Raw genomic sequence first — 136,110 nt, forward strand, 5'->3', positions numbered from 1 at the left:
TACGCCGCCAGGGACTCAAATCCTGCAGTGCCAGACGTGTCCCCCTGCTTAAGCCAGTACATGTCCAGGCCCGTCTGAAGTTTGCTAGAGTGCATTTGGATGATCCAGAAGAGGATTGGGAGAATGTCATATGGTCAGATGAAACCAAAATATAACTTTTTGGTGAAAACTCAACTCGTTGTGTTTGGAGGACAAAGAATGCTGAGTTGCATCCAAAGAACACCATACCTACTGTGAAGCATGGGGGTGGAAACATCATGCTTTGGGGCTGTTTTTCTGCAAAGGGACCAGGACGACTGATTCGTCTAAAGGAAAGAATGAATGGGGCCATGTATCGTGAGATTTTGAGTGAAAACCTCCTTCCATCAGCAAGGGCATTGAAGATGAAACGTGGCTGGACCTTTCAGCATGACAATGATCCCAAACACACCGCCCGGGCAACGAAGGAGTGGCTTCGTAAGAAGCATTTCAAGGTCCTGGAGTGGCCTAGCCAGTCTCCAGATCTCAACCCCATAGAAAATCTTTGGAGGGAGTTGAAAGTCTGTGTTGCCCAGCGACAGCCCCAAAACATCACTGCTCTACAGGAGATCTGCATGGAGGAATGGGCCAAAATACCAGCAACAGTGTGTGAAAACCTTGTGAAGACTTACAGAAAACGTTTGACCTGTGTCATTGCCAACAAAGGGTATATAACAAAGTATTGTTATTGACCAAATACTTATTTTCCACCACAATTTGCAAATAAATTCATAAAAAATCCTACAATGTGATTTTCTGGATTTCTTTTTCTGATTTTGTCTGTCATAGTTGACGTGTACCTATGATGAAAATTACAGGCCTCTCTCATCTTTTTAAGTGGGAAAACTTGCACAATTGGTGGCTGACTAAATACTTTTTTTCCCCACTGTAAAGCTGTTTTTGACGGAAATTAGAACATGTCCGTTTGTCACTTTCACAAGGTTGTTTTAATGACATGTTGAGCTAGATGACATTGGCTTGAATCTAGGTTGTGCCTTCAGAGAAAAGTAACAACTAAGGAAGACAATTTAATTTCTCCCATTGACTCCCCAAACCCCTGTCTGGTCTGTTGAGTCTGCTTCTTGATGTGTTCCCACGTTGGCCACTTGGAACTCTGGGTTTGAAAACTCTGTGGTATTGCCCATAATGACACTGCATTTGAAGTAGTCAAAAAAATGTCCATGATTGTAACAATACCATAGAATCTCAGAATCTTCAAGCGTGACACGTGTTACTACCAACGCCTTCTTGAAGTCAATTAAGTAAAAAGTTAAAGTGGGGGGACCATACATCCATCCTTGTCATGTGCAGAATCCTGCTTGCTCCTGCCTTAGCTTGGTGTCAATGGCTGACTACATGCATACATTTTCAGTAAAGCAGAATAAAAAATTATTGATTCCACATTACCCCTAAACTGGACTTCAAGTCGCACTCCAGTCTCCTTTTCATTGCAGTTATCAACTGATTTACTTAACAAAAGGCACATCTCAAGGTGGTCCAGGTATCCTCATGACATGGCACAACTGGGGGGTGGGCCTTTCCACTTTTGTTCTCTATTGCTCCTCTATTGTTTCTGCAAGCAAGGGGGAGGCCGATGACATTAGAGGGCACCATCAGACCAACTCCTTGAATGGCCTACTCCTTGAAGTATGCAGTTGTGTCAGAAAAGCAAAATTTTACTCCAAACATATTTGTTAAATAAAAATAAGTGTGTATACATTACTGTATTTATACGTGGGATATTGTTTTTCAACAGGACATTTTAAAAAAATAGCTGGAGTACGTCTTTCAAGTATGATGTTCCTAAAAAAAAAGTGTCATATATTTTTCAAATCAACAACATAAATAATATTATATGGTGTACGTAGTCAGAAACTGTGATTTCATTGTATTTGTTCCCATTGCTTACCATGGAAGTCCACAATTATATAATAAACGTAATTATTTTTGATGTTGTGCATGGCATGATTGTAATCCTTGATTATCAAAACACAGGGGTAGATATAATCTTTTTTGTGTTATCAGGTTTGGTTCAGGAGCTATGACACAAAATACGGAGGAATGGAAAATGGCCATCACGGCCCACCAGGAGGTGTTTTTGCGATGCCTCCATATCTGAAAATGATCAGGGCACCAAACTCTACAAGTGTACTTAGTTTCATGCTTTTATGAAAAAGTGAACACATCACCTAAAACGTGGCACATACACTATGGTTCAAAAGTTTGGGGTCACTTAGAAATGTCCTTATTTTCCATGAAAACATACATGAAATGAGTTTGAATAGGAAATATAGCAAAATGAATAGGAAATGTAGTCATAGAAATTATGATTTTTAATAGAAATAATAATTGTGTCCTTCAAACTTTGCTTTTGTCAAAGAATCCTACATTTGCAGCAATTACAGCCTTGCAGACCTTTGGCATTCTAGTTGTCAATTTGTTGAGGTAATCTGAAGAGTTTTCACCCCATGCTTCCTGAAGCACCTTCCACAAGTTGGATTGGCTTGATGGGCACTTCTTACGTACCATATGGTCAAGCTGCTCCCATAGGGTTGAGATCCGGTGACTGTGCTGGCCACTCCATTATAGACAGAATACCAGCTGACTGTTTCTTCACTAAATAGTTATTGCATAGTTTGGAGCTGTGCTTTTGGTCATTGTCCTGTTGTAGGAGGAAATTGGCTCCAATCAAGCGCCGTCCACAGGGTATGGCATGGTGTGGCAAAATGGAGTGATAGCTTTCCTCCTTCAAGATCCCTTTTACTCTGTACAAATCTCCCACTTTACCACCACCAAAGCACCCCCAGACCATCACATTGCCGCCACCATGCTTGACAGATGGCATCAAGCACTCCTCCAGCATCTTTTCATTTGATCTGCATCTCACAAATGTTTGTCTTAGTGATCCGAACACCTCAAACTTCGATTTGTCTGTCCATAACACTTTTTTCCAATCTTCCTCTGTCCAGTGTCTGTGTTCTTTTGGCCATCTTAATCTTTTATTTTTATTGGCTTTTTCTTTGTAGCTCTGCCTAGAAGGTCAGCATCCCGGAATCGCCTCTTCACTGTTGACGTTGAGACTGGTGTTTTGCGGGTACTATTTAATGAAGCTGCTAGTTGAGGACCTGTGAGGCGTCTGTTTCTCAAACTAGACACTCTAATGTATTTGTCCTCTTGCTCAGTTGTGCAGCGGGGCCTCCCACTCCTCTTTCTATTCTGGTTAGATCCAGTTTGTGCTGTTCTGTGAAGGGAGTAGTACACAGCGTTGTACGAGATCTTCAGTTTCTTGGCAATTTCTCGCATGGAATTGCCTTCATTTCTCAGAACAAGAATACACTGATGAGTTTCAGAAGAAAGTTATTTGTTTCTGGCCATTTTGAGCCTGTAATCGAACCCACAATTGCTGATGCTCTAGATACTCAACTAGTCTCAAGAAGGCCAGTTTTATTGCTTCTTTAATCAGCACAACAGTTTTCAGCTGTGCTATCATAATTGTAAAAGGGTTTCCTAATGATCACTTGGATTAGCAAACACAACGTGCCATTGGAACACAGGACTGATGGTTGCTGATAATGGGCCTCTGTACGCCTATGTAGATATTCCATAAAAAATCAGCAGTTTCCAGCTACAATAGCCATTTACAACATTAACAATGTCTACACTGTATTTCTGATCAATTTGATGTTCTTTTAATGGACAAAAAAAGTGCTTCTTTTTCGAAAACAAGGACATTTCTAAGTGACCCAAAACTTTTGAACGGTAGTGTATTTCCTGGACTACAGTACATAACTTATTTACTTAAACTTCAAAAGGAATTCATGGTTCCAAAAGGATGGTGCCTTTTCAACTGTTCCATACAGTGCATTCGGAAAGTATTCAGACCCCATCCCTTTTTCCACATTTTGTTACGTTACAGCCTTATTCAAAAATTGATTAAGTTGTTTTTTTCCACTCATCAATCTACACATAATACCCCATAATGACAAAGCAAAAACAGGTTTTTAGAGTTTTTGAAAATGTATAATAAAAAATTAAATACCTTATTTACATACCTATTCAGACCTTTTGCTATGAGACTCGAAATTGAGCTCAGGTGCATCATGTTTCCATCGATCATCCTTGAGATGTTTCTACAACTTGATTGGAGTCCACCTGTGGTAAATTCAATTGATTGGACATGATTTGGAAAGGCACACACCTGTCTATATAAGGTGCCACAGTTGACAGTGCATGTCAGCACAAAATCCAACCAAAAGGTAGGGAAGGGTACCAAAAAATGTCTGCAGCATTGAAGGTCCCCAAGAACACAGTGGCCTCTATCATTCTTAAATGGAAGAAGTTTGGAACCACCAAGACTCTTCCTAGAGCTGGCCACCCGTCCAAACTGAGCAATCGGTGGAGAAGGGCCTTGGTCAGAGAGGTGACCAAGAACCTGATGGTCACTCTGACAGAGCTCCAGAGTTCCTCTGTGGAGATGGGAGAACCTCCCAGAAGGACATCTCTGCAGCACTCCACCAATCAGGCCTTTATGGTAGAGTGGCCAGACGGAGCCACTCCTCAGTGAAAGGCACATGACAGCCCGCTTGGAGTTTGCGAAAAGGCACCTAAAGGACTCTCAGACCATGAGAAACAAGATTCTCTGATCTGATGAAACCAAGATTGAACTCTTTGGCCTGAATGCCAAGTGTCACGTGTGGAGGAAACCTGGCACAATCCCTACGGTGAAGCATGTTGGTGGCAGCATCATGCTGTGGGGATGTTTTTCACCGGCAGCGACTGGGAGACTAGTCAGGATCGAGGGAAAGATGAACAGAGCAAAGTACAGAGAGATCCTTGATGAAAACCTACTCCAGAGCGCTCAGGACTGGGGCGAAGGTTCACCTTCCAACAGGACAACAACCCTATGCACACAGCCAAGACAATGCAGGAGAGGCTTCACGACAAGTCTCTGAATGTCCTTGAGTTGTCCAGCCAGAGCCCGGACTTGAACCAGATCGAACATCTCTGGAGAGACCTGAAAATAGCTGTGCAGCGACGCTCCCCATCCATCCTGACCGAGCTTGAGAGGATCTGCAAGGAAGAATGGGAGAAACACTCAAATACAGGTGTGCCAAGCATGTAGCTTCATTCCCAAGAAGACATTGCTGTAATCGCTGCCAAAGGTGCTTCAACAAAGTACTGAGTAAACAGTCAGATTTTTTAAATTTGCAAAATAATATGAAAACCTGTTTTTGCTTTGTCATTATGGGGTATTGTGTGAAGATTGATGAGGGGAAAAAACGATTTAATCCATTTTAGAATAAGGCTGTAACATAACAAAATGTGGAAAAAGTCAAGGGGTCTGAATACTTTCCGAATGCACTGTATCCTGGAGACAGGCCAGATCTGGAATAAGTCAATGTCACAATGACCCATTCACTCTACGGGGCATGTTAGCAGCACAGCCATTCAGAGAGGGTTATGAGAGGACAGTATGTTGACTAGAGAGTCTCTATGGTGCCTGGGTGAGCCGTGCTTCCAGGAAGCCGGCCCTCTTTAGAGTGTTACCCTCACCACTGGGCCCCGCGGTCCACTGGGCTCTGACAGGCAGTCATGTTTTCCGGCTCCTACAGCACCCTGTATGGAGCACCACTATAATTGACCAATAGGCATACAGTACACAGAGCCAGGTCCTCTCACCCACTGGGTAGGTATTCATACTGTCTGGAACCCATTGAAAGTCAGTAAATGACTGTGTGATATGAATGCATTATGAATGGGTGTTGGGATGAGTGTTCTCATTATTTGTGTTTTGATGTTGTAGCTATACAGTGAGGGAAAAAAGTATTTGATCCCCTGCTGATTTTGTATGTTTGCCCACTGACAAAGACATGATCAGTCTATCATTTTAATGGTAGGTTTATTTGAACAGTGAGAGACAGAATAACAACAAAAAAATCCAGAAAAACGCATGTCAAAAATGTTATAAATTGATTTGCATTTTAATGAGGGAAATAAGTATTTGACCCCTCTGCAAAACATGACTTAGTACTTGGTGGCAAAACCCTTGTTGGCAATCACAGAGGTCAGACGTTTCTTGTAGTTGGCCACCAGGTTTGCACACATCTCAGGAGGGATTTTGTCCCACTCCTCTTTGCAGATCTTCTCCAAGTCATTAAGGTTTCGAGGCTGACGTTTGGCAACTCCGAACCTTCAGCTCCCTCCACAGATTTTCTATGGGATTAAGGTCTGGAGACTGGCTAGGCCACTCCAGGACCTTAATGTGCTTCTTCTTGAGCCACTCCTTTGTTGCCTTGGCCGTGTGTTTTGGGTCATTGTCATGCTGGAATACCCATCCATGACCCATTTTCAATGCCCTGGCTGAGGGAAGGAGGTTCTCACCCAAGATTTGACGGTACATGGCCCCGTCCATCGTCCCTTTGATGCGGTGAAGTTGTCCTGTCCCCTTAGCAGAAAAACACCCCCAAAGCATAATGTTTCCATCTCTATGTTTGACGGTGGGGATGGTGTTCTTGGGGTCATAGGCAGCATTCCTCCTCCTCCAAACACGACGAGTTGAGTTGATGCCAAAGAGCTCGATTTTGGTCTCATCTGACCACAACACTTTCACCCAGTTCTCCTCTGAATCATTCAGATGTTCATTGGCAAACTTCAGATGGGCCTGTATATGTGCTTTCTTGAGCAGGGGGACCTTGCGGGCGCTGCAGGATTTCAGTCCTTCACGGCGTAGTGTGATACCAATTGTTTTCTTGGTGACTATGGTCCCAGCTGCCTTGAGATCATTGACAAGATCCTCCCGTGTAGTTCTGGGCTGATTCCTCACCGTTCTCATGATCATTGCAACTCAACGAGGTGAGATCTTGCATGGAGCCCCAGGCCGAGGAAGATTGACAGTTATTTGATGTTTCTTCCATTTGCGAATAATCGCACCAACTGTTGTCACCTTCTCACCAAGCTGCTTGGCGATGGTCTTGTAGCCCATTCCAGCCTTGTGTAGGTCTACAATCTTGTCCCTGACATCCTTGGAGAGCTCTTTGGTCTTGGCCATGGTGGAGAGTTTGGAATCTGATTGATTGATGGCTTCTGTGGACAGGTGTCTCCCTTTAAGAGTGTGCTCCTAATCTCAGCTCGTTACCTGTATAAAAGACACCTGGGAACCAGACATCTTTCTGATTGAGAGGGGGTCAAATACTTATTTCCCTCATTAAAATGCAAATCAATTTATAACATTTTTGACATGCGTTTTTCTGGATTTTTTTGTTGTTATTCTGTCTCTCACTGTTCAAATAAACCTACCATTAAAATGATAGACTGGTCATTTCTTTGTCAGTGGGCAAATGTACAAAATCAGCAGGGGATCAAATACTTTTTTCCTTCACTGTATGATTGAAATGTGCTATTCTCCCTTTTTAAATCCTCAATGCTTTTTATGCCATGAGTCCACAGGCAACTTCTGATTAGTATTCATGGTTGTTTTCTTTGAGACCATGTTGTATTTTTCCTGCATCCACCCAAACTTAGTGTTGACTGTGAAAGTTGCTATGGTGATATTCATTATGAGAATAAAATAAATTCACAGCCGCCCATGAGTGGGGAAATAACACATCATGTCCATCCAACACCATATAACTGAAGCCCTGTCTAGTGAACGTGAAGAACTCACCGGTTTCATGACACAAACCGGTGCGGCTGGTACCTACTACCATACCTTGTTCAAAGGCACTTACATCTTTTGTCTTGCCCGTTCACCCTCTGAATGGCACACATACACAATCCATGTCTCAATTGTCTTAAGGCTTAAACATCCTTCTTTAACCTGTCTACTCTCCTTCATCTACACTGATTGAAGTGGATTTAACAAGTGACATCAATAAGGGATCATAGCTTTCACCTGGATTCACCTGGTCAGTCTATGTCAGAAAGAGCAGGTGTTTATAATGTTTTGTACACTCAGTGTATAATTTAGTGTGGAAATAGTTTGTTTTTGTCAACGGGATCTCTGTGTGTATGCCTGTACATCTGTACTGAGATCAGTTACACAACGCATAAAGAAATAAGCCCACTGTGAAGAAGCCCACTCAATTTTTCCCCTAACCCATCTGTCTATCTCCTCATTTGAATTCCATGCTGTCACAGTCACTAGCCCATTTAAGCTTAATATCCTTGTCATCTATCGCCCTCCAGGTTCCCTTGGAGAGTTCATCAATGAGCTTGACGCCTTGATAAGCTCCTTTTCTGAGGATGGCTCACCCCTCACAGTTTTGGGGGATTTCAACCTCCCTACGTCTACATTTGACTCATTTCTCTCTGCCTCCTTCTTTCCACTCCTCTCCTCTTTTGACCTCACCCTCTCACCGTCCCCCCCTACTCACAAGGCAGGCAATACGCTTGACCTCATCTTTACTAGATGCTGCTCTTCTACTAATCTCACAGCAACTCCCCTCCATGTCTCCGACCACTACTTTGTATCCTTTTCTCTCTCGCTCTCCTCCAACACTACTCACTCTGCCCCTACACAGATGGTAATGCGCCGCCGCAACCTTCGCTCTCTCTCTCCCACTACTCTCTCCTCTTCCATCCTATCATCTCTTCCATCTGCTCAATCCTTCTCCCTCCAATCTCCTGATTCTGCCTCCTCAACCCTCCTCTCCTCCCTTTCTGCATCCTTTGACTCTCTGTGTCCCCTATCCTCCCGGCCGGCTCGGTCCTCCCCTCCAGCTCCGTGGCTTGATGACTCATTGCGAGCTCACAGAACAGAGCTCCGGGCAGCTGAGCGGAAATGGAAGAAAACTAGACTCCCTGCCGACCTGGCATCTTTTCACTCCCTCCCTCTCTACATTTTCTTCATCTGTTTCTGCTGCTAAGGCCACTTTCTACCACTCTAAATTCCAAGCATCTGCCTCTAACCCTAGGAAGCTCTTTGCCACATTCTCCTCCCTGCTGAATCCCCCCTCCTCCCTCTCTGTGGATGACTTCGTCAACCACTTTGAAAAGAAGGTTGACGACATCCGATCCTCGTTTGTTAAGTCTAATGACACTGCTGGTCCTGCTCACACTGCCCTACCCTATGCTTTGACTTCTTTCTCCCCGCTCTCTCCAGATAAAATCTCGCGACTTGTGACTGCAGGCCGCCCAACAACCTGCCCGCTTGACCCCATCCCCTCCTCTCTTCTCCAGACCATCTCCGGTGACCTTCTCCCCTACCTCACCTCGCTGATCAACTCATCCTTGACCGCTGGCTATGTCCCTTCCGTCTTCAAGAGAGCGAGAGTTGCACCCCTTCTCAAAAAACCAACACTCGATCCCTCTGATGTCAACAACTACAGACCAGTATCCCTTCTTTCTTTTCTTTCCAAAACTATTGAGCGTGCCGTCTTTAGCCAACTCTCTTGCTATCTCTCTCAGAATGACCTTCTTGATCCAAACCAGTCAGGTTTCAGGACTGGTCATTCAACTGAGACTGCTCTTCTCTGTGTCACGGAGGCTCTTCGCACTGCTAAAGCTAACTCTCTCTCCTCTGCTCTTGTCCTTCTAGACCTGTCTGCTGCCTTTGATACTGTGAACCATCAGATCCTCCTCTCCACCCTCTCCGAGCTGGGCATCTCCGGCGCGGCTCACTCTTGGATTGCGTCCTACCTGACCGGTGGCTCCTACCAAGTGGCGTGGCGAGAAGCTGTCTCCGCACCACGTGCTCTCACCACTGGTGTCCCCCAGGGCTCAGTTCTAGGCCCTCTCCTATTCTCGCTATACACCAAGTCACTTGGCTCTGTCATATCCTCACATGGCCTCTCCTATCATTGCTACGCTGATGATACACAACTAATCTTCTCCTTTCCCCCTTCTGATAACCAGGTGGCGAATCGCATCTCTGCATGTCTGGCAGACATATCAGTATGGATGACGGATCACCACCTCAAGCTGAACCTTGGCAAGATGGAGCTGCTCTTCCTCCCGGGGAAGGACTGCCCGTTCCATGATCTCGCCATCACGGTTGACAACTCCGTTGTGTCCTCCTCCCAGAGTGCGAAGAGCCTTGGCGTGACCCTGGACAACACCCTGTCGTTCTCCGCTAACATCAAGGCGGTGACCCGATCCTGCAGGTTCATGCCCTACAACATTCGGAGAGTACGACCCTGCCTTACACAGGAAGCGGCACAGGTCCTAATCCAGGCACTTGTCATCTCCCATCTGGATTACTGCAACTCGCTGTTGGCTGGGCTCCCTGCCTGTGCCATTAAACCCCTACAACTCATCCAGAATGCCGCAGCCCGTCTGGTGTTCAACCTTCCCAAGTTCTCTCACGTCACCCCGCTCCTCCGCACACTCCACTGGCTTCCAGTTGAAGCTCGCATCTGTTACAAGACCATGGTGCTTGCCTATGGAGCTGTGAGGGGAACGGCACCTCCGTACCTTCAGGCTCTGATCAGTCCCTACACCCAAACGAGGGCACTGCGTTCATCCACCTCTGGCCTGCTGGCTCCCTTCCTTTGGGGAAGCATAGTTCCCGCTCAGCCCAGTCAAAACTGTTCGCTGCTCTGGCACCCCAATGGTGGAATAAGCTCCCTCACGACGCCAGGACAGCGGAGTCACTCACCACCTTCCGGAGACATTTGAAACCCCACCTCTTTAAGGAATACCTGGGATAGGATAAAGTAATCTTTCTACCCCCCCCCCCCTAAAAAAAAAATAGTTTTTTAAAATAAATTGTAAAGTGGTTATCCCACTGGCTATAGGGTGAATGCACCTATTTGTAAGTCGCTCTGGAAAAGAGCGTCTGCTAAATGACCTAAATGTAAATGTAAATGTAAGAAGAGCTTCCTGTTTTGGTGTCAAGGCCAAAATGAGCTGCATCAGTCTGCCTGCCTCAGATACACGCAGTGAATGGCCATGTAGAGCAGTTAGTATGGTAGTTACATGAGCAGTTCCGTTCCATCCACCAGATGGCCATATCTAAACACAGAGTGGCTCTGTACACTGTCAGATAGCTCAGCTGTCACAGAGGCACTACACTATCCACCATCAACCGCAATAAGAAGAGGGACACAATAATAAAATACTTAATAAAGTCTTCATTTGGGTCTACTGTTTGTGACTGGCTGGGTTCAAAGTGTTGTTGACGTAGAGTCATAGCACCTGCTTACCTTCCCACTTACTGACATTGAGGACCAACCTCACAGGAAGTGTTCAACTATAAGCGTCATCTAAGCATCATCTGGTGTCCATCCCTCTCTTTCTCTCTGGCCCCCCTTTCTCTCTTCAAAATGAATTCTGCTCTGAGGTTGATTATCTTCCTCTTTTTTGCTTTCTCTCTCTCTGCTCCTCTTCTTTTCTCATCTTGATAACAAAGCTGTGATGAAGAAGCCAGAAGCCTCTCAAGGACATCAAATTGAATTATGAGGAGAATGGGGCACGCTCACAACTCACTTTGCTTTTAATACATAGCAGGGTCGACTGTTACCTGTAAAATATGACGAAGCCATGCTTGGCTGTCCTCATTTGGCCTCTTGAAAAAATATATGTTTATAGCCATTGGTGTTCACCAACAATTATCTTATAATCTACGAGTATCCAATACAAAAACAGTTAGTGACTAAAACGTTTTGTGATTGAGAGCTCTGCATACGATTTTGGGACTAACAAAGCTATTTACGGTGTACCGCCTAGTAAGCTTTCTTATCATCTGTTTTTCCCTTGGAAGCAGGCTTGTAAAAATGGCATCAGTGGTATTTACTGGAGTTCCACATGAATGCCACTCATGCCAGATACCCTCCAGTTGGACCCAGTTAGGCTGTCCTATGCCAAATGTTTTTCAGTGCATTTCTAAACTAGTGAAATATGTTCACTATGCAATGGAAACATTAAACAGATCTGCTGCGAACAGGATGTTCAATGCAAACTCCTTTGAGAGGCATAACTAAGAGGAATGAGGTATATGTCTATAAAGTACACTGCTCAAAAAAATTAAGGGAACACTAAAATAACACATCCTAGATCTGAATGAATTAAATAATCTTATTAAATACTTTTTTCTTTACATAGTTGAATGTGCTGACAACAAAATCACACAAAAATTATCAATGGAAATCAAATGTATCAACCCATGGAGGTCTGGATTTGGAGTCACCCTCAAAATTAAAGTGGAAAACCACACTACAGGCTGATCCAATTTTGATGTAATGTCCTTAAAACAAGTCAAAATGAGGCTCAGTAGTGTGTGGCCTCCACGTGCCTGTATGACCTCCCTACAACGCCTGGGCATGCTCCTGATGAGGTGGCGGATGGTCTCCTGAGGGATCTCCTCCCAGACCTGGACTAAAGCATCCGCCAACTCCTGGACAGTCTGTGGTGCAAAGTGGCGTTGGTGGATGGAGCGAGACATGATGTCCCAGATGTGCTCAATTGGATTCAGGTCTGGGGAACGGACGGGCCAGTCCATAGCATCAATGCCTTCCTCTTGCAGGAACTGCTGACACACTCCAGCCACATGAGGTCTAGCATTGTCTTGCATTAGGAGGATCCCAGGGCCAACCGCACCAGCATATGGTCTCACAAGGGGTCTGAGGATCTCATCTCGGTACCTAATGGCAGTCAGGCTACCTCTGGCGAGCACATGGAGGGCTGTGCGGCCCCCCAAAGAAATGCCACCCCTCACCATGACTGACCCACCGCCAAACCGGTCATGCTGGAGGATGTTGCAGGCAGCAGAACGTTCTCCACAGCATCTCCAGACTCTGTCACGTCTGTCACATGTGCTCAGTGTGAACCTGCTTTCATCTGTGAAGAGCACAGGGCGCCAGTGGCGAATTTGCCAATCTTGGTGTTCTCTGGCAAATGCCAAACGTCCTGCACGGTGTTGGGCTGTAAGCACAACCCCCACCTGTGGACGTCGGGCCCTCATACCATCCTCATGGAGTCTGTTTCTGACCGTTTGAGCAGACACATGCACATTTGTGGCCTGCTGGAGGTCATTTTGCAGGGCTCTGGCAGTGCTCCTCCTGCTCCTTCTTGCACAAAGGCGGAGGTAGCAGTCCTGCTGCTGGGTTGTTGCCCTCCTACGGCCTCCTCCACGTCTCCTGATGTACTGGCCTGTCTCCTGGTAGCGCCTCCATGCTCTGGACACTACGCTGACAGACACAGCAAACCTTCTTGCCACAGCTCGCATTGATGTGCCATCCTGGATGAGCTGCACTACCTGAGCCACTTGTGTGGGTTGTAGACTCCGTCTCATGCTACCACTAGAGTGAAAGCACCGCCAGCATTCAAAAGTGACCAAAACATCAGCCAGGAAGCATAGGAACTGAGAAGTGGTCTGTGGTCACCACCTGCAAAACCAGTCCTTTATTGGGGGGTGTCTTGCTAATTGCCTATAATATCCACCTGTTGTCTATACTATTTGCACAACAGCATGTGCAATTTATTGTCAATCAGTGTTGCTTCCTAAGTGGACAGTTTGATTTCACAGAAGTGTGATTGACTTGGAGTTACATTGTGTTGTTTAAGTGTTCCCTTTATTTTTCGAGCAGTGTATATACTGTATAGTGATGTATGACTATGTCTATGACTATGACCGTATACAAACAATATACTGTATTCTCTGACGGGATGTGTATAGCGCTGTGTTTTCCTCGCTCAGACTAGATAGACTCTACAGATGAGGCTGTTTTCTCAGGCCACTGTCTATGGACTATGTACATAGAGACCTGGGCCTAGTTACTGTACATCTGGAGCCTTTAGAAAATCCCATAGCATCCACACACCTCTCTGGGTTAATAATTAGGTCACGGACCCTAATGCCTGAATGCTTTGAGCAATTCAGGGAGGGTTCAGGGAGAGAGGTGTGAGGGAGGAGGGGAGAGGAGGAGGAGGAGGAGGGGGTAGATGACTGAGGGAACAAGCATGGTCACAAACAAAGCAAGTTTCATGAGGGAGGAGGTCTAGTGATCAGCTACCACGTCTGTTTGAGCACTCTCTCCTCCTCTTATTCTGCCCTCCTCTCTCTCTCGCTCCCTCTGTCCCTGGGTTGGGCTGAACAGCAGGTGGCGCAGGCAGTGAGTGCAGCCTCAGCTGGACATGGGGATTACAAATCGGTGACACTCCACTGACTTCTGCACTGGAGCTTCACACTGGATGGACAACAAGCCCACCACGGAAAAGTAAGTGCTTTTCTCTGCTCTCCATCCCTGTGTGATACTGTAGCTGTTTTATAACTATTACAGAGTTGAAGAAAATAAATGGTCTTAGATATTAGAAGGAGAAGGTGCAAACTTGAATTGGATGGGAGGTTTCAATACATCAGCACCAAAGATGGGATTTTTCCTCTGCTCAATGTCAGATTTAATTTCACTTAATGAGTTCGCAGATTATGGTGTTACAAATTAGACAGTTCAAGTTGCTATTTTCTGATTTAAGATCATGTAAAAAACTGGGACATTATAGAGTCCATTCTACAAAAGAAAAGTGTGTAGCCTGGTGTGGATAAGATGTCTGTTGCTTTTTGGGTTGATGGACCATTTGTACCTTCATGCCCAGTGAACAGAAAGTGATTTGTGATGTATAATTTATTTTATCCACTTTCATCTTGCCCCACTAACCTACATGTCTGGACCGGTAGATTGACATCCTGTTTCCTTAGAGAGACAGGGAGCTGTCAAGTCTCATGTCTCACTAGACTTAGTAAGCACCATGCATCTATTCTTCTGTCCACAACAAAAGAACCACTCCTTAGTTTCTAGAGATAGATGCCCAACTTGATTGCAATAGGGCCATTCCAGGAGCTTTTTGTCTGGTGCTTAACCTTTTTAGCTGGCTTATAAATGGCGTGTTATGACAAAAGCTGTATAATAACACAAAATGGGGTCACCAGCCTTGCTTATAGACAGTGCAGATGGAGGATAACCAAATTACATATCAAGACAATTAATACAGATAGAATTCCTCACATCATTCTGCCTCAGGCTATAAAACTCTTCCTGATAACAGGAGTTTTCCTTTTTGTGACTGTACAAAAGGACATAAAGGGTCAAATAAAATGTACCAGTATGTTTCTCTTTGAATTATACAACTGCCTTTATAAGGGAATTATATTCATCTTAGCTTTCCTAATGTGGGTCCTGTTGATTCCTGATCAGCCATCCATCTTGGTCCATATCAAAATAAAGTCCCCATGTTTAATCTAAGTGGGCTGGCATGTCTTTCTACACTTATCTGCCTCCTAGGACTGCCAGTGTCATTTCATTGGCAATATGTTCCAAAACCGTCACAGCAGTTTGAGGCTGTATTGTGGAAACATTAGATGATGTATTGCTCTAAATGTCAGATCCTTCATTCTGTTTGAAGTCAAAACAGACCGTCAAAGTTTGTTTGCCAAAGGATAATGGTGATACACTATGTGGTTGGGATGGCAAGGCTTCCTGGATGTTTCTCAGACGGCTCAGAGGCTATTCTCCTTGTGAGATGAGATCCCTATGTCTCATTTATCCCCGTTTTGATTTCCTGTGCATACATGCTGCATGGCTGAGATATGGCTGTGAAAGCCAACACTTAGGGGAGAGGAGGCAGCATTAATATAGCAGAGGTTTTCCTCTGGGTGTAAATGAAAAGTCTGAAGGTCTGAGTGTGAATGCCTGCTAAAGGTCAAGGTTTCCTCTGCACTGAGGGAAAACAGGCAGCAGGGGAAGTGTCATGATATTATTTACACTGTAAAGGGGTTGCCGTGAATTGAACAGTAAATTACAGGCAGCAAAGAAGCACGTAAGTTACTGTATTTCATATTGCACATACCACATAACGGTTAAATTGGTACTGCACTCTTACTAACTGGTGGAACAAATATAGCCTCTTACAAGGCATGCCTCAAAATATTTTAATGAGCCAGAAACAACAATACCATGCACCCAGTAGTGGTTAAAAGGTTTTTGGCGCTCCAAAAAATACGGTACAGAGATGGATTACAGTACCATTCGAAATACAGCAATTCTTTCCCCTCCCACATAATTTTCCCACAATGCACGATAATTTACAATATGCTGCAGTAAAACATTTCACAGTATTTTACTGTTGATAATATCCCAAATTACCTTATAAATTACAGTTTTCCTTTACAGTGTAGCTTAGACTATTATTTAGCTAAGACCAACGTGGAGAAATGAAAATTGGGATAATGTGCAAAACAGTCGGGGTTAGATTGATCTAATAGCTTTGCGACTCTAAATAAATGACTGTACATGTTCTATTATCAATAATAAAATTAAGCAGATGTAAAGTAAAGAAAAAACAGTAGTAGAGTGATATCATTCTGAAAACATTGATTGAACATTGATTTATGAAATGTCTTTACTGCGTCACTGTTTAGGAATATAAACATTGTCTACATATCATCTCACGGATTAATGATATTTGCTTAACAAGAATATAACAAGGGCCATCTCTTACGTGTATAGAAAGCATGTGCCCCGCTCTAGCCAAAACAACAGATTTAGAACGGTTTTGTTCAATGTTAATTAGCTCAAAATCTATTTTCCCACCATCTCACCAATTAATAACAATTATGTCTGGAGCAGGCTGATAGACTGAGCTACGATTGGCTGAAGATTTCAAAGCAGCAGGTTTCCAATGAATGTGTTTAAGCCTGAAAGTTTGCATTTTAATGTCCTTGGGTAACCACCAATGAACTTTGTCTCATCTCGGAATTAGTAGAGACAAACTGTTGAGTTCAACCATTAAATATGATTGATTGCTGTGTAAACAGTTCGATACCAGTAAATAATTTTACCTGAGATGAAACCACAGGTCCTTAGGAGTTTGATATGTGCTCAGTCACTAGACACGCAATCAGACATATGTCATTTGGCCAAAGGCTGCTGAGCACCTAATCCTTCCTTCAAGTAATGACTTTTCTCTTCTGTCCTCTCCACAGCTCAGGTGTCACAGCAATAGCGTCACAGGCTGAGGTTGGGTGAATAAACATGCACATGGACTGGATGAGACAAGCCAGCACTGGAATCAGAACTTGTGAAAAACAAACGGCTCAAAAAAAGAGAAAGAAGCAAAGTCCCTAAGTACATGTAGGCCCTTAGGTTGGACCACATGGATCATGTAATCCCTAAAATCCTTTGCAGATAAGAAGGGGGGATATCAAAACATGGAGGTGCTGCTCTGTGTCTGTACCCTCTGTCATCTATTGCTAGGCAAACCTTGATATCAACATGGGGTCAGACAACCCTTAAACTATGTATATATTTATAAGAACTGACTTCTGTCAGCATGCAAATAAGGCATAGATGAGAGACCCTTTTGAGACAGAGAATCGGGCACTGACACGATTTAAGTATGTAGGCTATATCACCTATTATTCAGGACCTTCAAAGCAAAGACACAGGCAGTATGGAAGTGCAGACCACCTCTCTGGTTCAGATATATGTAAACGGTACGGAGCAACTAAACACCTCATTCGACTACAACGCAACGGACGCATCTGAGAACCCAGACACCTATCAGTTCTACACCATCGGCCTCTTCCTCTCCTGCCTCTACACCATCCTCCTCTTTCCCATCGGCTTCATTGGGAATATCCTCATCCTGGTGGTCAACCTCAACCACAGGGAGAAGATGACCATCCCTGACCTCTACTTTGTCAACCTGGCGGTTGCAGACCTCATCCTGGTGGCAGACTCCCTCATCGAGGTCTTCAACCTCAACGAGAAGTACTATGAGTACGCTGTTCTGTGCACCTTCATGTCCTTATTCCTACAGGTCAACATGTATAGCAGCATCTTTTTCCTAACATGGATGAGCTTTGACCGCTACGTGGCTCTGGCTAGCTCCATGAGCAGTAGTCCTCTGAGGACCATGCAGCACGCCAAGCTCAGCTGCAGCCTCATCTGGATGGCCTCCATCCTGGCTACACTGCTCCCCTTCACCATCGTCCAGACCCAGCACCGCGGCGAGGTGCACTTCTGCTTCGCTAATGTCTTTGAGATCCAGTGGTTAGAGGTGACCATCGGCTTCCTGGTGCCCTTCTCCGTCATCGGCTTGTGCTACTCGCTGATTGTGCGTATCTTGATGCGGGCACAGAAGCACCGGGGCCTGTGGCCTCGCAGACAGAAGGCCCTGAGGATGATCGTGGTGGTGGTGCTGGTGTTTTTCATCTGCTGGCTGCCTGAGAGCGTCTTCATCAGCATCCAGCTGCTACATGGCACGGACGACCCGGCCCAGCGCAGCACCTTCAGCGGCCACCTGTGGCACGACTACCCGCTGACGGGCCACATCGTCAACCTGGCCGCCTTCTCCAACAGCTGCCTCAACCCCATCATCTACAGCTTCCTGGGGGAGACCTTCAGGGACAAGCTAAGACTCTTCATCAAGCAGAAGGCCAGCTGGTCCGTGCTCTACCGCTTCTGCCACCACACCCTGGATTTACACATCCCTGTGAGGAGTGAGATGTCGGAGGTATGATGCTGCAGGATCAGCAACATGTTTCTATGAAAGGTTAGGATGTAACAGAAGTCCAGGGGGAGGAAGATCTACAGTATGTGCTGCTGTGTCTACCCAGCAGGATCCTGGGAATTGTCTTTATATTCACACACACAACATTCTCAAGGCATCCAGAATTCAGCTTCTCATAAGTGGTAGAGATACCATGGACAGCCATTTTGGCTCCTGTGGGTGCGGGTGGAGAGCGCACTGTGTATCTACATGTCATTAGATATACATTTGGAAAATGGACAAGGCAAATTGATGAAAATACCAGGCTTGATGTACTTTCAATGTATTCTCTTCGCTCATTAAAGGACAAAGTCATTATTCTAATGTATCAAAGCTACACCTGTCATAAAACCGCAGGACAATATGGTCAGAGAAAAGGCGGTGAGGGAACAAATTAAAACAGACACATCAAACGGACCAGTGACTTGCTGCTCCTTGACCCCGGTGTGGTTATTGGAACACTGTATACTGCTCAGAACTGTTCAGGTAACCCAGAAGACTGCTAGACAAACCTGATGTTGGCTTGTTTTTTGTGTACTGACAATGGCACTGTATTTTAAGTAGATCACATTTTCTTTGTTTGCCTGTGCAAGCAATTGTACACTAACACCACTCTTATTTAAATAAATAAAATAAATATTTTTTTTCTAGGAAGCTGTTGAGAAGCTCTTTGCTGACTTAGTACTGACAACCTCAAGTGTATTACAAAAAGTGGAAGTAAAAGACATGATATGCCTTCCACAAATCGGAACAAATTATTTTTCTACAAATTGTAGGTGGTGGCCTGCTGCACGCGCACAGCCGTCAGAAAAAACACGTAGCAGCTTCTTTCCCTTTAGTTTTCTCCCATGTTTACAGAATTCATGTCAAATGTTTTTAACTAAAATATTCTTCAAATCAAGGTAGATAGCAAAGGAAACATATATGCTCATTTTCCTGGAACAACCAATCGAAGAAAACTCAATCATACACAAACAGTTGTGTGCCAGTGCCCTCAGTATTTGGAGAATGCTAAATATATTTAGTCAAGACCAATACTAATTCTAAAGACGGATGTTATCCACAGTATTATGACCCTAGTTGTCAACTCCTGTTTGCCTGAGGCAGAAACAAGGAGGCAGGTGTTGCTCGGAGCGGAGGAGATGGGAATATATGTAAACACATTACTCAATGAAGACGATGGAGGCGCTGCTCCCATCACTTGTGTTCACTCCCAGTCTCAGTCTCCAACAGTTTCAGTCATTCTAAAACTGCAGTGAACAGGGACAGATTTATTTACCAAATGCTTGTTTATTTACCAAATACTATTTTGTGTAAGGGATGAGGGTAAGGGTAAACATCCTTTTAAACATTATTTTCTGTCTTGCTAATATGTCTGTGAAATAAGGCTGAATATAGACCAGATCTTTTAGTTCAAGTTACAGTTGAGAGTATGTACAGTAAGCTACTGTAAGGAGTCACACCTGCTCCTGATTTGCTAGAAAAATCTCCTCAATTACAGGAAGCCAGCAAAAGGACTGCTCCCCTCAACTATTGTTCTCATTCACTATAAACACAAAAATTCTGTGGAAATACACCAATCTTTGTACTTTTATGCCATGAACTGTTAACCCTTATTGAACCCTAGGACCATTGCCTCAGTCATTACTGTGTATGATATAATTCCTGTGCATTACAGTGTATCCTGAGAAAAGTATCCCTTTCCCATGAATGTAAAAGGAACTGATAGAAAAACAAACGAATACAATGGATTCCAGTAATTGCAGTTCCCAGCAGTTAGGTTTTTTTGCTATTTGTTTGTGTTCGTGAATTGATCCTAGGTTACTCAAACTGTAACAATCCATTCTATCTCTAATTTGAATCTATGGAAATGATGGATTAGTGCAGGTGTCAGATATCATTTGACTAATAGGCCTACTTACTGAAACCACAACAGAATTTTTTTTATTTTTTATAGACATCATAAAATATCTTATAAAATCTGCCAACAAGCCCTTTTATGTGCGCCTGAATTCCCACGGGTGAACCAACCAAAACAAACAAACTAATGTCAATCAAGATATGAATAACAGCACAGTCTGGGTGTTACTTCCAGGGCATTTCCTTTCCACCGACATGTACACATCAATAACCTTGAGATTTGAGATGTCGAGAGTTACAAACAGTTCATCATTGGAATATGTGTTTAGTAGTAGAGTAGTGTGAAGGTTCGTAGAGAAATAATTTTGATTCGTAGTTCAGCAATAACAAAACACATGCACAGTGTGTAACTGCCATTGCTAGAGTCGTAGGCAATTTGAGGCTACGTACTTTGGGATTATGCAACAGGCGGGCCACTCAAACAGGATGGCAGTGGGTCGTTTGGGTGCCACCACTATGTAACAGTTATGACCTAACCCATGTGCTTTATTGAAGAATACAATAGCACGTTGATTTTATTTTAGAGTCCCTAGCTAAAAAAAGCCAGGGCACCAAAAGCGGTATTCCCAGTTGGAAGTAGATAGGCTATCATGATCCACCTGTTTCTTACCTTGTGATAAATACTAAGAATACACACTATCAAAGGAGCAATCAGGAGTAGAAATTAACAAACGATTCCAAGGCAACTAAATATTGGCTACTAAGCAACACAAGAGGAGTAGAACAATCATTGGACAGTGCTATAAGCTTGTTAATTGAGGCTCCAAATCATCTGTCATAAAACAAGTTTACAGCCTCTGTGTATATCATTGTCAGCCAGAGAAAGTGTAATAAATTGTTAATGCATTAGGTTGAAACTAACATGGCTAAAAGTGATCTATTTTTGTATTATTACTGTAAATTGCACCTTCTATTCTAAACAAAATTGTTGGATTAATATTCTCAAAGCTATAAACAAAAAAATACTTCGGTATGATTCCAGGGAGCAAACAGGTTCCCATTGAAGAATGGTTTCAAGGATGATACAGGGCACGCCTGCAGCTAACATGTATTGTTGTGGGATCCTGTGGTTTAATTATTGTTTCTGTGGGTGTTGCTGAGACAACCTCCCTGTGGGTCTGTTACAGTAATGCCAGTGAAAGTTCAGTAAGTTACTATGTGTGTGAATGGGAAAGTGTGCTGCTGGGCTGGATGGTTGTTAGGGCTCCATGGCCATCCTGTGGCTGTGGTAAGGTTGGGCTGTATTTGTGGACGGAGCAGGTGGCTTGGTGCAGTCTGGGAAAAGCATGAGCCCAAACCACAAACTGTTTTTCCAGCTGTGATAATCCAGGCAGCCTGGGAAATCAGCTCAGAGCATTGTTTGAATAATTGTTTGTAGGGGGTCTGTCGTGAAAATGTCAAACTTGTTGCAGTACATGATACAAAGATCTGTCCTTTTCACACAAAACACATAATATCCTTTCAGAATGTACCTCATGTCTTTTGGGTGAAATAGCATGAGAACATACAGGATACACTCTCTGTGTACACTTGTGAACCACATATAGCAGAATGTTCAAAAATACTACAACCGGGCTGGGTATGTCCGCCTATACAACGTATGTATGAGATTTAGAAATAAAGATCCCCATGAGAACGGCCTGAGGATGCGACTATCAAGGAAGGTGACAGAAGGGACCAAGACAGGAAGATGGGCGAGTGATAACGCAATGATGACTGACAAGTTCATTAATATATAGAAGCGGCGGCCAGACGGACGGAACCAAGAGCACCCCAGGTCACCCACCCCCTGGGGAGAGGGAGGGCAGGACCCGTCCGGCACACGTGTGGTGTACACAGACACACACACACACAGGGAAAGAAAGACTGTGAGAAGAGTTTGACAGGGGACTGTGTGCGCAGCTGTCTATTGAGTAGGGATCAGAGTTGGATGTGACTGACGTCATAGAAAGCAGAAATGGTGTGACTTTTTCCTTTGATTTTATCTACAGCATTTTTTCTCTTTGAATGAGGTTTGCTTAGACCCTTGAGCATGCTTGGGCAGAATAACTTGACTTTTTAAAATGACCAGAGTAATGCACCCTGACATTCTATTGCATAGGGGTAAACGCATGCACCACAACTAGTGTTGGGGAAACTACTCTGAAAATATAGGTAACCAAGCTACCAATTAATTCACAGTGTAAGAAGTTAAGCTAAACTTAAGCAACCTTAAGAAAAATATATTTTGCTTAACTAAAGTTACTTTGAAATATATATATATATATTTTTAACTTAAATTACTAATTGAACTACATGGAATTCACTACTCCCCAACACTGACCGCTCCAAGGAGTGAGAGAAGGCTGCTGCCATGTCAAAGTAATTAAGACTGGATAGGGCTCATGCATAATTGTATGGCAACGCACGCTGTGGCGCTAGGTGGCTGAATAATGGATCTGACTCATAATTGCATGCGTAAATTAAAATTATTCGCGGAAAAACCCAGAGGTGAAAAATAAAGATTGCATTCTTGGTAATAGGAGGGGCGAAGGATGATTTTTGCATGCATGCTGAGCTACACAAGCGTGCATTCAAGTAAATGATTGGCTGATTTTGAGAAAAGTTCAATTTAGACAGCAAGCATAAATAAAAAGGAGAGGGCACGTGGTGACAAAGTTGATGTACCCTATCTGAAGCTGAGTGAAAGCTTCACTGATTTTCTTCTCTCCTCCCCCTTGCCTAGCAGCAACCCTGCTCTAGTTATAGATTTGACCTGCTACAACTGCACACACAAAAATACGTAAACACATGCACACATGCACACATACACACACAGGGGATATAGTAAATCTGATTATGGCTATGTCCGAGGTAGATCAGATGAGTATATACTGTATGCAGCCACTGATAAGTGAGAAGTGTTGAGCAGGGTGGATGTGGGCTTCATCTCCAACTTCAGTTCTATTTAACTTTATCATGTAACATGATGAATCCCTGGATAAAGCACAGTCATATAATACTACCCTGCCCTCTAGTGGCATATTAACCAAGCACCATACTCTCTCTCTCTCTATATATATATATATATTTTTTTCTCTCTCTCACTCAAACATGCACACACACACACACACACACACACACACACGCATACACACTATGATCGATAGAACATCCTGTGTCACTTTACTTGGACTAAGAAACTACACTTTATGACACCGTCAAGAAGCATTATGACCATCATAATCATATAAGCCAGCAGTTGCGGAAAAAGTACTCAATTATCATCCTTGTAAAATGTAAGATACCTTAATAAAAAATTACTCAAGTAAAAGTAATCCAATAAAATACTACTTGAGTAAAAGTCAAAAAATAGTACAGTGGTGGAAAAAATACAACATCTTTATACTTGAGTAAAAGGACAACGTAAAAGTAAATGCTATACATCAAATTCCTCATATTAAGCAAACCAGACGGCACGATTTTCTCTTCTTTTGGGTGGGGGGCAGACAGGGGCACATTCCAACACTCAGACATCATTTACAAACGCAGCATTTGTGTTTAGTGAGTCTGCCAGATCAGAGGCAGTAGGTATGACAAAGCGTTATAATGATAGGTGCGTGAATTGGACCATAATTCTGTCCTGTCCTGTCTGTCCATTTTATGAGTACTTTTTGGTGTGAGGGAAAATGTATGGGAGTAAAAAGTACATATGCACTGGGGTAGGTGCATGTCTGACATCAATATGTGCGCAATTACAATAATCATTGAATATGGTCAATTTCAGAAAATGTTGCATAACATAAACTTACTGTTGACAAGTAGGCTATGGTGTAATGGAATGTTTTACCTTGTGTGGTAGGTTTTGTGGGATTTGACACTCTTATGTAGGTGTCATAACCAGCCATAAAGTAACGCATTATATGTTACAACAGGTCTAAATATATGTGTCATGACAGTGTTATGACCATATTATGACATGTCAGTTGTTATGACATATTATGACATGGTTTTGATCGTGTCATAACGTGTTATGACGTTGGGTGTCAAGTAAAGTGTTACCAAGTTTACACATTCTTCTAAGTGCTCTTGTGTGATCCTGTGTAGCTCAGTTGGTAGAGCAAGGCTCTTGCAAAGCCAGGATAGTGGGTTTACATACATAAAACATTTATGCACGCATGACTGTGTAGGTCGCTTTGGATAAAAACGTCTACCACATGGCATATATTGTATTATATTACACTTTCTTTAAATAGAGTGAAAGTGTACTTAGAATGTGTTACAAGTATACCTGGTATACTTTAAAAAATTATCTAAAAAAGATACAGTGGGGAGATCCAGGCTCTGTCGCAGCCGGCCGCGACCGGGAGACTCATGGGCGGCGCACAATTGGCCCAGTGTCGTCCAGGGTAGGGGAGGGAATGGCCGGAAGGGATGTAGCTCAGTTGATAGAGCATGGCGTTTGCAACACCAGGGTTGTGGGTTCGATTCCCACGGGGGGCCAGTATAAAAAAAATATGAATTCACTAACTGTAAGTCGCTCTGGATAAGAGCGTCTGCTAAATGACTAAAATGTAAATGTAAATGTAACAAGTATTTGATACACTGCCGATTTTGCAGGTTTTCCTACTTACAAAGCATGTAGAGGTCTGTAATTTGTATCATAGGTACACTTCAACTGTGAGAGACGGAATCTAAAACAAAAATCCAGAAAATCACATTTTATGATTTTTAAGTAATTAATTTGCATTTTATTGAATGACATAAGTATTTGATCACCTACCAACCAGTAAGAATTCCGGCTCTCACAGACCTGTTAGTTTTTCTTTAAGAAGCCCTCCTGTTCTCCACTCATTACCTGTATTAACTGCACCTGTTTGAACTCGTTACCTGTATAAATGACACCTGTCCACACACTCAATCAAACAGACTCCAACCTCTCCACAATGGCCAAGACCAGAGAGCTGTGTAAGGACATCAGGGATAAAATTGTAGACCTGCACAAGGCTGGGATGGGCTACAGGACAATAGGCAAGCAGCTTGGTGAGAAGGCAACAACTGTTGGCGCAATTATTAGAAAATGGAAGAAGTTCAAGATGACGGTCAATCACCCTCGGTCTGGGGCTCCATGCAAGATCTCACCTCGTGGGGCATCAATGATCATGAGGAAGGTGAGGGATCAGCCCAGAACTACACGGCAGGACCTGGTCAATGACCTGAAGAGAGCTGGGACCACAGTCTCAAAGAAAACCATTAGTAACACACTACGCCGTCATGGATTAAAATCCTGCAGCGCACGCAAGGTCCCCCCTGCTCAAGCCAGCGCATGTCCAGGCCCGTCTGAAGTTTGCCAATGACCATATGGATGATCCAGAGGAGGAATGGGAGAAGGTCATGTGGTCTGATGAGACAAAAATAGAGCTTTTTGGTCTAAACTCCACTCGCGGTGTTTGGAGGAAGAAGGATGAGTACAACCCCAAGAACACCATCCCAACCGTGAAGCATGGAGGTGGAAACATCATTCTTTGGGGATGCTTTTCTGCAAAGGGGACAGGACGACTGCACCGTATTGAGGGGAGGATGGATGGGGCCATGTATCGCGAGATCTTGGCCAACAACCTATTTCCCTCAGTAAGAGCATTGAAGATGGGTCGTGGCTGGGTCTTCCAGCATGACAACGACCCGAAACACACAGCCAGGGCAACTAAGGAGTGGCTCCGTAAGAAGCATCTCAAGGTCCTGGAGTGGCCTAGCCAGTCTCCAGACCTGAACCCAATAGAAAATCTTTGGAGGGAGCTGAAAGTCCGTATTGCCCAGCGACAGCCCTGAAACCTGAAAGATCTGGAGAAGGTCTGTATGGAGGAGTGGGCCAAAATCCCTGCTGCAGTGTGTGCAAACCTGGTCAAGACCTACAGTAAACGTATGATCTATGTAATTGCAAACAAAGGTTTCTGTACCAAATATTAAGTTCTGCTTTTTGATGTATCAAATACTTATGTCATGCAATAAAATGCAAATTAATTACTTAAAAATCATACAATGTGATTGAAGTGTACCTATGATCAAAATTACAGACCTCTACATGCTTTGTAAGTAGGAAAACCTGCAAAATCGGCAGTGTATCAAATACTTGTTCTCCCCACTGTATATTCTCTTTGGCAGTACCCTCTCTAAGTGCTTCCCTGTGCAGTCTGGAGTGAGACATGCCCGGGGTCACTCATCTCTCCTATCCTTTATTTTATAATAAATACTTGTTCTCCCCACCTATCCTTTATTTTATAATAAATACTTCAATCAAAATTATTGGCACCCCTCTTTTCAATACCCCGGCACCTTCCCCTTGCGAGGATAACGGCACTGGGCCTTTTTCGAAAATGTTTTATGAGATTGGAGAACACATTGGGAGGGATCTTAGACGGTCAATCATGAATTACCTTCTTAATTATGTACAATGTTGTTTGGAATTATGTACAGTGAGCTAATCTTAGAGCAGATGGTATTAACAATCTGTAGCATATCCTACCTGTGTTTAGTTTCAATCAAAGCACATAATCCTCTACACATGGTCCTCTGTAGCTCAATTGGTAGAGCATGGCGCTTGTAACGCCAGGGTAGTGGGTTTGATCCCCGGGACCACCCATACGTAAAAATGTATGCGCTCATGACTGTAAGTCGCTTTGGATAAAAGCATCTGCTAAATTGCATATTATTATTATTATAATAATGCCTAGTTGTGCGTGCTGTTAAATTGTGGCCGAATGAGAGAAAAATCCGACCATTCGCGCAATCATCAGTGGCGTAGCTTTCGTTGGGCCCCGTGCAAGGGCAGAGAAACATGTGCAGTTTTATAGGTAATTTCATGCTATTTTACACATTTTGCCATAAGGCTGAGAGAAAATGTTGCTGTTTTTGAGCTAATTTCGCCATGAGGCTGAGGCAATAATTCTAAAATCTCATTAGAAATGAGGTGGTGTTTTTTATCTCACAGTAATGTTTTACTATGCTATTATATTTGGTTCTGTTATGTACAATACTATCATTATGTGATCTTGCAGACACTGATTCAGCTTTTGATCTAACTTTATTTAACGAGCACCATTCCCCAGAGTAGCCTGTTCTCTAGAGTAGAGCAGAGACCGTGCGTAAAGTAGACGCTTCGGAACCTTTAGCTGTCAGGAAGTAGGGTCGAGTAAAAGTCGGATCCACAGTAGGGTGACCATATGTTTCGGATTGTGCAGGACAGTCCTGCATTTTGGCTCTTTGAACCAGGTTCCGCAACCAAACAATCATGTCCCGCATTTTATCAAAAAAATCGCCAAAATATGTCCAAAATAAGCCCAACGCGTTTATTTGGGCTTATTTTGGACCTAAGCTTTTCGCCTGCCTTCCCACCCTCAGGACTACGACTCCCATTGTTAGGGCGGAGACATGGGCATCTCGTCATTATATAATTATCTCTGTTTGCAGTCACGTTGCTCTTTTGACAAGATATACTGTATATCATACGGATGTGGTACCTATGATGTTAAAAACGTCTCCAATCCTTGTTGAGATCTGATATTCTGCGCAGCGCAAGGTGATACGGCCAATTTCATATCGTCAACCAGTCACATTTATAAAATCCTTTCGGTCTAAATTCCAGCTAAACTTGGAGGGGACATTTAAAAAACATGCATCTGACAAAGAGCTACAAAAGTAAATAAATAGCAGTATTAGACCTAAAATATATATAAGGTGATTAAACTGAAAATATAAAATGTGATTTTGTCAAACTTGTGAGGCTCTCCATGCTCATTAGTTGCTCATCTAACATATTTGCTGCTACTTCACTCAATTCGGTTTTCAAAGTCTCCCTTCCTAACTGTTTTACATTCCCTGAGAACAACCAGAAATGTTTCCTTGGCCAAGTATTCCCAGATTTTCACAAAACAGACACATATTTGGTCTCTCATTTCTGCATGACCAAATATTGCGCAAGGCAAAGGAGTAGGCTATAGGCATGCTTCAATTAGCTTGTTTGGTGCAGCAGGAGGGTGTTTTTTGTGTGTGCATGTGTGTGGGGGGTGTGTGTGAAGTGAGATTTCCTATCATGAATGTAATTGGCTCCACCCCTAGCTGGGGGTTCTGGTGGTCCCCCCTATGGAGAAAAACAAATACGTTTTAAAGCTCAGGTCAGGTCACCTGACCTCTGTTTAAATTACAGGTCAGGTGTATTCAGGATTCTCTTAAAGTTGAATACAAACTAAAAACTTGAAGACTTGGTTTGAAGTTACAATGAGATTATTTCGGCATGGAATTTAGAGTATGCTTATGCTACTGGGGGACATTGAATTACATTGGTTTTTGGGTAGGAAATGTTCATATTAATGGTCGGTGGCAGTAGCTAACCATAGGTGTCACGGTTTCGGCCGAGGCTGCTCCTCCACCTTGTTCGGGCAGGTTTCGGCGGTCGTCGTCCCCGGAGTACTAGCTGCCACCGATCTATGTTTCATGTTCGTTTGGTTTTGTCTGGATGTTGTACACCTGTGTCTAGTTAGTCCTCATTAGTGTCCTATTTAGTTCTCGTTGTGTGTGTATGGTGTTGTGTGTGATTGCTCCTCTGTTTGGTGTTCGGAGCTGCGTATTCTTCCCTCCGTGTTTGGAGAGGTTTTCGCACATGTTTGTGCGCCCTTTTGTTTGACGCCTGTGTGCGCCGTTATTTCGCCTCCGGGCTTAGTGTTCTCGTGTACTACGTGAATAACTCACTAAAGTCTTTTGGACTTAGCTTCTGCGTCCTGCGCTTGATTCCTGCACCACACCCACCTTCAGCACCCCATGACAGAATCACACACCAATTGAATGGAATCAGCAGGAGCAACCGTCACGCCTGAGTCGCTGGAGGAGCATGTCCGCGGCCAGGATGACCAGATACGACAACTGGGGACCGCTCTTCAGGACGTCATCAACACCCTGCACCGATGGGAGTCCAGAGGGGTACCCACACCTCCACCTACCCTGCCACCCCCATCGGCCGGTCCATCAGTCCCAGGTCCGGAACCCAGTGGGATTCGGCTCTCGCTCCCGAGGGCGTATGACGGAACAGCTGCCGGGTGTCAGGAGTTCCTCCTGCAGGTGGAGCTCTACCTGGCCACTGTACACCCGGTGCCCTCGGGACACGAGAGCATTTCCGCCCTCATCTCCTGTCTCACGGGCAAGGCGTTGGAATGGGCCAACGCCGAGTGGAGGAGGATGGACGCCACCACCATCTCCTACGCCGAGTTCTCCCGTCGCTTCAAGTCCGTGTTCGACCATCCACCTGAGGGCAAAGCGGCGGGGGAGCGTCTAGTCCACCTGAGACAGGGGAGGAGGAGCGCACAGGAGTTCGCGCTGGAGTTCCGGACTCTAGCGGCAGACGCAGGGTGGAATGAACGGGCCCTCATCGACCATTTTCGATGTAGCCTACGGGAGGACGTTCAACGTGAGTTGGCCTGCAGGGACACCAATTTCACCTTCGACCAGTTGGTCGATATGTCCATCCGTCTGGACACCCTGCTGGCCACCCGTGGACGTCCCGAGTGGGGTCCGTCCATTCCACCCTCCGGCACCTCCGAGCCGAGCCCTATGGAGCTCGGGGGTGCTGGCGCTAGAGGAAGGAGGAGGAGGAGCCCGAGGGGGCCTGTCCCCTGCACCAAGTGCGGTCATGGAGGGCACACTGCGGCCAGGTGCTGGGGAGGGTTCCCCGAGGGAGGAGACAACAGGCCACACACTGGGGAGGCTTCCCAGATGAGTAGACGCCCCACTTACCCAGAGCTCTCTGTTGCGCACTTTTGTATACCTGTTTTTTTTTCCACAGGTTGCACCTCATTCCCAGCATAAGGCGCTAGTAGATTCAGGCGCAGCTGGGAATTTTGTTGATCTGAAGTTTTGTTTAGATTTAGGGATCCCTATCCTACCTGTTGACAAGCCTTTTCCCGTTCATGCTTTAGATAGCCGCCCGTTGGGGTCGGGGTTGATTAGGGAAGTCACAGCGCCACTTAGGATGTGTGCGCAGGGTGGTCATGAGGAGACTATAAAGTTGTATCTGATCGACTCTCCTGCGTACCCGGTGGTGCTGGGAATTCCCTGGTTAAGCACCCATAACCCTGCTATTTCGTGGCAACAGAGGGCTCTCGATGGGTGGTCTGCTCAGTGTGAGGGGCGATGTCTGGGTGTTTCCGTAGGGGCGACTTCAGTGGAAAGTCCAAACCAAGTGCCCGCACTGCACATTCCGCCTGAATATGGGGATTTAGCTCTCGTGTTTAGTAAAGCTAGGGCGACGCAGTTGCCTCCTCATAGACAGGGGGATTGTGCGATTGATCTCCAGGCAGGAGCAGCGCTCCCACGGAGCCACGTGTATCCTTTGTCTCAAGAGGAGAGAAAAGCTATGGAAACTTACATAGACGAATCTTTGAGACAAGGATACATACGGTCCTCCACTTCTCCCGCCTCCTCAAGCTTCTTTTTGTGAAGAAAAAGATGGAGGTTGCGCCCGTGCATCGATTACCGTGGTCTCAATCAGATTACTGTGAAATACAGCTATCCACTCCCTCTGATTGCGACCATGACGGAGTCATTGCATGGAGCGCGGTTTTTCACAAAACTGGATCTCAGGAGCGCGTATAACTTGGTGCGCATTAGGGAGGGCGACGAATGGAAAACAGCGTTTAGTACCACGTCAGGTCATTTCGAGTATCTCGTCATGCCATATGGGTTGATGAATGCTCCATCAGTCTTCCAATCCTTCGTAGATGACATTTTCCGGGATATGCAGGGGCAAGGGGTGGTCGTGTACATTGATGACATTCTAGTGTACTCCGAGCATATAGCCCTGGTGCGTCGTGTATTGAGGAGGCTGTTGGAGCACGACCTATATGTCAAGGCAGAGAAATGTCTGTTTTTCCAGGAGTCGGTCTCCTTTTTGGGTTATCGGTTGTCCGCGTCAGGGGTGAGAATGGAGGTGGATCGGGTGTCAGCTGTGCGTAATTGGCAAACCCCAACCACTGTCAAAGAGGTGCAGCAGTTCTTGGGCTTTGCGAATTACTACCGGAGGTTTATCCGGGGTTTTGGACAGGTGGCAGCTCCCATCACGTCCCTTTTGAAAGGGGGTCCGGTGCGCCTGCAGTGGTCAGCTGATGCGGACAGGGCCTTTAAGAGACTGAAGGACCTGTTTACGTCGGCTCCGGTGCTGGCGCATCCGGACCCCGCATTACCCTTTCAGGTAGAGGTGGACGCGTCTGAAGCCGGTATAGGGGCCGTGCTCTCTCAACGGTCCAGCACGCCACTCCAAACTCCGCCCCTGTGCATTTTACTCAAAAAGCTCAGCCCGGCGGAGCGAAATTATGACGTCGGGGGACAGGGAGCTGTTAGCTGTAGTTCAGGCCCTTAAGGTGTGGAGGCATTGGCTTGAGGGGGCTCAACACCCTTTCCTCATTTTGACTGACCATCGGAACCTGGAGTACATCCGGGCAGCGAGGAGACTGAACCCTCGCCAGGCTCGATGGAGTATGTTTCTCGCCAGGTTCGTATTTAAAATCACGTACATCCCTGGGTCCCAGAATGGTAAGGCAGATGCGCTGTCCCGGCGGTATGACACGGAGGAGAGGTCCGTTGAGCCTACTCCCATACTACTGGAGTCTTGTCTTGTGGCACCGGTGGTGTGGGAGGTCGATGACGAAATCGAGCGAGCGTTGCGTACCGACCCCAGCCCTCCACCGTGTCCTGAGGGTCGGAAGTACGTTCCACTCGAGATTCGGGATCGACTCATTTACTGGGCTCACACGTCACCCTCCTCTGGACATCCGGGTATTGGCCGGACAGTGTATTGTCTTAGCACTAAATACTGGTGGCCCACGTTAGCCAGGGATGTGAGGGTTTATGTCTCCTCCTGCTCGGTGTGCGCCCAGTGTAAGGCGCCCAGACACCTGCCCAGGGGTAAGTTACAACCCCTGCCCGTTCCACAACGACCATGGTCCCACCTCTCGGTGGATTTTGTGACAGACCTTCCCTCTCTCAGGGGAATACCACCATCCTGGTCGTTGTGGACCGGTTCTCTAAGGCCTGTCGTCTTCTCCCTATGTCGGGTCTTCCTACTGCCCTACAAACCGCAGACGCCCTATTTACCCACGTCTTCCGGCATTACGGGGTACCCGAGGATATAGTGTCTGATCGAGGCCCCCAGTTTACCTCCCGAGTATGGAGAGCGTTCATGGAACGTTTGGGGGTCTCGGTGAGCCTTACATCAGGCTACCACCCGGAGAGTAACGGGCAGGTAGAACGAGTCAACCAGGATGTGGGTAGGTTTCTGAGGTCGTATTACCAGGACCGGCCTGAGGAGTGGGCTCGGTACATTCCCTGGGCCGAGATGGCCCAGAACTCTCTCCGCCACTCCTCTACCAACCTAACCCCCTTCCAATGTGTGTTAGGTTACCAGCCGGTTCTGGCACCTTGGCAGCAGAGCCAGATCGAGGCCCCTGCGGTGGATGATTGGATGAGGCGCTCGGAGGAGACGTGGAACACTGCACACGTCCACCTGCAGCGGGCCATCCGTCGTCACAAGGCGAGCGCCGATCTCCACCGCAGTGAGGGGCCGGTGTACGCACCCGGAGATCGAGTCTGGCTCTCTACCAGAAACCTACCCCTCCGCCTGCCCTGCCGGAAGCTGGGTCGGCAGTTTGTGGGGCCTTTTAAAGTCCTGAGAAGATTGAACGAGGTGTGTTATAGGTTACATCTGCCTGTTGAATATAAGAATATTAACCCCTCGTTCCATGTGTCTCTTCTCAGGCCGGTGGTAGCTGGTCCACTCCAGGAAGGTGAGATAGGAGAGACTCCACCGCCCCCACTGGACATCGAGGGGGCTCCGGCGTACACCGTTCGGTCCATCTTGGACTCAAGACGCCGGATGCGGGGTCTCCAGTATCTCGTGGAGTGGGAGGGGTACGGCCCGGAGGAGCGGTGCTGGGTGCCGCGGAGGGACATCCTAGACCCATCTCTCCTGTCGGAGTTCCACCGGGACCATCCCGCGCGCCCTGCTCCGCGCCCTCCTGGTCGTCCCCGAGGCCGGGGTCGGCGCACGGCTGGAGCCGCGCGTCAAGGGGGGGGGTACTGTCACGGTTTCGGCCGAGGCTGCTCCTCCTCCTTGTTCGGGCAGGTTTCGGCGGTCGCCGTCCCCGGAGTACTAGCTGCCACCGATCTATGTTTCATGTTCGTTTGGTTTTGTCTGGATGTTGTACACCTGTGTCTAGTTAGTCCTCATTAGTGTCCTATTTAGTTCTCGTTGTGTGTGTATGGTGTTGTGTGTGATTGCTCCTCTGTTTGGTGTTCGGAGCTACGTATTCTTCCCTCCGTGTTTGGAGAGGTTTTCGCACATGTTTGTGCGCCCTTTTGTTTGACGCCTGTGTGCGCCGTTATTTCGCCTCCGGGCTTAGTGTTCTCGTGTACTACGTGAATAACTCACTAAAGTCTTTTGGACTTAGCTTCTGCGTCCTGCGCTTGATTGCTGCACCACACCCACCTTCAGCACCCCATGACAATAGGATGAATTGCAGTCTCTCCTTATCCATAAGAAACCAACATGTAAATAATAATAGGACTGTAAAAAATCCTGCCTAGAGGTAACTCTCCAAGGTGTTTGGCCACCCCTGATCTATGTTTCCCAATACTGGGGGTTTGAATATGTGAAATGACATTTGATATTCTACAAATTATACCACATTTAAGAAAAACCAAATGTAAATCAATCTTCAGGTGGTTGAGGCTGATTTGCAAAACCTTGCCATCATCTTACTCTACATAGACAAGATCTTTAGCAATTATGCCTACCATTTCTGCCTAGTAGCATTTGCACAATACTAAGGTGACAAAACAGGATATTTGAGGCAAGGGGCATTTCAATATAACCTATTCTCATTTTATGACTTAGACTACAATGAGCTCCAAAAGTATTGGGACTGTGACACATGTTTTTGTTGTTTTGTCTCTGTACTCCAGTACACAATGACTATGAGGTTAAAGTGCAGACTGTCAGCTTTAATTTTAGGGTTTTTTCATCCATATCGGGTGAACCTTTTAGAAATTACAGCACTTTCTGTACATAGTTGTCACGTTCGTTGAATGACGGGTCAGACCAAGGCGCGTGATATGCATACATGTTTATTTTACACTGAATAAACACCACGACAAAACAAGAAAGGAAACGAAACGTGAAGTCCAAGGTAGTACACAAAACAAACCTTACACGGAACAAGATCCCACAACTAGACTGTGCCAATAGGCTGCTTAAGTATGGTCCCCAATCAGAGACAACGAGCGACAGCTGCCTCTGATTGGGAACCACACCGGCCAACATAGAAATACACATACTAGATAATGTGGTGTCTAAGCAATTTATGACTTTGCTAACGTTTGCAAATGGTATCTTAGAGGATGTTGATTCAGCTTAGGGGAGCATCTGGAGAGCAGTTCTATAGGGGCACCCTAAAACAGAGGAAGTCTGTTGTGTGGAGTCATGGGATTGGTCTGTAGGGGAAACCACCCATATCATGTTAAAGATTATAAATACTTGGTTGGGACAAAGGAGGACAGACAACACATTATTTTGGGTCCGTTGTTCTCCAGATGCCTGCAGATGTCTGTAAATTTACGCTGAAATCCTTTGAAATAATAAACCTTTATAATCAAAGTACAGTGTAAGCGGACTCCTTGTTCTCACAGCATAATTAGCAACATATTTTTAGATACCATAGAATGGCGACCAGGTAGTTGGGACGTGCTGCATCTCTCCAGTGTTCCATTCATGAGCTACGAAGTGACTCCCGCTCAAGACGCCGGCTCATAAGGTGAGATTTCTCACAATTTTGTGCGCTGGTCAGTTCGCTTGCTTATGTGGGTGTGTGCGCTTGGGAGATGTACCTTTTGAAAGACTTATGTGTGCATTTTGCTGTTATTTGCTGTGGGATGAGAGTCCGTTCTAAATTTCTAAATTTGTTTGCGTTGAAAGCAACGCAAACAGGGGGGAGTGTCTATAACTATTGAAGAATAGAATGAAGGAATAAGGCCAAGGAAAATGTATACAAATTAGGACATCGCGAATCTATGATAAGCCCTCCAACGAGGCGATCATTAGGATGGGCCGAAAATCCTAAAAGCACATTAGGTGAATTTAGGTCAGTCCCGGGGACTGGAGGTTGTGGTATATACATTCTATTGCAAGTTACCGCTCAACTTATAGTTGACGAAGTATATGTTTGATGTAACCGCTCATTGGATGTCCGCGAACTCGTGGTAGCAGAAATTTAGGAACAATGGAAAAAATACAGCGCGATGGAGGTAGAATACTGCCTTAGAGGTCCGTAGGAACGGAAAAAAAGCCTCTTAAACTGTGTATGTGTGTGTGTGTGTGGGAGAGAGAAAAATTATAAAATAAAGACGTCTCTGTTGTGTTTAAACTGTGTGTCGACTCATGTTAGGATAAGATTTATGTTAGAGATATATACATATATATGTTTTGGTTGAGGAGAGGTGTTTTTGTTTTTATAAGGAAATATGTAAGTTAAGGTTAAAAAATCTTATGAGTCTCCGTTGGTGAGAACGTTGATAATTGTTAACTATATATGAGCCCCCTGGAAGGACGTTAAGGTTAAAAATCTTATGACTCTCTATAAAAAGAGAACGTTTACTAACTATTAGAATATCATGAGCCTACAGGGAGGAGTTTTTAAGAGTGTATAGAGATGTTTTGTAATGGATAAGAAAATAACTATAAATCTGCAGATTAGGATAAGTGAAGTTAAGAAACTTCAAAGTAGGATTTGTGTTCTATGTTTTGTGTTGGTTTGTGAGCTCTGTTAAGTGTTACTGTTTGTCTGTTGGGGGGAAAGAACGGAGGTAAAGTTGGTCTGTCTACTTTCTGTTGTTTAGCTGGGAGAGAGCTGCTTGAGAGCTCCTTCCACTCTGAAATCACACTGGTGAATGAACTACGCATGCGTGGGATTTTATGAGTTTAGAGTTACGTAGAGCAAATATGCCACTCCCCTGCCTGCACTGAGCTGCTGGGAGACGCAGACTGACTCAGAGCAGACAGAGAAGAAGGGGGAGATTTACACACGAATGGAGTAGTCTGTTTGTTAAATCGGCTGTTGTTTAACGATGAAACTATTTGATTGAGACCTATTGAATTGATAAACTAGAGATATGTTGACGGATTAAAAATAAATACAATAAAATGTTATTGAGCTATCTATAAATATTCCTGAGTTAAGTTGTTTGCTTATTTCTTAGCGCGAATGTGAACAGAGGAATATTGAATGGTTGAAATAACTCAGTGAGTGCATAAAATACTAAATTCTTGTCTGTTCTTTGTTCTTCTGTCATATGAGAGATGAGAAGGTGGAGAGAGAGAGAGAGAGGAGGTGCTGACAAGTACATCACGTGACAGGGTGTGCTGCAACGGATCCAGTCAAATTATGGCCAGTACTGTTCTATTTACAAAACTTCAATCAATCAATCAATTTTATTTTATATAGCCCTTCTTACATCAGCTAATATCTCGAAGTGCTGTACAGAAACCCAGCCTAAAACCCCAAACAGCTAGTAATGCAGGTGTAGAAGCACGGTGGCTAGGAAAAACTCCCTAGAAAGGCGAAAACCTAGGAAGAAACCTAGAGAGGAACCAGGCTATGAGGGGTGGCCAGTCCTCTTCTGGCTGTGCCGGGTGAAGATTATAACAGAACCATGCCAAGATGTTCAAAAATGTTCATAAGTGACAAGCATGGTCAAATAATAATCAGGAATAAATCTCAGTTGGCTTTTCATAGCCGATCATTAAGAGTTGAAAACAGCAGGTCTGGGACAGGTAGGGGTTCCATAACCGCAGGCAGAACAGTTGAAACTGGAATAGCAGCAAGGCCAGGCGGACTGGGGACAGCAAGGAGTCACCACGGCCGGTAGTCCCGACGTATGGTCCTAGGGCTCAGGTCTCTCAGTTGGCTTTTCATAGCCGATCATTAAGAGTTGAAAACAGCAGGTCTGGGACAGGTAGGGGTTTCGTAACCGCAGGCAGAACAGTTGAAACTGGAATAGCAGCAAGGCCAGGCGGACTGGGGACAGCAAGGTGTCATCATGCCCGGTAGTCCTGACGTATGGTCCTAGGGCTCAGGTTCTCAGAGAGAAAGAGAGAACGAGAGAATTAGAGAGAGCATACTTAAATTCACACAGGACACTGGATAAGACAGGAGAAGTACTCCAGGTATAACCAACTAACCCCAGCCCCCCGACACATAAACTACTGCAGCATAAATACTGGAGGCTGAGACAGGAGCGGTCCGGGAGACACTGTGGCCCCATCCGAAGAAACCCCCGGACAGGGCCAAACAGGAAGGATATAACCCCACCCACTCTGCCAAAGCACAGCCCCCGCACCACTAGAGGGATATCCTCAACCACCAACTTACAATCCTGAGACAAGGCCGAGTATAGCCCACAGAGGTCTCCACCACAGCACAAACCAAGGGGGGGCGCCAACCCAGACAGGAAGATCACGTCAGTAACTCAACCCACTCAAGTGACGCACCCCTCCCAGGGACGGCATGAAAGAGCACCAGCAAGCCAGTGACTCAGCCCCTGCAACAGGGTTAGAGGCAGAGAACCCCAGTGGAGAGGGGAACCGGCCTGGCAGAGACAGCAAGGGCTGTTCGTTGCTCCAGAGCCTTTCCGTTCACCTTCACACTCCTGGGCCAGACTACACTCAATCATATGACCTACTGAAGAGATAAGTCTTCAGTAAAGACTTAAAGGTTGAGACCGAGTCTGCGTCTCTCACATGGGTAGGCAAACTGTTCCATAAAAATGGAGATCTATAGGAGAAAGCCCTGCCTCCCGCTGTTTGCTTAGAAATTCTAGGGACAATTAGGAGGCCTGCGTCTTGTGACCGTAGCGTACGTATTGGTATGTACGGCAGGACCAACTCGGAAAGATAGGTAGGAGCAAGCCCATGTAACGCTTTATAGGTTAACAGTAAAACCTTGAAATCAGCCCTTGCCTTAACAGTAAGCCAGTGTAGGGAAGCTAGCACTGGAGTAATATGATCAAATTTCTTGGTTCTAGTCAGGATTCTAGCAGCCGTATTTAGCACTAACTGAAGTTTATTTAGTGCTTTATCCGGGTAGCCGGAAAATAGAGCATTGCAGTAGTCTAACCTAGAAGTAACAAATGCATGGATTAATTTTTTCTGCATCATTTTTGGACAGAAAATTTCTGATTTTTGCAATGTTACGTAGATGGAAAAAAGCTGTCCTTGAAACAGTCTTGATATGTTCGTCAAAAGAGAGATCAGGGTCAAGAGTAACGCCGAGGTCCTTCACAGTTTTATTTGAGACGACTTTACAACCATCAAGATGAATTGTCAGATTTAACAGAAGATCTCTTTGTTTCTTGGGACCTAGAACAAGCATCTCTGTTTTGTCCGAGTTTAAAAGTAAAAAGTTTTCAGCCATCCACTTCCTTATGTCTGAAACACAGGCTTCTAGCGAGGGCAATTTTGGGGCTTCACCATGTTTCATTGAAATGTACAGCTGTGTGTCATCCGCATAGCAGTGAAAGTTAACATTATGTTTTCGAATAACATCCCCAAGAGGTAAAATATATAGTGAAAACAATAGTGGTCCTAAAACGGAACCTTGAGGAACACCGAAATGTACAGTTGATTTGTCGGAGGACAGACCATTCACAGAGACAAACTGATATCTTTCCGACAGGTAAGATCTAAACCAGGCCAGAACTTGTCCGTGTAGACCAATTTGGGTTTCCAGTCTCTCCAAAAGAATGTGGTGATCGATGGTGTCAAAGGCAGCACTAAGGTCTAGTAGCACGAGGACAGATGGAGAGCCTCGGTCTGACGCCATTAAAAGGTCATTTACCACCTTCACAAGTGCAGTCTCAGTGCTATGATGGGGTCTAAAACCAGACTGAAGCATTTCGTATACATTGTTTGTCTTCAGAAAGGCAGTGAGTTGCTGCGCAACAGCTTTTTCTAAAATTTTTGAGAGGAATGGAAGATTCGATATAGGCCGATAGTTTTTTATATTTTCCGGGTCAAGGTTTGGCTTTTTCAAGAGAGGCTTTATCACTGCCACTTTTAGTGAGTTTGGTACACATCCGGTGGATAGAGAGCTGTTTATTATGTTCAACATAGGAGGGCCAAGCACAGGAAGCAGCTCCTTCAGCAGTTTAGTAGGAATAGGATCCAGTATGCAGCTTGAAGGTTTAGAGGCCATGATTATTTTCATCATTGTGTCAAGAGATATAGTACTAAAACACTTAAGTGTCTCTCCCGATCCCAGGCCCTCGCAGAGCTGTGCAGATCCAGGACAGCTAAGCCCTGGAGGAATACGCAGATTCAAAGAGGAGTCCGTAATTTGCTTTCTAATGGTCATGATCTTTTCCTCAAAGAAGTTCATGAATTTATTACTGCTGAAGTGAAAGCCATCCTCTCTTGGGGAATGCTGCTTTTTAGTTAGCTTTGCAACAGTATCAAAAAGAAATTTTGGATTATTCTTATTTTCCTCGATTAAGTTGGAAAAGTAGGATGATCGAGCAGCAGTGAGGGCTCTTCGGTACTGCACGGTACTGTCTTTCCAAGCTAGTCGGAAGACTTCCAGTTTGGTGTGGCGCCATTTCCGTTCCAATTTCCTGGAAGCTTGCTTCAAAGCTCGGGTATTTTCTGTATACCAGGGAGCTAGTTTCTTATGACAAATGTTTTTCGTTTTTAGGGGTGCAACTGCATCTAGGGTATTGCGCAAGGTTAAATTGAGTTCCTCAGTTAAGTGGTTAACTGATTTTTGTCCTCTGACGTCCTTGGGTAGGCAGAAGGAGTCTGGAAGGGCATCAAGGAATTTTTGTGTTGTCTGAGAATTTATAGCACGACTTTTGATGCTCCTTGGTTGGGGTCTGAGCAGATTATTTGTTGCGATTGCAAACGTAATAAAATGGTGGTCCGATAGTCCAGGATTTTGTGGAAAAACATTAAGATCTACAACATTTATTCCATGGGACAAAACTAGGTCCAGAGTATGACTGTGGCAGTGAGTAGGTCCAGAGACATGTTGGACAAAACCCACTGAGTCGATGATGGCTCCGAAAGACTTTTGGAGTGGGTCTGTGGACTTCTCCATGTGAATATTAAAATCACCAAAAATTAGAATATGATCTGCTATGACTACAAGGTCTGATAGGAATTCAGGAAACTCAGAGAGGAACGCTGTATATGGCCCAGGAGGCCTGTAAACAGTAGCTATAAAAAGTGATTGAGTAGGCTGCATAGATTTCATGACTAGAAGCTCAAAAGATGAAAACGCCATTTTTTTTTTGTAAATTGAAATTTGCTATCGTAAATGTTAGCAACACCTCCGCCCTTGCGGGATGCACGGGGAATATGGTCACTAGTGTAACCAGGAGGTGAGGCCTCATTTAACACAGCAAATTCATCAGGCTTAAGCCATGTTTCAGTCAGGCCAATCACATCAAGATTATGATCAGTGATTAGTTCATTGACTATGACTGCCTTTGAAGTGAGGGATCTAACATTAAGTAACCCTATTTTGAGATGTGAGGTATCACGATCTCTTTCAATAATGGCAGGAATGGAGGAGGTCTTTATCCTAATAAGATTGCTAGGGTGAACACCGCCATGTTTAGTTTTGCCCAACCTAGGTCGAGGCACAGACACAGTCTCAATGGGTATGGCTGAGCTGACTACACTGACTATGCTATTGGCAGACTCCACTAAGCTGGCAGGTTGGCTAACAGCCTGCTGCCTGGCCTGCACCCTATTTCACTGTGGGGCTAGAGGAGTTAGAGCCCTATCTATGTTGGTAGATAAGAGGAGAGCACCCCTCCAGCTAGGATGGAGTCCGTCACTCCTCAGCAGGTCAGGCTTGGTCCTGTTTGTGGGTGAGTCCCAGAAAGAGGGCCAATTATCCACAAATGTTATCTTTTGGGAGGGGCAGAAAACAGTTTTCAACCAGCGATTGAGTGCTGAGACTCTGCTGTAGAGCTCGTCACTTCCCCTAACTGGGAGGGGGGCCAGAGACAATTACTCGATGCCGACACATCTTTCTAGCTAATTTACACACTGAAGCTATGTTGCACTTGGTGACCTCTGACTGTTTCATCCTAACATCGTTGGTGCCGACGTGGATAACAATATCTCTATACTCTCTACACTCGCCAGTTTTAGCTTTAGCCAGCACCATCTTTAGATTAGCCTTAACGTCGGTAGCCCTGCCCCCTGGTAAACAGTGTATGATCGCTGGGTGATTCGTTTTAAGTCTAATACTGCGGGTAATGGAGACGCCAATGACTAGGGTTTTCAATTTGTCAGAGCTAATGGTGGGAGCCTTCGGCGTCTCAGACCCCGTAACGGGAGGAGTAGAGACAAGAGAAGACTCAGACTCAGACTCCGACTCGCTACATAATGGGGAAAACCGGTTGAAGGTTTCTGTCGGCTGAATGAGCGACACCGGTTGAGCATTCCAACAGTATTTCCCTCCAGAAGCCATGAGAAAGTTGTCCGGCTGCGGGGACTGTGCGGGGGGATTTATACTAACGTTACTGTCTGTACTTACTGGTGGCACAGACGCTGTTTCTTCCTTCCCATACAGGATATTTTGTGTGCCTAGCATATTTCATGTTGTGACAATTTGGCAGGGACTTGGCAACAGACTGATCAATTGATGTAATTGCATATTGGAGTTTTTGTGCATAAGTTGGTTTGATTAGAGTTGTGTTGGAAATCGAGTACTGGCATTATTCTGTAAAATTAAGGTCATTGGGTGCTTATTAAGCAATTGGTTTGTGAGTGCTGTAGTGTTGCTGGATTACAGGTCTTTTTTTGGATTGCTCTGAAGTTGACTACTTTCCTTTACTTTTCCTGATCGGATGTGGTAAGATTGCCACTAAATTAATAAATTGGTAAAATAAATAGATTAAAAAAAGTATACATATATTTATTGATTAATTAATTAATTAATTGTTTAATTAAAGATAATAAATAATAAATCATTTTTAAAAAGGGAGGGAACCATAAGCTATATAGTCTAAAATAATAAAATAATTCACAATAAAGGAATATAAAAGAGTTGTTACAATGGGGAAAAAGGACATCAAAACTATGAAAGTAATTACTCCTGTTGATGTAGTACAAAATAGTAATCCTCTAGTTAATGGTATTGCAAGGTTATCTGGAAAATGGAATAAACGTTGGCCTGACATTGAACAACCATGGCCAGTCGTCAACATAATGAAAGTGCTTCTGTCAATTTATATGGCAGTACAAAGAAGGAAAAAAAAAAGTGAACAACGTAAAGAAAAGAGACAAAGAGAGCTGGGTGTTCTTAAGCTGTTTGAAAATGAAGGACAAAAACTGATGAAAGATACAAACGATAAAAGAAACAAAGATATAGAGAAAATGGTAAAAGAAGTGAAGGTGACAGAAAAACTAATGACAGAAGTCAGTACACCTTTCTCACATACGGATTCAGCAAAAAGACCCCCACCTTATGAGAAAGAAGTAGAGTTTAAGGACGTCTATCCTCAGCTTCCAGTGATCATTCAGGAGGGTGATTATTGCATCAGAGATGAAGATGAACGAATAATAAAGAGAGGACAAGCAGAAACGACCATAAAGATGAATCCAAACTCCAAAAGTAAGAAGAAAACGAGATGTCTGGAAACTAAGGGTGGAGTGAAGTTCAGGAGGATGGAACTTGAAGATGATGATGATGATGATCAGAGTGATTCAGAAGAGATCATGGGTGGATATGATCCTGTGATCAGAAGGAGGTTGGCTAGAGCGGAAAGAAGGGGTGATGGATGTTTGAAGAAGAAGAATACAAGATATTCTAGTTCTGATGAAAGCGAAGATGAAGACAGTGATAAAGATTTGGAGATTAAAGGTGCTTCATATTCAAGAGGATTTTATCCTACAATGACTAGCACAGAAGAAATAGAAAGAGATATAGACCGATGCGTATCATGCCTGGATAAAGCGAATAATTTAGAAGAAGTAAGAGAACTGGAAGAACAACTCAAGAAGCTGAAGATACAGAAGAAAAAACTGCTGAAAAAAGGATCCCAAGAATTGGAGAAGAAGTATACATTGAGGCCAAGGGAAGAGGGCACCAGTAAGAAGATGATGCCAGTGATCATTCGAGGACAAAACCTAGAATATAAGCCTTTGCAAAATACCGATATGTCAGATATACTTGAGAAGCTGCCTACTCTTCAAGATGGAGCATATCCTTGGATTTCAAAATTGGAAGAAATTACGGTGGGAACATAGTCTGCCATAGGAGACATTAAGAGACTTTTGGCTAATCTCCTTGGGATTCCAGGTATGGAAGAAATATTTCAGAGAGCTGGACTCAATAGATATGTGGGGACCGCAGTGAATGACCCTGAATTGTTGGCTGCAAGTAGAAATCGGCTGTGGAGAGCACTGAAATATACGTTTTCAACAAATGTGCATCCTGACAACATTCTGATTGACCCACTAGGACAACAAGAAAATCCGAGAGCCTATGTGTCAAGAGTTCATCAAGTGTGGAGAAATATTACCGGAAATGATCCAGATGTGAGTCAAATTGAGCAGTCAATTTTGAGAGCTAAATTGCAGATGGGACTGCCCTCACCAGTAAGGAGCAAACTGGCAGAGGTGGTTGGACTTGGAAGCATGACAAAAGGCATCTATACAGATCATATAGGCCATCAAGTGGATCTGTACAGGAAAAAGGAACACAACCAGAAAGAACAGGACCAAGAAACTCTCAGAAAACTCAATCAAATACAACTGGGGGAGAATAAGAAGGAGAAGAAACAAGCTTTGGTTATGCAGAATCAGTGTGCACCAAATCAACAATCACTGCCACAGCTTCAACCGGACCAGTTCCAACCGCAATTGTACCAGCCACCAATAGCGGTACAAGTTGTTTCATATCCATAGCCAGTTTCTGGACAGACACAGAATTGGAGAGGAAGAGGACGAGAAGGCTTAGAAAGAGGAAGAGGAGGAAGATTTAAGCCATACTTCCAGCAATCTTCAGAAGTGTGTTATGATTGTGGACAGGTTGGTGACTTTGCTGTGAGTGCAATGGGCCAGGAGTAAACATCAGAGGGAATTTCAGAGGAAGATACAGGGGTCAGTCAAGATCATCTGGGGGACCGGTGAACCCCTATAGGGGCCCGGAGCAAGGATTCTAGGGGTACCCAGAAGATCCGAAAGGGGCTGTCAGCTGGTAGCATCAGGACCGGAAAAAGATCCAACAATTGAGGTGAAAATAAACAACCGCCCCATTGGAAGTGATGGCGGATAGCGGAGCTGCTTTTACCTGCGTTCGGCCTGAAGAGGTTACACATCTCCCTATGTCCAATCAACTAATTAGGACAATCGGATTTGAGGGAGTAAAACAGCTGATTCCTCTTACGGAACCAATTGAGCTCTGCTATAAAAATCTGAAAATTACAATACCCATACTAGTATCAGAACATACACCTATTGCATTGTTGGGAAGAGATGCATTGTGTAAGTTGAACTGTACAATAAGATGTACACCAGACGGCTGTCTGGTAGAAGTGCCAAAGGAAAATGTTTACCAATTGTTGATGATGACAGAGATGGATTTGTCTTTAGTATTCTGGATTGGAAATCTCAGTGAAGATTTTTTGAAGCAGGCTAAGATTAGGATAAAGATCACAAAGGAGTAGGGTTTTTGGGCACCATATTTGCTTGAACAGATTGACTATGTCATAGGCAGGTGGACAATCTGTCTGAAAAATAATGTTTGCAGGGGTGTGACTGTTATTCTTGGTTACATTCCTACACCAAGAGGTGCATAAGATGTCAAACTAAGCTAAAAGATGCTCAATCGTTTGCCAAGTTCTTGTGTAAAGAAGTCACAAGCAGGTGGGGACTTCCCGATCACATATCCTAAAATTAGTGGGAAAGGAATTTGTGGATAAATCAGTGAAATGGTTTTTGAAAAGTTAGAAGAAAAGTCAGTCCAAAAAGTTATGAAAACTAGGGTTGAAGTAACTCTAGGAAAGTCAGCTCAGCTTCAATGTTAGTACGAGAGAGAGAACAGTGGTGAAGGAAATTTAGAGTTAAGTGGAGAGATAATTATGGAGAAGAAGTGTTGTTATCAGGACCAGAAGTAGAAGCTGTTTCACCTAGTCAAAGGAAGTATATTTTGTACAATGATATGAAGTGGAAGAGGGTTATGAGTGATTGCTCACTTATTTTGCGTAATGTTACATGGAAAGATCAGGGAGAATATATGTGTACTTATTTAGTGCAAGCATTAACATTTGTTCCGGTTAAGAATTATTGGTTAAAAGGCTATGTAACTCGTAAGGTGACGCTTATGATGGAAGATTTAAAGTCTGTTGAAGCTTCCACAGTCACCAAAGGAGTTCAGGAGAAGTATATTACAGTAGCCACTCCAACAGTAAATAATACACAGAGGATATCTGTAACTTTCCCACTGGAAATAGTTAAGAGTGTTAATACATCAACTAAAGCCACTATTTTAATAGTAACTTTGAAAGAGATTAATGGTACGACGGCAATAACAAATTTAGGAAATATGACACAGACACCAACAACAACTTTTCTGAAACTAAATGATGTAGTAAGAGTGACTCGGGAGTTTATGATACGGATGGAGAGTGCTGTCAATGGTAGTAAGGATAGTGTTGAAATAGGAGAGCAGATGGTAGTAGAGAATGATGTAGATTCATCTGAAATTGTGCAGAATACTATCATGGAGGTACAGGATGAGTTCTTTGATTTTAATGGAAGACAAGAAGATATATCTGATCAATACCGCTCGTTAGGGAAGAGAGAAACTAAATGGAAGGCATATGGATTTGATTCTTCTGTTTTGCAAATTAAAGATGGATGGGCAGGTAGGAATCTTTGGTTCCAGCAGTTACCTCATTCTGTAAGATCAGTGGGGAATCTTGAGGGTCCATGTCTGTTGAGAATTCCAGCACCAGGCACATGGGGTTCAATCTTAGAGACGGTGGCTCAACCTCTATCAAGTACGTGTCAATCTTATGCTTTATCATGGCTGTTGTATCAGCAACAATCATTAACAGATACAATAATGTCGTTGTCAAAGCATTTGTTTAGGCCTAGGTTTAAGTGTTCTTGGTTAAATGAATTACCCTATGTGAATTTGTTAGATGGGAAGGAAAATCAGTTAACAGCGATTCCTGAAGCATTGGAGGTGAAACCAGTGAGGACTAAAAGCTGTTTTTGTTCAAATAAAACATATGATGGAAAGGGGATGTTTAGGGGAATATCAGATTGTGATGTATATGATGACTTTGGGTAAGCATGAACATAAGGTTAGTAATGAGAAATATAATGTAACTTTTTATGTTCCAGTTAGTAAGAAGAGCAGGACTTTGATGGTGAAAGATCAGCTTTTGCCTGGTAATGTGACTATTGGGAATTTTAGAGATATTTGGTGGGTTTGTGGTGATAAAGCGTATATATTCTTACCCTATGGATGGACAGGATGTTGTTACATGTCGACGTTGAAGCTTCCATATGAGGTTTTTACCATTAAAAGAGGGGAAGCACCGGACACAGATAAATCTGAGTCTAGGTTTGGAAATAGGGTGAAAAGGGACATGGCGAAATTTCATAGTCTGGAAGCATACCATTGGAGGATAAGTCTAGGAGAGAAGTGGGGACTGGGACTTTTTCCATGGTATGGTGTAATATTTTTGGCAGATCACATTGATAATATTACCTATACTTTGCAGGGTTTTGCAAATGAAACGATAAGAGGGTTTAACCTTCTGTCGAATACTCAAAGAAGTCACAGACTGACGCTGTTGAAACATGACATGGCTCTTGACTATATTTTAGCAAAACAAGGTGGCTTATGTTTGGCTATGAATTTGACGGGGGATGATTGTTATACTTTGATCCCAGATAGTTCTGATAATATCACTAGTGTTATAGATGCATTGAAGAATATAAGGGATGTGTTTGGTAGATCTGAAGGAGCTGGATGGTCAGCGAAGGTTTGGTTAAAAGATCAGTTAGGCCCAGTGGGAGCAGTGATAGTTCAGATTTTAGTAGCAGCTCTGATAGCGCTGTGTGTGATGTTTTGCTTTTGTACTTTGTTATTGACTTTTGCGAAGGCTATGATATTGAGATGGGTTGGAGTTGTGATGCCTGGAGAAAACACTCAGATGCCGTTGTTAACTGTTACTAATCTAGATGAAGATGAACAAGTGGGACTGGATGGAGTATTGATGGATAGATATCCATTTTGAATATCCGATCATTTTTCACGTTTTTAAATATTAGTGTGATTTTAGTATTTTGTGATGAATCAAAGGGGGGAAATGGAATGTGATTCATTTTATATATAATTGTATATATAATTTTTAATTGATATTGATGTTTTAATTTGAATGTGTTGTTTTGCAAAAGATACTGTTTGGTCTTTTCTTTTCTTCCAGAAGCATATGGGGGAATGTGTAGAGGGGATTCAAATACTCAAACAGGGACAATATGAATGGACTGGAGGAAGTGGAACAAGGAAGGTGTGGAAATGTTCCGATTCCATCATCGACGTTGCATTGGAAGTTGACACTGCTGAGGAGATTAAGTGTAGTGGACTACATTCCAGTGTCTGCAATGATATATAGACATATTTGCATGTGTAATACATAATTTGTGCCATATTCTTTCTGTATTAATTTTTGAAGAATGATATTTGCTGTTATTGGGTACATGTGGGGATCTCAGATGTTTTTGTTTATTTCGTGGATGCTTAGGGATATTGGGTCTAGGCAGGGATAGAGAGAATCCACAGGAGGGTCCGATGGGTCGACCAGTCTGAATGTGGACATTTTTTATTGTATTTTGTTTGCTGAGGCTTTCATGTGTATTCGCTCTCACACTCCATAAAGATTTGTTCATATTTAATAGAAATGTATTTACACTCCATAGAAAAATGTGTTTTTGGTTTATTGTTAAAGATACTCAATAAGAGAAATTGTTATTTGTCATAATCCTATTCTTTTTGTTTTCGAGACTTAATTAGTCTCGAAGGGGGGAAATATGTGGTGTCTAAGCAATTTATGACTTTGCTAACGTTTGCAAATGGTATCTTAGAGGATGTTGATTCAGCTTAGGGGAGCATCTGGAGAGCAGTTCTATAGGGGCACCCTAAAACAGAGGAAGTCTGTTGTGTGGAGTCATGGGATTGGTCTGTAGGGGAAAAAGATGATAAATACTTGGTTGGGACAAAGGAGGACAGCACAACATATTATTTTGGGTCCGTTGTTCTCCAGATGCCTGCAGATGTCTGTAAATTTACGCTGAAATCCTTTGAAATAATAAACCTTTATAATCAAAGTACAGTGTAAGCGGACTCCTTGTTCTCACAGCATAATGAGCAACATATTTTTAGATACCACAATAATAAACATAGAAAACGTACAACAAAGAATATACACACCCTGACTCAACATTTAAGCGTCCCCTGAGTCAGGGCGTGACAATAGTCCCCACATTGATTACATCAAGCTTGTGACTCTACAAACTTGTTGGATGTATTTGCTGTTTGTTTTGGTTGTTTCAGATTATTTTATGCCCAATAGAAATGAATGGTAAATAATGTATTGTGTCATTTTGGAGTCACTTTTATTGTAAATAAGAATAGAATATGTTTCTAAACACTTCTGCATTCAGGTGGATGCTACCATGGTTACGGATAGTCCTGAATTAATCGTGAATAATGATGGGTTAGAAAGTTACAGACGCACAAATATCACTCATCACTATTTACGATTCATTCAGGACTATCCGTAACCATGGTAGCATCCACCTGAATGCAGAAGTGTTTAGAAACATATTATATTCTTATTTACAATAAAAGTGACTCCAAAATGACACAATACATTATTTACCATTAATTTCTATTCCGACTATCTGTAAAAAAAATGTGTCACTGTCCCAATTCTTTTGGAGCTGTCCATAAATGCTTACAAAAACGCAAAGCCCTCATTTAACATTTTTTTGTTTCGTTTTTTTCAAAGTTGGCATATCAGATTTCAAATAGCCTAATTACACCAGCAAAATTGCTTAGAAGTGAAATAATACAATTATGGGGAATAACAATAGTATTCTTGCTGAGATAAGCACACTAATTAATTATTATATATTGTAGCCCAATGTAGGGGATGGGAATTGTTCTAATGAACAACATCCAATAAAATCTTCTGATAACAAGATGACATCGCCTAAATCTGCCCCTCCACCCAACCCAAATGATCTTTCAATGTATTGTCCCCCCACTAGAATCAGTTGCACAATTGGGATCATAATCAGTTTTGGCAAAACAATGTTCATAATACAGTTAAAGACAAATCAGATCACCCTACCAAAATTCATGCTGAATGCTGTCTTTTTGTTGTTACAACCTAATGAACCTAGTGCTAAATTGTCAATGACCAAACAAGGTGAATATAATGTAGTCTATGGATCTGGGCTAATGCAAGTGGTGGATTAAATCACTAGTTGTACGCTATATTATCACATGCAGTCATAAGGAAGCATTCTGCTACAGGGAAAGGGATAGCAGCAAAAAAATCGTTGACAATTATGTGTACAAAACAGCGCTCCAAGACAATTGAGTTCATAAAATTTGATCAGCGGAAAACGAACGCGCCTGTCGTCTTCCGTGGCTGCACTCCACTCTAATCGTGAGTGGCGTTTCTTTACAAACACGCATCCAATCACCTTGGCCCCAGACCCTTACTAAACCAATCATAAGCTTCAATCTGCCACCGTTCACAGTGCGGTGGCAGGAACATTATGGATCTCCCAGTTGAAGCTGCCGTGGTTACAATGCTCGTGATGTAGAATTGCAGGCGCATATTATATGCTCCGATTTCAAAAACGATTTGGAGGCACAGTTGAAAAGCAAATGTCCAGCAAAATCTTCTCTTTGACCCGCATTTGGGTTATTTAAATGTTGTCACCCTAATCCGCAGCCACTCCTTTATTTAAATATTTTCCTTTGATAATAATAATTGTAAAAACGGTACAATTTTCTAGTACAATGTTGTTACGAATTTCGACCATGTCCTATAATTTTTTACCAGGTTCATCATCGGACTTTAAGGAAAATCGCCGTGGTCACCTTTGGTACCACACTCAGCATTGTTCAACCCCATCACCTCTGAGTGGCGCAGCGGTGTAGGCTACATTTGAACCACGATAGACTGTAAAAAGCTGTTACAGATGCATGTAAATGACAACGTAGGCTATGACGAATTGTAGCCTATTTCAGTAGCCTATAGTCAAACAATATTTTGACAGCGTCAAGTTTGTTCATAACCTCATAACAATATCACAAGTGGTAGATGTAGAAGTCACAAGTAGGATGGCTAGTAACCTAACAGATTCTGACTATAGCCTACTCGACGTGATGGAATACATTTTAACACACATCTATAATATTTTTTCCCCTTCTGACTCATACAGGGGATAGCCAACTAATTCGGGACTTCACTCCTCCTCTCTCCTCTAACTAAGGGAGCGTTTCCTATTTTACAATGTTCGTTGTTGAAGAGGCAGAGGAACATGCTGTGATTCACAAGGGAGTTATAATACGGACTTAAAAACGCTGTAATAATGTTGCGCGTCGTAGTGGAAACTGCCAAAGGCATCCCCAAAAAGAAACTCAGAATCCCAGATCCCATAGCAGCGATAGTGTTCAGAGGTGAGTTATTGTATTGTTGCCTCTTGCTGTAGCATTTAGCCTACATTTTCTCATAGGTTTAAATGTGTTGATTGTTGGCTATTCTTGAGAAGTTCATAACATCTGGATCAAAGACTTTCACCAAATGTAGGCTAATATAAATCAAATATAAAGACATGCAGAGTTGCTTTCAGGTTGTAGCCTACTTTTTAGTTAGGCTACTTTTTAGTTATCTTTATTTTAAAGTCACATTATCCTTTCTGCCCTTTGCTGTCTATGTTGGGTTAGCCGACCCATTTTCTGTCTATGATTTATTATTTGAAACAACAAAAACTGCAATAGTCCACAATAAGATGATATTCTGGTGGGTTTTGTAGTCCCCAAACATGTAACATGTTCAATAAACACAAACATGATGCTCTTTGTATTCAAAAGTGGAGATACTGCATCATTAAGGGCACAATACAACTATGAATTGCCTTGAAGGTACAACAATGGTACTGTGCAATGGTTCTGAGATTCCCGAACCTCAGTTTGCCTGCTTTAAGGCAATGAGTCACATTAAGTAATGTTGCCTCTATTGTGTTACACAGAGGGAAATCACATTCCCTTATAAGGGGTTGGAATCACCCATTCGCCCCCTGTCATCAACAGCTCTGCAGATGGGTCAATGTGCTTCATTTTCGTATGGATATTTTAGGATAAGAGTCAGTCCAAGATACACATTCAACATTTATGGTTCAATATGTTGCCATTGTAAGTTGGCTCACTATGTTACCAGCCCCAGGGATGTTGTGTAAACAGAGCAATTGAGAAATGCTAATTTGTAGAATATTTAATGATGAGTACAGTAGTTAAATTAATTAATTTGTAGTTTAGTTTAATTAATAATAATAATAATAATATGCCATTTAGCAGACACTTTTATCCAAAGCGACTTACAGTCATGCGTGCATACATTTTTGTGTATTGGTGGTCCCGGGGATCGAACCCACTACCTTGGCGTTACAAGCGCCGTGCTCTACCAGCTGAGCTACAGAGGACCAAATGAGTAGTTATTACCCATTTTAAAACTACCTGTATATGTTAATGGCCCAGTGCAGTTAAAAACGTGATTTTTCTGTGTTTTATATATTATGAGGTTGGAATAATACTATGAAATTGTGAAATGATGATAATGCCCTTTTAGTGTAAGAGCTGTTTGAAAATACTGCCTGAAATTTCAGCCTGTTTTGGTGGGATGGAATTTTGGCCTACCTAGTGACATCACCAAAAGCTAGTTTTCCCCTCCCCACTCCAGACCACTTCTAAACAGTCCTAGCAAAATTATTGCTTGAGAACTTTGCATTTTTGCAAAGAAGCTATTTTTGTTTATTTTTGACCATTTAATTAAGAACAATCACAGTAACGTAATTGTTACCCAGAAATGATTTGATATTGAGATAAAAACGTCTGCATTGGACCCAGACAAATAAATTCTACCCATACATATACATGCAGGGTAAATATAAAAACCTATATTCCATGTTGTAATCTTGCCACTTTGTGTAAACCCTACAGGTGAAAAGAAGAAAACTAAAGCAATTGATAGTGAACTCAATCCTGTGTGGAATGAAGTAAGTATAAATATTTACAGAACAATCCATCCTCTCTCCTCGAGAGGAATGTATTATGTGGAGGAGGGTATGAGAAGGAATGAGGGAACGAGGCAAATATTTTGTCCACTGTGCTTACTGTTAGTTGATGACTCAACATGGAATAGTTATTATTAGATAGAGGAATGATAACTGTTAACACTATCCCACTTCCCCTTTGATTTAAAAAATTTGTACCCCACATGTTTCATAGTTTCATAATTTAACTAACATTGGAAAAGTTGCGTTTTTATGAACTAACTCAATCTGTGGTTCCAGGTGCTTGAGTTTGACCTAAAGGGCTCCCCATTGGATGCGTCCTCCTTTATAGACGTGATTGTGAAAGACTATGAGACTATCGGCAAAGATAAGTACGTACCTGGCATGTAGCTGTATATGTCTCAAATGTTTTGTGAGAGAACATCACATGCACAGGCACACACACGCACACACACCTCCTGCTAGTCGGACACTCTGCTAGTGCTGCTAGGGAGGAGCAGGGACATAGTGTTTTACTGTAAAGTCTGCAAGAGCTCAGAACTCAGTTTGACCTCTGTCATTTCTCAGTCAAAGTGCCCCTCCATTAGTATGTGAACCTGGTCATTACAACACAGTGTCTGGTAAGCACAGGTTATACAGGGAATGAAAGTTCAAACCCTGAGGGCAGTGCTGAGTTTAAACTGAGTTGTAAAGAACTTGGGTAAGCACTTCTGCAGAGGGAGATCCATAATGTTCCTTAAGGTCAAATCTTAAGGTTACTTGCGTAACCCCGGTTCTCTGATAATATGAGTGAGCTATCTTACATATGGGGCATGCCCTTTAGGCGACGTCAGAAGGAAGCTCCAATCACACAACATCTGTCTTAGACAGACAGGCGGCGTGGTGAATAGTCCCGCCCTCTAGCTCATTATCAAACATATGTTTTCCTCCTTATGCATATTGAGATACCCCACTCATATTATCAGAGAACCGGGGTTACGCAAGTAACCCTAAGATTTGACCTTAAGGAACATTATGGATCTCCCTCTGCAGAAGTGTTTACCCTAGTTCTCTTTCAAATACTTTTTCCACCCCACTTGAGCCACCACTTCGGGATGGAGTCTCCAGTTCCTGTATAGCGAGTTCCCTCTGGACTACAAGTCCGTTCCGGACATGAGTCATGTGTAAAGAGTGATGTGCGCTGCTCCACATAATACTTTTGTGGGCTGGTCTGCACAAACGCAGAGATCGGGTGCCACCTTGGTGGTTGATGTATGCCACTACGGTCATATTGTCTGTTCTGACCAGGATGTGACAATTCCCAAGAAAAGGCAGAAAATGCTTTAGTGCCAGCAGCACTGTAAGCAACTCAAGGTAATTTATGTGACCATTCAGTGCTCTCCCCTCGCAGACTGCGCCCCACCCTGTGAGAGATGCATCTGTTATCACTACTTTCCTCGCAGACACTACCTCTAGGGGAGTGCCCTTGGCGAAGATCGAGGGGTCCCTTCAGTGGCGGAGAGCCACTATGCTTGGTGAGTACACCGTTATCCTCCGATGGAGGTGACTACGGGGACACAGGCGTAGGGCAGATACCCAGCGCTGAAAATATCTCATCCTCAATAGTCCCAACAGAACTACTGAGATGGTGGAGGCCATCAACCTAACATACAGAGACACGTCTTCAGTGTGACCGTATGACCCCATTGGAACATGGAGAGACACTGGTGAAGCGACATGATTCGCCCGTCTGATAGTGCATCCCAGAAAGAGATAGAATTCAGAACCACACCTAGATATTCTATTCTCTATGTGGGCACTAAACAGCTGTTTATCTGATTGATCCTGAAACCTAACTCGGTGAGGAGGACAGCTCTCTCTCACTGCCTGATTCTGTTAGTGGGAGCAGAGCAGGTAGTCGTCTATGTACGCGGAGATCCTGTGTCCTCTACATCTCAGGGGAGTTAGGGGCACCTCCACACACTTGCTGAACGTCCGAGGGGCTAGTGATAGCCCGAAGGGAACAGCGAAATACTTGATACCCTGACAGGCAAAGTTGAGAAACCTCCTGTATGCTGGCAGAATGCTTTTGTGAAAATCCTGTAGATTGACTGTAGTGAACCAATCGCCTCGACAAACAAAGTGAGACAGCACGTTGTGTGTAAGCATAAGGAAGGTGAACCTTTTCAGATAGCTGTTGAGGATCCGTAAGTCCAAGATGGGGCGCTGGATAATGGAGAAAAATAAACGTTCCTTCTTGCCAGGGAGAGAAGTGCCGGTGAGGGAGAATGCACAGCGTTCGGGGTGGAGGTGGTTAGTGAGAGATTGTTCCACTGCTCCTCCATACCTTGCATGTCCATGACAGTGAAGTCCCTAGGTGGGACCTTGTCGGACAGGGGTTTGTCCCAGTTGCGTTTAGCTTCCACCAAGCATGCTGTGATCGTGGGGACACGCTGTCTCCCAGGGACGGTATAGGATGGGAGTCTCTTCCCATCGAACCAGTCTCTTTCGCCTTTTTTGCACACATGGATTAGCGCGAACTCCAGGCTGAGAGAGGAGGACTGGAAGGCCTTGAGGCCTGAGCCTAGGGATCTTCCTCCCCTTCCTCATCCTCATTGCAGAAAAGTCACACAATACTGTCAACCTCCTCCTCGTAAACTCTTATACCTCCTTCCCCTGCTGCTAGCTCGTCGAACAGCGAGTGGAAATCAGGGGGGAGACCGTCCATAACCTTGGCCCAGCTGGTCTCGGTTCGGGGTTGTTGGGTTGCCTCTTCGCCTGAAGGCTGGGAGGAAGAGGAACCTTGTGGGGGGGCTGTTCTGCACACCCTCCATCTGAGACTGGACTCTGGCAACTCCTTGCAATGCTCGCAGGACTCAGGGTTAGCGAGAGCCGCCTGAGCATGCTCCAGTCCCAAGCAGGTGACACAGATAGGATGTGTGTCCTTCACTGAGATCATGGATCCACACAGGCATGGGTGTGCCGGTTGGGGAGCAGGAAGCCAGCTGGGTACACACTGTGAAGGGGTAGTAGTATCCATAGCTCCGGATAGATGGAGGGTTCAAGGCTGTGTGTGTACTGGCAGATGCTTAGCTGTGTAGCTAGTCCTGATGATAGCTAGCTAGCATTCACCCCGTGGGCTAATAGCCTAGCTATTGCTAGCACACTGCTAGCTGAAGACAAAGCGCATAGCGTTCGTTTTTGATGAGCTAGCTGGTTATCTTCACCTTGCAGCATGGGCTAACCGAGTAGAAAGAGCTAGTAGAATGAGCTAGCTCTAAGCGTGTGCTCGCCAATGTTTAGCTGTGAAACTAGTCCTGGCGTTAGCTAGCTAGCGTTCACCTCGTGGCCTAATAGCCTAGCTATTGCTAGCACACTGCTAGCTGAAGAAAAAGTGTGAGTCGTAAGTCTTCGGTGAGCTAGCTAGGTTAGCTTTGTCTCACACCGTGGGCTAACCAAATCTCAAAAGTGGGGCAAAAGTTAGCGCCGTGGCGCTAGGTTTGACTGGAGACTGAGAAGAGCCCAACTTTTCCTTTTGGTAAAAGTATTTAACACTCTAGACAAGAAGCTGCATCCAATGCCCAGTGGCGAGTCCGTTACCGATTCACAATTAAGCAGAAAAACAGTGAGACAAGTCGTGCTGAGGAGAGTGTAGAGAGAGCTTGTGATCTCCGTAAGGAAGAAAACGTTAATGAGCTAGAGGGAGGGACGTGGTGCCTTATAATAGGTTGTGTGATTGGAGCGTCCTTGTGATCCCGTCCTGAAGGGACCACATTGGTAAGTGAAAAGTGCAGGGTGATTTGAAGTAGCATAACCCCCTTACAGCTCCACTACCACACCCTGTACCTGCCACCGTGTTCAGACTCGCCTGCTATTTGAGGAGGTTTTATCTCTCTCTGTGATGGAACAGTTTTCTCTCTCCAAAAGGCTATTGCTTCACCATGAACACAAATAACTTCAAACTAAATAGATTCAAATTACCTCTTCTGTGTCTACTCTATGTCAAGAGAAACAGGGATCAACATGCTTTTTACTTAGCACATTAGTGCTTTTAGATGGATGAAACATATCTGAGCTGTATTGATGCTTTATTGTTGTTCCATTTCCAGTGTGACATGAGGGAATCTCTCTTTTTAAGTCACGTACATGAGCAACCTCTATTTAGCAACATGCTTTTGACCACTTCTCAGCAGGAACTCTAATCTAGATGTCTAGAGAGAGAGAGCGAGAGCTTTTGTTTACTATCTACTTCACTTGCTTTGGCAATGTTAACAGACGTCTCCCATGCCAATAAAGCCTTTAAATTGAATTGCATTGCAGAGAGAGAGCAGGCTATGGTAATGAGAGTGACTCACATCTTTGATCTTCTATAATGTCGGGGGCACTGACACAAGCAGTTACAGAGCTTGCACAGGCTTGTCACTGGCAAATGGGGGGTTGATCTTGAGTACTTCTGAGTACCCTTTCCAGATGTGTGTGTATCTGGGTGAGGTTGTATAAACACACACTCGATTAGGGGGGTGTTTTGGATATAAGGACATCTCCTTACTAGTGACCACCATAAACAATTATCTGTCATGTTGAGGCATTTAGAATCCTCCATGTCCAACGTCAGCATTCTAAAAAGCCCCAAATGATATACATACATGTATACATATGTTTTTTTCTGATAAACACTAGACAGTTAACTATAGCCTGCTCTTGCCAACTCCATTACTCATTGTCAATCCAAACATGGCATGACAATGAGTGACAAGGAGTTGACATGATAGCACAAATAGACTGGCTCAGTTAGCAGCAGGGCCTTTGATATCAGCAAAAGAAAGAACTCCATATTACGCTGTATTATTTGACATCATGGTGTGTAGCTGCTTTAAACTCATACAAGAGGAACTAGCCACTACCCAGTGTATAAATATAGCTAACTAGTGTGTTGACAGGTGGTGTGTGTTCCATATCATTAGTCAGTAACAGTCAACTCATTTCCTGAGTGTGAAAATATTCAACAATGGGTATTTTGCATGTCTGTTTGCCTTTGAAAAGTCAAGTGCCAACTAATTGAGTCAAGAAAAAATGTGAAATGTGTAAAATGTCAAGAGGAATAAAAACGAAAGACTCAAGAGTATTCCTTCCTCAGCATCAGAGTAGCCTGCTTTCAATGCCTAGGTGTGATCTCTCACCGCTGACCCTGTAGTTCAACGTCATTTCCAGGACGTGTTTTAACACATGATTGTTAATCTCTCTGTGTGTGATGACAAATTACTTCAACACTGCGGTGACATAGCCATAGGGGAGGCATAACAACATCTCTCCTTCCCCCCTCCCTCTTCTCTCCTCACTTCCTCTCTCTCTCTCCCTCTCCTGTCTCTCTACTTCTCTTCTCTCCTCTCTTCTTCTCTCTCTATCCTCCTCTCTCTCCCAATTCAATTATATCTCTCCCTCCCTCCTTCTGTCTCTCTCTCTCTCTCTCTCTCTCTCAATTCAATTTAAGGGGCTTTATGGGCATGGGAAACATATGTTTACATTGCCAAAGCAAGTGAAATAGATAATAAACAAAAGTGAAATAAACAATAAAAAATTACAGTAAACATTACACTCACAAAAGTTCCAAAAGAATAAAGACATTTCAAATGTCATATTATGTCTGTATACAGTGTTGTAATGATAGTTAAAATACAAAAGGGAAAATAATTAAACATAAATATGGGTTGTATTTACAATGGTGTTTGTTCTTCACTGTTTGCCCTTTTCTTGTGGTAACAGGTCACAACTCTTGCTGCTGTGATTGCACACTGTGGTATTTCACCCAAAAGATATGGGAGTTTATCAAAATTGGATTTGTTTTCTAATTCTTTGTGGGTCTGTGTAATCTGAGGGAAACATGTGTCTCTAATATGGTCATACATTTGGCAGGAGGTTAGGAAGTGCAGCTCAGTTTCCACCTCATTTTGTGGGCAGTGTGCACATAGCCTGTCTTCTCTTGAGAGCCTTCTCAATAGCAAGGCTATGCTCACTGAGTCTGTACATAGTCAAAGATTTCCTTAATTTTGGGTCAGTCACAGTGGTCAGGTATTCTGCCACTGTGTACTCTCTGTTTAGGGCCAAATAGCATTCCGTTTTTTTTTTAAAATTCTTTCCAATGTGTCAAGTAATTATCTTTCTGTTTTCTCATGATTTGGTTGGGTCTAATTGTGTTGCTGTCCTGGGGCTCTGTGGGGTCTGTTTGTGTTTGTGAACAGAGCCCAAGGACCAGCTTGCTTAGGGGCCTCTTCTCCATGTTCATTTCTCTGTAGGTGATGGCTTTGTTATGGAAGGTTTGGGAATCGCTTCCTTTTCTGGATTTTGATAATTAGCGGGTATCGGCCTAATTCTGCTCTGCATGCATTATTTGGTGTTTTACGTTGTACATGGAGGATATTTTTGCAGAATTCTGCATGCAGAGTCTCAATTTGGTGTTTGTTCCATTTTGTGAAAAATGCCAGAGCTGAGGATGATTTTAAAGAGTTTAAGTATAGCCAATTGGAATTTGTGGTCTGTATATTTTATCATTTCAATTAACCCCACAGGCCTTTTTGGGGGTTTGTATTTTGTCCTGTAGTTCATTCAATGTAATTGGAGAATCCAGTGGGTTCTGGTAGTCTTTAATAGTTGATTCTAAGATTTGTACTTGATCATATATATGTTTTTGCTGTTTGTTCTTTGTTATAGAGCCAAAAAGATTGGAGAAGTGGTGTATCCATACATCTCTGTTTTAGATAGATAACTCTTTGTGTTGTTGTTTGTTTAGAGTTTTCCAATTTTCCCAGAAGTGGTTAGATTCTATGGATTCTTCAATTACATTGAGCTGATTTCTGACGTGCTGTATTTCTGTATTGTTTTAGTTATTCACCGTAGTGGTGTAGGCTCAGTTTTTCTGGGTCTCTATGTTTATGGTTGGATAGGTTTCTCAATTTCTTTCTTAGGTTTTTGCATTCTTCATCAAACCATTTGTCATTGTTGTTAATTTTCTTAGGTTGTCTGCTTGAATTTTTTTGATTTGATAGGGAAGCTGAGAGGTCAAATATACTGTTTAGGTTTTCTACTGCCAAGTTTACACCTTCACTATTACAGTGAAACATTTTGTCCAGGAAATTGTCTAGAAGGGATTTAATTTGTTGTTGCCTAATTGTTTTTTGGTAGATTTCCACAGTACTTTCCTTCCATCTATAGCATTTCTTAATATTATTCAGTTCCTTTGGCTTTGATGCCTCATGATTGAGCATAGCTCCGTTCAAGTAGAGTGTGATTTTTCTGTGATCTGATAGGGGTGTCAGTGGACTGACTGTGAACGCTCTAGAGACTCTGGGTTGAGGAAAGTGATCAAGTAGTCTACAGTACTACTGCCAAGAGATGAGCTATAGGTGTACCTACCGTAGGAGTCCCCTCGAAGCCTACCATTGACTATGTACATACCCAGCATCCAACAGAGCTGCAGGAGTTGTGACCCGTTTTTGTTGGTTATGTTGTCGTAGTTGTGTCTAGGGGGGCATATGGGGAAGGGAATGCTGTCACCTCCAGGTAGGTGTTTGTCCCCCTGTGTGCTGAGGGTGTCAGGTTCTTGTCCAGTTCTGGCATTTAGGTTGCCACAGTCTAGTACATGTCCCTGGGCCTGGAAATTCGCTTCTTGGCGTGGGTTCTCTCAGTGCAGGTCCTTCGGGAGGGGGTCTTGCAGGTCTGGGAGGGTGTCTCACTGGTCTCGGCAGGGTGTCTGTTGCTCTGTTGCTCCTGTGTGAGGTGCTGGGGCTACGGTTGAGGGTGACGTCCTTCAGGGTCCTGGCAAAAGTTGGGATTGCTGCCTTGTAGAGGTGGACTTGGTCGTAAAGGCTGTTCAAGACAAGGGTGGAGTGGTGGGGTAGGTAGACATTAGGTTTTGAGGTAGCAGGATGGAGATAACCACTTGTGTGTTGGAGAAAGTGGAAGAAGCTTTTTCAATCACTCCCTTGAGTGCTGTGGCCACCCTTTCCTGCTGGGGAAAGGTCATTTGTGCCCGTGTGAATTATGATGTGGCTGGGGGACCCTAGTCTGTCCTCTGACAACAGCTCCAGGGCATGCCTAGTGTTTTGGGCACCAGAGTTTAGCCACTTTGTGTTTGGGAAAAAGTTTTTCCTCTTGAATGTATTTGCCATTTGAGTCAATGAGGAGCACAATCCCTGGCTTTTGTGTGTCCTCAGTGAATGTGGGGGGTTTCAGGAGAACTATCGGGGGAGCTGACAGGAGGGCTGTTAGGAGGGGCTTGGGGCTGTTGGGTTGGTGGGTCCTGTGTTATCTGTCCGATTGTGGTGTTGAGGTTGTGGTCTGGGTTTGAGGTGGGCTGTTCTGCTGGCTTCTCTGTCACACCTCAGCTTTCTCACCCCTTCCTTCAGTGCCATGTGTGCCTTTTTAAGATCTCTCACCTCAGTCCGTAGAGCAGCCAACTCTCTCAGACAGCCGTCCATCTTCACCTTCTGCCTCCCGGGTCTTGTTGGGGGGGTGTTGTTGTGATGGTCTGTTTTGTGGGTCTGTTCTGTCTGGATTGTGTGCTCTGAGCTCCACCATGTCTCTCTCCAGCTCTGTGAATTTATCCCTCTCAATGATGGAGGAGCAGTGCAGTCGTGTATTCTGTTGTGTCCTCGCGTAAATAGCCTGTTTTTTTGTGTGTGTCTTTTTTTGTATTGTGATGTCACGAGAGGCTGTGTCCTGGAGGGACGTTACATCCCCCTGAGGTGGCTGCAAACCCAGACAGCTATGGCTCCATCTGCTGGTATGGTCGGGAACTCCACCCCTCTATGGCCAATCTTCCCACGCAGCTGAAACAAATCAGGAGCTGATGAGCTGAAGGTTTGTGGAAGGGAAGAGACACACTGAGGGAGTGGGTGGGGGTGAAGAGACACGGTCTCCAACCTGGGCTCTGGAGGACAAGAGTGCCACGTCCACTTCCATGAGGAATATAAGGATTTGGAGATACTTACCTTTGGGAAATACTCACCTTTGGATATATGCACCTGTGGAAATACGTGTGGGACATTTGGAAGGACGTTTTGCTGGGTTGGCCACTAGCTGCAACGTGGAATACAGTAAGACTGGGGAAAAGTTATTTGAGCGAGTGAGAGTTATGATTTTGGATGTGGAAGAGACATCCCTGAACTGTTAACCCTAAAGAGCCACAAGAGAACAGAATTATGTTATACTTTCGTTAGTTTCCCAAGACCTTTAATAAAATCCTTGTTTTGATTGAACCTGGTCTCCTTGCACTACTTGAGCAATCCCGCTGAAAGCTGTGTAGCCTCTCGTGACATCACAGATGGTGGAGAATACAGGCAAGCTCAAGCGTTAATAGTGCATGTCAGAGGAGGATACCGAAGGTTTGATCACCCAGTTTTCCAAGTTGGCCGTAGGCTCCCCTGCCGACGGAAATGGAGGACATATTGAAAGCCCTTGTTGCTGGCCAGCAAGCCCAGATGCAAGCAAACGTGGCTCTCTTGGAGGAGCAAAAGAAAGCCAACCTTCTGAAGGCAGAGGAATTGCAGTTGCAGAGACAGAGGGTTGTCCAAAATACCCGCCCAATAAAGGCAAGTGACTTTATATCTAAGATGGGAGCTACCGATGACATTGAGGCATACCTGCATGCATTTGAGGCCACGGCCACTAGGGAAGCCTGGCCCAAGCAACAGTGGGTTGGTCTGTTAGCCCCCTTTCTAACCGGGAAGCGCTGAATGCTGTCCGGGACCTGGGCCCTGACCAGGTTACTGACTATGATGCCCTGAAGTCTGAGATCCTCAGCAGATATGGACTCACAAAGTTTGGTATGGCCCAGCGCTTTCACAGCTGGACCTTCCAACCAGACCAACCTCCTCGGGGCGCAGATGCATGAACTTGTCCGAATCGCAAGGAAATGGCTGGATCCGCAGAGGAATACAGCAGCGGCGGTGGTGGAGGCCGTTGTGGTGGATCGTTACCTACGCGCCCTGCCTTATGAGGCAAAAACGGTTCATCAGTCAACAGGCCTTGACCACGGCTGATCTGACCGTGGAAGCTGTGGAAAAGTACCAGGCCACAGCGGAGATGCTGAATGCTTCCCCGAAAAAGACCCCAGGAGGGCGGCCCCACCACAAATGGGAAGAACCCGTCCAAAGGACCCCAAGGTCTCGAACCCAGCCACGTCAGGACTTATCCCGGCTCCAGGGGGAGCCAGAAACCAGGCGGGTCCAAGAAGAGTACACCAGGAGGGGGAAACTCGACAGTGTTACCGGTGTGGGGAGATGGGACATATCTCCTGGCAGTGTGGGAAACCAGCCGATGAACCTATGCCCACTGCGGAGTCCTCCAGCTCAGCACCCACACACCGTTTTGCCTCGCTCTTGGGAGTCGTAGATGGCGGCCCAGATCGACCCCCCCACCTGCCCGGTAACTGTGAATCACCATGATGTGGAGGCCTTACTGGATTCTGGTAGCCGGGCCACCCTGGTGCGTAAGGATTTGGTGGGCCCAACGTGTCTGACCCCGGGAAAGTCCTCCCAGTTTCCCTGTGTCCATGGGGACACCAGAGAATACCCCATTACTGAACTTACAATGACCAGCACACGGGGAACCATACACACGACGGCGGGGGTGGTTGATTCCCTCCCCGTCCCTGTCCTAATTGGACGAGACTGCCCAGCCTTTTACCCACTCTGGAGAGAGTCTCAGGAGAGGATAACCCGAGTACCGGAAACGGAGAGGCAAGACTCATCCTGGGAAGGCTCCGGTGCAATCCTCCGAGTTACTCACTCCCGCCCGGGCTCTGATAGGGATGGCAGGTGCCCAGACCGACACAGAGACGGAGCTACAGAATCTGGACAAAGAACTGTCTGGTCTGAAGGGGACCGCTGAGAGGTATCGTTTGTTAAAAGCAACAGTTAGACATGAAGACAGAAGAGTTAGATATCCTCCAGGCTAAACTCCAACAGAGCTCCTTCCCTAAGCAACAGGAGGAGCTGGAGAGGCTGCGCAGGACCATCGAGGAGTGTGAGGAGACCCTGCGCAGTAGTAAGGAGGTCCAGAAGAAGGCAGAGGAGAAGTACAAGGTGTTGGAGAACAAGATGAAGAATGCGGAGGCAGAGAGAGAGAAGGAACTGAAAGCTGCTCAACAGAAGCTAAACTCTGCTAAAACCAAGGCTGATGCGTTCAGTAAGAAACTCAAGGAGAGACAACAGGAGGCTGAGTCCCTGGTCCTAGAGTTGGAGGAGTTGAAGAGAGAGCAGTCTGGGAAGCACCACGGCAATGCGGGACGCCCTCTCCCGGCGTGATGCCTTCTTCACTGCCGTTACCCCGGCGAGGACGTCGGTCCCGAGGGAGGGGGATGTGTGATGTCACGAGAGGCTGTGTCCTGGAGGGACGTTACATCCCCCTGAGGTGGCTGCAAACCCAGACAGCTATGGCTCCATCTGCTGGTATGGTCGGGAACTCCACCCCTCTATGGCCAATCTTCCCACGCAGCTGAAACAAATCAGGAGCTGATGAGCTGAAAGTTTGTGGAAGGGAAGAGACACACTGAGGGAGTGGGTGGGGGTGAAGAGACACGGTCTCCAACCTGGGCTCTGGAGGACAAGAGTGCTGCACGTCCACTTCCATGAGGAATATAAGGATTTGGAGATACTTACCTTTGGGAAATACTCACCTTTGGATATATGCACCTGTGGAAATACGTGTGGGACATTTGGAAGGACGTTTTGCTGGGTTGGCCACTAGCTGCAACGTGGAATACAGTAAGACTGGGGAAAAGTTATTTGAGCGAGTGAGAGTTATGATTTTGGATGTGGAAGAGACATCCCTGAACTGTTAACCCTTAAAGAGCCACAAGAGAACAGAATTGTGTTATACTTTCGTTAGTTTCCCAAGACCTTTAATAAAATCCTTGTTTTGATTGAACCTGGTCTCCTTGCACTACTTGAGCAATCCCGCTGAAAGCTGTGTAGCCTCTCGTGACATCACAGTATATATTTCTCTATCTCACTTTCCATCCTTTAACTAAATATACTTTCCTGCAACCCACCTCACCCAATGTGGAACGGATTCTATTATTTCTTTATTTTTATCAAGAACCTATGGCTGAAACTAGCCAGCTAGCCAGCTAACTAGCTACTTGCTATTAGCCACCGTTAGCGGTCTTCACCAATGTCCGTGGCCTGCACTACCTACCAGCCAGCTCTAGCCTGGACAATTATCGGCCAGTCTGCACAGCGTGCTATCGACCCAGAGCATATCGGATTTTCTGCCGGAATCACTGAATCACTGGACCTTAACAGCGGACCATCGCAACTAGCTAGCTGCAACCGAATGGCTGTTGTTGGCTAATCACCACTGTCCCAACGTACCAGTTAGCCTTGAGCTAGCCTCGAGCCAGGCCCATCTCCCGGCTATCTACCTCTCTGTAAACCGGACGGGACCTCCTAGTGTCGACATGGAGCCCCGCCGATCCATCACGACTGGTCTGCCGGCATAATCGTCTGATGTGGTTTCAACAGGCTTCCCGTTGCGACAACCACGAAGATCCATCTGCTAGCCCCGGCCCGCTAGCAAGCGCAATCAACAGCCGTGCCTCCTGCTCGCCTGTGCTGTAGCAGCCTACGAACTGCTCCCGGACTTACTTAGTGCTGTTCACTGGACCTTATGATCACTCAGCTACACAGCTAATGCCTGCTGGACTGTTCCTTTACATGGTACCCCATCCTGTTTATCTGTTTAGCCTCAGCCCAAACTTTTGTCGCCATTACCAGTTGTTGTCTTAGCCCTCTCGAATAACACCTGTGATTGCGTTATGCCTCTCTCCCATGTCAATATGCCTAGCCTATTGCTTTTTGGGTTAGTTCTTATTATACAATTTCACTATAGAGCCCCAAGTTCCGCTCAACCAGTCTCAGAGAGCTCCTTTGTCCCACACCCATACACGCAGAGACCGGCTCAATCGGTACCTCCAGTGATGCTATCTCTTTCATAGTTACCCAATGCTTAGGTGTACCTCCACTGTACTCATATCCTTCCATATCCTTGTCTGTACATAATGCCCTGAATCTATTCTACAACGCCCGGAAATCTGCCCCTTTTATTCTCTGTACCCAACGCACTAGAAGACCAGTTCTTAAAGCCTTTAGCCGTATCCTTATTATATTCCTCCTCTGTTCCTCTGGTGATGTAGAGGTTAACCCAGGCCCTGTAGCCCCCAGTATCACTCCTACCCCCCAGGCGCTATCATTTGTTGACTTCTGTAACCGTAAAAGCCTTGGTTTCTTGCATGTTAACATCAGAAGCCTCCTCTCCAAGTTTGAGTTATTCCTCCTACCCCCCTCAGCCCCCAGTTGTGCCCTGGACACCATATGTGAATTGCTTTAAATGAGCATTATTTTGCTCATTTGCACCTCAGTATCTCTATTTGCACATCATCTTCTGCACATCTATCACTCCAGTGTTAATACTACATTGTAATTATTTTGCACTATGGCCTATTTATTGCCTTACCTCCATAACTTACTACATTTGCACACACTGTATATAGACTTTCTATTGTGTTATTGACTGTACGTTTTGTTTATTCCATATGTAACTCTGTGTTGTTGTTGTTTTTATCGCACTGCTTTGCTTTATCTTGGCCAGGTCGCAGTTGTAAATGGCTTACCTGGTTAAATAAAGGTGAAATAAAAATAAATAAAAAAAGTTGTGGGACCTGGGTGTGTTCAGTGCTGGGGGTTGACTATCCTCGTCTGCAGGACAGTTTGAAGAGGTGTGATCAGACTCACTCAGGATGGGGGAATCGTCACAGAGAGAGAGCTTTTCCTGCTGTGCTCTCTCTTTGATCCCGTAAAAGTCCTGCTGGAACTGCATGAGGATGCCCTGCACCATTACGGTCCCAGACTAGTACACGTTGACAGAGGTTGTTTCAATTTCCTCAATGACTAGTATTCTGAGTTTCCACCCTGGGCCAATACCCTCTCTCTTGACATAGGGGTAGTGTGCTCTTACAGCACTGTGCCATGCCAGGGGATGGTCTGTATGGAAAATTAAGTTGCTTACGTTCCCCTCTTTGTAGCAGTCAGCAAATAGTGTCTCTGGATTGTCCTTGAGGAGCTTTTTTTGTACTTATTCCGTGCAGTGTTATTTTTAATATTCATGGGGTACTGTATTGTAATGACCTCTGCACAGGGATAAGCCATGGGAGCCTGCCATGGGCTCAAGAGTTTTCACACATCTGACTTCACGCTTCAGTGCTGATTGAAGTTGCAGCCAGGTCTGTTGTGTCCTAGCAGCTTGGTTGCTTAGTATACTTATTTACTTAGCTTTATATAACAAAATGACCTGGAGATTACTGTCTTTTACTTTTTGGCTTCAGAAGTAGCTTATTTCCAGGTTCCTGTCACACCCTGGTTCTGGGACTCTATATGTTGAGCCAGGGTGTGTTCATTCTATGTGGTGTATTTCTATGTTGGGAGTTCTGGTTTGTTTATTTCTATGTTGGCTAGAGTGACTCCCAATCAGAGGCAACGAGTGTCAGCTGTGGCTGGTTGTCTCTGATTGGGAGCCATATTTAAACTGTCTGTTTTTCCCTTTGTGTTTGTGGGTTCTTGTTCCAGTTGGTTTTGTGTTTTGTACCGTGGACTTCACGAGTCGTTTGTTGTTTTGTTTACTGTCCGTGTTTATCGCTAATGATAAATAAACATGTTCGTTCATCACGCTGCGCCTTGGTCTACTTCCTACGACGATCGTGACAGAAGAACCCACCATACAAGGACCAAGCAGCGTGTCCAGGAGCAGGCAGACTGGACATGGGAGGAAGCGCCGGGAAAGGAGATGGAGAGGTTGGCGATGGCCCAGGTGGGCAAATCGTGGTCCTGGGAGGACATGCTCGGGGGCAAAGGGCCATGGGCTAGGATTAAGGCCCTGGCGAGAGAGGAGCAGCGGCATCAGCAGTGTCATCGTCGGACGGACGAGAGGCAACCCCAAAAAATTTTTAGGGGGGGCACACGGCATGGGCGGCTGGGCAGCAGGAGGCTGCCACAGGGCGATTTGGAGAGGAGGCCACCGGGTTTGGGGGGCCAGAAGGCAGGTTGGCGGAGCCTGGATGGAGAGCGGAACCAACTTCCCGTACTCAGGCATGGCAGCATGGGACTGGGCAGGTTCCGCGGTATGCGGAGCGGCGTTCTGTGCCACGAGTGGTCCGGCATAGTCCTGTACGTCCTGTGCGAGCACCCCGCACGTGTCGTGCGAAGGTGGGTATGCAGCCAGGACGGAGTGTGCCGGCTCAACGCTCGTGGTCTCCAATGCCTCTCCACGGTCCCGGATATCCTGCGCCAGTGTCACGTGCTGTTATGCCAGTACGGGTACACAGCCCTGTGCGTCCTGTGCGGATGCCTCACACCGAGTGTGTGAAGGTAGGCATTCAGCCAGGACGGGTTGTGGCCGCTCTTCACTCCAGGTCTCCTATCCGTCTCCACAGCCCGGTCCGGCCTGTTCCTGCTCCTCGCACCAAGCCTATGGTGCGCATCGCCAGCCCGGCCCGGCCTGTTCCTGCCTCTCGCACCAAGCCTACGGTGTGCGTCGCCAGCCCGGTCCGGCCTGTTCCTGCCACTCGCACCAAGCCTACGGTGCGCGTCGCCAGCCCAGCCCAGCCTGTTCCTGCCACTCGCACCAAGTCTACGATGTGTGTCGCCAGCCCGGCCCGGCCTGTTCCTGCCACTCGCACCAAAGCTACGGTGCACGTCGCCAGCCCGGCCCGGCCTGTTCCTGCCACTCGCACCAAGCCAGGGGTGCGAGTCGTCAGCCTGGTCCAGCCTGTTCCTGCCACTCGCACCAAGCCAGGGGTGCAGTGCGTCAGCCTGGTCCAGCCCGTTCCTGCTACTCGCACCAAGCCAGGGGTGCGAGTCGTCAGCCTGGTAAAGCCCGTTGCTGCTCCACGCACCAAGCCAGGGGTGCGAGTCGTCAGCCCGGTAAAGCCCGTTCCGGCTCCACGCACCAAGCCAGGGGTGCGCATCGTCAGCCCGGTCCGGCCCGTTGCTGCTCCACGCACCAAGCCAGGGGTGCGAGTCGTCAGTCCGGTGAGGCCCGTTCCGGCTCCACGCACCAAGCCAGGGGTGCGCATCGTCAGCCCAGTCCGGTCCGTTCCTGCTCCACGCACCAAGCCAGGGGTGCATATCGTCAGCCCGGTCCGGCCCGTTGCTGCTCCACGCACCAAGCCAGGGGTGCGCATCGTCAGTCCGGCACAACCCGTGCCTGGGTCATCGGTGCCTAATCAGGTACCGCTCAACTGCTCCACAACGGAGCTGAAGCTAACCGCTCCTGCTACGTCCAGTTCAGCTCCAGCCAGCGGGGCCAGACCGGACCAGGGGCGCTATGGGGGGATTATTGGAGGGTGGTGGGAAAGCCCGGAGCCAGAACCGCCGCCGAGGAGGAATGCCCACCCAGCCCTCCCCTGTTTTGCTCTAGTTGAGGCGCGGTCGCAGTCCCTTTTAGGGGGGGGTACTGCCACACCCTGGTTCTGGGACTCTATATGTTGAGCCAGGGTGTGTTCATTCTATGTGGTGTATTTCTATGTTGGGAGTTCTGGTTTGTTTATTTCTATGTTGGCTAGAGTGACTCCCAATCAGAGGCAACGAGTGTCAGCTGTGGCTGGTTGTCTCTGATTGGGAGCCATATTTAAACTGTCTGTTTTTCCCTTTGTGTTTGTGGGTTCTTGTTCCAGTTGGTTTTGTACCGTGGACTTCACGAGTCGTTTGTTGTTTTGTTTACTGTCCGTGTTTATCGCTAATGATAAATAAACATGTTCGTTCATCACGCTGCGCCTTGGTCTACTTCCTACGACGATCGTGACAGCTCCGCTGTGTTTCCTCTACAGGTTTTGGTTTGTTAGAAGTTTTTTCTTGATAGTCCTTGGTAGTAATAGTCCATTCAGGTAATTTAGTCCAAAATCAAGGTTTTAGGTAAGGAATTTTGATTTGGATTAAAGGTTTTGAAGTTGAGGTTAGTATCCTTGCGAAATTTATCAAACTCTAATTCTATCTTTTGCAGAAGAACTCAGGAGCTCTTCTCCTACTCTAGACTCTGCCTGCTCTCTCTCTCTCTCTCTCTCTCTCTCTCTCTCTCTCTCTCTCTCTCTCTCTCTCTCTCTGTCATGCATCAGTGTGTAGCAGTAGGACGGAGTCAAGCGCAGGACACAGAACTTGGTCAACGACGTACTTTACTTATCACAAGTAAATAAACATATCCTCCACGCAGGGAAGAAAATACAGACTCACAAAGCAAATGACAACAAGACAACGAACAATCACGCACAACACCATGAGAGAACCAGAGGGTAAAATAGGGAAACAAATTAACGTACATTGGAACCAGGTGTGTGCAATAAAGACAAAACAAGTAGAACACAGAAACATAGATCGGTGGCAGCTAGTACTCCAGTGACGACGAACGCCGAAGCCTGCCCGAGCAAGGAGGAGGAGCAGCCTCGGCTGAATTCCTCACCTCAGCCTGGTACACAAGGCCAGACTACAGGCATGCCTGTGGTAGATGCTAATTGCTCCCAGCGGTTAGTCTTTCCTCATCCTGTCTTTCATGATTCTTTGCCCTCGTCTATGGGAGTGACTGTTGTTCCTCACTACAGAGCACAGATTACATTTTTCCCTAATGATTGCCAAAATAAACTAAGCTAGGCTGCTGTTTGACAGCTTACTAAGATCACTCAGTTACAGAAAGTTGTCTTCTCGCTACCATCCTATCACTTTGTTTTTCTTGAGTCCCTCCAGTCCAGTACAACCAAAGTGCCTCAATGGTATCAACAATATGTTGACATAAACACACTTCTGTAAATTGTGGCTGCATGGCACAGTGATGGCTATGTATACATAACGGGAATAACTGGTATTGAGCAATGCAACGTGATTCTTAATCATGGTTGATTGCGTAATAAAGAACTCCTGGTACCTTCCTAGTAAATCCTCAGTTCCTCCAAAAGGGACTTTCGTCAGATCTGTGTGGCAAATATAACTGCTCTATAGGGCTTGTTGCTAGGTTTGTCAATTCTGAAATAAGTTAAAATGAGAACTGGATACTGCCTGTGATAAGTAAAAATATATATATATTCATACATTCAGTACCAGTAAAAAGTTTGGACACACCTACTCATTCAAGGGGTTTTCTTTATTTTTACTATTTTCTACATTGTAGAATAGTAGTGAAGACATCAAAACTATGAAATAAAACATATGAAATAATGTAGTACCCAAAAAAGTGTTAAACAAATCAAAATATATTTTAGATTCTTCAAATAGCCACCCTTTGCCTTGATGACAGCTTTGCACACTCTTGGCATTCTCTCAACCAGCTTCACCTGGAATGCTTTTCCAACAGTCTTGAAGGAGTTACCACATATGCTGAGCACTTGTTGGCTGCTTTTCCTTCACTCTGCCATCCCACGCATAATATGCCATTTAGCAGACGCTTTTATCCAAAGCGACTTACAGTCATGCGTGCATACATTTTTTTGTGTATGGGTGGTCCCGGGGATCGAACCCACTACCTTGGCGTTACAAGCGCCGTGCTCTACCAGCTGAGCTACAGGTCCTCTGTAGCTCAGCTGGTAGAGCACGGCGCTTGTAACGCCAAGGTGTGGGTTCGATCCCCGACCACCACACTGTATGCACGCATGACTGTAAGTCGCTTTGGATAAAAGCGTCTGCTAAATGGCATATTATATATTATTATATTACCACCACTCATCCTAAACCATCTAAATTGGGTTTAGGTCAGGGGATTGTGGAGGCCAGGTCATCTGATGCAGCACTCCATCACTCTCCTTCTTGGTCAAATAGCCCTTACACAGCCTGGAGGTGTGTTGGGTCATTGTCCTGTTGAAAAACAAATGATAGTCCCACTAAGCCCAAACCAGATGGGATGGCGTATCGCTGTAGAATGCTGTGGTAGCCATGCTGCTTAAGTGTGCCTTGAATTCTAAATACATCACAGACAGTGTCACCAGCAAAGCACCATAACACCTCCTCCTCCATGCTTTACAGTGGGAACTACACATGCGGAGATCATCCATTCACCAACACTGCGTCTCACAAAGCCATGGCGGTTTGAACCAAAAATCTCCAATTTGGACTCCAGACCAAAGGACACATTTCCACCGGTCTAATGTGCATTGCTTGTGTTTCTTGGCCCAAGCAGGTCTCATCTTCTTATTGGTGTCCTTTAGTAGTGGTTTCTTTGTAGCAATTCGACCATGAAGGCCTGATTCACACAGTCCCCTCTGAACAGTTGATGTTGAGATGTGTCTGTGACTTGAACTCTGTGAAGCATTTATTTATGCTGCAATTTCTGAGGCTGGTAACTCTAATGAACTTATCCTCTGCAGCAGAGGTAACTCTGGGTCTTCCATTCCTGTGGCGGTCCTCATGAGAGCCAGTTTCATCATAGCGCTTGATGGTTTTTGCGACTGCACTTGAAGAAACTTTCAAAGTTCTTGAAATGTTCCGTATTGACTGACCTTCATGTCTTCAAGTAATGATGGACTGTCGTTTCTCTTTGCTTATTTGAGCTGTTCTTGCCATAATATGGACTTGGTCTTTTACCAAATAGGGCTATCTTCTGTATACCACCCCTACCTTGTCACAACACAACTGATTGGCTCAAACGCAATAAGAAGGAAAGAAATTCCACAAATTAACTTTTACAAAGGCACACCTGTTAATTGAAATGCATTCCAGGTGACTACCTCATGAAGCTGGTTGAGAGAATGCCAAGAGTGTGCAAAGCTGTCATCAAGGCAAAGGGTGGCTATTTTAAGAATCTCAAATATAACATATTTTGATTTGTTTAACACTTTTTTGGTTACTACATCATTCCATATGTGTTATTTCATCATTTTGATGTCTTCACTATTATTCTACAATGTAGAAAATATTAAAAATAAAGAAAAACCCTTGAACGAGTAGGTGTTCGAAAACTTTTGACTGGTACTGTATAAAATGACATACATCATTGCACGCAAACAACAGAGGAAATCTACACCCCTTTATGCAGTAGACTATCAAGCATAATATATACATTTGTTTAAGTGATCTGGGTATGATATTATTATGTCACTGTACGTGTTTCCACAAGAAAGATTCATATCACATAAAAACAATAGGTTCTCATTTCTTTTTACCTTATTTCCAGATTTATTGGCTCAGCTAAGATCTCTCTACAAGACCTGGCTCATGGTCACACCAAGTCCTTCCCAGCAAAGAACCTGTCCCTGGTCAATGAGAAGAAACAGGATACTGGGGTGAGTTTCTCTATGGCTACACACTTGCGTTACTAAGAATTAACAGCTTCAAGAATGAACAAGATTTATAAACATGTATAAGCGTTTACAATTGGCTTATTCTTAAATGTAAATATGAAGGGTAACCAATAATACACTTTATTGTAGTGACATTATCAAGAGGTTCGGTGCTTTTGGCTTAATGGCTAAGGTGTTGGGTTGAAAGTCGCTGGACCCAGGTTCAAGTCCCGGTCAGAACTATCACACAAATTCCCTACATTGATGTAAGAAGTGGGATGGCACCCATAAGGTCATCGGAGAGGCGTGTACACATGAAGGACTTGGAATAAAGAAGCTTGGGGACATGCTCTCCTGAAGGGAGGGGCTAGTGTAGCGAGTAGCGACCTTAACCCAACACCTAGCGACATCGTCAAGAGTTTCTGGTCTCTTGGTGTAACTGCTAAGGTGTTGGGTTGATAGTTGCTGGACTCAGGTCCGAGTCCCGGTCGGAACTACCCCACGCATTCGCTACAATATCATAACTAGGTTAAAACGTATTGACCATTTATGGCAATTAAAGTTGACAATACTGTAAGTATTTGCAAGTGTGATACATTGTGTTGAAGGAGAATTTTGACATTAAATCCCATCTGTTTTTTAGGCGACCATTAATTTGATGATAGTGTATGAGCCGCCAGCTAACACCACTCCTAACCTTAACAATCAAACTGATGAAGACCAGTCGTATGGGGACACAGGTCAGTTTAACATAACAAATATGTGGCACATCATCTCTTTGTGTTGGTTAAGCAAATGGTCTCCTTCTCTCTTGAGATCAGTTCCAATGCCTTTGACATGCTAATAATGTAAATCAACTCTTACACGTAGTTTTGGAAAAGTATGCAGCTATCTCAGTGGTATGTTTGGGTTTGGTATTGCAGTGGTAGCCTGATTCCCAGATTTGTTTGTGTGTTAGCCAACTCCTCTATTGTTCAATATCATGTAATAAACAGTTGACTAAAGTACAAACAGATCTGGTAGCCAGGGTTGTGTTCATTAGGGCACACAACAGGAAACATTTGAAAACTGAAAACAAAAGCTTGCATTTCTTATTGGACAAGTCCAGGTAGTCCCTACCTGTTTCAGAGTTTTATTTATCGCCATTAGGTCTCTAATGAATACAACCCAGGTAACCAGGCTAGTGAGGTGGAATCATGTTGTGGTTTTAGGCTTTGGTTGGTAGGAAGTATTGGAGTAGTACTGGCTTGTCTGTGTTCATTACACCTGTGAAAGGCTGCCTGCTGTTTATGGAAATGGTGGATACAAATTAACAAGACAAACAACACACACAGCCTTTTGCAGACTCTGCCACAAGGCAACAGAATCAATAGAACATATTTTCTGGTATATTCCATCTGTTGCTCGCTTTTGGAGTCAGTTCCAGGAATGGTTGTTAAGTCATAATATCAGGTTACAGATGGACCTGCAAACTGTATTGTTAGGTGATCTGAAAAAACATGATCAGTCAATGGGAAATATAATTTTACTCCTGGGTAAAGTATTTATTTTTAGGGCTATATTGGTAGAAATGTTACAAATAGGGAGGTTCAGGACCCTCGTAAAACATCATAGTAAATTGGATGCAAAAGGAAATAGCAAAATGGCATTATATTGGGAAAGATGGGTTAATCTGTGGACATCGGAAGGTTGGAGTTCAGATTGGATGGTGGATTGGCCGCTGTGGGTGAAAATCCAGCACTTGAAGAAAGAGGAAATTAGCAATATACCTGTATGTCTAATTCTTTAACTACAGGTACCGTAGATGTGAGCGAAAATAGCTGTAAGTAGCAGTAGAAGTATTGTTGTCTGTTAATTTACTCCAATCAGGGTAGGGATGATAGGGTATGGAAAATAATATATGCAGTATATATATATTTTTTAAATACACACATGACACAAGTACTCTCAGCAGACAATGTGCTGAACACAAGTCACCTGTCGGTAGAGAATAGTGTGTCATCCTGTGTTTAAATGCTTCCAAGCAATAGGCTTGGTTTTCACATTGAGAAAGAAAGGGGATGTGAAAGGAAAGTATGATGTGTTTGTGTGTGTGTCTGTGTGTGTGTATGTGTGTGTCTGTGTGTGTGTGTCTGTGTGTGTGTGTCTGTGTGTGTGTGTGTGTGTGTGTGTGTGTGTGTGTGTGTGTGTGTGTGTGCTTGTGTGCTTGTGTGCTTGTGTGTGTGCGCGTTCTGGCTTCCCAGGTGGGGGGGAGGAAGGGGAGGATGGGGAGGAGGTATCCCTCGCGGGTCAGGTGGGGACCCCTGGAGCTCCACCCACACCTGGCCAGCCTGGTAACCCCAACCAGAGGCCTGTCCGGACCAGCCGCAAGAGACACCGGGCCCTAGCCAACAAGCCCCAGGACTTCCAGGTAGAGTACATAGCTACCACATGAAGTGCATGTCAAAAGTTTTAAGTATCCTCCTCTCCTCATCTCTCTTTCCTTCATTTGCGCTGATCTGAAACCAAAGGACAGATGAAAGCAGTATGGTGGATGGTGGCTTTCACCCTCCAGTTCTTTCAGATCAGTGGGAGAGGAGAATAGGAAAGGACTATTGAGATGCAGCCCTGGATGGTAGTATGGGGCCCTGTTTAAATACTTATGAAATGCGTCCTTCATCCCATTCTATCTTACTTGAGGTAATCACTAATCTGTATAGGTATGAGAGGTGACAGCAATATGATAACAATGCATTCATCAATCCAATCACTAACAGATCAGTAATTGCCTCAAGGAAGGAAGGAAAAAAGGAAGTAGATATGCATTTTGTAGTAGAACAGCGCCTGCGGGTCCTCTTTGACCTCTCATATTATTGACAAATTAAATGAATGAAAGGCCTAATTAAGGATTTTTGTGTTTGTTGAAGTCGCTCCGTGTTGGTTAAACTGTCACACTGTTGTCTTCAATGACCAGATTCGTGTTCGAGTTATCGAGGGCCGACAGTTGCCAGGCAACAACATCAAACCGGTCGTCAAAGTGAATGTGTGCGGACAAACCCACAGAACCAGGATCAGACGAGGCAACAACCCCTTCTTTGATGAGGTAATCTCTTCATAAATCTATGGTTTTAAACTGCCCTTACACTCCAAAATCAAAACCACTAAGGCAAAGTTTCACTTCTCTGATTGCACTGAAGAGAATCTTCATTTCAGTATTTCATCTTTTGATTGATTGGCTTTTTCACCCCTTTAAACGCTTGTCTATTTGACTCCTGCTCCTCTTTTGTCTTGTCCTGCTGATCCCTCTCTCAATGCACTCCTCCTCCTTCTTCTTCTTCTTCTTCAGTGAGTTTTATTCTGATCTTCTTCTCTCTCTGCAACAGTGATATGTTTGAGTAAATCTAAAGCGGAATCCTCAGTTAGATACATTATCTATCACCCTTGACCTCTCACATACATTTTCTCAACCTTTCCTAGTCAATTACTATACAATTGCTACAGTATGTCTGTATGAAGTTCCTTCAAAATCAAGAGTATAGAAAGCTATGTAAAATGGTAATGGTTATGCCTAACTCTCTACTATGTACATAAATAAACAATGAAAATACTGTATATATCAACATATTTATAAACCCTCTCCACAGATTTTCTTCTTCAATGTCAACATGCTGCCTTCAGAGCTTTTAGATGACTATATCAGTATTCGGGTAAGTACAACACTCCCACTCAGACTGGGTATAGTCTGTATCTTTATACAGTGTGTTCACGAGTTCAGCTTCTCTCCATCTGACGAACATGTCGGAAGGGGTTGTAGTTGATGGAGTATGGTAAGAGGGTTTTGGCATGGACGGTGGACTGGGATGCCAGAACCCGGTCAGGGATCGGGGTTGGTAGCTGGCCTCCCAGCAGGATCAGCCCCCAGTCATGGACTAAGGTTGTGCTGAGCCTGCTGGCAGAGCCAACCCCCGGCTGTAAGCCAAGGTTGTGTGAACATGGATCTGATGAACATGCAGGAAGGGGTAGAGCTGACCCGCCATTGTGCAGGATGCCTGGAGGGTGAGTCGATGGGGAGGCCAGACCCCGGTCAGTGATCGGGGTTGGTAGCTGGCCTCCCAGCAGGATCAGCCCCCAGGCATAAGCCGAGGTTGTGCTGGCCCACCTGCCCTTATGCAAGAGAGACTTTCTGACAATGAGGTCCCTACTGGTCCAAGTCCGAGTCACCACTGGTCATCGCTGCGTGGAGACACTGCGTGTGAGAGAAGATGGGCGTGTGTGGGTGGCTCAGCCCCATCCTGGGGTGGGCGAGGCACATCTGAGGAAGGCCGTGTGATGGCTGCCTGGCGGAGCGGGAGGATCTGTTCCGTCTCAGCGTGGCAAGACACGTGTGGGGAAGGCCATGTGATGGCCATACGGTGGAAGCGGGAGGCTCTGTTGTGGGGAAGGCCATGTGATGGCTGTATGGTGGAAGCGGGAGGCTCTGTTCCGTCTCACCATGGCAAGACGCTGTGGGGAACGCCATCTGATTGCCGTACAATGGAAGCAGGAGGCTCTGTTCCTTCTCTCCCCTCCGGACGTGCTACCTTGTCCCGGACCTGCTGTTTTCGACCCACTCTCTCTCTCTCTCTCTCTCTCTCTCTCTCTCTCTCTCCCCCTCCCTCTTTCTTTCTTTCTCTCTCTCTACCGCATCTGCTGTCTCGACCTCTGAATGCTCGGCTATGAAAAGCCAACTGAAATGTACTCCTGACGTGCTGACCTGTTGCACCCTCTACAACCACTGTGATTATTATTTGACCCTGCTGGTCATCTATGAACATTTGAACATCTTGAAGAACGATCTGACCTTAATGGCCATGTACTCTTATAATCTCCACCTTGCACAGCCAGAAGAGGACTGGCCTCCCCTCAGAGCCTGGTTCCTCTCTAGGTTTCTTCCTAGGTTCCTGCCTTTCTAAGTAGTTTTTCCTAGCCACCGTGCTTCTACATCTGCATTGCTTGCTGTTTTGGGTTTTAGGCTGGGTTTCTGTATAAGCACTTTGTGACATCTGCTGATGTAAAAAGGCTTTATAAATACATTTGATTTGATTTGATGTCATGGAACGAGCTGGTGTTCTTAATGTTCAATCATACACTGCTCAAAAAAATAAAGGGAACACTTAAACAACACAATGTAACTCCAAGTCAATCACACTTCTGTGAAATCAAACTGTCCACTTAGGAAGCAACACTGATTGACAATAAATTTCACATGCTGTTGTGCAAATGGAATAGACAACAGGTGGAAATTATAGGCAATTAGCAAGACACCCCCAATAAAGGACTGGTTTTGCAGGTGGTGACCACAGACCACTTCTCAGTTCCTATGCTTCCTGGCTGATGTTTTGGTCACTTTTGAATGCTGGCGGTGCTTTCACTCTAGTGGTAGCATGAGACGGAGTCTACAACCCACACAAGTGGCTCAGGTAGTGCAGCTCATCCAGGATGGCACATCAATGCGAGCTGTGGCAAGAAGGTTTGCTGTGTCTGTCAGCGTAGTGTCCAGAGCATGGAGGCGCTACCAGGAGACAGGCCAGTACATCAGGAGACGTGGAGGGCAACAACCCAGCAGCAGGACTGCTACCTCCACCTTTGTGCAAGGAGGAGCAGGAGGAGCACTGCCAGAGCCCTGCAAAATGACCTCCAGCAGGCCACAAATGTGCATGTGTCTGCTCAAACGGTCAGAAACAGACTCCATGAGGGTGGTATGAGGGCCCGACGTCCACAGGTGGGGGTTGTGCTTACAGCCCAACACCGTGCAGGACGTTTGGCATTTGCCAGAGAACACCAAGATTGGCAAATTCGCCACTGGCGCCCTGTGCTCTTCACAGATGAAAGCAAGTTCACACTGAGCACGTGACAGACGTGACAGAGTCTGGAGACGCCGTGGAGAACGTTCTGCTGCCTGCAACATCCTCCAGCATGACCGGTTTGGCGGTGGGTCAGTCATGGTGTGGGGTGGCATTTCTTTGGGGGGCCGCACAGCCCTCCATGTGCTCGCCAGCGGTAGCCTGACTGCCATTAGGTACCGAGATGAGATCCTCAGACCCCTTGTGAGACCATATGCTGGTGCGGTTGGCCCTGGGTTCCTCCTAATGCAAGACAATGCTAGACCTCATGTGGCTGGAGTGTGTCAGCAGTTCCTGCAAGAGGAAGGCATTGATGCTATGGACTGGCCCGCCCGTTCCCCAGACCTGAATCCAATTGAGCACATCTGGGACATCATGTCTCGCTCCATCCACCAACGCCACTTTGCACCACAGACTGTCCAGGAGTTGGCGGATGCTTTAGTCCAGGTCTGGGAGGAGATCCCTCAGGAGACCATCCGCCACCTCATCAGGAGCATGCCCAGGCGTTGTAGGGAGGTCATACAGGCACGTGGAGGCCACACACACTACTGAGTCTCATTTTTACTTGTTTTAAGGACATTCCATCAAAGTTGGATCAGCCTGTAGTGTGGTTTTCCACTTTAATTTTGAGGGGACTCCAAATCCAGACCTCCATAGGTTGATAAATTTGATTTCCATTGATAATTGTTGTGTGATTTTGTTGTCAGCACATTCAACTATGTAAAGAAAAAAGTATTTAATAAGATTATTTCATTCATTCAGATCTAGGATCTGTTATTTTAGTGTTCCCTTAATTTTTTTGAGCAGTGTATTAAAACTCCTTGATTGTGGAGCATTATAAACTATGAAGCATTTCAGAAACTAGGGGCTGGCTTTGTTTCAACATCACTAATCCTCTCTCTCTCTCTCTCTCTCTCTCTCTCTCTCTCTCTCTCTCTCTCTCTCTCTCTCTCTCTCGCTCTCTCTATGCAGGTCTATGATTCCTACTCCCTCAGAGCAGACAGTCTAATGGGGGAGTTCAAGGTGACATAGACATTTAAATATCCTTACATCCTAATTTACAAAAAGTGCATCTCATTTAGTTATTTACAGAGCAATATATCAATTACATCCAATCTATTATGTTTGCATGTCATAACAATGACAGAAAACATTGGATAAATCACATGGATCCTTTGTTCAAACACGGTATGGCTACAATGCACACTACTACACTGTATTTATACAGTATTGAATATATTTCTGTAATCAACCTTCCAGGCAAAAACCTCATTATCCATATTTGGTTGATATTTAATTGAGTTGTCAACAAACATAAATTAGTTGAAATCTGGTTAAAATCAGTTGTGTATTGTATCCGTAACCAGACTTTCTTTGTATTTTATCAGTTGGATGTTGGGTACATCTACGACGAACCTGGTAAGTTCCTCTTCACAGAAGAGTGATAAAACAAAGAAAGTATTATCTTGATCTTCAATTATCTTAAAAGACATACTTTGTGTGTGTGTGTGTGTGTCTGGTATGGGTGTATTCATATGGTCAACAGCCCATGCCATAATGAGGAAGTGGCTTCTCCTGAGTGACCCTGATGACTCTAGCTCGGGGGCCAAAGGTTACCTGAAGGTCAGCCTGGTGATCGTGGGGACAGGAGACGAGCCACCGGTACGACTGCTGTGTCACTATGCTATGTCACTTTACACCTCACCTGTCTGTCTCTACATTTTCTACCATTGTACTTAATGTAATATTGATTATACAGTGTATAGTATAATGTGTATACAATATCAATCTCCTCTACTCTACTCTCTCCTCTCCTCTCCTCTCCTCTCCTCTCCTCTCCTCTCCTCTCCTCTCCTCTCCTCTCCTCTCCTCTCCTCTCCTCTCCTCTCCTCTCCTCTCCTGTGTGTTCAGACTGAGAAGAGAGAGCGGAACGAGGAGCTAGATGACATAGAGAGTAATCTGTTGGTGCCGGCTGGGGTAACACTCAGATTGGTCACTCTCAACCTGAAGGTGTACCGTGCAGAGGACATGCCTCAGAGTACGTGTATACTCCTTCTTTCTCTGTACTCCATCTCATCCTCCTTCCTCCATCAGCAGCAAAGTATCATTTAGTCCAGTCCAAAAAACCCTTGCCCCTTCCCTTATCCCTAAACCTATTTTTTTCTTCCACCTACCACTAGGGTATGCATATTTCTAGGTAAAGGAAATGTGTAAGCAATATGTGAAAAGTTATGGCAGCCACCACCATATTGATTGCACGTATCTGCAAACACCCAGTGATTAAGGGCTATTTTTGGATCTGGAAATTCATTTCAAGTAATCAAACATTGTCATCAGTGGGCCTCCTCTTTCACAACGTTGATTGAACATCTGTTATTTGTTATGGTGGTGTATGTTAATATCCATTATCTCCATCTTACAGTGGATGATGCGTTTGTGCAGACTGTGAAACAAGTATTTGGAGGGGAAGGCGATAAGAAAAACTTAGTTGATCCATTTCTGGAGGTCAGCTTCGCTGGCAAGAAGGTAAAGCTAAGACTCAGAACACAACTCCTAGAATGCAAGAGAAAGAAAAAACGTAATTAGGCAAATATCTTCAGATCTTTGGTTTGATGTTGCTTAATGATTACATTGTTTTGGTTTCAGCTGTGCACCAAAATTGTCGAGAAAAATGCCAATCCTGAGTGGAACCAGCTGATCAACCTTCAGGTCAAGGTATGAACTAGCTCTCTCGTATTATATGTAGTACACCACATCTTTGGATGACAGTATCACTGGAAGCCAGACAAACACAACATGCTCTCATTTCCCTGTTTAGTTCCCATCCATGTGTGAAAGCATCAAGTTGACTGTATTTGACTGGTAAGACTTTGGTTATCGTCCCTGGAAGACAGATACAGTACATGTATGGATTGTTATAACGGTCTACTGTGTATTACACTATCCACATTCATGAATACCTTCACTTTTAAATTCTGCTACTTTGAGTTGAAGAGATGGAGCTCGTATGAACATTTATTAACAATGCATTGAACTGTTCACACAGGGATCGTCTGACCAGGAATGATGTGATAGGAACCACATTTCTAAATCTGACCAAAATAGCCTCATCTGGTGGTGAGATTGAAGGTATGGTATCGCTCTTTCTCACTCTCTCGCTCTCTCTCTCACTGTATGTGGGGGTGTGTGTGTGCGTGTGTGTGTGTGTGCGTGTGAGAGTGTGTGTTCCCTGTCTCACCCACATTGCATCTGTTCCTTCAAACAGATACACCTGCAGAAAATTGCACCACTCTGTCATCTGAAGGTAAAGAACCATCATATTATTGTATGAGGCTTCCCTATAGGGTGGCAGGTAGCCTAGCGGTTAGAGCGTTGGGCCAGTAACCGAAAGGTCACTGTTTCGAATACCTGAGCCGACAAGGTAAAAACAATCTGTCAATGTGCCCTTGAGAAATGCACTTAACCCAAATTTGCTCAAGGTGTGCCGTACTACAATGGCTGACCCTGTAAAACAACACATTTCACTGCACCTATCTTGTGTATGTGACAATAAAACATATCTTTATATATTTTTTTATAGCCTTTGTCAAACAGGCATAGCACTTGTAAATACAGTACTACAGTATGACTACCAATGTAGCATGGGAACTACGCTGTATTACCATGTATTAAAAAAAACGGGGGGAGAAAACTGAAAAACAGCTTCTATCTCCAGGCTATCAGACTGTTAAATAGTTACCACTAGCCGGCCTCTGCCCAGTAGCCTGCCCTGAACTTAGTCACTGTTACTAGCCGGCTACCACCCGGGACTCTACCCTGCACCTTAGAGACTGCTGCCCTATGTACATAGTCATTGAACACTGGTCACTTAATTATGTTTACATACTGTTCTATTCATATACTGTCCATACTGTCTATACATGCCATTATATATATTTATATTTCGGACACTAACATTGCTTGTTCTGATATTTCAAAATGTCTTTCTTAATTTTTAGGGGGATTTGTCTGTATTTTTTTGAATTGTTAGGTATTACTGTTATGTTGGAGCTAGAAACATAAGCATTTCGCTGCACCTGCGATAACTTCTGCTAAATATGTTTACGCGACCAATAACATTTGATTTGTTAACACTATCGCTCAGAGTCTGGTCGCCAGGCTAATTACGCTGTACCTGGCAATGTCCTGGAGTAAATATTACATTAATTCAAAATAACTGTACCAAACCATTTCACAAAGAGAAGCTGCCTTTTATTTCAGTGAGCAGTGGGCAGGCAGAGGTGGGTTTCCTCCCAGCGTTTGGGCCTTGTTACCTAAACCTGTACGGCAGTCCCAGGGAGTTCACTGGCCTCCCAGACCCATACGAGGAGCTCAACTTTGGCAAGGTAAGACCAGCCCTGTGGTTGAGTACAAGTGATTCAGCTCTGGCAGGAGGTTTTGTTATTATTTTTTCTTATTGTAAATATTTGCATATCTAACATGCACAACTCTCTCACAGGAAAATGTAATTATTAAGATTCAGAATGGAAATTGTTGTAGACAATTGTAAATGAGCTCTTGTAGTCAATAAAACTATTAAGCATTCACCTAGGGTTTATTCTTTAGTGGCCAGCATTGAACTCTCCTAGACACAAATACATTTTAGCTTATATAAGCAAGGGACATCTGGTTTAGATCAGTATTCTCTTTTCTGCTGAGTTTCTTGGCAAGCTTATCTATTCTATAAAACTTACATATAGGTATCCAAGTGAAATACACCTCAATGTATAACATACAGTTGAAGTCAGAAGTTTACATACACCTTAGCCAAATACATTTAAACTCAGTTTTTCACAATTCCTAACATTTAATCGGAGTAAAAATTCCCTGTCTTAGGTTAGTTAGGATCACCACTTTATTTTAAGAATGTGAAATGTCAGAATAATAGTAGAGAGAATGATTTATTTCAGCTTTCATTTCTTTCACCACATTCCCAGTGGATCAGAAGTTTACATACACTCAATTAGTATTTGGTAGCATTGCCTTTAAATTGTTTAACTTGGGTCAAACGTTTCGGGTAGCCTTCCACAAGCTTCCCACAATAAGTTGGGTGAATTTTGGCCCATTCCTCCTGACAGAGCTGGTGTAACTGAGTCAGGTTTGTAGGCCTCCTTGCTCGCACACACTTTTTCAGTTCTGCCCACAAATGTTCTATAGAATTGAGGTCAGGGCTTTGTGATGGCCACTCCAATACCTTGACTTTGTTGTCCTTAAGCCATTTTGCCACAACTTTGGAAGTATGCTTGGGGTCATTGTCTATTTGGAAGACCCAAGCTTCAACTTCCTGACTGATGTCTTGAGATGTTGTTTCAATATATCCACATAATTTTCCTTCCTCATGATGCCATCTATTTTGTGAAGTGCACCAATCCCTCCTGCAGCAAAGCACCCCCACAGCATGACGCTGCCATCCCCGTGCTTCATGGTTGGGATGGTGTTCTTCGGCTTGCAAGTCCCCCCTTTTTCCTCCAAACATAACGATGGTCATTATGGCCAAACAGTTCTATTTATGTTTCATCAGACCAGAGGACATTTCTCCAAAAAGTACGATCTTTATCCCCATGTGCAGTTGCAAACCGTAGTCTGGCTTTTTATGGCGGTTTTGGAGCAGTGGCTTCTTCCTTGCAAAGCATGCTTTCAGGTTATGTCAACATAGGACTTGTTTTACTGTGGATATAGATACTTTTGTACGTGTTTTCTCCAGCGTCTTCACAAGGTCCTTTGCTGTTGTTCTGGGATTGATTTGCACTTTTCGCACCAAAGTACGTTCATCTCTAGGAGACAGGAGTCTGTAAACAATTATTGGAAAAATGACTTGTGTCATGCACAAAGTAGATGTCCTAACCGACTTGCCAAAACTATAGTTTGTTAATAAGAAATTTGTCGAGTGGTTGAAAAAAACGAGTTTTAATGACTCCAACGTAAGTGTATGTAAACTTCCGACTTCAACTGTATGTGGGATTGCAACGTTTCATACTTCCCTTCTTCAAATCCAGATTGTCCGGTTCTAGTTCAACTTGGATAATAGCTTTAAAGCACACAGTACAGTACAATTGTCATTAAGCTTAATCTTTCCTTCACAAAATGCATTTTTTTAATGTCTCAAGTAATTTCCTGTGTTGATAGGAACATTCTGTGTAGCAACAGGATTACAGTATCACTGTGTTGTTTCGTCTCTGTCTGTCTCTGTCTGTCTGTCTACCAGGGTGAAGGGGTGGCATACAGGGGCAGAGTCCTCATTGAGCTCTCCACTCAGCTGGAGGGCAAAGCTGACAGGAAGCTGGACAACATCTCCAGTGATGACATCCTGGTGGCCCAGGTACACAGAGAGGGCAGGATCCTGTTATAGCTGGGATATTGTTGCTTTATGTATTAATAAAGGTCTGAAACAGGGCTGGTGTCAGATCCAATTGAAGGCAGTCAATTCAGGAAGTAAATTGAAATTCCAGTTTCTATTTTTGATGACTTCTCAATAAACTGAAAGGTAGAAGTTATTTACTTCAAAAGTAAATTTAAATTACTTGCGGAATTGATTGCCTTCAATTCGAATTGACCCCAACCCTGGTATGAAACTTGCAAAACGTAGAGAAGAACTGATGAGAAATGGATACAGAGGAAGCTAGAAGGGAAAATGTTCCCCCTTCCATCCAGATTTCTTGTGTGTAGACCAGTGTTTCCAAATCCAATTTTGTTTTAGTCCAGCAATAACACACCTGTAATGAATGTACAATGGAATTAAGCACCCCTGACCTCTTGTCTGTTCTTTCAGAAGTACCAGCGGAGGAGGAAGTTCTCGCTGTGTGCCGTGTTCCACAGCTCCTGCATGCTCCAGGAGCCCGGTGAGCCAATCCAGTTCGAGGTCAGCATCGGTAACTATGGCAACAAGCTGGACTCCACCTGCATGCCGCTGGCTTCCACAACCCAGTACAGCTGTGCTGTGTTTGACGGTGAGAAAACCTAGACTGTACACCAGTGTTCTTAAATCCTGATGGTTACCCTCCTGCTGTGCTAGCTATTGTTCCAGCCCAGTGCCAACACACCTGACTAATCATCAAGCCCCTGATTAGACCAGATATCTGCATGTTTACAAAATAAAGCTTTTTAAGCACCCATGCTTTGAGAGCATCTATCAATTCTAAAGGCACAAAGCAGACAAACTATGCACAGTCATGCATATCAAAACAGGAAAACATAGAGTACCAGTCAAAAGTTTGGACACACCTACTCATTCCAGGGTTTTTCTTTATTTTTACTATTTTCTACAATGTAGAATAATAGTGAAGACATCAAAACTATTAAATAACACATATGGATTCATGTAGTAACCAAAAGAGTGTTAAACAAATCAAAATATATTTTCTATTTGAAATTCTTCAAAGTAGCCACCCATTGCCTTGATGACAGCTTTGCACACTCTTGGCATTCTCTCAACCAGCTTCATGAGGTTGTCACCAGGAATGCATTTCAATTAACAGGTGTGCCTTGTTAAAAGTTAATTTGTGGAATTTATTTCCTTCTTAATGCGTTGGAGCCAATCAGTTGTGTTGTGACAAGGTAGAGTTGGTATACAGAAGATAGCCCTATTTGGTAAAAGACCAAGTCCAAAGTATGGCAAGAACAGCTCAAATAAGCAAAGAGAAACGACAGTCCATCATTACTTGAAGACATGAAGGCCAGTCAATATTTCAAGAACTTTGAAAGTTTCTTCAAGTGCAGTCGCTATGATGGAACTGGCTCTCATGAGGACCGCCACAGGAAAGGAAGGCCCAGAGTTACCTCTGCTGCAGAGGATAAGTTCATTAGAGTTAACTGCACCTCAGATTGCACCCCAAATAAATGCTTCACAGAGTTCAAGTAACAGACACATCTCAACATCAACTGTTCAGAGGAGACTGCGTGAATCAGGCCTTCAAGGACACCAATAAGAAGAAGAGCCTTGCTTGGGCAAAGAAACACGAGCAATGGACATTAGACCGGTGGAAATCTGTCCTTTGGTCTGATGAGATTTTAGATTTTTGGTTCCAACCGCTGTGTCTTTTGTAAGATGCAGAGTAGGTGAACGGATTATCTCCGCATTTGTGGTTCCCACCGTGAAGCATGGAGGAGGAGGTGTTATGGTGTGGGGGTGCTTTGCTGGTGACATGTCAGTGATCAATCAATCAATCAATCAATTTTATTTTATATAGCCCTTCTTACATCAGCTAATATCTCGAAGTGCTTTACAGAAACCCAGCCTAAAACCCCAAACAGCTAGTAATGCAGGTGTAGAAGCACGGTGGCTAGGAAAAACTCCCTAGAAAGGCCAAAACCTAGGAAGAAACCTAGAGAGGAACCAGGCTATGAGGGGTGGCCAGTCCTCTTCTGGCTGTGCCGGGTGGAGATTATAACAGAACCATGCCAAGATGTTCAAAAATTTTCATAAGTGACAAGCATGGTCAAATAATAATCAGGAATAAATCTCAGTTGGCTTTTCATAGCCGATCATTAAGAGTTGAAAACAGCAGGTCTGGGACAGGTAGGGGTTCCATAACCGCAGGCAGAACAGTTGAAATTGGAATAGCAGCAAGGCCAGGCGGACTGGGGACAGCAAGGAGTCACCACGGCCGGTAGTCCCGACGTATGGTCCTAGGGCTCAGGTCTCTCAGTTGGCTTTTCATAGCCGATCATTAAGAGTTGAAAACAGCAGGTCTGGGACAGGTAGGGGTTTCGTAACTGCAGGCAGAACAATTGAAACTGGAATAGCAGCAAGGCCAGGCGGACTGGGGACAGCAAGGTGTCAGCATGCCCGGTAGTCCTGACGTATGGTCCTAGGGCTCAGGTTCTCAGAGAGAAAGAGAGAACGAGAGAATTAGAGAGAGCATACTTAAATTCACACAGGACACTGGATAAGACAGGAGAAGTACTCCAGGTATAACCAACTAACCCCAGCCCCCGACACATAAACTACTGCAGCATAAATACTGGAGGCTGAGACAGGAGCGGTCCGGAGACACTGTGGCCCCATCCGAAGAAACCCGGACAGGGCCAAACATGAAGGATATAACCCCACCCACTCTGCCAAAGCACAGCCCCCGCACCACCAGAGGGATATCCTCAACCACCAACTTACAATCCTGAGACAAGGCCGAGTATAGCCCACAGAGGTCTCCACCACAGCACAAACCAAGGGGGGCGCCAACCCAGACAGGAAGATCACGTCAGTAACTCAACCCACTCAAGTGACGCACCCCTCCTAGGGACGGCATGAAAGAGCACCAGCAAGCCAGTGACTCAGCCCCTGTAACAGGGTTAGAGGCAGAGAACCCCAGTGGAGAGAGGGGAACCGGCCTGGCAGAGACAGCAAGGGCTGTTCGTTGCTCCAGAGCCTTTCCGTTCACCTTCACACTCCTGGGCCAGACTACACTCAATCATATGACCTACTGAAGAGATAAGTCTTCAGTAAAGACTTAAAGGTTGAGACCGAGTCTGCGTCTCTCACATGGGTAGGCAAACTGTTCCATAAAAATGGAGATCTATAGGAGAAAGCCCTGCCTCCCGCTGTTTGCTTAGAAATTCTAGGGACAATTAGGAGGCCTGCGTCTTGTGACCGTAGCGTACGTATTGGTATGTACGGCAGGACCAACTCGGAAAGATAGGTAGGAGCAAGCCCATGTAACGCTTTATAGGTTAACAGTAAAACCTTGAAATCAGCCCTTGCCTTAACAGGAAGCCAGTGTAGGGAAGCTAGCACTGGAGTAATATGATCAAATTTCTTGGTTCTAGTCAGGATTCTAGCAGCCGTATTTAGCACTAACTGAAGTTTATTTAGTGCTTTATCCGGGTAGCCGGAAAGTAGAGCATTGCAGTAGTCTAACCTAGAAGTAACAAATGCATGGATTAATTTTTCTGCATCATTTTTGGACAGAAAATTTCTGATTTTTGCAACGTAGATGGAAAAAAGCTGTCCTTGAAACAGTCTTGATATGTTCGACAAAAGAGAGATCAGGGTCAAGAGTAACGCCGAGGTCCTTCACAGTTTTATTTGAGACGACTTTACAACCATCAAGATGAATTGTCAGATTTAACAGAAGATCTCTTTGTTTCTTGGGACCTAGAACAAGCATCTCTGTTTTGTCCGAGTTTAAAAGTAGAAAGTTTTCAGCCATCCACTTCCTTATGTCTGAAACACAGGCTTCTAGCGAGGGCAATTTTGGGGCTTCACCATGTTTCATTGAAATGTACAGCTGTGTGTCATCCGCATAGCAGTGAAAGTTAACATTATGTTTTCGAATAACATCCCCAAGAGGTAAAATATATAGTGAAAACAATAGTGGTCCTAAAACGGAACCTTGAGGAACACCGAAATGTACAGTTGATTTGTCGGAGGACAGACCATTCACAGAGACAAACTGATATCTTTCCGACAGGTAAGATCTAAACCAGGCCAGAACTTGTCCGTGTAGACCAATTTGGGTTTCCAGTCTCTCCAAAAGAATGTGGTGATCGATAGTGTCAAAGGCAGCACTAAGGTCTAGTAGCACGAGGACAGATGCAGAGCCTCGGTCTGACGCCATTAAAAGGTCATTTACCACCTTCACAAGTGCAGTCTCAGTGCTATGATGGGGTCTAAAACCAGACTGAAGCATTTCGTATACATTGTTTGTCTTCAGAAAGGCAGTGAGTTGCTGCGCAACAGCTTTTTCTAAAATTTTTGAGAGGAATGGAAGATTCGATATGGGCCGATAGTTTTTATATTTTCCGGGTCAAGGTTTGGCTTTTTCAAGAGAGGCTTTATCACTGCCACTTTTAGTGAGTTTGGTACACATCCGGTGGATAGAGAGCTGTTTATTATGTTCAACATAGGAGGGCCAAGCACAGGAAGCAGCTCCTTCAGCAGTTTAGTAGGAATAGGATCCAGTATGCAGCTTGAAGGTTTAGAGGCCATGATTATTTTCATCATTGTGTCAAGAGATATAGTACTAAAACACTTAAGTGTCTCTCCCGATCCCAGGCCCTCGCAGAGTCTGCGCAGATCCAGGACAGCTAAGCCCTGGAGGAATACGCAGATTCAAAGAGGAGTCCGTAATTTGCTTTCTAATGGTCATGATCTTTTCCTCAAAGAAGTTCATGAATTTATTACTGCTGAAGTGAAAGCCATCCTCTCTTGGGGAATGCTGCTTTTTAGTTAGCTTTGCAACAGTATCAAAAAGAAATTTTGGATTGTTCTTATTTTCCTCGATTAAGTTGGAAAAGTAGGATGATCGAGCAGCAGTGAGGGCTCTTCGGTACTGCACGGTACTGTCTTTCCAAGCTAGTCGGAAGACTTCCAGTTTGGTGTGGCGCCATTTCCGTTCCAATTTCCTGGAAGCTTGCTTCAAAGCTCGGGTATTTTCTGTATACCAGGGAGCTAGTTTCTTATGACAAATGTTTTTCGTTTTTAGGGGTGCAACTGCATCTAGGGTATTGCGCAAGGTTAAATTGAGTTCCTCAGTTAAGTGGTTAACTGATTTTTGTCCTCTGACGTCCTTGGGTAGGCAGAAGGAGTCTGGAAGGGCATCAAGGAATTTTTGTGTTGTCTGAGAATTTATAGCACGACTTTTGATGCTCCTTGGTTGGGGTCTGAGCAGATTATTTGTTGCGATTGCAAACGTAATAAAATGGTGGTCCGATAGTCCAGGATTTTGTGGAAAAACATTAAGATCTACAACATTTATTCCATGGGACAAAACTAGGTCCAGAGTATGACTGTGGCAGTGAGTAGGTCCAGAGACATGTTGGACAAAACCCACTGAGTCGATGATGGCTCCGAAAGACTTTTGGAGTGGGTCTGTGGACTTCTCCATGTGAATATTAAAATCACCAAAAATTAGAATATGATCTGCTATGACTACAAGGTCTGATAGGAATTCAGGAAACTCAGAGAGGAACGCTGTATATGGCCCAGGAGGCCTGTAAACAGTAGCTATAAAAAAGTGATTGAGTAGGCTGCATAGATTTCATGACTAGAAGCTCAAAAGACGAAAACGCCATTTTTTTTTGTAAATTGAAATTTGCTATCGTAAATGTTAGCAACACCTCCGCCTTTGCGGGATGCACGGGGAATATGGTCACTAGTGTAACCAGGAGGTGAGGCCTCATTTAACACAGCAAATTCATCAGGCTTAAGCCATGTTTCAGTCAGGCCAATCACATCAAGATTATGATCAGTGATTAGTTCATTGACTATGACTGCCTTTGAAGTGAGGGATCTAACATTAAGTAACCCTATTTTGAGATGTGAGGTATCACGATCTCTTTCAATAATGGCAGGAATGGAGGAGGTCTTTATCCTAATAAGATTGCTAAGGTGAACACCGCCATGTTTAGTTTTGCCCAACCTAGGTCGAGGCACAGACACAGTCTCAATGGGTATGGCTGAGCTGACTACACTGACTGTGCTATTGGCAGACTCCACTAAGCTGGCAGGTTGGCTAACAGCCTGCTGCCTGGCCTGCACCCTATTTCACTGTGGGGCTAGAGGAGTTAGAGCCCTATCTATGTTGGTAGATAAGATGAGAGCACCCCTCCAGCTAGGATGGAGTCCGTCCCTCATCAGCAGGTCAGGCTTGGTCCTGTTTGTGGGTGAGTCCCAGAAAGAGGGCCAATTATCTACAAATTCTATCTTTTGGGAGGGGCAGAAAACAGTTTTCAACCAGCGATTGAGTGCTGAGACTCTGCTGTAGAGCTCGTCACTCCCCCTAACTGGGAGGGGGCCAGAGACAATTACTCGATGCCGACACATCTTTCTAGCTAATTTACACGCTGAAGCTATGTTGCACTTGGTGACCTCTGACTGTTTCATCCTAACATCGTTGGTGCCGACGTGGATAACAATATCTCTATACTCTCTACACTCGCCAGTTTTAGCTTTAGCCAGCACCATCTTTAGATTAGCCTTAACGTCGGTAGCCCTGCCCCCTGGTAAACAGTGTATGATCGCTGGGTGATTCGTTTTAAGTCTAATACTGCGGGTAATGGAGTCGCCAATGACTAGGGTTTTCAATTTGTCAGAGCTAATGGTGGGAGCCTTCGGCTCTCAGACCCCGTAACGGGAGGAGTAGAGACAAGAGAAGACTCAGACTCAGACTCCGACTCGCTTACATAATGGGGAAAACCGGTTGAAAGTTTCTGTCGGCTGAATGAGCGACACCGGTTGATCATTCCAACAGTATTTCCTCCAGAAGCCATGAGAAAGTTGTCCGGCTGCGGGGACTGTGCGGGGGGGATTTATACTAACGTTACTATCTGTACTTACTGGTGGCACAGACGCTGTTTCTTCCTTTCCTACACTGAAATTACCCTTGCCTAACGATTGCGTCTGAAGCTGGGCTTGTAGCACAGCTATTCTCGCTGTAAGGGCGATCGTTCTCCTGTATATTATGAGTACAGCGACTGCAATTAGAAGACATCATGTTAATGTTACTACTTAGCTTCGGCTGTTGAAGATGTTGACAAACCATGTCCAGATAAAGCGTCCGGAGTGAAAAAGTTGAATGAGGGAAAAAAGTTGCGATGGAAAAAAGGAAAAATAAAGTAAAGTTGGCAGCAAAAACGCACAGGAAAATGACTCTTCTGTCTCGGGATAAAACGTCCGGGGTGAAAAAGTTTAACGAAAAAAGATGAGTGAGGACAAAACTAAAAAGTTGGTAAATTTGTTGAACACAGAGATTGATTAAACGTTTATTAAAAGTAAAACGTGAATAGTTTGGCAGGTAGCCAAGTAGCAGCAAACAGCACAGCAGCACGGAGACAATGCGGAAGCGATGTATTTAGAATTCAAGGAACACTTAACCAGCATGGCTACAACAGCATTCTGCAGCGATACGCCATCCCATCTGGTTTGGGCTTAGTGGGACTATCATTTGTTTTTCAACAGGACAATGATCCAAAACACACCTCCAGGCTTTGTAAGGGCTATTTGACCAAGGAGAGGGATGGAGTGCTGCATCAGATGACCTGGCCTCCACAATCACCCGACCTCAACCCAATTGAGATGGTTTGGGATGAGTTGGACCGCAGAGTGAAGGAAAAGCAGCCAACAAGTGCTCAGCATATGTGGGAACTTCTTCAAGACTGTTGGAGAAGCATTCCTCATGAAGCTGGTTGAGAGAATGCCTAGAGTGTGCAAAGCTGTCATCAAGGCAAAGGGTGGCTATTTGAAGAATCTCAAATATAAAATATGTTTAGATTTTTTTAACACTTTTTTGGATACTACATGATTCCATATGTGTTATTTCATAGTGTTGATGTCTTCACTATTATTCTACAATGTAGAAAATAGTAAAAATAAAGAAAAACCCTTGAATGAGTAGGTGTGTCCAAACTTTTGACTGGTACTGTACATGCCTATCAAAACTGCAATGCTGTTCCCAATGCAGTAGAGACATCCCTATACAGCAGGACTGAATTGTCAAGTTGTACAGGTATATACCACTCTGCAGCTTGAACTGGAGATGACTTAGTTCTGGTTCTCATGTAGGTAACCACTACTATTACCTGCCCTGGGCTGACACCAAACCTGTTGTCATCCTCACATCGTTCTGGGAAGACATCAGCCACAGATTAGATTCAGTCAACATCATCCTCTGCATCGCAGATAGACTGGTGAGAAACACTTTCAACAAATTGACCAATCAATCAACCTATCAATCAATCAACAAATCATGGGACAATTCTCAGTTGTTGCAACTTTATTATTTTGGTCTGGTGTCATTTCTTCCAGGAATCCAACCTCACGTCTTTGAGAACAGCCATCCTTGCCAAAGCCTCAGAGGCGCACTTGGCTGAGATCTGGCTCAAACTCATAAACCACATGATTGAGGACCTGAGCAGGTAAGACGTTCATCGATCCTATCTCGGCTTATGATCGTTTCTTGCTAGGTTCTGTTTGCTTCCTTCTAACTTAACTTAGCTTCACACTAGCATCAGATTGCTTCATGATATGTTCTGATAGCTTAATGCTAGTTGTGATAATTTTATGCTAGGTTCTGGTAGCTTTGTGCTTGGTTATGATAGATTCACCCTAGCTTCTCATAGCGTCACACTAGCTTCTAATAGCTTCATGATAGGTTCTGATAGCTTCACCCTAGTTTCACATTTGTTAGTTCATGCTACATTGTAATAGCTTCATGCTAGGTTGTAATAGCTTCATGTGATGTTGTGATAGTTTCATGCTAGGTTCTGATAGCTTGGTGCTAGGTTTTGATAGCTGAACACTAGCTTCTGATAGCTTTATGCTAGGTTCTGATAGCTTCATACTAGGTTCTTATAGTGTCATATAGGTTCTTATAGCTTTAAAGCTTCTGATAGCTTTCAGGTACCAGAGCTTGAGGGCAGGCCCAACCTGACGGCGCTGGATGTCCAGATTAAGAAGCTGCGTGACTCGGCGGTGGCCAGCATCAGAGAGATGGCCAAACGCATGAAGGAGGAGGCCACCGATGTTATTGCCACTCTGACAGACATCGAGGACTGGCTGGAGAGACTGAAACAGCTTGCAGAGGAGGTCAGGAGCAACAAGACATTGACATTCTCATTACATTCAGGGTTCAATAGCACATTGATTATTGGAATGTACTTAAAAGTAAGAGCATGCCCTTATTTTGAGGGTGCCATGACTTGTTATGGGAGTGCCAAGCCCACTCAATTTGAACCCTGAGCACAAGTACCAGAATTGTCTCTCTCTCTCTACAACTGTCAGCGGAAAACTCTCTCTCTCTCTCTCTCTCTCTCTTGTTCTTTCTCATTCTTCCTCTCTCATACCTGTCTTTCGCTCTCCCCTCAGCCCCAGAACAGTATGCCTGACGTGGTGATCTGGATGCTGCGTGGAGAGAGGAGGGTGGCGTATGCCCGCCTCCCAGCCCATCAGATCCTCTACTCCACCTACAGTGAGCAGGCCTGTGGGAAATACTGTGGCAGGACACAGACCATCTTCATGCAGGTACTAGGATGAAGAACAGACTGATGGTAGTAGTAGTAGTAGTAGTAGTAGTAGTAGTAGTAGTAGTAGTTGTAGTAGTAATAAGTGTAGCAGTATGATAATGGTAGGGAAATACTACGGCAGGACCAATACTGATCATGCTACTACTATTATCACTAGTATTAGTAATTAGTGATAATAGTAGTAGTAGTTGTAGTAGTAGTAGTAGTGGTATAATTAAGCACGACCACGGCTAAGGGCTGTATCCAGGCACTCCGCAGTGCGTTGTGCATAAGAACAGCCCTTAGTTGTGGTATATTGACCATATAGCATACCCCCTCAGGCCTTATTGCTTAAGTATTGTACAGGGGTCGGCAACAGGTGTCCCTCGGGCCAAAACCAGCCCGCAAGTGATATTTTTGTCCCCCCTCAACGTTTTTAATGAAAAAAAAAATATATATATATATATATAAAAATAAAGGATTTTAGTTTTTGCAAAGTTTTTGCAAAGAAAACAATTGTAAAATCACCAGGAATTCAGCAAAAAATTTGTTTAATTTAGGTATTCTGTACCCAAGTATTCCCATGAAAAAAAAAAGAAACGTGATCATGTCTCAATGTAATCAAGGTATGAAATATTTATTTTCAAATACAATCTCTTTTTGGAATTAGTTGGAATTAGTGGTCAATTTGCAGTGTACAAATTATTGTAATTATGTTCCATCTCCCGACCATGCAATCCGACAAAAATCGTCCCGCTGCTGAATCTAATTGCCTACCTCTGGTATAGTAGTATGATAATAGTACGGGAATAATGCAGCAGGACCAAGACAGTCTTCATGCAGTTACTGAGGTGTACAGAGAGTTAAAACTCATGCCACAGACATTGTTAGTAGATATTGAAGCGAAACTGGTTGAAATGACATCATTATAATCAGAAACTGATGTCCTTTCAACTAGTTTTCCTCAGTTTTGTCTGCTGGGAAGAGGCTCATAATCAGTTTTGTGTCCAATGACAATGTCTGTCAGGGGGCGAAGAGAGGAAGAGTCCAGGGGGCGTATCTGTTTGAACGCAGGTGCATTGGTTTAAACCTCAGATATAGCATAAACATTCAGAGATAACATGCAGTTAGCTACTTCTCGTTTTCATAGGTGATGTACAGTAGGGTTTGATGGTATACCGTATATATACTGTATACCAGTGTATGAAAAAAAAAATTTATGCACTCACTAAACTATAAGTCGCTCTGGATAAGAGTGTCTGCTAAATGACTAAAATGTCAAATGTAAATGTATTTCGGTATGATGTTCGATACCATCAATATCGTTGAAACATTAGCCGGTTAGCTAAAGGTACCTAACGCCGATTAGTGCTAGATATGAAAATCTGGATACCGCTCAACCCTAATGTATAGTATTTCGTTTTGTTGTTCGTTCGTTTCGGGCAGTACCCCATGGACAAAAACAAAGGCGTGAAGATCCCTGTCCAGCTCCGTGTCAACATGTGGCTGGGGCTCTCTGCCCACGAGAAGAAGTTCAACAGCTTCTCAGAGGGAACCTTCAGCGTGTTCGCAGAAATGGTAAATATTATTATTATTTACAATGCTTTGTTTTACAGTCCTAAAGCTGGTATTTTACCTGGTCTTTACTATGCTGACAAATCTCTTTTCTCTCACCCCCTCGTTCTCCCTCTCCCCCCTCAGTATGAGAACCAGGCCCAGGTTTTTGGGAAGTGGGGCACCACAGGGTTGGTGTGCCGGCATAAGTTCTCTGACGTGACAGGGAAGGTGAAGCTGAAACAGGAGCGCTTCATGCCCCCCAGGGCGTGGGAGTGGGAAGGCGAGTGGTTCGTCGACCCCGAGAAATGGTGAGCGTGTTGGCTGTTAGCATGCTTAAACACACACAAGCATAAATGTATGCTGCGCACACACACACACACTCATACTCACATACTCACTCATACTTATACTCACATCCACACACACACTCAGGGCTTGTGGTTAAGGTTAGGGTGAGGTTAAGGGTTAGGGTTAGAGGTTAAGGAAAATAGGATTTTGAATGGGAATCAATTATTTGGTCCCCACAAGGATAGTAAAACAAGCGTGTGTGTGTGTGTGTGTGTGTGTGTGTGTGTGTGTCTGTGTGATTCAGCCTGCTAACAGAGGCAGACGCGGGGCACACAGAGTTCACAGACGAGGTCTTCCAGAGCGAGACACGTTTCATTGGTGGGGAGTGGAAGCCTGCTGCCGAGCCCTTCACAGATGTGGTGAGACAGAGCAACACAGACCCACACACAAACACAGACATACACACACACACACACACACACACACACACACACACACACACACACACACACACACACACACACACACACACACTCACTCTCACACACACACACACACACACACACACACACACACACTCATACACACTCACTCACTCACACACACACACACACACACACACACACACACACACACACACTATTGCTAGAGACAACCCTGTCGCCTGTACTCAGACCCCTCTAAATACAAGAGGAAATAAATATGTAACACTGAGAAGTTAAGCTGAGACCCGTCAGTGTCACATTAATTTTCACTTCAGGACGAGATTGTATGTTCTCTTTTTCTTACAAAAAGAGGCCAACGAAACTGAAGCCATTTAGTCTGTTTCCTATGCAATTTGATCTCCTAGACTACGTAGGGACAGGTGCTCTTTCCTGGATTCATTTTATGCACATATCACTCACTGTCAGCCACATAGAAGTAATGTTTGTCTAGTGTATGTTTCCCTTGTCAAGAGAGCTGCATGCATATAGCCTGGGTACCGTTCCACTTTTTGTCTCTACTTGTCATGCCAAGAATTGTAGATACAAATAAATACAAGTTGTTTCTTAATAACAGTATTTATAGTTGTTCTTAAAATTCTAGTTTTATATTGCACACGCGCCATTTTCCTTAATGTTGTCATGGAATTGGAAAACACTAATGTTATTTCTAATAACCAATCAGCGGCATATTGAACGTTGAGACTGCCAAATGTCCAGTCTGTTTGGCATATGACACGGAGTACAAGGAGTGAAAACAGGTCTGGATTTCAGGCTAAGCTACGTAGCCTGGATGTTTTCAAACTGTGATGCTTATTGTTTTGATGTCGGGGAGTTTACACAGCCAGCTACCTTTTACCACAATGGTGCTTGTTTCAATGAATCCCCAAAATACACAGGCTTAGTTAAATACTTGCTAGCAGACTAGAAACCAATGTGAATCAATCCCTCCCCACACAGAATACCCAGAGGGGAAAATAGAGTGCTACTTCACTACTTTTATAAACAGTGTCTCTGTATTGTTTTGATGTTGTATGTGGTATCACATGTTGTTATACAGCCATTGTGTAATGTTGGAAGTGAATGATTGTGACTGTTTTGTGTAGAATGGGCAGAAGAGCCAGAGTCCAGGGGAGATAGAGTGTCCTGCTGGCTGGAAGTGGGAGGATGACTGGAGCTTCGACAGCAACAGGGCTGTGGATGAGAAAGGTAAAGAAGCACTGAAATGATTCCCCTTCATATCCATAACCCAGATGCTAACACTCAGTTTGATTTTATAGTGTACTGTTGTATACTTGTTTCAATCAAACAATCAATCTTGTTTAAGGATTGTATTATTATGTGTAGAACAATATGGCACTGTATTGTATACAATCTCATTGATTCACCTCTTCTGTACTGTATTTGGACTCATATTTTGACATTACCTATTATAACCAATGTGATACTACAGTATAAAGCTGAATGTCCTCTGAATCTGTATACCGTTTGTCACTGTGTGTGTTGTGTACCAGGTTGGGAGTATGGCATCACCATTCCCCCCGATGACAAGCCCAAGTCCTGGGGAGCAGCAGAGAAGATGTACCACATCCACCGCAGGAAGAGACTCTTACGACCACGCAGGAAAATAGCAGACACTAAAGCAGCACCTGAGGTGAGAGGAGGAGGAAGAGGAGAAGGGGAGGGAGGAGGAGGAGGAGGAGGAGGAGGAGGAGGAGGAGCAGAAGGGGAGGGAGAAGGAGAAGGAAGAGGAGGAGGAGGAGAAGGGGAGGGAGGAGGGAAGGGAGGAGGAGAAGGAAGAGGAACAGGAGGAGAAGGGGAAGGAGAAAGAGAAGGAAGAGGAAAAGGAGGAAGAGGAGAAGGAAGATGAGGAGAAGGAAGAGGAGGAGGAGGGGAAGGAAGAGGTTATAGAAGAAGAGAGGAGGAAAATGTTTAGTCTGAGTGGAAGCATGTGTGTGTGTGTCTGTATGTTTGTCAATTTCAGGTGCTAAAGTTCTAGTTCTTACACACTGTCCACTGCCTCTCCGTTGATTCCACAGAGGCGGGATCCCGGTGAAGGCTGGGAATACTCGTCCTTGATTGGCTGGAAGTTCCACAGGAAGGAGCGTTCGTCTGACACATTCCGCCGTCGCCGCTGGAGACGGAAGATGGCTCTGTCAGATGGTATGGGAGCGTCAGCCATCTTCAGACTGGAGGGGGCGCTGGTTAGTAACCCCTTTTGAGTTCAAAAACAATTGACCACACAGGAAGGCTAGACTTAAACTCTCATACCACACAAGTACATCAAAAGTGCTTCATTTGACAAATGTTGAATGTTCACGTGCAGAAGATTGACTATCGGTCATCAATTGTATAATCTCCCAGCTGTGTGACTGGGTTGTGGAGAGAAATAAAGTACTACTTTAGCTACAAAGGCTTTGGGAAACCCAGTCCATGTTAATAAAATGGGATTTGGCCAAGTGCCTTATAATGTGTTATCTTGATTATAATATCCTCTCATTATCCTCCTCCATCTGCCCCTTCCTGCCCAGTGATCCTGGTTGGCACAGCACTCAAAAGGCACAGATTAGACAGGAGTTGACTCATGCCCTATTTATTTATCCACAGTGTTGTGCTATTTGTGCTGCTGTACCATCATGGACCCTATCCAGAAACAAACCCTAACCCCTAGTCCACTTCTGGAGATTCAAGAGGATTGGATAGATTTAAGCAATATCGTTATTGCTCCAGCGGGCCCTCTATAGGGGTCCAATAATCTAAAATCTTCTATGTGTCTAGGGGGTAGGGTCTAGGGTTTCTTTTTCTGGACAGGGCCATGGTTGTGATGATTGTGTTATTATGTCCTGATGTCATGTCATGATGAGCTTGTAATCAATGCAAATATTTTCATAACGCATGATCATGATAAAGTAATATTCATAAAATAAAGACAAATGTATTCTACTTTCACCACTCTGGAATTACCCATCTCTCTAATGAAGGCCTTGCTAGTCCTGTTCTGAAGGGGTCTCTGTTTCTCTGGCTACGTTTACACAGGCAGCCCAATTCTGATATTTTCCCCACTTATTGGTAAAAGAGCTAATCTGATTGGTCAAAAGACCAATTAGTGAAAACGATCAGACTGGGGGTGTCTGTGTAAATGCAGCCTCTGTGTTTTGTCTACAGGGGGTAGATGTTGATGAGAAGGCCAGTAAGAAGGACGCAGCCAGACTGTTTGGTGCCAACACACCCACCGTTTCCTGTCATTTTGACAGTGAGTAACATTGCAGACACTGATTAAGTGATTAAGGCTGTGGCCACACAGAGATAGATGAAAGAGTATGAAAAACACATATGCATCGTTCACGGTCCGGTTTGTCCATCAAAAAGTTAAACTCATTTTCACATTTTGCATACGAGTTGCATACTTAACAAGATGGACAACATCAGCGTTTTTTTGACGGATAGACATTCATCATCTCCTTTGTTTGTGAAGGTATGTCTCCACTAGAAAAACCACTGGCTCAAATGTTTTATTTTTTTTTACGGACAATCTCTGTCTGGCTGCAGCCTAAATGTTTATTTCTCCTCAGATTCCTCCACTCCACTGCCCTTCCTCTCAGGAAGTCTGGGCCCACACTTTTCAGATGACATTAAATCACTATCACTCTCTCCTCAGGGTCGTATACGTACCATCTGAGGGTGTATGTCTACCAGGCCAGGAATCTCATCGCCATGGACAGGGACAGCTTCTCAGGTGAGGAACACCATAAAAAATATATATAGCTCACATATTAATTATTTTCAATTTACCAAGCGGATTGTTACATCCAAACGATTTGTTTGTTAGCTAGTTATTGAGCACCGTCCACAATATCCTGGCTAGCACTTTTGAAACATTTAAGCAATGCTAGTGGAAACAGACTGGTTTGTTTCCACTAGCATTGCGTGGGGAAAGAGAGAGGTGGAGGTGGAAGCATATCCCGATCCTCACAGCAGTTGTAATGAACCACTAGCTGATTAAATCAGTTTTATCAATACAATGACTGTGCTCTGGTCTCCTGGTTCAGATCCCTACGCCCATGTGTCCTTCCTCCATGTCAGTAAGACCACGGAGGTCATCAGAGCCACTCTGAACCCAATTTGGGACCAGACCCTCATCTTTAATGACATCGAGATCTATGGAGACCCCCAGACCATTGCACTCAACCCCCCCAACGTGGTGCTAGAGCTCTACGACAGTGACCAGGTGGTACGTACCCTATCCTACCCTCACTTACTCTACCAGTTGTAATGTATTAGCGACACTTAGTGGTGCAATACCAGCCGAGCACTATACAGTTGTGGTCAAAAGTTTTGAGAATGACACAAATACTAATTTTCACAAAGTCTGCTGCCTCAGTTTTGATGATGGCAATTTGCATATACTACAGAATGTTATGAAGAGTGATCAGATGAATTGCAATTAATTGCAAAGTCCCTCTTTGCCATGAAAATGAACTTAATCCCCCAAAAATATTTCCACTGCATTTCAGCCCTGCCACAAAAGGACCAGCTGACATCATGTCAGTGATTCTCTCATTAACAGAGGTGAGAGTGTTGACGAGGACAAGGCTGGAGATCACTCTGTCATGCTGATTGAGTTAGAATAACAGACTGGAAGCTTTAAAAGGAGGGTGGTCCTTGAAATCATTGTTCTTCCTCTGTTAACCATGGTTACCTGCAAGGAAACACGTGCCGTCATCATTGCTTTGCACAAAAAGGGCTTCACAGGCAAGGATATTGCTGCTAGTAAGCTTGCACCTAAATCAACCATTTATCGGATCATCAAGAACTTCAAGGAGAGCGGTTCAATTGTTGTGAAGAAGGCATCAGGGCACCCAAGAAAGTCCAGCAAGCACCAGGACCGTCTCCTAAAGTTGATTCAGCTGCGGGATCGGGGCACCACCAGTGCAGAGCTTGCTCAGGAATGGCAGCAGCCAGGTGTGAGTGCATCTGCACGCACAGTGAGGCAAAGACTTTTGGAGGATGGCCTGGTGTCAAGAAGGGCAGCAAAGAAGCCACTTCTCTCCAGGAAAAACATAAGGGACAGACTGATATTCTGCAAAAGGTACAGGGATTGGACTGCTGAGGACTGGGGTAAAGTCATTTTCTCTGATGAATCCCCTTTCTGATTGTTTGGGGCATCCAGAAAACACCTTGTCCGGAGAAGACAAGGTGAGCGCTACCATCAGTCCTGTGTCATGCCAACAGTAAAGCATCCTGAGACCATTCATGTGTGGTGTTGCTTCTCAGCCAAGGGAGTGGGCTCACTCACAATTTTGCCTAAGAACACATCCATAAATAAAGAATGGTACCAACACATCTTCCGAGAGCAACTTCTCCCAACCATCCAAGAACAGTTTGGTGACGACCAATGCCTTTTCCAGCATGATGGAGCACCTTGCCATAAGGCAAAAGTGATAACTAAGTGGTTCGGGGAACAAAACATCGAAAATGTGGGTCCATGGCCAGGAAACTCCCCAGACCTTAATCCCATTGAGAACTTGTGGTCGATCCTCAAGAGGCGGATAGACAAACAAAAACCCACAAATTCTGACAAACTTCAAGCATTGATTATGCAAGAATGGGCTGCCATCAGTCAGGATGTGGCCCAGAAGTTAATTGACAGCATGCCAGGGCGGATTGCAGAGGTCTTGAAAAAGAATGGTCAACACTGCAAATATTCACTCTTTGCATAAACTTAATGTAATTGTCAATAAAAACCTTTGACACTTATGGAATGCTTGTAATTATACTTCAGTATACCATAGTAACATCTGACAAAAATATCTCATAACACTGAAGCAGCTTACTTTGTGAAGACCAGTACTTGTATCATTCTCAAAACCTTTGACCACGACTGTACATACATGTGATACACTGATGTACATGTATGTGGTCAATGTGTGCGACCACCACTAAAGTACATTTCAATGATTCCCGTGAGTCCGAGTCAAGTCAATACATTACACCCGTCAATTTCCATCCACTGCCTGTTCACCTGGACTTATTCACCTGTGCCCTGTTAAGTCACATCCAGCCTTGACTATTTCGATTGCGTCATATTGTAAGTTCAACAATATTTATGTCCCATTGTTTTTGACTAGTGCAAGCAGTTGATACTTTTATTGTTTCAAGCGTGTATCTCGGAAACATCTTGGATGAGTGCACTGTTGTATTTATCTTTTCCTTTACGGTTACTCTTGTACTATTAGGTTTTACTTGGAATTATCTGGATATGTGGTTGTTTTACCTACTTTAGTTGAATGCACTGATTGTAAGTCACTCTGAAAAAGATTGTCTGCTAAATGTACTAAAATGTAAATGTAGATGCTACATATCCCTGTGCTGTGTCCGACTCTCAGGGTAAGGACGAGGCCATGGGTCGCTGTACGTGCACCCCTGTGGTGAAGCTGGACCCCAGCACGGCGGTCTCCCCCAAACTGCTGTGGTTCCCCGTCACCAAGAAAGGCCGCAACGCTGGAGAGATGCTGGTGGCTGCCGAGCTATTGCTGAAAGACAAGGTAAAGTACTACCCAGCTAGCACATAACGTTCTGAGAACCGTATGTTTCTTAGAGCTTGGTGAAAGCTTGGTGGTCCTATGGTTATTTTGCATACAACCTTCCCACAACTTTCTGGTAATGGTGCAGGATAGTTGCTTGGCTGTGGAACATTCTCAGCACATTTAAGGAAACTGACAAATAAACGTTATTTTCTTGGTATTTCATTACTTTAACAAAACGTTTCCTAAAACGTCCAAAATGGTTACATTTAATAAAATGTTGGTAATGTTCTAGGAACATTCTCCAACTGGTTTGACATTGGGAATGTTCTCAAATAGTTATGAGAACGTTAAGAAACAACGTTCTTCTGTGGGAATTTCAGTACTTCTGCACAGGGGTTGGAACCAAAATTATTTTCCAAATGTTTCGTTCTGAACAGAACCATTATTTTTTTCGTTCCGTTCCACTGTTCCGACCAGCAAAATAAAGTTCTGAACCGGTTTGAACCCCCAAAAAGTAACGGTTTATATTGTTCCTTTCTAAACCTCTGAAATCTAATTTTTTTTACTTTTAGCTTGACATTAAATTACATCAGCAATGGATAGAGCAGCTTGCTATGGAGTGGGCAAGCTATGTACAGTGGGGAAAAAAAGTATTTAGTCAGCCACCAATTGTGCAAGTTCTCCCACTTAAAAAGATGAGAGAGGCCTGTAATTTTCATCATAGGTACATGTCAACTATGACAGACAAAATGCGAAAAAATATTCCAGAAAATCACATTGTAGGATTTTTTATGAATTTATTTGTAGATTATGGTGGAAAATAAGTATTTGGTCAATAACAAAAAGTTTCTCAATACTTTGTTATATACCCTTGTTGGCAATGACACAGGTCAAACGTTTTCTGTAAGTCTTCACAAGGTTTTCACACACTGTTGCTGGTATTTTGGCCCATTCCTCCATGCAGATCTCCTCTAGAGCAGTGATGTTTTGGGGCTGTCGCTGGGCAACACGGACTTTCAACTCCCTCCAAAGATTTTCTATGGAGTTGAGATCTGGAGACTGGCTAGGCCACTCCAGGACCTTGAAATGCTTCTTACGAAGCCACTCCTTCGTTGCCGGGAGGTGTTTTTGGGATCATTGTCATGCTAAAAGACCCAGCCACGTTTCATCTTCAATGCCCTTGCTGATGGAAGGAGGTTTTCACTCAAAATCTCACGATACATGGCCCCATTCATTCTTTTCCCTTTACACGGATCAGTCGTCCTGGTCCCTTTGCAGAAAAACAGCCCCAAAGCATGAAGTTTCCACCCCATGCTTCACAGTAGGTATGGTGTTCTTTGGATGCAACTCAGCATTCTTTGTCCTCCAAACACGATGAGTTGAGTTTTTACCAAAAAGTTATATTTTGGTTTCATCTGACCATATGACATTCTCCCAATCCTCTTCTGGATCATCCAAATGCACTCTAGCAAACTTCAGACGGGCCTGGACATGTACTGGCTTAAGCAGGGGGACACGTCTCGCAATGCAGGATTTGAGTCCCTGGCGGAGTAGTCTGTTACTGATGGTAGGCTTTGTTACTTTGGTCCCAGCTCTCTGCAGATCATTCACTAGGTCCCCCCGTGTGGTTCTGGGATTTTTGCTCACCGTTCTTGTGATCATTTTGACCCCACGGGGTGAGATCTTGCGTGGAGCCCCAGATCGAGGGAGATTATCAGTGGTCTTGTATGTCTTCCATTTCCTAATAATTGCTCCCACAGTTGATTTCTTCAAACCAAGCTGCTTACCTATTGCAGATTCAGTCTTCCCAGCCTGGTGCAGGTCTACAATTTTGTTTCTGGTGTCCTTTGACAGCTCTTTGGTCTTGACCATAGTGGAGTTTGGAGTGTGACTGTTTGAGGTTGTGGACAGGTGTCTTTTATACTGATAACAAATTCAAACAGGTGCCATTAATACAGGTAACGAGTGGAGGACAGAGGAGCCTCTTAAAGAAGAAGTTACAGGTCTGTGAGAGCCAGAAATCTTGCTTGTTTGTAGGTGACCAAATACTTATTTTCCACCATAATTTGCAAATAAATTCATTAAAAATCCTACAATGTGATTATCTGGAAAAAAAATTCTCAATTTGTCTGTCATAGTTGACGTGTACCTATGATGAAAATGACAGGCCTCTCTCATCTTTTTAAGTGGGAGAACTTGCACAATTGGTGGCTGACTAAATACTTTTTTTCCCCACTGTACATGCATTGAACAGACAAGTGTAGTGTAGGGTGCGACATGCGACTGACATTTTGCAGGTGAGGAGAGCGCTGGTCATGAAGCGCTGGGCATCTTGTTGTTATGACATGTATTATCTAAATTAGACCCACAGAATTATACCTAAGGAGCGGTTTCTATGAAGGAACTTTGAATGTCTGAACTTCAGAGAGTTGGCTTAACTAACATTGGACCAGAGCTAGCCCTTGATCATGACTCTCAGTTCCATTACATTACATATAATGCCACTTAGAATTTGATAGCTAGACCAGAGCTAGCTAACATGCTAGCTAGATAACAAGTTTATGTGTGCAGAGCGGCACCAGAATTTAAATAAAAACAGGTCTTACCTTTTTGTAGTTAATAAATCCAATATGAAACGTGATAACTATAGTATATTTAACTACCAATTTCCATTCTCAGAAAGTTTTGAAAACCTCCCAGGAACATTTTCAGAGAACCATAATAAAACGTTCTCAGAACCTCCCTGCAATTTAAAAATGACGTTCCCAGAACAGGTGAAATTTTCACTTACGTTCTCAGAACGTTTAAGAAAGTTATGGCTTCTTTCCCAGAACAAATGGGGAACCAAAAATGTTCCCACAACTTCCAATGAAGCAAATATGCCAGCTGGGTAGTGCCCAGTGTTGTTTCCAAATGGTGACCATTCAAGGTAAAAGTATCTCCTAACCACAGATCTAGGATCAGATTGCTCTACCCCTAACCTCAAGCACCAGGCAGGTGAAAAATATCTGTGTGTCAGTGGTTGGTGCAACTTCCACCAACTCCAGTCCAGGTCGAGTTACCGTAAAGCACTTTTTTTTGTTTAAAAAATCACGATATAAAATACATTTTATTGATTTATTGATGTGTATTACTTTTAGGCCAATGAGAGTGACTTGCCCCTGGTGCCCCCAAGACGAGGAACTACGCTCTACATGGTTCCCCAGGGAATCAGGCCTGTCGTACAGCTTACCGCCATTGAGGTGAGGCCTCAGGCAGCCTGCAACACCATCACACGCACATTTGTGCATGCATGAACTCATACACACACACACACACACACACACACACACACACACATTCACACACATGAACACGCACACACGCAAGCACACATGCACACATGCACACACACACACATTCTCCTCTGTTTCTCTTTCTCACAATCTCACACGTTTCTGTGTGCCTGCATGTGTGTGAGCATGTGTGTGTGTTGTGTCCTAGATCTTAGCCTGGGGTCTGAGGAACATGAAGACCTACCAGTTGGCCACGATCACCTCTCCCAGTCTCATAGTGGAGTGTGGGGGGGAGGTCGTCCAGACGGCTGTCATCAAGAACATCAAGAAGAACCCCAATTTCCCCGGATCTGTCCTCTTCTTTAAAGTGGTACTGCAACTTCCCTTCAAACTCAGTGTACTGTATAACACTTCTCTCTATGAGATATACTATTAATATCAGGGACTGGAAGGAAAATAAAAATGCTCTCTCCGTAAACAAAGTGACTGAATGAACGTGACATGCATGTACTGCATTTGAGTGGTATTTACTGGTATTTTATCTGTACACCATAAAATGGATACATACTGTAGATTTCTATCCAAGGTGATACTTAACTAGTTTGGTCTCAGATATGTTTGTGTTTGGCATTGACAATGACCATAGGAGCTGGCAAGACAGCACAAACAGATCTGGGACCAGGCTAATCCTTAAAGCTGAAATCCGCAAAAGGTGAAACAGCACCACTGGTCGACCCGCAGGATCCATGGAGGCAGAACTGAGTGATTTCCCCTTAGATAGGCCAGCTGCAAAGTCAAAATTGGCTATATTGTAAAAATTCATGAAAACGAAAATGAGCTTTTTGGTCTTAATTTAAGGTTAGGGTTAGGCATTAGGGCTAGCAGTGTGGTTAAGGTTAGGTTTAAAATCAGATTTTATAACTTTGTGGCTGTGCCAGCTAGTGACCACTCTGCAGAGCTGCCTCAAGAAAATGATTCATGGCAAAAAACGCTAACCTGCGGTCACCCCAGGCGTAATTGTTATTGTTTTTGTAATGGAGGAGATGAGCATCCAGCATCATGGTAAACAAAAAAATCGTATTGCGCCTGCAATGATGTGCAATGATGTCTGAAGCAAATAAACAGTGTTCGTTGTTTGAAATAACGTCTTTGTTGTTGTAATATCTCAAACAGACGTGGCAGTATCACCACTGAAGATTCCAGCTTTAAGGACCCCAATTACAGGAATTTTATGCATTTTCTATCCCAATAAATAATTACTTAGGTTGAAATGTTTGACAACCATTAAGATAAACAAGTTTAAAAGTCTCTGCATTTATTTATATTATGCGTTCTGTTTAATTAATTGATTGTCTTCGATTTGATCCTATAGTTTATGCACTAACTGTAAGTCATTAAGAGCGTCTGCTAAATGACTAATATGTATAGGTAAAATGTAGTTTCTGTATCACTGGTAACACTGTGTGATTTGTCTGAGCCAGGTTAACCCTAAACCCCCTGCCTCCCTTGGTCTACCTGCCCTCCCTCCCCAAGCTCCTACCCAAAGAGGAGATGTACACCCCTCCCATCGTTCTGAAGGTGATCGACCACCGGCCCTTCGGCAGGAAGCCCATTGTGGGCCAGTGTACCATTTACTCCCTGGAGGAGTTCCGCTGTGACCCCTACGTCACCAATGCTGAGGTGGCCATGTCTGCCAAAGGTACACACATACAAACAGACCCACGTATGCACGCACACAAATACGCATGAAGGCATGAATGTATGCACGAATGCGCACACAGATGCACACACACACACACACACACACACACACACACACATCCACACACAACATTGCTAGAGTACTGTACTGTATATGTCATATATCAATTTACTACCCCCTTTCTTTTCTGTTGTGTATTACTTTATTAGTGGCCATGATGGCAGCAACTCAAGGAGACATCATCATTAACATGGAGGATAGGCCCATCCTTAATACTGAGGTAGCTACTGTAAAACTCAAAAAGGACTTTACAGAATGAGCTTGTCTTAGTGTTGTGTTACTTTATCAGAAATGTATCAGCACTGTAGCCTGGGTGCCAGGCTGTTTCTGCTGTCTTGTAAAAATTGCTTGGCATGACAATGAGTGACAAAGAGTTGACAAGATAGCACAAACAGATCTGGGACCAGGCTAGCAAAATTGTGTTGTGTGGTTACACATTCTGACGATTTGATTAATTTTTTCTTCTTAGCTCCACAAAGAGAAGGTGAGATTTTACCTTTCTTTTATGAAGACATATTATCAAGGATGGAAAGAATGAAATATTTGACGGCTTGTACACTTCTGATGGAGTCAAAATGTGCTGTTATTGAGGCTTATTTGAGTATGCCTGTTTTGCAGGAGGAGGAGGCAGTTGACTGGTGGAGTAAGTTCTATGCCTCTATGGGAGAGCACGAGAAGTGTGGGCCGTACCTCAAAAAAGGATACGACACCCTAAAGGTACAGTAAGAACGTTCTACCACTACTGTCTCCATGACTGAAAGGTTTGAGTTGACCTGGTTTTATTTTGTCTTACCATGGCCACAAGGACTGTACATAGGACCTTTTCTATAAATGTTTAACACCCACCTGAGTTTTTTACACGACAAGCAGTATAATGGTGATGCTGTGAGAAATGTGTGTTTTCTCATATGTATGAAGGTGTGTGAATTGTGTGTATCATCTCAGGTGTATCAGGGTTGTACATACAGTCAGGTCCCAAATTATTGGCACCCTTGATAAACATGAGAAATAAATATCCTTCGTCTGCGCTTATGGACTGCCCTCTTCAATTCAAACCACAGGTTTTCAATGGGGTTCAAGTCCGGCGACTGAGATGGCATCACAAAATGTTGATTTTGTGGTCAATAAACCATTTCTTTGTGGATTTTGATGTGTGCTTGGGGTTATTGTCTTGCTGGAAGATCCACTTCTAGCCAAGTTTCAGCCTCCTGGCAGAGGCAACCAGGTTTTTGGCAAAAATATCCTGGTACTTGGTAAAGTTAATGATGCCGTTGACCTTAACAAGGGCCCCAGGACCAGTGGAAGCAAAATAGCCTCGTAACATCAAATATCCACCACCATATTTTACAGTAGGTATGAGGTTATTTTCTGCATACGCATCCTTCTTTCGACACCAAACTCACCACTGGTGTACATGGCCAAAGAGCTCTATTTTCATGTCATCTGACCATAGCACCGCCTGGAGTTTGCTAAACGGCATTGGCACTTGGATTGGAACCGGTGCTATGGTCAGATTACATGAAAATAGAGTTCTTTGGCCACAAAATCAACATCTTGTAATGGCCATCTCAGTCTCCGGACTTGAACCCCATTGAAAACCTGTGGTTTGAATTGAAGAGGGCAGTCCATAAGCGCAGATGAAGGATATCAAGGATCTGAAAATATTTTGTATGGAGGAATGGTCTAAGAATCCTCCCAATGTGTTCTCCAATCTCAAAACATTTTAGAAAAAGGCTCAGTGTTGTTATCCTCACAAAGGGAGGGTGCTGGGGTATTGAAAACGGGATCCAATAACTTTGAGCCCCATCTTTTTTTAGATTTTTTGTTATTACTTGTTAAACAAAATCTCTTTCTCTGTATTAGTATAACATTTCCCCCCAAATATGTACATACAATATAATTTGTATTATTTATTTTATACAGTGTTTTTTGGTCATCTTTATTGAGGGTGCAAATAATTTTGGGCTTGATTTATATAATATATAATATACCATTTAGCAGACCCTTTTATCCAAAGCGACTTACAGTCATGCGTGCATACATTTTTACGTATGGGTGGTCCCGGGGATCGAATCCACTACCCTGGCGTTACAAGCGCCATGCTCTACCAATTGAGCTACAGATTTTGATTTGTGTATGTGTATCTGTGTGTGTCTTAAGGTATTTCAGGTTGTGTGATATGTGCGTTTGTATGCACTCACTAACTAACTGTAAGTCGCTCTGGATAAGAGCGTCTGCTAAATGACTAAAATGTAAAAAAATATGTATGTGTCCTCTCATGTGTATAACAGTGTGATATTTGTGTGTTCTCACAGGTGTATGAAGGTGAGCTGGAGGAGGTCCCAGAGTTCCGAGGGCTGACGGATTTCTGTAAAACGTTCCGACTGCAGCGGGGGAAGACTGAGGATGAGGAGGATGACCCCTCAGTGGTCGGAGAGTTCAAGGTGATCACAGACCTTTTTTTCTTAAGAATGGATGATGTATGATCCTTCATGTATATTATATTATATATATTATTATATTATTATATATTATATATTATATTATATTATTATATATTATATATACACGTCATCCTGTTAAGATATATTTTCAAGGGAGTCCTGTCCAGAGCCCGTTTTCAAAAAGTGTCTCAGAGTATGTTCTGATCTTATTCATTATGATCATTATTATCTAAAAGGGAAATCAGCACTCCGACTCTGCTCTCTACACTGATCCTGTATACATGCATAACAGGCATAACGCCCAACTATCCGCAGTGATCCCCAGTGAACATCGATATTAAAAGCATTTTCTTGCCACCTTGTGGCCTTTGTGGAGTTCCTACCAGATTGCTCTCGCTAACAGATGCAGTCTTTTTTGTGTGTGTGTGTCATGCCACAGCATATGGAGGGTTATCCGTGCCAATTCTAAAATGCAGTGCTTAAATTCTAAATTCACTCAGAAGAAGGAGACTGGGGGCCTTTTAAAGCCCTGTACATATAGCTGGTGGGGGATCAATGTAGAATCAATGTAGGATCAATGATAAAACGTCCTCATTTTCTCCACTCTATATGTGAACCCAGCCTAAGTATTGACACCAAGCCTGATTTTTGACCTCTGACCCTGCTGGTGTGTCCTGTCCTGTAGGGCTCGTTCCGGGTGTACCCCCTATCTGATGACCCAGAGGTGCCAGCCCCGCCGCGCCAGTTCAGAGAGCTGCCTGAGAGCGGGTTGCAGGAGTGCCTGGTCAGGATCTACGTGGTGCGATGCATGGACCTGCAGCCTAAAGACAACAATGGCATGGTGAGTGTGTAAGGGTTGGTGTGAGGTGTGACCCAGGTGCGGTGCAGGATAGACAGTAGGCAGTAGGCAAGGATGGTGAAACAAGGATCTTTACTGGTGGTCCAAAAAACAGGCTGACAGCAAACAATATGAAATACTAACTCTAACTGGAAAAACACAATGACACAGGGAGAACACTTCTCAAGTACCTGTAACTCCGTCACGTGATCCGACACTAATACGTACTGCTTGACATCAAGGAATTAGCAGAGAAAACTGAGCAAGGGAACACAGGGAAGTGAGGACATAAATACACAGGTGAATCAGATAGCCACAGGTGACACCAATAGGCATATAATTAGTCCCGACTGTGAGTGAGGAGGTGCCTATGGTTGTCGGAGGATGACACCAAGTGGGTCGCTCCGGAACTGTGACCCACTCCTGTAACAGTGCCCCGACGCCCCAGCCGTTCACCTCGGCCCCAGCTGTTCACCTTGGCGCCTCTGGGTGGAGGCGACGGAATGCTGTATCAGCCCTGGGTCCAGAATGTCCCTCCTGGGCACCCCGGACAACTCCACCGGCCTATAACCTCCCAGTCCACCAGAAATAGGAGACCCCTCCCCATCCGGTCCACCGTAAAAGCCAGCTGTCCTCCGACGAGGCTCAGCGGGGGAACAGGACGAGGAAGGGGAGCCAGGGGACAGGTGGCGACGGGCTAGAGGAGGGACACATGGAATGTGGGATGCACCCGCATGGTGGGGGGAAGTTGAAGGCGGTAGGTCACTGGGTTGACTCGCCGGACAACTCTGAATGGCCCGACGGGACCGCCACCTCCTTCTCTTGCTCTGGGAATAGGGGCGCTTGGGGATAGGCAGGTGTCGGAGCAGCCCTGCCGCGGGCTGACGTGAGCCCTTCATGCGTGCGCACACCAGGAAAAGCAGCCACGAAGGCGCGCGTATCCCCCTCAGCAGATGGCCACCAGAACCTCCTACGCAGGAACTCCAACGTCCTGGCGCCCCCCTCCGAATGGCTGGTGAGGTCGGACGCGTGCTCCCACTGAAGCAGTCGCGAGCGCGCAGCCTTGGGTACGTACATCCTCCTCGATGGACCTCCGCCCGGATCGGGCTCCCGCCGTAGCGCTGCTCTGACCAGCCTATCAATTCTATATAGCCTTTTCCCACACTAACACCATACCATATTTCAACATTTGTGTTTGTTTTTGCTTTTTAGTGTGACCCTTACATCAAGATCTCTTTGGGGAAGAAAACAAAAGATGACAGAGATGACTACAAACCAAACACCCTTAATCCAGAGTTTGGCAGGTAGAATACAGTAGTAGTTTTAACTAAAACCTTCACTTATAGAAAACTGTCAAAATGCCACTGAAACTGTTGAATGAATTAATTAATTAATGGATGGATGGATGAATTAATTAATTAATTAATAAATGAATTCATGCATGAATGGATGGATGAATTAGTTTTATTTTGAAATGTATAAAGTTGTTTCAGCCAAGTGAAATCAACAATGCACACAGAAGTGCATCTCACCAAGTTAACCTCATCTCTTCCTCTTGTGTCAGGATGTTTGAGCTGTCCTGTTTCCTCCCTCAAGACAAAGACCTGAAGATAGCCGTGTACGACTATGACTTGCTCAGCCGAGATGAGAAAGTGGGAGAGACGGTCATTGACCTGGAGAACAGACTCCTCTCTCGCTTCGGCTCCTACTGCGGCCTGCCACAGTCCTACTGCATGTGAGTGTGTATGTGCATGTGTGCGCGTGTCTGTCTGTGCGTCTGTCTGTCTACACGACTGTCTACAAGTCTCTCTGTCCAACTTTCCGACTGTGTCTATGATCCGTTTTATTTATAATTCATGCCTTTAAATTGCCTGTAGTTGCCCAGTTCAGCTCAATTTTTATTCTGGCCTAATCCAGCCCCCACTAGGGAATGCTATTGTATTATATGATATCATAATTATATAACATTACAAAACAGCTCAGGGACCAACCAGTGGAGGGATCAGCTGAAGCCCTCCCAGATCCTGGAGAACCTGGCCAGACTGAGAGGGATCCCTCCACCCCACAACACCGCTGACGGCAGCACGCTCTCCTTCGGGGGGAGAGACTACAGTCTGCTGGACTTTGGTAAAGTAAACCACTCAGTAGCAAACCACACGTTGTTAGCTAGGCAAGGGTTGTGTTAATAGACCTCCTTGTAAACCATCCATTTCAATGGGAGATTTGCCCAAGAAGTTAGTATTCAACCCTCTGAGGTACATTCAGTTCTATTGGAGGAGTTCCACAGATAAAACAGAATTAATATTCAAAAGATTCTGCGTAACAAATTCTTATATGTGGCATTTGGCATTTTACTTCAACCACAACATAGTGAATGTATTAGTCATCTGAACATCAACCCAAACTCCTGACTGAGTTGTGTGTCCTGTCGCTAGAGGACAACAGAGTCATCCACCAGCACCTGGGTCCAGCCAGGGAGAGGATGGCCCTGCATGTCCTCAGGAAACAGGGTCTGGTACCAGAGCATGTGGAGACCAGGACTCTCTACAGTTCTTACCAACCTACACTTTCCCAGGTTAGTACCTTATTAGTGTTTTCCTGATAACACTTTATAAATGCATTTATAAATAATGAAATGCTCATAAATAGTTTATAAATAATGTATTGATGCTTATTCATGAACCTTATTATAAAGTGTCTCCTTATTGCCCTTATGAAACGTCCACACATTGTACTGCATTATCAGGCCACATTATCCAAGAAAAAAAAAAGGGAAAAAAAGAAATGTCTACATGAGGTGTTTGTTTGTTGTGTGACAACATGACATTGTCTAGAGCAGTGCTTCTCAAACCTCTCCTCTGGGACCCCCAGACGTTTCACAATTTTGTTGTAGCTCTGAACTAGCACACCTGATTCAAGAAATAAGGGCTTGACGTTGATGTTTAGTTGACAAGTTGAATCACCTTTGCTAGCTCTGGGGGGTCCCCAAGGAGAGGTTTGAGAAAGGCTGGTCTAGAGAATACTTACCAATTGTATTGGCTCTCACTCTCCCCATCTGTAGGGAAGGATTCAGATGTGGGTGGACATCTTCCCGAAGAGCCTGGGTTTACCGGGACCTCCCTGCCACATTACTCCACGCCAAGCCAAGAAGTGAGGGCCTTCATACATTACAAATGAATACTACAATAGTTTTTAAAGATCCCGCACAGTCAAGTCATGTTTTTCATTATATTTGATGATATTTGGATGAAACCAGATCAAAGTAGGATGACCAAAGTACAAGAAATGACTGTTGCTGGTACATTGATTAAGTTTTATCATAAACTTACTGGCTTCCTCCTCTGTGTTAAAAATGTGAACTCAGGAGGCAGGGTTAATGGAGGCTTTATGTGACATGACATAAAGCCTAATTTTAATACACCAATGGTAACGTCTTATTCTCTTACCTAATTTAAATAAGTACCACCTTGTAACCATCATCGTGGAGGGGAGAGGTTTACATAGCTAGCTAGCTATTCTATTGGTGCCAAAATTTGACTGCAGGGTGTCAGCAAATATAATTGTCTTTTCACCATTACTGATAGTTAGACATGAGAGAAAACATACATTTCGGTTACTCATAAGGCTATTTTACATGGGAATCAGGATGACTGTGCATGAATTGTGTAAATCCCATAGACAGTCTGTCCTTGCATTCTCAGCTCTGCCTATTACTTTGCGTGGTTACATCCCCACCCCATACCTTTACATTTACCAAACAAAGTGACAGTGTCAGGCTGTTTATTGAAATGGCAGATTGAGCCTTTAAGAGTATGATGTTTTTCAACAGGTACTTCCTGCGGGCTATCGTCTGGAACACCACTGATGTCATACTGGATGAGACCAGCATCACCGGAGAGGAGATGAGTGACATTTATGTCAAAGGGTATGGCAGAGCATGATTGGCTACTCAATGGTTCAGCATTGAGTGATTGGCTACTCAATGGTACAGCATTGAGTGATTGGCTACTCATACGGATTGTACTGTATTGCTGATCAAGCAAGGGTAGTGAACCCTACATTTTAAGTGTGCAAAAAAGAAGTGAAAACCCTGTGACCAGCTGTCCATCTACTTTAGATCCAGGTGCTGGTTCTAGCAGGAAAACCTAGGTGTCCAAAACAAATATAAAAAAATACACACAAGTAAAGACACGACCAACCTTCACTTCATTCTTATGTTGAAATGTTTTCATTGCAGAGTGCATGAGAGTGTACCCCATTGCCTACTCGATTGGTGGCATACACAACAGTAAACAGGGAATTGATAGAGAAACAATCATGTATTGTTGATGGAGTAAATAGGCCCTAGAGCAGGGGTGTCAAACTCATTTTGCCCCGGAGGCCGCATTCGGTCTTCAACGAAGTCTAAAGGGACGCACTGAACATTTGTTATATTTCCTCTGCGTCAAAATTGGCAAAACATAGTCCTCTATCCATCGTTTTGGGAATTTCTGATGCTCCCTACTATAGCTTTCATTTCGGTGATAATTAGCGAGCTGGACACGGTCAAGAAACTGTATGAATGTAGGTCCATTATCATTTCTACACCATTTCAATTTTAAAGTATATTGAGTTTGTTTCCCCCCCCACACATTTTTTTTAGTCCAAAACAAATAAAAATACATATTTTTAAAACTCAAACACCCCTGCCTTAATGTTTAATTCCAGCTGAAACTGGACTATGCTTTGAGCCACTTAATCGACCTGTATCTCAGCCCAGACGTATCACTAGCTATCTAAAGTGAGAAACAGTGTGACGGTTTGTTTATTTGCAGATGGATGCCTGGTATGGAGGAGGACAAGCAGAAGACAGACGTCCACTACAGATCCCTGGATGGTGACGGCAGCTTCAACTGGCGATTTGTCTTTGGCTTTGACTACCTGCCCGCAGAGCAACTGTGCCTCATTTCCAGGAAAGTGCGTTAATTATTTATTGCTTTTATTTGACTATAATATAATGCTATACGTCACTTAGCAGACACTTTTATCCAAAGCGACTTAGTCATGCGTGTTGTGCATACATTTTATGTATGGGTGGTACCAGGAATCGAACCCACTATCCTGGTATTGCAAACACCATGCCCTACCAACTGAGCTAACACATTCGCTTTTACAATTTCGACCTGAAGTGAAGCATTATGACAAATTTAGTCAAAGTTTGACAATAAATAATAGTTGAAGAAACGTGTATGTTGGGCAGATGTTGAGTTCCAGACTAACATCCAAAAGTGTTTGTTTTGGTTTGTTGTCAGGAGCATTTTTGGAATCTGGACCAAACAGAGTTTCGGACGCCCCCAAAGTTGATCGTCCAGATTTGGGACAATGACAAATTCTCACTGGATGACTACCTGGGTAAGTTATATTTCTTTCCTCTGATCTAAAGTAACTGATACAAAGTATTCCTCTTTTTAACATCACCAGATGTCCCCAAAAATCTGACAGACTGAATGACTGACTGACTCATTGAATGAATTAATGTGTATTGTCAATCAAGACAATAACAAGAAACATCCATCAGCATCTGAAAACCAATCTTATTTAAACCCAGGTCTGCAGTACATAACAGATAACGGTGAGTAGGAAATGTGAGAAGGAAACGTTGATATAAAGGGATTGCTAATCCAGTTTGTGTTGTATTTGGGACACAGGCACAGTTGAGTTGGACCTGCTCCATCTGATCCCCCCTACCAAGACCCCTGAGAAATGCAGTCTGAAAATGTTGCCAGGGGTTACAGGCTCCACCCCTTCCAAACAACCACAGCCCAACTCTCTGTTCTCCCAGAAGTCTGTGCGGGGCTGGTGGCCTTGTATGATAGAGCAGGACGGGAAGCACATCCTGGGTGTAAGTCCTGTTGTGAAACTGAAAGAAAAAATGGCAAATTCTAAGTTAATTTCCCGGTTTTGCCTTGAGTAGAGAAAATGTCGCTGATTTAAATACATTTTTCTGCAATTCTACACATTCTGCCATGGGGCGGAGAGAATATTTTGCAGTTAAAAGCTAATTTACTGCAATTCTACCATGATTTATGCCATGTTCATACAATATCTGGATGAGAGCGACTAACAAAAGTCATTTAGCAGACGCTCTTATCCAGAGTGACATACAGGAGCTCAGCTCATGGACATGTCAGATTTTTCGCCTAGTCAGCTCGGGGATTTGAAACAGCGAACTTTCGGTTATTGGCCCAACTCTCTTAACCGCTAGGCTACGTTTGTGCCTCCAAAATCAATGGAGGAACACTGCTGATGTACTACCAAATTTCAAAATTGCACCTTGTGTTTTCTACTATTATAACTCTCAACAGGAAGTTGAGACTCTGACACTGACCTAGCGTCCGTTTATGTTGATTATCGGTAGGGCCGGCCCTGCGGACAACACACACACATGAACAGAACGCACGCACACACACCAACCTTTCCCATTGGAAAGTTACTATAACTGTGGTATGTGGTTGTCGTACCTAGCTACCTTAAGATGAATGAAAGCCGCTCTGGATAAGCCTAAGATGTAAATGTAAAATAAGATAATACAGATTTCCTCAAAGGAAATTCGTATAGTGGATCATGTGTCATTGTGAATGAATTGATAACCAGAAATGCCTGCGCATAGGCGACAGTATTCAGTCAGTTTGATCCTTTACACAGTATTGATAAACAGAACGACGTGAAAGTCACAAGCTTTAGGGCTAAATGTGTTTATAGATCACATAGACGATGGATGAGAAAGTCTGCGGAGTGTTCATGACTGTCTCTGTGTTCCCATAGGGGAAGGTGGAGATGACCCTGGAAATAGTGGAAGAGAGGGAGGTAGAAGAGAGGCCTGCTGGGAAGGGCCGGGACGAACCCAACATGAACCCCAAACTAGACTTTCCTAAGTAAGACCACATCCACAAGTTACCTTTCAACCACCTACGACAATAACATTGTAGCTTGTACATTGTAAGTAGAATGTTTTAACATACTAACTACATAGTGCTATAACGTTCAGTGACAACATGCACCCAATAAGAGTCTACATTTCAAACTGGGCTTGCTTCGGCCTACGCATGGTTACCCTCCCCCCATTTTAGAACACAATGTAACATCAAGTCAAATGGATGAGCACCCAGAAAAATGTGCTTTGTTGTTTCTCTCCCCATACAGTCGCCCCGACACTTCCTTCTTCTGGTTCACCAGTCCATGCAAGACCATGAAGTTCATCATATGGCGCAGATTCAAATGGATCTTCATTGGTTTGATAGTCCTCCTGCTTGTGCTCTTGTTCCTTGGGATCCTGCTGTTCTCCCTACCAGTAAGATATATGTCCTTGTAATCTATAATACTAATATATCTATGCCACTTAGAAGACACTTTCATCCATAGCAACTACAGTGAGTGCATAGTGCATACATTTGTTGTGTTTGTATGTGATCATTAAATCCAACCTTACCAATTCAACAAAACTGGGTATCTTCACGCATATAGTGTAGACAGGCAACGTGCATCATTCCTTTGATAGGCTGAATTGCAACGTAATATGGTAAAATTAAGCATACCTCAGCATTTATTTGATCTGATAATAGAGTGCAATATTGCAATAATTCCACTCCACGAATGCATCCTACATATGAATATAGCAGATGATTTAACCTTACTTTAAATCAAAGACAAAGATGTGTTTTACTAATTAAATGTTTTCTCTTGCCTCTCCAGAACTACATCTCAATGAAAATTGTGAAGCCTTTCTCTTAGGAGTTACTCTACGGAGCAGCTGAGTACTATGCCTGTCTTCGTCCAAGGGATAAGGCGACAGAAGTCTTGACACTCAGGCCCTCACAAACTCTATGCAATGTATTCCTATCAGCTTGTCTTCAGAGTGGCATGCATTATTTATATTTTTACACTTTATCAAGGCTGCATTGTACGTTTTTATAATGCTGCTTAATGTTTTCTTTGCACTCACTTGCATTAAATACTGTAGCTACACAGCCCTTTTAATTGTACAGTACTTGTACTGTCCTTACCTGTCTGTCTTTCCCTGCAATACCAAAAGGGAAAGAGGATAGCTAGTTAGTTGCACAACTGAAGGCATTCAACCGAAATGTGTCTTCCACATTTAATCAAATGCTATTTTGTATGCATGCTTTACTAAACCTAATATAGAGATTTTGTCATCACTGAGAGAACGAACTACTAACAACAAACACTGTTGTTGTGGCTTCAAACAATGTCCCAACATTCTAATAGGCCACTTCCTTTGACACCTTACAGAGAGGGTCCCAACGCATTTCCAAGAAAGGGCACAAGATAATTTCTTGGTTGCAACAAAAATCACATTTAATTTACTCACAGAATGTCCAGGTATGTCACACAAAATAAAGCAAGCATGGTTTCCACGTAAGCATAGACAGTTTTACTATAAATATAAATTGGGATCTAACTCAAAAAGGTACACAAAATTAGGTAAAATAGATGATTGTCTTGAAATCAAAAGGTATACCCAAAGGTATTAATCCACAAATGAAACCGTATTAATCACGCTAGTTTTTTCTAATTAGGTTCCACCATAGAGGTATAAAGAAGGCTCATCATTGTATCTGTGCTATAATGGCTTCTGAGACTGGATGGGCAGTGCAATTGAGGGCTATCTCCATTTTAAAGTAACTGTCCAGTGATAATCTCACTTTTAAAATGTAATATTATGTTAACTCATACCCAAATAATGTTGTTGGCTCATCCTATACTCATTTGTGGCCAAAACATAAATTGGAGAAAAAACACTTCAGAATCCCCACCTCAAACTTGTATCTCAAACAGAAAAAAATGCTTGCTATTTCCTCATAGAGGATGATGACATCCTCCTGAAGAGGATGAGCTGGCCAACCAGCGGTCTACTCGCATTAATATTTTTAATGACTGGTGTACGCCCACACCATTCTGTTGTTTGGGTATGCCCACACCATTACAACACAGAAAAGCTGCATTTTAACATACTTAATTACCATTTTTTGGAAGGAAAACTATTTCACTCATATTGTAATGAATTATAGGTCATATTTCATAGATATCTGGAAACACTGGACAGTTACTTTAAAGTAGTCAATTAATTTTTATTCTACTTCTATGAGTCGGTAAACAAACTAAAAGGGTGCATACTGCCACCTGGAGTGTATTTTCTGAACAGGTATAAAGCCAAGGTTGGTGATTTACTGCCACCTGCAGTTCTGGAATGTTTCCTCAGGAGTATAATTCATTGGCTGGTCCCTCCTGATTACCTGGATGGAATCATGTGATCCTTCCTTAATTTAACCCATAGGAAGTCCCAAAGAGTTGACTACTTTAAAATGGTGAAAGCCCTCAATGGCAATGTTCATGGTGAAACAGGTTCTATCCATCCAGAGTCCTCTTTCTACATCTATGGGTTCCACTGACATATCTTAGCTTTAACCCATAATTGGCCACAAGGTTGTCATAATAGCAAATAAAAAGATTTCCATATAAACAGTTTCTATGTGACTAATAACTTTAACATATTTTTTTTTCACATACAAAATGGCATTAACAACTGTTGTGTTAATATTTCATTTATATCAACAGGCTTTTCTATGTTTTAATAAAGAACAATGATTATGTACAACATTGGCGGTTGGGGATTTACTGTAAATGTTTCTCTCCACACTGATCCTGAAGGCAGCGTTTTAGATCACTTACAGACACCTGGCTGGTGTAGCAGTATTTCCGCAGCCCTGCGGTACACATGGCTAAAAGTGTCCATAAAGGTTTGAATCTGGCCTACTGCCCTTTGTCACAACCATAGATTGTGTTAGTATACTGTGTCAGTACTCAGTCAATCAATAGATAATTCCACCAATTTATCGATTGGCTGAATAATCTATTGGCTGACTTGTATTGGTGATTCTACAGAAGTGGTTCAAATTGCTGTCCCCAATCAAAAATACAATTAGAAAAACCCAGATAAGTCTTTAAACTTTGATTTATTTACTTTGAAATGTATTTATATCATGATATATTCTAATTAATTCCAAGACAATTACAAACATTGTTAAATTAATATTGTACAAAGTCATTGTTTAAATAGCCATTCCTATTGAGAGGTGGCTGTCCCACACCCTGACTCCTAACATTTCAAATAAAGCAATTAATGATTTTTGTAACACTGTTATCACATCTTGAGTTAGTTAGTATTATTACATTGAACGAAACTGATCTAATTACTACACTCTTTTAAAAAAGGGTTCCAAAGGGGTTCTTTGCGGAGGGACAGGGTTGTACCAAGAACCATTTATATCTGAAGAAGCTTTAGACCCGTGGTTACCTTGGTTACCCTATTGTCTCACAGCAAAAATGTCACCTTTTTGCTACCGACCAGAACATTAAGCTAGCCAAGACTAACAACACAAATAAACTGACTATACGAAACGAGTTAGATGTCTTACATTAAATGTTTTCCACACACATAGCTATCTGTAGCCTACTTGGACACCGAGTTCCCACAATTTCCCAGTCTTCCACACCGAATAGCCTGAAGCCACAGGGCTCTTCTCGCATGATCTATTTCTCTATGTGGGAGCATTGTGAAACATAGGTCAGTATTTTTGACATTGTTACATGTACAACAAAACAGCATATTTTCGGCATGTTTTGTTACTTCTATATAACAAAAAATCGATGATGAATTTGGCTCTTTTACAATGGGGGTCAATGGGAAAGAATGTTTGTTTCCCACAATTTGTGGGTGTGGTCGAGGGGAATTCCTTCTTATGGCATGAATATCGACCATCGAGTATATGGGAATATTTGAATATGTACAGTACCAGTCAAATGTTTGGACACACCTACACATTCAAGGGTTTTTCTTTATTTTTACTATTTTCTACATTGTAAAATAATAGTGAAGACATCAAAACGATGAAATAACACATACAGTGAGGGAAAAAAGTATTTGATCCCCTGCTGATTTTGTACGTTTGCCCACTGACAAAGAAATGATCAGTCTATAATTTTAATGGTAGGTTTATTTGAACAGTGAGAGACAGAATAACAACAAAAAAATCCCCCAAAACGCATGTCAAAAATGTTATAAATGTATTTGCATTTTAATGAGGGAAATAAGTATTTGACCCCTCTGCAAAACATGACTTAGTACTTGGTGGCAAAACCCTTGTTGGCAATCACAGAGGTCAGACGTTTCTTGTAGTTGGCCACTGTCAAGGGCTGATGTAAGTGTGGTGTGGAAGTCAGGCGCAGGACACCGAAGCTTAGTCCAACAAAGTTTACTAGTATACCACTAGGCAAAATACAATAAACGGCCTCAAAAACACACAGAGGCGAGCGATTACGCAAACTGTGCGTAAACTCCAAAACAACAAACAGAGCAAACACGCAGCACTAACTGACAGGCGAAAAACAACACACAACCTAACCAATACAAAACAGGCAACTTATAGAACACATAATCAGACACAAACGGACACAGGTGCAATAGACAGACAAAAGCAATCAAACAAAGAAACATTCAACGGTGGCAGCTAGTACTCCGGGGACGACGAACGCCGAAGCCTGCCCGAACAAGGAGGAGGAGCAGCCTCGGCAGAATCCGTGACAGTACCCCCCCCTTGACGCGTGGCTCCAGCCGTGCGCCGACCCCGGCCTCGGGGACGGCCCGGAGGACACGGACCCGGGCGCGTGGGGTGCCCACGGTGGAACTCAGTCAGGAGGGATGGATCTAGGATGTCCCTCCTAGGCACCCAGCACCGTTCCTCCGGACCGTACCCCTCCCACTCCACGAGATACTGGAGACCACTCATCCGGCGCCTCGAGTCCAAGATGGTCCGGACCCTGTACGCCGGGGCCCCCTCGATGTCCAATGGGAGCGGAGGGGTCTCTCCTATCTCATCTTCTTGGAGTGGGCCAGCTACCACCGGCCTGAGAAGAGACACATGGAACGAGGGGTTAATATTCTTGTAATCAACAGGCAGTTGTAACCTGTAACACACCTCGTTCAATCTTCTCAGGACTTTAAAGGGCCCCACAAACCGCCGACCCAGCTTCCGGCAGGGCAGGCGGAGGGGCAGGTTTCGAGTCGAGAGCCAGACTCGATCTCCCGGTGCGTATACCGGTCCCTCACTGCGGTGGCGATCGGCGCTCGCCTTCTGTCGACGGATGGCCCGCTGCAGATGGACATGTGCAGCGTCCCACATCTCCTCCGAGCGCCGAATCCACTCATCCACCGCAGGGGCCTCGATCTGGCTCTCGTGCCATGGTGCCAGGACCGGCTGATACCCTAAAACACACTGGAAAGGTGTTAAATTGGTGGAGGAGTGGCAGAGAGAGTTCTGGGCCATCTCTGCCCAGGGGATATACCTAGACCACTCCTCCGGCCGGCCCTGGCAATAGGACCTCAGAAACCTACCCACATCCTGGTTGACTCGTTCAACCTGCCCATTGCTCTCTGGGTGGTACCCCGAGGTAAGGCTCACCGAGACCCCCAAGCGTTCCATGAACGCCCCCCAGACTCTGGAGGTGAACTGGGGACCTCGGTCAGACACAATATCCTCGGGGACCCCATAGTGCCGGAACACGTGGGTAAATAGGGCCTCAGCGGTCTGTAGGGCAGTAGGGAGACCCGGCATTGGGAGGAGACGACAGGCCTTGGAAAACCGATCCACAACGACCAAAATGGTGGTATTCCCCTGGGAGGGGGGAAGGTCGGTCACAAAATCCACCGAGAGGTGGGACCATGGTCGTTGTGGAACGGGCAGGGGATGTAACTTTCCCCTGGGCAAATGTCTAGGCGCCTTACACTGGGCGCACACCGGGCAGGAGGAGACATAAACCCTCACATCCCTAGCTAACGTTGGCCACCAGTATTTCACGCTAAGGCAGTGCACTGTCCGGCCAATACCTGGATGTCCAGAGGAGGGTGATGTATGAGCCCAATAAATAAGGCGGTCACGAACCTCGAGCGGAACGTACGTCCGCCCCACAGGACACTCGGGGGGAGTAGGGTCGGTACGCAGTGCCCGCTCGATCTCCGCATCGACCTCCCACACCACCGGAGCCACCAGACAAGACTCTGGCAGTATGGGAGTAGGCTCAATGGACCTCTCCTCTGATGTATGTGATCTTAAAAACAAACCGGGTCAGGAACATGTTCCACCTAGCCTGACGAGGGTTCAATCTCCTAGCTGCCCGGATGTACTCCAGGTTACGGTGGTCAGTCAGAATGAGGAAAGGGTGTTGAGCCCCCTCAAGCCAATGCCTCCACACCTTTAGGGCCTGGACTACAGCCAACAGCTCCCTGTCCCCTACGTCATAATTACGCTCCGCCGAGCTGAGCTTCTTAGAGTAGAACGCACAGGGGCGGAGCTTGGGTGGCGTGCCGGACCGTTGCGACAGGATTGCCCCAATACCAGCCTCGGACGCGTCTACCTCAACTTGAAATGGTAAAGCGGGGTCCGGATGCGCCAGCACCGGAGCCGAAGTGAACAGGTTCTTCAGTCTAACAAATGCCCTGTCCGCTTCAGCTGACCACTGCAGACGCACCGGACCCCCCTTTAGCAGGGACGTAATGGGAGCTGCCACCTGTCCAAAGCCCCGGATAAACCTCCGGTAGTAATTAGCAAAACCCAAAAACTGCTGCACCTCTTTTACAGTGGTTGGAGTTTGCCAATTACGCACGGCCGACACACGGTCAACCTCTATCTTCACACCAGACGCGGACAATCGATAACCCAAAAAGGAGATGGACTCCTAGAAAAACAGGCATTTCTCTGCCTTAACATACAAGTCATGCTCCAACAGCCTCCTCAATACTCGGCGCACCAGGGCTACATGCTCGGCTCGGGTAGAAGAGTACACTAGGATGTCGTCAATGTATACTACCACACCCTGCCCATGCATGTCCCGGAAAATCTCGTCAACAAAGGATTGGAAGACTGAAGGAGCATTCATTAACCCGTATGGCATGACGAGATACTCGTAATGACCCGAGGTGGTGCTAAATGCTGTTTTCCATTCATCCCCCTCCCTAATGGGCACCAGATTGTACGCGCTCCTGAGATCCAACTTTGTGAAGAACCGCGCTCCGCGTAATGACTCCGTCATAGTCGCAATCAGAGGAAGAGGGTAACTGTACTTAACCGTGATCTGATTGAGACTACGGTAATCAATACACAGGGGCAAACCCCCGTCCTTCTTCTTCACAAAGAAGAAACTCGAGGAAACCGGGGAAGTGGAGGACCGGATGTATCCCTGTACCAAGGACTCGGCTATGTAAGTCTCCATAGCCGCTGTCTCTTCTTGAGACAGGGGATACACACGGCTCCGCGGAAGTGCCGCTCCTGTTTGGAGATCTATCGCACAATCCCCCTGTCTATGAGGTGGTAGCCGTGTTGCCCTAGTTTTGCTGAACACAAGTGCTAAATCCTCATATTCAGGGGGAATGCGCATTGCGGGCACTTGGTTCGGACTCTCCACCGAGGTCGCCCCTAAGGAAACACCTAGACATTTCCCTACACACTGGGCAGACCACTCCATAAGAGCCCTCTGTTGCCACGCAATGGTAGGATCATGGGCGCTTAACCAGGGGAAGCCCCAGCACCACGGGATACGCAGGAGAGTCGATCAGATAAAACTGAATGATCTCCTCATGACCCCCTGCGTCGTCATCTTAAGTGGTGCTGTGACTTCTCTGATCAACCCCCGACCCCAGCGGCCGGCTGTCTAGGGCATGAACAGGAAAAGGGGCTTCTACCGGCCGAAGGGGAATTCCTAGCCTATAACAAAATTCACGATCAACAAAATTCCCAGCTGCGCCTGAATCTACTAGCGCCTTATGCTGGGAATGAGGTGCCACCTGTGGAAATCTCACAGGTATACTCATGTGACCAACAGAGAGCTCTGGGTAAGTGGGGCGCCTACTCACCTGAAATGACTCCCCGGTGCGTGACCTGTTGTCCCCTCTCCCAGGAGACCCTCCCCAGCACCTAGCCGCAGTGTGTCCTCCACGGCCACAGTTGGAACCCCCTCGGGTTCTCTCTCCTCCTCTCCCTAGCGCCAGCACCCCCGAGCTCCATGGGAATCGGCTCGGAGGTGCTGGAGGGTGGAATGGACGACCCCCACTCGGGACGTCCGCGGGTAGCCAGCAGGGTGTCGAGACGGATGGAAATGTCCACCAACTGGTCGAAGGATAGGTTGGGGTCCCTGCAGGCCAGCTCACGACGAACGTCCTCTCGTAGGCTACACCGGTAATGGTCGATGAGGGCCCTCTCATTCCACCCCGCATCCGCCGCTAGAGTCCGGAACTCCAGGGCGAACTCCTGTGCACTCCTCTTCCCCTGTCGGAGGTGGAACAGACGCTCCCCCGCCGCCTTCCCCTCAGGTGGATGATCGAACACAGCCCTGAAGCGGCGGGAGAACTCCGCGTAGGTGATGGTAGCGGCGTCTATTCCCCTCCATTCGGCGTTGGCCCACTCCAACGCCTTGCCGGATAGACAGGAGATGAGGGCGGAGACGCTCTCGTATCCCGAGGGCACCGGGTGTATGGTGGCCAGGTATAGTTCCACCTGCAGGAGGAACCCCTGACACCCGGCTGCAGAACCATCATATGCCCTCGGGAGCGAGAGCCGAATGCCACTGGGTTCCGGTGCTGGGAGAGGAGGACTGGCCGATGGTGATGGTAAGGTGTGCGAAGGCGTGGGCACCTCTCCCGTAACCAACCGGCGTAGAGTGTTGGACACCTCGTTCATGGCGGCCCCAAGTTGCCGGATCATGGTGTCTTGGTCGCTGATCCGATCCTCCAGCGACTTGGGTGCCACCGCTGCTCCTGCTGACTCCATAATGGTGGGTTGTTCTGTCAAGGCTGATGTAAGTGTGGTGTGGAAGTCAGGCGCAGGACACCGAAGCTTAGTCCAACAAAGTTTACTAGTATACCACTAGGCAAAATACAATAAACGGCCTCAAAAACACACAGAGGCGAGCGATTACGCAAACTGTGCGTAAACTCCAAAACAACAAACAGAGCAAACACGCAGCACTAACTGACAGGCGAAAAACAACACACAACCTAACCAATACAAAACAGGCAACTTATAGAACACATAATCAGACACAAACGGACACAGGTGCAATAGACAGACAAAAGCAATCAAACAAAGAAACATTCAACGGTGGCAGCTAGTACTCCGGGGACGACGAACGCCGAAGCCTGCCTGAACAAGGAGGAGGAGCAGCCTCGGCAGAATCCGTGACAGCCACCAGGTTTGCACACATCTCAAGAGGGATTTTGTCCCACTCCTCTTTGAAGATCTTCTCCAAGTCATTAAGGTTTCGAGCCTGACATTTTTCAACTCGAACCTTCAGCTCTCTCCACAGATTTTCTATGGGATTAAGGTCTGGAGACTGGCTAGGCCACCCCAGGACCTTAATGTGCTTCTTCTTGAGCCACTCCTTTGTTGACTTGGCCGTGTGTTTTGGGTCATTGTCATGCTGGGATACCCGTCCACGACCCATTTTCAATGCCCTGGCTCAGGGAAGGAGGTTCTCACCCAAGATTTGACGGTACATGGCCCTGTCCATCGTCCCTTTGATGCGGTGAAGTTGTCCTGTCCCCTTAGCAGAAAAACACCCCCAAAGCATAATGTTTCCACCTCCATGTTTGACGGTGGGGATGTTGTTCTTGGGGTCATAGGCAGCATTCCTCCTCCTCCAAACACGGCGAGTTGAGTTGATGCCAAAGAGCTCAATTTTGGTCTCTGACCACAACACTTTCACCTAGTTCTCCTCTGAATCATTCAGATGTTAATTGGCAAACTTCAGACGGGCATGTATATGTGCTTTCTTGAGCAGGGGGACCTTGCGGGCGTTGCAGGATTTCAGTCCTTCACGGCGTAGTGTGTTACCAATTGTTTTCTTGGTGACTATGGTCCCAGCTGCCTTAAAATCATTGACAAGATCCTCCCGTGTAGTTCTGGCTGATTCCTCACCGTTCTCATGATCATTGCAACTCCACGAGGTGAGATCTTGCATGGAGCCCCAGGCCGAGGGAGATTGACAGTTATTTTGTGTATCTTCCATTTGCGAATAATTGCACCAAATGTTGTCACCTTCTCACCAAGCTGCTTGGCGATGGTCTTGTAGCCCATTCCAGCCTTGTGTAGGTCTACAATCTTGTCCCTGACATCCTTGGAGAGCTCTTTGGTCTTGGCCATGGTGGAGAGTTTGGAATCTGATTGATTGATTGATTGCTTCTGTGGACAGGTGTCTTTTATACGGGTAACAAGCTGAGATTAGGAGCACTCCCTTTAAGAGTGTGCTCCTAATCTCAGCTCGTTAACTGTATAAAAGACACCTGGGAGCCAGAAATCTTTCTGATTGAGAGGGGGTCAAATACTTATTTCCCTAATTAAAATGCAAATCAATTTATAACATTTCGGACATGCGTTTTTCTGGATTTTTTTGTTGTTATTCTGTCTCTCACTGTTCAAATTAACCTACCATTAAAATTATAGACTGATCATTTCTTTGTCAGTGGGCAAACGTACAAAATCAGCAGGGGATCAAATACTTTTTTCCCTCACTGTATGGAATCATGTATTAACCAAAAAAGTGTTAAACAAATAAAAATATATTTTAGATTTTAGATTCTTCATAGTAGCCACCCTTTGCCTTGATGACAGCTTTGCACACTCTTGGCATTCTCTCAACCAGCTTCATGAGGAATGCTTGTCCAACAGTCTTGAAGGAGTTCCCACATATGCTGAGCACTTGTTGGCTGCTTTTCCTTCACTCTGCGGTCCAACTCATCCCAAACCATCTCAATTGGGTTGAGGTCGGGTGATTGTGGAGGCCAGGTCATCTGATGCAGCACTCCATCACTCTCCTTCTTGGTCAAATAGCCCTTACACAGCCTGGAGGTGTGTTTTGGGTCATTTTCCTATTGAAAAACAAATGATAGTCCCACTAAGCCCAAAACAGATGGGATGGCGTATCGCTGCAGAATGCTGTGGTAGCCATGCTGGTTAAGTGTGCCTTGAATTCTAAATAAATCACTGACAGTGTCACCAACAAAGCACCCCCACACCATCACACCTCCTCCTCCATGCTTCATGGTGGGAAACACACATGCGGAGATCATCCGTTCACATTCTCTGCATCTCACAAAGACACAGCGGATGGAACCAAAATTTTCAAATTTGGACTCATCAGACCAAATGACAGATTTCCACCGGTCTATTGTCCATTGCTTGTGTTTCTTGGCACAAGCAAGTCTCTTCTTCTTATTGGTGTCCTTTAGTAGTGGTTTCTTTGCAGCAATTCGACCATGAAGGCCTGATTCACACAGTCTCCTCTGAATAGTTGATGTTGAGATGTGTCTGTTACTTGAACTCTGTGAAGCATTTATTTGAGCTGCAATTTCTGGGGCTGGTAACTCTAATGAACTTATCCTCTGCAGCAGTATTGACTGGCGAAGTATGGAGTGAGATTTGTTTCTTTATTCTGTAAATGTGTGTAACACGTACTTATATACAACATACCCCGTAATACTTTTCTGTAATCTCAACAGTAAAACACTTTAGATTGCACAGTAAAATACCGTACATCTGTTTTACAGCATTAATGCTGTACATAGCACTGCATTATGGGTAAAATGCGAACAAATAATTATATTAACTGTAATTGGAAGCCTGTAAGAATTACTCTAACATAGGCTAATATATTTCTTTACAGTAATAGCTTATGCCTACTGGACATTCAAATGATCTGTTTCAGACACCAACCTCAAGCTGTCGGGTGAGACACATGAAGCTCAGACTATTTTAGTAAATATCTTCTTGAAGCGGCTGTGAAGTGGAAGAATATTGCTGCTGGGTAGGTACCTTGACTTGTTTATAAGTATCTTTATTGCTAGCCAACGTTGAATTACTGCATGTTTTCTTAGCTAACCTAGTTAGCTAGCTCAAGTTGACACAAGACATTTCTGTCTGCTATTGCTTGTAAATATCTTGCTGTGCGACCTAGAAAAAAATCACCCAGATAATAATTGTTTTGATGATAGGCTTTTAGGTACACCACAGCCTCTGAGTGCCATAGAGAATAAACTGAGCGCAGATTAATGACCGTTATGTTTTCACCATAACTACAGAGAAAATTGCTTGTTTCTAGCAATTCAAAAGATATTAGGCTACCCATATTTTTACCGGTTCAACGTTTTTTCTTCTTCTGATTGATGGGCCGCATTTTACACATTAACTCCCTCTCTCTCTTTGTCTCTCTCTCCCCCTGGGGTGAGTGATTTAGAAGGAGTCAGGCGCAGGAGGGTAAATCACAGAATAAATGGTTTATTCCATAACACAGCAGTGCGCAGCAATGCGTAAAATGTAGAAATATTTGACTCAAAAATATTCAACTCAAAAGTATCTCTCAAGAGACTGGAGCTTGTGAATCCAAAAATTAGACTTTATTATTTGCATAACAAAGCCGAGCTTGCTCCATGGAGCAACTGCTTGCCCTGAACCGGAGCTCTCCTTTTATACAGACACAAATGCATAGTCAACATACATAGTTACTCCTCTCTATGTGAATGAATAACATCTTTCAGTATCGCATGTTGGCTACTCACGAGGGCTACTTGCGCTTCTCTAAATGGGGCCTCTGCATCTTATTAGTGGCGTGACTCAAAAAATTATGTACATACGTACGTTAAAGAACAATCACACTGTATTGACTATATTCACTATCCAGACATATATCTGGACTACAAAGTATCAATCATGTTCATTCTATTTTACCTTTATCATTTCATAACACATTATAAAACATATCAATTAATAGTTAAACATGGTTTAAACATGTCATCCATAACCCATTCTCAACCACATACATTTAAGCATTTATCATTTACCATCCTCCCTGGCCCTTGAGATTATGTGCATGTGGCTATGTGTCAGGTCATAAGCACAAACAAATGATAACACTAGTTCCATTGTTACTCCAATGTCCACACAGCCACCACGAGGAGTTGTATCTCCATCACATGTCATTGACATACCCAGACCAGCTGCAGGGAGTTTATGAAAAGCACAGAAATGTCTCTGCTCTGTCTCAACCCTTCAACTGGTTCTCAATCCATAAACATTTAAGGTATATAGGTGTTTCATTCTACCATATATTCCCCCCTGTTGGGACTCTATAAGTCCCAACTAATAAAACAAAAGTTAACATAAAATGAGTGTAAGCATGTGCATATACTTATTCTTAGCCTTGCCATCTGTGGTTACATGTTTATAAGAATACATATTCAGACCAATGTATCTTCCTCATTGTCTGACCCATCCCGATGAGGACCCAGAGCCCAGTCAGGTATTGGTTACAAGTCTGGAAGGTTTTCCTCTAAATTAACCTCCAAATTGTTCTATTGAGCTTTGTAACCATTGCTCCCCTTTTTGTTTTGTTGTAGCATTTCCAATATACGTGGTAGTATCCTAACACATCAAAATATATAAGAAATAAATGCAACTTTGTTTTATCCATAATATCTAGGACATGTTAAGAATAGTGTCAACATCTTTAGCTTACATAACCTTTTTTACCCATATCACAATTATTATAACAATCAAAATAATCAATATCAATATCTAATCCATTAATTGCAATGTCAACATCATTGGTTATTAACATATTAATAACTTATTCAAATCAATCAGTCACCTTATAATTCATAGTCATTATCAGATTAATTACCCAAAACAAATTTAGAATGACAATTCTTAGTTATTCACGTTGGTTCCATCATTCAAAGTTAAATCTCTCACCTTGGCACATATTGACACTGGCAGAATGTATATTTATACTATCATAATTCTAGCATTAACTTCCTCATAACGAGAATTACAACAGATCAGTATCTTAATGCATTCCTAGTCTAAATTACTATAAATTTAGCAGTGTATAATACCTCCTTAATCAACATACTACCTTATCTAACACTCCCTTACTCTATCGGCACTCAATCTTCTGGCGTCTTCATTATGTTCTTCAGATAGCTTCATAGTTAATCTTGGATTGCCATGGCAATGTCCCAATTCCAATGTCACACCTGAACCACCTCATCTCTACCCCCATTCTGTTTTGTCCATTTGCCAACCAGTATACCCAAACTACGAAGAACGTTGCATTGGCATAGACCTCTCTCTTCCTGCTCACTCCACATGGACTCCTGTCACATTCTTGAGAGAAAAGGCACAAAAGAGAAGCCAATTGATTGCTTTGATTTGATGCTGGATTCAGGTCTCCTGGCAGAGGTGGTGTCGGACAGGAACGTCTTCAACGCCTTTGTTGTTCCTCTTCAGCCGGGTAGAGTTTTTTTTTGTTTTTATTGAGGTTCACACCGCTCTGGACCTTGAATGTCTGCTATGCATTACGACACCATCCGTAGTAACATCTTGAATGTCTGGAATCTCTAGGTGGTCTGGAATCTCTCAGCGGTCTGGAAGGTCTTGGAAGTCTCGGTGGTCTCCTAGTCATCAATTCCCTCACTCTGGTACAATGGTTTAGATGATACCGCTCCCCTCTATCCATACCGCTGTTGGTGTAACCTGGACGACGATGTATGGTCACTTTAGCTGTTAACCTTCCCCCATCACTAGGGTCTCCGGATCAGCCAGAGTCCCTCTCAATCTATCGACATCAGTCTGCGAAGAGTGTCCTTCTATCAGCCTACCCATAGGGAAGCTCGGAGTTACTGCTGCAAAGACACAAGCACAGACACACACAAAAGACAACAATGCTACCCAATGGCTGAAGTTGGAACATTCCTATAGTGGGAAACATGGATCTAAGTATCTGTCTCCACCACTTTTACCATCATTAAGGTAGCCAACAACACCTGGTACAGGCCCCTCCACATAGGGTCTTTCCAGCTCTTTCTTCTGTAGTCTTTTGCCATCACATAGTCTCCAGGGCACAGAAAATACTCAGATTCTCCTACTCAGTTGGGCAGAGTTATCTTCACCCATGAAAAGAAAATCTTAATAACATTGTTAGGTTAGGTGAGACACAGTATGCTACTTATGTCCTCTCATCCGTCAAGAGAAGCCTTGAGATTATGAAGCACACCTATTTCATAGACAGACCTCCTCTACACCATGCCTCCTATCACAAAAACAAAAAAAGATTTAACCTAACCCATAACACATTATTACTACTGCTCATATCCTTAATACACCTTGCATATTTCCCCACAAAACCACATTAAAACATTAAAACCTCTGTAAGCCCAACTTCCCCCCTTGGACACATGCATCACATCGTGATTCATGTGTTCAAAAAACAAAACAACAACAATATTGCCTATTAAACCAAAAATAATAACTAAACTTAAAATGACATCCCTTGAGCATATCTTTACTTAACTGTATCCCATAACACTATTCAAGGAATACCTCTCCTTCAGGACTAACTCTCTCACTTCATCCTTGTCCTGTTTGGACTAATATATATATAGGATATTTTCCAAATGATAAACTTCTCCACAATAATCCTTATTATATCCAACCCCCTAATTCAGCATGCCTCTAGAATTTATAGTGCGGGTGATCAGGTCACACTATAAAGCCAGGACAGATTTCAGAGGTCATTGAAATCATGCAATGAATTGTTTCATCCAATAGTATACTACTCATTAATAACCATCAAGACATTTCATAAATGTTGTATCCCGAGTGTACAGTAAGTCCTTAGTACAGCTCTTTTCAAAATAAATCACACATATTTACTTATCCCTCAGTAAATAAAACCCAAATTACATGTGTATGCCCCTTTAAGATATTTCACTTCCATCCCGTCAAAAAACCCAAAATAGAAATAAAAATCCTATACTGCTAACATTTCATACTAAGTGATTTGTTTGTGGTTATTCGAACACCATATAGTAAAACAATAAACAAACAAAAAATGGCCAGGCCTTATTTATGGTCTCAGAACATATTTCAAAGAAAAGAGAATCACTCCCCCCTTGTTCCTGGAAGAAAAAGTACACATTTTAGTTAGTTTCCATTTTGATACCTCTTAATCAGTCCACACAATCTAAATTCGAAATTCTCACTCTCTTGCCACAACTCCTGATCCCTCCTTTCAGACAACCATCAAGAACATCACTTGTGACTGCTCCCTTCTCCTGTGAATTCCACAATTCAGCGCACATAAAACTAAATAAAATCCCATAAGACTTAAACCCCTAGGCTTTTCCTTAGCCGCACTGCTACCACTCAATCACCCCAAACATGCTTTGTTACCTCGAAAACTGAAATATGCTATCCCTTGCCTCGTTTGTTGTACTTTCCCACATGCCTGTGGCCCCCCTTCTACCAAAATGGTTTACTAATGTGATGATGGTTTCCCCATTACCTTCTGTGGACATACCCCTTCCTTAACTATTATTAGTCCCTCTGATCTGCATTTAATCTGGACCCCTATTCTACACAGTGTATCTCTTTCTACTAAATTAACTGGAATTTGTTCTGACACTAATATATGTACACGTAACTTTTTCCTGCTTTTTATTCTACTGGAACTGTCATATGTATTTTTTTTTTCTTTTTTTTTTCACCTTTATTTAACCAGGTAAGCCAGTTGAGAACAAGTTCTCATTTACAACTGCGACCTGGCCAAGATAAAGCAAAGCAGTGCGATAAAAACAACAGAGTTACATATGGGGTAAAAAAACATAAAGTCAAAAATATAACAGAAAATATATATACAGTGTGTGCAAATGTAGCAAGTTATGGAGGTAAGGCAATAAATAGGCTATAGTGCAAAATAATTACAATAGTATTAACACTGGAATGCTAGATGTGCAAGAGATTATGTGCAAATAGAGATACTGGGGTGCAAAAGAGCAAAAATAAATAACAATATAGGGATGACGTAGTTGGGTGGGCTAATT

General features: G+C 44.3%; 2 protein-coding genes across 2 annotated transcripts; both read left to right on the forward strand.

Moving 5' to 3' along the window:
* Positions 1-13,994: 13,994 nt before the first annotated feature.
* On the forward strand, positions 13,995-19,263 carry LOC121550860 (G-protein coupled estrogen receptor 1). The gene is made up of 2 exons (XM_041863252.1): positions 13,995-14,171; positions 16,934-19,263. The coding sequence occupies exon 2, from the start codon at positions 17,401-17,403 to the stop codon at positions 18,469-18,471; it is 1,071 nt and encodes a 356-aa protein (XP_041719186.1). The 5' UTR covers positions 13,995-14,171; positions 16,934-17,400; the 3' UTR covers positions 18,472-19,263.
* A 31,598-nt stretch (positions 19,264-50,861) lies between these two features.
* Positions 50,862-120,979, forward strand: LOC121551751 (myoferlin). Its single transcript, XM_041864485.2, has 54 exons — positions 50,862-51,218; positions 52,758-52,813; positions 53,111-53,202; positions 73,013-73,121; positions 73,762-73,900; positions 75,362-75,528; positions 76,072-76,200; positions 76,742-76,804; positions 79,952-80,002; positions 80,368-80,398; positions 80,526-80,641; positions 80,891-81,017; positions 81,402-81,505; positions 81,626-81,694; positions 81,798-81,841; positions 82,026-82,108; positions 82,245-82,283; positions 83,240-83,364; positions 85,224-85,337; positions 85,788-85,965; positions 93,516-93,640; positions 93,759-93,868; positions 94,346-94,538; positions 94,818-94,973; positions 96,401-96,532; positions 96,656-96,819; positions 97,104-97,218; positions 98,388-98,490; positions 98,796-98,935; positions 99,321-99,485; positions 100,447-100,534; positions 100,940-101,017; positions 101,331-101,512; positions 103,668-103,826; positions 106,949-107,050; positions 107,292-107,453; positions 108,617-108,782; positions 108,995-109,065; positions 109,315-109,329; positions 109,464-109,562; positions 111,161-111,289; positions 111,975-112,130; positions 113,340-113,431; positions 113,692-113,862; positions 114,106-114,254; positions 114,563-114,702; positions 115,189-115,277; positions 115,957-116,052; positions 116,942-117,083; positions 117,419-117,518; positions 117,815-118,008; positions 118,932-119,041; positions 119,310-119,457; positions 119,859-120,979. The coding sequence occupies exons 1-54, from the start codon at positions 51,131-51,133 to the stop codon at positions 119,895-119,897; spliced, it is 6,204 nt and encodes a 2,067-aa protein (XP_041720419.2). The 5' UTR covers positions 50,862-51,130; the 3' UTR covers positions 119,898-120,979.
* Positions 120,980-136,110: the final 15,131 nt, after the last annotated feature.

This window comes from Coregonus clupeaformis, chromosome 35 (assembly GCF_020615455.1).
Source record: "Coregonus clupeaformis isolate EN_2021a chromosome 35, ASM2061545v1, whole genome shotgun sequence".
NCBI classification, from domain to species: Eukaryota; Metazoa; Chordata; class Actinopteri; order Salmoniformes; family Salmonidae; genus Coregonus; species Coregonus clupeaformis.

Bases quoted from the DNA above. Each gene is read 5' to 3' on its own strand.
- LOC121550860 (XM_041863252.1), top strand. From the start codon at position 17,401: ATGGAAGTGCAGACCACCTCTCTGGTTCAGATATATGTAAACGGTACG.
- LOC121551751 (XM_041864485.2), top strand. From the start codon at position 51,131: ATGTTGCGCGTCGTAGTGGAAACTGCCAAAGGCATCCCCAAAAAGAAA. The intron at 82,109-82,244 runs GTATGGTATCGC...TCCTTCAAACAG, and splicing joins ATCTGGTGGTGAGATTGAAG to ATACACCTGCAGAAAATTGC. The intron at 113,863-114,105 runs GTGAGTGTGTAT...ATTACAAAACAG, and splicing joins CTGCCACAGTCCTACTGCAT to CTCAGGGACCAACCAGTGGA.